A 126,703-nucleotide genomic window follows, 5' to 3' on the forward strand; every position below is an offset into this window, starting at 1 on the left:
ATATATATATATATATATATAATGGAGTATTACTGAGCCATCAAAAAGAATGAAATCTTGCCACTTGCAATGATGTTGATGGAATTAGAGTGTATTATGCTAAGTGAAATAAATCCGAGAAAAATACCATATGATTTCACTCCTCTGCAGAATTTAAGAAACAAAACAGATGGGGGCACCTGGGTGGTTCAGTCAATTAAGCATCTGACTCTTGATTTCAGCTCAGGTCATGATCTTAGGGTGGTGAGATCAAGCCTGGTGTCAGTCTCCGCCCTGAGCATGGAACCTGCTTAAGATTCTCTCTCTCCTCACATACTGGGTCACAAATCAGGTCTCAACAAATACCAAAAGATTGAGATTATTCCCTGCCTATTTTCAGACCACAACGCTTTGAAACTGGAACTCAATCACAAGAGGACATTTGGAAGGAACTCAAACACTTGGAGATTAAAGAGCATCCTGCTAAAGAATGAATGCGTCAACTTAGAAATTAAAGAATTAAAATAATTCATTGAAACTAATGAGAATGAGGGGCGCCTGGGTGGCTCAGTCGTTAAGCGTCTGCCTTCGGCTCAGGTCATGATCCCAGGGTCCTGGGATCGAGCCCCGCATAGGGCTCCCTGCTCGGCGGGAAGCCTGCTTCTCCCTCTCCCACTCCCCCTGCTTGTGTTCCCTCTCTCACTGTCTCTCTGTCTGTCAAATAAATAAATGAAATCTTAAAAAAAAAAAAAAAAAGAAACTAATGAGAATGAAAACAAATCAGTTCAAAACCTCTGGGATACAGCAAAGGCGGTCCTAAGAAGGAAGGACATAGCAATCCAAGCCTCTCTCAAAATATTAGAAAAATCCCAAATACACAAGCTAACCTTACACCTAAAGGACCTGGAGAAAGAACAGGAAATAAAGCATAAACCCAGCAGGAGAAGAGAAATAATAAAGATTAGATGAGAAATCAATGAAAGAGAAACCAGAAGAACAGTAGAACAGATCAATGAAACTAGAAGTGGTTCTTTGAAAGAATTAATAAGATCAATAAACCTCTGGTCAGACTTATCCAAAAGAAAAGAGAAAGGACCCAAATTAATAAAATCATGAATGAAAGGGGAGAGACTGCAACCAACACCAAGGAAATACAATTTTAAGAACATATTATGAGTAGGTATATGCCAACAAATTAGGCAATCTGGAAGAAGGGGCTGCATTCCCGGAAACTTACAAACTACCAAGACTGAAACAGGAAGAAATAGACATTCTGAACAGACCAATAATCAGCAAGGAAATTGAAGCAGTAATCAAAAGCCTCCCAAAAAACAAGAGTCCAGGACCACATGGCTTCCCAGGGGAATTCTACCGAACATTTAAAGAAGAAATAATACTTACTCTACTGAAGCTGTTTCAAAAACTAGAAATGGAAGGAAAACTTCCAAACTCGTTCTATGGCCAGCATTACCTTGATCCCATAACCAGACAAAGACCCCTGTCAAAAAGAATTACAGACTAATATCCCTGATGAACATGGTTGCCAAAATACTCACCAAGATACTAGCCAATGGGATCCAACAGTACATTAAAAGGATTATTCACCACGATCAGGTGGGATTTATTCTTGGGATGTAAGGGTGGTTCAACATTCACAAATCAATCAGCATGATAGATAACATTAATAAAAGAAAGGATAGGAAACATATGATCCTCTCAATTGATGCATAAAAAGCATTTAACAAAATACAGCATCCTTTCTTGATTAAAACTCTGCACAGTGTAGGGATAGAGGGAATATACCTCAATATCATAAAAGCCATCTATGAAAAGCCCACAGTGAATATCATTCTCAATGGGGAAAAACTGAGAGCTTTTCCCCTAAGGTCAGGAACACAACAGGGATGCCCACTCTCCCCAATATTGTTCAACATAGTACTAGACGTCCTCGCCGCAGCAATCAGATGACAAAAAGAAATGCATTCAAATTGGCAAAGGAGAAATCAAACTCTCTGTCTTTGCAGACAACATGATACTTTATGTGGAAAACCCGAAATTGCTAGAACTCTACCCCCAAATTGCTAGAACTCATACAGGAATTTGGCAACGTGGCAGGATACAAAATCAATGCACAGAAATCAGTTGCATTTCTATACACCAACAATGTGTCTGAAGAAAGAGAAATTAAGGAATTGATCCCATTTACAATTGCACCAAAACCCATAAGACACCTTGGAATAAACGTAACCAAAGCGGTAAAGGATCTCTACTCTAGACACTACAGAACACTTATGAAAGAAATTGAGGAAGACACAAAGAGATGGAAAAGCATTCCATGCTCATGGCTTGGAAGAATAAACATTGTTAAAATGTCTATGCTACCCAGAGCAAGCTACATATTCAAAGCAATCCCTATCTAAATACCATCAACATTTTTCACAGAGCTAGAACAAACAACCTAAAATTTGTATGGGACCAGAAAAGACCCCAAATTGCCTGGGGAATGTTGAAAAAGAAAACCAAAGCTGGGGGCATCACAATGCCTGACTTCAAGCTATATTACAAAGTTGTGATCGTCAAGACAGCCTGGTACTGGCACAAAAAAAGACATATAGATCAGTGGAACAGAATAGAGAGCCCAGAAATGGACCCTCAACTCTCTGGTCAACTAATTGTTGACAAAGTGGGAAAGAATATTTAATGGAAAAAAGGCAGTTTCTTCAATAAATGGTGCTGGGAAAATTGGACAGCCACTTGCAGAATGAAACTGGACCATTCTCTGGGAGAAGATATTTGCAAATGACATTACAGATAAAGGTCTGGTATCCAAGATCTATAAAGAACTTCTCAAACTCAACACCCAAGAAACAAATAATCCAGTCAAGAAATGGGCACAAGACATGAACAGACACTTTCAAAAGAAGACATACAAATGGCTAACAGACACATGAAAAAATGTTCCACATTACTTGCCATCAGGGAAAATACAAGTCAAAACCACAACGAGACCCATCTTACACCAGTTAGAATGGCTAAAATTAACAAGACAGGGAAGAACAAATTTTGGTGAAGATGTGGAGAAAGGGGAACCCTCTTACACTGTTGGTGGGAATGGAAGCTGGTGCAGCCACTCTGGAAAACAGTACCGAGTTTCCTCAAGATGTTAAAATTAGAGCTACCCTATGACCCAGCAATTGCCCTACTGGGTGTTTACCCAAAGATACAGATGTAATGAAATGAAGGGCACCTGCAACCTGCACCCCAATGTTCATAGCAAAAATGTCAATAATAACCAAACTGTGGAAGGAGCTGAGACGTCCTTCAATAGATGAATGGATAAAGAAAATGTGGTTCATATATACAATGGAATATTACTCAGTCATCAGAAAGGATGAATACCTACCATTTGCATCGACATGGATGGAACTGGAGGGTGTTACGCTAAGTGAAATAAATCAATCAGAGAAAGCCATTATCATATGGTTTCATTCATATCTGGAATATAAGGAATAGCACAGAGGATCATAGGGGAAGGGAGGGGAAACTGAATGGGAAGAAATCAGAGCGGGAGACAAACAATGAGAGACTCTGGACTCCGGGAAACAAATTGAGGGTTGCAGAAGGGAGGTAGTTGGGGGGATGGGGTGATGGGCATTAAGGAGGGCACATGATGTGATGAGCACCGGGTGTTATACACAACTAATGAATCATTGAACACTACATCAAAACCTAATGATGTACTGTATGTTTGCTAATTGAACTTAATAAAAAACAAAACAAACAAAATAAAGCAAGAACTGGGGTTTGCCCTCAAGCAAAAAGCCATACAAATGGGAAACTCACTGTGTCCCATTTCTTTTCTTTCTTTTTTTTTTTTTTTTTTTTACAAAAGCATTAACTCTTCTCCAGCATATACCTTCTTGTGCTGTTCTCCCATTATCTTCAGGTAGTTATTTTTTTCTACTTGGCCCAGAGTTTACAGTTTTTACCTGTAGGAGGGTTGCTCCAATAGGAAGTACTCAGCTATTACTAGAGGCAGAATCCCTTTCTTTTTCACTAATGCCTATAGGATCTGCGCTGATTTCTTTTCTCTCATTCCTGATATTGGTTAATTTGTGTCCCCCCCACCTCTTTTTTTGATTGATCAGATCTTTAGCTAGACGTTTACTAATTTTATCTTTTAAAAGAAGAACATTTTCTATTCAATTAATTTCCAGAAGTATCTTTATTTCCTTTGTTCCTAGTTTTGTTTTTTTCCCCCTAATTTCTTAAAGTGGAAGCTTAAATAATTTAGATTTTCCTTTTTTCTAATATAGACATATAAAGCAATAATTTTTTCCTCTAAGCACCACTTGCACTGTGTTCTACACTTTTGGATATGTTTTTATTTTTATTCAGTTCAACATATTTATCAGTTTCCTTGTGATTTCTTCTTTGACCCATAGTCTATTTAAAAATATGTTGTTTAGGGCACCTGAGTGGCTCAGTTGGTTAAGCGTCTGCCTTCAGCTCAGGTCATGATCCCAGGGTCCTGGGATAGAGCCCCACATCTGGCTCCATGCTCAACGGGGAGCCTGCTTCTCCCTCGGTGCTTTCCCCTGTTCATGTTCTCTCTCTCTCTTTCAAAAAAGTAAAAAAACTTTAAAAAATAAAAAAAATGTTGTTTAATTTCAAAATATTTGGAGTTTTCCCTCATACCTTTCTGTTATTAACTTCTAATTTAACTGTTATATATTATATATATTATAAATATAATTATGTTATTCTAATTTAATTATGTTATATAATTGTACTAGTCACATAACATATTGCATGATTTTAATCTATGTAAATTTATTGAGATTTGTTTTATGAACCCAGGCGCATACTTAATAGGAAAATTCTAGAGCTATCCCATTAAAAGTAGAATAAGACAAAGAAGCCTACTGTCTTTCACTATTTATTAAATATTTTTATTGGAAATAACTAGCCAATACAATTAGATATGAAGAATTAGAGGTATAAAATTTGGAAAGGATTAAGGTAAAACTTTATTTCAATGACATGATTGTAATCACAGAAAATCTAAAAGAATCAACTCCAAACAATAAAACAACTTAGTAAGGTAGTAGAATATTAATATGCAGAAAATGATACTTCCATGTAGAGGAACAACTGCCATATATAGTAACTCTATTCTGATTTGATAGTTCTAGGCAGCTGCTGATAGATAGATTAGATATGCTGTATTTGGTCCTGTTGCCATTGGTGCATTTCTCAAAGTAGCCATTTCACCACATACTATTACGCCTCATTGACAGCACTATAGTAAACCCCTCCTCATCTCTCTACCTCCTACCCCTGCCCTGGCTCCTTGGAAGTTAAGAGGTAGCAAAACAGATCCTTTCCCTAAATATATAGGAAAGAGAGAGAAAGTATCACATAGGATACTTGTGGCTGTAAGAAGTAGAATTCCTGTCTCAAGCTGACTTAACAACTAATATTTTTGTGCGCTTACAACATCACCAGTGCTACCTAACCTCATTTAATCTTCATATAATCTCTATCAGAAAATAAGGGAACATATTAGATATCCCCCCAAGAACTTCATTAACAGGGGAGCTCCAGGTTTGAAATGACATTAAACTTACTAGTCTGGTTATGGAACATATCAAATTTAGGTGACCCACGAATACTGAGACTACTTTTTGGAGGAAAGGTACTTGGACTTCAAACTTGACATTAAAAAAGTACATGATAATAGTAATATTGGTGATGATGATGTGGGAAAACAAAGGCAGAAGAAAAATTAATTTCCTTACTAGTTGCCCACTGACAAGTCCTTCAAACAGGCAGAGTGACATTCCTCTAGGGACCCACCTGCCTGGATGTTGACACTTTGCTAAGGGCAAAATGCAATCTTAGCCTGACCCCTAGGACCCTGTGAGTCTTCGATAACATAAAATTCCTTTGGAAACTTCCTTTATCTTTACTCCCCAAGATACATGTTAGCAATCATCCCCCAAGCATATGACCCAGGGATATACATCTGAATGGTCTCATGACTAAGGTGTTTTTTTTTTAAGATTTTATTTATTTATTTGACAGAGAGAAACACAGTGAGAGAGGGAACACAAGTGGGGGGAGTGGGAGAGGGAGAAGCAGGCTTCCCGCGGAGCAGGGAGCCCGACATGGGACTCGAACCCAGGACCCTGGGATCATGACCTGAGCCGAAGGCAGACGCTTAACGACTGAGCCACCCAGGCGCCCCACCTAAGGTTTTATAAGACAGTAATAAATGACCTTTTCCCAACAATAAATAACCCCCTCAAGGTCCTGGAAACCTTGTTTCCAAAATTCCTTAGAGACTTATGCTATCCCTAACCCCTTCCCAACTTGAAGGTATATCATCACCACCCCTTACCGACTCCATTGCAGCTTTCTGCCCACAGGTCCCTGTCCGTGTACTTTAATAAAACCACCTTTTTGCACCAAAGACCTCTCAAGAATTCTTTCTTGGCTGTTGACTTAGAACTCTAACATCTTTCCTACATCAATGACAGCAATGGAATGTTCAAAATGAAAATAAGGGTAACTAACCCTTAGTGATTACTTACAAAGTGCCAGACCCTACCTAAGTGCTTTACATCCTTACAACAAATGTAAGAGATTAATTCTGTTATTATTCATTTTACTACTTAACTCAAGTAATTTACATTTTTTTTCCTTCTTACCATTGCATTCCCTGGAGCACAGCAGGTATTTAATAAGTATTTGGTGAATAAAAGGAAATTTAATGTTGCCAAATTTCTCAGCCGAATGGGGCAAGACGGACTTCAGAGCCAGAATGGGACTCAGATGGCGGGTGGTTTCAAGTCCTTGGAGGTCAGCCCAAGCGCCAGATCCCCACCAGGAGCCATATAAGCCGCTGGTTTAAATTTCCTCGACTAGCGCTGCTGGACTGAATTGTATGCTGGGGGCTAACGGGACGCAGAAAACAGAAAGAGGGGATCTGAGGAGACCACACCACTCCCGGTGCGAGTCCGAGCGTCCGGGCAGCTGAAGCCACCACCCCACCTCCAGCAGCGACTCTCAGCCTGGCATGCGGGTTTGCTGGACCAGGGTGTGGAGCCGGGCAGCCGGCCGGCCCTGACGCTCTAGGCCCGCGAGGATGACGCACCGGAAGTCTCCACTGCTCTTCGCCGGCGTGCGGGCCTGCGGACTTTTCCCGCCCACTCTGCTGCCTCCGGAGGCAGAGCACGCGCGTTCCGCGGCTTGTTGCTCGGATCCCGGCCAGGTTAGATTCCGCGTGGGTCCAAGCGCCCCGTCCCTTTTACCCTTGGAAATGTTTGTTCCCACAGTCTGGGCGGCTGCGTTTGCGCTCCGTGTGGGCCGCTGCCAGGGTAATGTCCTCAGGGATTACCTCCCGGCGGCTTGCGCCGCCGCCCGGTTGCGACCTCCCCGCTGGTCGCTTGGTGCCTGGGGGCCCTTGCTGGTCTCAGCGCCGCGGGCTGCTACAGTGCTTCCTCCCTCTCGGGGTTATGGGGCCGCGAGTGCTGACCGCGACCCTGCCCTGCAGTCCGTGCGGAGCGTTCCTAGGAGCCCTTGTGGAGAGTTGGGAGCCCTCCCTGAGAGGTGGAACTGGGCACTTCGTGGATGGTCCTGAGTTACAACAGTGTGAGCAAGACCCTGCCGAGATGATGGTAGAAAAGAGTTTTCTGGGAAGTGGTCGTAGTGATTTTTGTCCCCATCACACTTGCACTCATACGGGGTCCTGACCATAGAGATGATTTTTGTTGTTGGGGACAGGACATACGTGCATGTGTGAATGTCAGTCCGTGTGTTGTGTATAATATTAAAAATCCATAAAGATTCTTACATTTTAATACTTGCTTCTTGAATCTTTCTCATTCTTACCTGTGGGTTATTGCTCCACGTTTAAGGCATTTTGTTGCTCTGTTTCACCTTTGTGTAGAAGTAACGACTCTACTTAAACTTTGCACATACAAAGCACAGATCTGATTGTGTTGTTCTCATGCTCGGAATCTTACTGGCCTTCCCGTTGATTCAGGATAATACGGATTCCTTAGCCTGGCTTCCAGACCGTTCAATGTCTTGCTAATGCTGAGTGTTCCGTCAACCCCTTTCCTGCAAAACACCTGCACATACAGGCCGAATGCTCCAGCAATGCCAACGCGGTAATTTCCTCACTTTGGATATGACAAAGTTTTACAATGGTTTACCTGCCTTTTGAAGCTTATTTTCCGTTCTGTCAAAATTTATTGAATTCCTAATATTCCCAGGCACTGTTTTAGGAGCTTAGGGGTATATTAGAAAAAAAAAAATCCTTGTAGAAAGTATCAGCTTAATTGAGATATAGTTCACATACCCTAGAGTTTACCCGTTTAAAATATACATTGATTTTTAGTACATTCACAAAGTTGTGCAGCCATTTCTGCAAAACATTTTCATCACCCCCAAAAGAAGCTCTGTACCTATTAGGAGTCTTCTGATCTTTCCCCTACCCCACCCCACTCCTACCTCTATGCAACTGCTAATCCGTCTACATATATGCCTTTTCTGGACAATTCATATAAATGAAATTATGCAATATGTGGTCTTTTTTGATTGTTGTCTTTCACTTAACATTGGTGTTCATCCATGTCGTAGCTTGTATCAGTACTTCATTCCATTTTATTGCTAGATAGTATCTTATTGTATGGATATACGACCATTTATTTATCCGTCGGTTAGCTGGTAGACGTTTGAGTTTTGGCCATTATGAATAATGCTGCTACGAACATTCATGTACAGGTTTTTGTGTGAACATCATTTTTTTTTAATTTATTTTTTATTTTATTTTTTAATTTACATTCAATTAGCCAACATACAGTAACATTAGTTTTGATGTAGTGTTCAATGATTCCTTACTTATAACACCCAGTGCTCATCAGATCGCGTGACCTTAATGCCCGTCCCCCAGTTACCCCATCCCCCCAACCTCCCTTTCCACAACCCTGTTTGTTTCCTGGAGTCCAGAGTCTCTCATGGTTTGTCTCCCTCTTTGATTTCTCCCCATTCAGTTTTCCCTCCCTTCCCCTATGGTCCTCTGTGCTTCATGTTTTCATTTCTCTTGGGTATATACCTAAGATTAGAATCGCTGGGTAATAGGGTAATTCTGTTTCACATTTTGAGGAACTGCCAGACTGTTTTTCAAAGCAGCTATACCATGTTATATTCCCATCAGCAGTATATGAAGGTGCTGATTTCTTCGTATCGTTGCCAACACTTGTCATCACCTGTTTTTTATTTTAATTCTAGCCATCCTATGTGACGTGATGAGCACTGGGTGTTATACGCAACTGATAAATTATTGAATACTACAAGTGAAATTAAGTATGTACTATATGTTGGCTAATTGAGTTTAAATTAAAAAAATTCCAGTGGTTAAAAAAAAAAAATTCTAGCCATCCTAGTGGGTGTGAACTGTGTCTCGTTTTGATTTGCATTTCCTTGATGGCTAATGATGTTGAGCATCTTCTCACGTGCTGTGGGCCATTTGTATATATGCCTATTCATATCCTTTGTCCATTTTTAAAATTAGATTATCTTTTCATCATGGAATCCTAAGAGTTCCTTTTTTTTTAAGATTTTATTTTTAAGTAATCTCTACAATGTGAGACTCAAACTCATAACCCAGAGATCAAGAGTTGCATGCTTCACCGACTGAGCCAGCCAGGTTCCCCTGTAAGAGTTCCTTTTATATTTGAGGTACAAGTCATTTATTAGGTATATGACAGTCTTGTACATTATGATATAATTCCTTTAAATGAAAAGCACATGAGGTTAATTTTTACCGTTCTTGGAAACCAGGTTATAGGTCTGTGGGGGTAATTCAGAGAGTCAGTTGAACAACAACTTTAATGTGTAGAAGACTAGGCCCAGGAGAACATGCTGTGAAGAACCTGTGAGCAGCATTTTAAGAGTTGAGAAATGAAGCAGGGGGAAACAGTTTATATAATTTGTCTATTCCTTATCGAGTTTTGTCTTTTCCTTATTGATTGATAGGAATTCTTTGTGTAGAGAATTGACTGTTCTCATTGACTGTTAGATATGTGGCAGGTATTTTTGCTCTGTTTGCCTGTTAACTTTGTTTTGTATCTTTTACTATACTAATGTTTTGCATTTTTCTGTTGTCAGGACTGTCAGTCTTTTCCTATAAAAGGCCTCCAGGTGGCAGTTTGGGATACTGTTCTTAAATTATAGGGATTATATAAACTGACACTGGTTAATGTGATGTCCCTGGTACTATATTTAACTTTATAGCTTTCATTGTTTCAGACACTGGTGCCTCCCTATCTCTCTGCCTTGAAAAATACACTATAATCTACTTTAGCTTTGTTGGTTCATTTGATTTTATATTTCAAACATACTCCTAGAAGCTATTCCCATGTTCTCTTATTTAGATTTCTGATAGCCATATTGGACAGTTGGTCATCAAATAGTGGGTACTTACCTCATACTAGCAGAAGTTTATTTAAGGATTTTATGTTTGCAGAGCTTGAATGTAACTATGCTGGTCCTATATTGATTGGGGCATGCTGGAGATAGTAGTTTTATAAAATCCTATTAAAATTATTTTCATATTTTTCTCATCTCATTGGATTAAAGGTAGTGGTAAAAAAGTATTTTTAGGATCTCTGAACATTTTGAGAAACTGAGGAAAGCTATATAACAAAGCTCCCTAGAAAAAGTTGCATCTCTATTTTACATACAATGTCCAAGGCTTCATTATTACCCTTTGGCCTGATTTGTTAGGAGGACTCTTATATTTCTTGACTCAGTGTTTGTTTGCCTCAGGTTTTTTTTTTTTTTTTTTTAATTATGGTAAAATATACATATCATGAAATCTAGCATTTTAAACATTTTTACATGTACAATTCAGTGACCTTGGGTACATTTATGTTATTGTGCAACCATCACCACCATCCTCTCCAGAACTTTTATTTTCCAAACTGAAACCCTGTTCTCATTAAATAGTAACTCCATATTGCCCCTCTCTCCAGTTGTTGGCAACCACCATCCAGTTTTTGTCTCTGAGTTTGACTATTCCAAGTACCTCATATAAGTGGAATCATACAGTATTTGTCCTTTTATATCATGTAGCATAATGTCTTTAAGGTTTATCCATGTTGTTGTATATTGCAGAATTTCCTTCCTTTTTAAGGTTGAATAATATCCCACTGTATGTGTATATCACATTTTGTTTATCTACCTATTAGTTGATAGACATTTGAATTGTTTCTGTCTTTTGGCTTTTGTGAATAGTGGTGTTATGAGCATTGGTACACAGATATCTGTTTGTGTTCTTTTGGGTGTGTACCCAGAAGTGGAATTACTGGATCATAGAGTAATTCTCTGTTTAATTGTTTTGAGGAACTGCACATACATTTCAGTGTTTTTTGTCATTCACATAAAATATGAAATTTAAAAGAATGGAATAGTTCAGACATATATTGTCATGTTTACCTTTCTATAAATATAAATTCAAAGAGCCATCTCCTAATCGAAGGGATATAGAAGTTTTTGTCTTAGGACATGGGGCTCTTTGAGCTTATTAAAATTATTAGAATTCAGACTAAATGAAAGGTTTACCTCAATAGTTTCTCAAATCCTAAACTTCTTTGTAATTCATGCTCTTGTTTTTCTTAATTCTGTGTTTTTAATGTTTGGGGACAAGTTACCCATCATGGCAGACTCTAAGATGGAGGTGATTTTGCATACTTGTATAGTTCCAAAGATCTGGATTACTCTCTCATTATTCCGTTGCTCTAGATGGATACTTTGGCAATTACTCTGGTATGCTGTGAATACTGCTGCTTTTGACAAGTGAGTTTTCCTCCCCCACTGCAAAAATATCCATGATATTTATTAGGGAAGAATGGGAAACTGCTATTTGCTGTGGGGTATGGGCTGTAACAATGATGAGGGAATACTAAGGAGTTTGTGAAAGATGTTGCAGTTGGAGGAGGGGGTGTTAGGGAGGGTCTAACAGGCAGCAGGCAATTTCAATTTTCTAAGGTTTGGTTGAACTATACTGTTGTCTTTTTTCCTACATTTCCCCATTGGTCTCAGGGAAGTCACAGTTATTCAGAGGGATCCCAATACCCACAAAAATGTACAGTTCCAACATCAGGGGACTACTTGAAAAAATAATGGTACAGTGATAAATATAATTTATTTCTTTTGCATGTGGCTGTCCAATTATCATTTCCCCACTGTGTGTTCTTGCCTCCTTTGTCATACACTAATTTACCATATAAGTATGGTTTTATTTCTGTGCTCATTTCTGCTCCACTGACCTGTGTGTCTGTTTTTGTGCAAGTACCATACTGTTTTGATTACTGTAGCTGTGTAATATAGTTTGAAATCTGAGATTGTGATACCTCCAGTTTTATTCTTTATCCAGATTGCTTTGGCTATTCAGGGTCTTTTGGGGTTCCATACAAATTTTGGGATTATTTGTTCTAGTTCTGTGAAAAATATTATTGGTATTTTGATGGGGACTGCATTGAATCTGTAGATTGCATTGGGTAGTATGGACATTTTAACAATATTAATTCTTCCAATCCATGAACATGGAATATCTTTTCATTTATTTGTGTCATCTTCAATTTCATTCACCTGTTTCTTACAGTTTTCAGAATACAGGTCTTTTACTCCTTTGGATAAATTTATTCCTTGGCCTCGGCATTTTATCTTTATGATGAATTGTAAATGGGATTTTTTCCCCTTAATTTCTCTTTGTGTTAGTTTATTATTAGTGCACAAAAATGCAACAGATTTTTGTATATTAGTTTTGTGTTCTGGAATTTTACTGAATTCCTTTATTCTAATAGTTTTTTTGGTGTAGTCTTTATGGTTTTCTATATGTAGTATCATATCAATTGCTAATAATGACAGTTTTACTTCTTCTTTACCGATTTGGATCCCTTTTATTTATTTTTCTTGCCTAATTACTGTAACTAGGACCTCTAGTACTACGTTATATGAAAGTGGTAGGAGTAGGCATCCCTGTCTTGCTCTCGATCTTAGAGAAAGAGCTTTCAGCTTTCACCATTGAGTATGGTATTAGCAGTGTGTGTTTTTCAGAAATGGACTTTATTATGTTGAGGCATGTTCCCTTTATACCCACTTTGTTGAAAGTTTTTATCATGAATGGATGTTGAATTTTGTCACATGCTTTTTTTGCTTCTATTGAGATGATCATATGATTTTTGCCTTTCATTTTCTTAATGTGATGTATCATGGTTGATTTATTTGGGGACATTGGACCATCCTTACATCCCTGGAACAAATCCCACTTGATCATGGTGAATAATCCTTTTAATGTGTTGTTGAATTCAGCTTACTAATATTTTGTTGAGGATATTTGTATCATGTTCATCAAGGATATTGTTTACAATTTTTTTCCTTTTTTTTTTTGTGCTGTCTTTGGTTTTGGTATAAGGGTAATGCTGGTGTTAAAAATGAATTTGGAACCATTTCTTCATCTTTGAATTTTTGGAATAATTTGATCTTTAAATGTTTAGTAGAATTCACAGTGAAGCTGTCTGGTCCTGGACTTTTATTTATTGGGAGTTTTTTGAATCCTGATTCAATTTCATTACTAATAATGAGTCTGTTTAGATTTTTTATTTCTTCCTGATTCCATTTTGGAAAAATGTATGTTTTTAGGGATTTAATAATTTCTTTTAGGTTGTCCAATTTGTTGGCATATAATTATTTATAGTAGTCTCATGATCCTTTGTGTTTCTGTGGTGTGGGTTATAGCTTCTATTTCATTTCTGATTTTATTTTAGTCCTCTTTTTTTCTTGATGAGTCTGGCTAAAAGTTTATCAATTTGTTTGTCTTTTCAAAGAACCAACTCTTGGTTTCATTGTTCTTTTCTATTGTTTTTTAGAGTCTTTACTTCATTTATTTTCAATCCGATCTTTATTATTTGCTTCCTTCTACTAACTTTGAGCTTTGTTTATTCTTTTTCTATGTTCTTTATGTGTACAGTTAGATTGTTTATTTGAAATTTTTCTTGTTTCTTGAGATGAGCCAGGCCTATATTGCTATAAACTTCCCTCTTAGTACTGCTTTTGCTGCCTTCCAAAGATTTTGAACCATTGTGTTTCCATTTCCATTTTATTTCATGTTTAGCCTACATGTGTTTGTGTTTTTTCCAGTTTTCTTCTTATAATTGATTTCTAGTTTCATACTGTTGTGGTCAAAAAAGATGCTTGAATTATCTCAGTCTTCTTAAATATTGAAATTTGTTTTATGGCATAACATGTGATCTGTCCTGGAAAATGTTCCATGTGCATTTTAAAAGAATGATGAGTCTTGTTTTTTATCCATTCAGTCACCCTTTGTCTTTTAATGGAAAATTTTAGATCAATTATGTTTAAAGTGATGATTGATATAGGTATGTACTTACTGCTATTTTAATTGTTTTCTGGCTATTTTAATTGTTTTCTGGCTATTTTGTAGTTCTTCTGTTCCTTTCTTCTCTTGCTCTCTTCTTTTGTGATTTAATAAGTTTCTTTAGTGGTATGCTTTGATTCCTTTCGCATTATTGTATCTACTATTTTTGCTTAGTGGTTACCATGAAGCTTACATATAAAAACATATTTATGACAGTCTATCTTAAGTTGATTAACAAGTTTAAATGTATTCTAAAGCTCCACATTTTCTCTTTCTGCCATGATTTATGTTTTTGATTATACATTTTACATCGGTTTATCTTGTGTACTCTTTAATTATTTTAATTACAGTTATTTTTACTATTTTTGTCTTTTAACTTTCACACTAGCTTTATAAGTAATTAATCTCTACCTTTACTACATATTTACTTTTCTCAGTGAGATTAATAATTTCATATGTTTTCTTTTTAAATTAACGCCCTTTGTTTTCAGCTTAAAGAAATCTTTTTAACATTTGTTGTAAGGCCAACTTAGTGGCAATGGACTCTTTTAGCTTTTGCTTGTCTGGAAGACTTTTTATCTTCCCTTCAATTCTGAATGATAACTTTGCTGGGTAGAGTATTCTTGGTTGGAAATGTTTTTCTTTTAGCACTTTGAACATATTGTGGTACTTGTTGCTGGCCTACAAAGTTCCTTTTCTTTTTTTTTTTAAGATTTTTTATTTATTTATTTGACAGAGAGAGACACAGTGAAAGCAGGAACACAAGCAGGGGGAGTGGGAGAGGGAGAAGCAGGCTTCCCGCTGAGCAAGGAGCCCGATGTGGGGCTCGATCCCAGGACGCTGGGATCATGACCTGAGCCGAAGGCAGATGCCCAACAACTGAGCCACCCAGGTGCCCCTGGCCTACAAAGTTCCTGATGCAAAATCTGCTGATACTCTTATGGGGGTTCCCTGTTGTATAAAGAATTATTTTTCTTTTGCTCCTTTTAGATTCTCTTCTTGTTTTTAACTTTTGACATTTTAATTATAATATATCTTGATGTGGATCTCTTTGGGTTTATTTTATTTGAAACTCTGTATGCTTCATGGATCTGGATGTCTGTTTCCTCAGGTTACATAAGTTTTCCCCTATTATTTCTTCAAGTAAATTTTCTGCCCCTTTCACTCTCTGTTTTCTTTCTGGGTCCCTTACAATGCAAATGCTAGTCTACTTGATGTTGTCCCAGAAATCCCTTAAGGTATCTATATTTTTTTTCATTATTTTTTTCTTTTTGGTGCTCTTAGTGGGTAGTTCCTCTGCCTTGTCTGCGAGTTGATTGGTCCTTTCTTCTTCTTCATCTAGTTTATTGTTAAACCCCTGTAGTGTATGTTTCAGTTTAAATATTGTATTCTTTAATTCTTTGACTTCTTTTTGGAATTTTCCTATATTTTCTACATCTGTTGAAATTCTCACTGTTCGTCCATTCTTCTGAATTTGGCGAGCATCTTTATGACCTTTATGATCTTAACTTTGAACCCTTTATCAAGTGAATTACTTATCTCTGTTTTTATTAAGTTTTATTTTCTGCAGTCTTCTTCTTTCATTTGGAGCATATTCCTCTGTTTCTTCCTTTTGCTTGCTTAACTTTCTGTGTTGGTTTCTATACATTAGACGAAACAGCTACTTCTCTCGGTATTGAAGTGTCGGCGTTGTGTAAGAGATGAACCTTATTGTTCAGCTTTTGCCCTAGGTCATAGTTGTCTCTCAAAGCTTTCTGATTGCCCAAGTAGCCCATTTTATTCTTAGTAGCTCCCAGTAGTTGAGGGTGTCTAAGACCAGTGTGCCAAAGGGGAGGACCTCAGTCAGCACCTAGATTCAGGTGATTGGTTGGAAGCCAGACCCTCAAGCAACAGCTTTGAAAGCATGCAAATACATATATATATATATATAGAGAGAGAGAGAGAGAGAGAGAGAGAGTGTCAGTCGCGTGGGACCACTAATGTAAGCCCTGCTGGCTATCAGAGCCAGGCAGTTTGGGGTGTCCCCTTGCCAAGAGTCACAAAAAGCAGGACTCAGATGAATGTAAACTTTCTGGGAAATACTAGTGAGCTGTAGCAAGGCACAGGGAGAGTGTAAAAATGGTGTCCTCCAATTTGTTTCTTAGGAGTACTTGTGTAGCCTTCCGATGTGTGCCAAACCTGAAGCTCCAGGACCACCACATAGGCCTTCCATGAAAAGGCAAGGGGCATGTTTCAGTTTGCTGTCTGGGTAGTGTCCTGGGGGTGGTAGCCTGCCAAGGTATATTTCCAATTATTCCGGTCCTGTGGGACCCAGGAAATGCAAGCTCCCATTGCCACCAGAGCCAGGCAATCAGCAGGTATCTCCCGGGAGTCAGATGCAAAAATCAGGGACCAGACTCTTTACTAATAGTTTTTATCAAGGGTGGTGGGCAAGAAAGTGTAAAATCAACACAGTTCCTTTTCATGTTCTTTCAGAAATTCACAAATTTCCTCACAAACTTGGTTGGGAATAAAAACATTTTGTTAGTGATGTTTTCCAACAGGTGGCAGTGTGGTACTGTAGTAGGGCATAATAATAAAGACTGTAATGCTGCTGCTGCTGCTTTTTTTTCTTTTAAAAGTTTTATTTATTTGAGAGAGAGACAGCGAGAGAGAGCATGAGCAGTGAGGAGAGGGAGAAGCAGGTCCCCTGCCGAGCAGGAAGCCCGACGCGGGGCTTGATCCCAGGACCCTGGAATCGTGACCTGAGCCGAAGCAGACGCTTCACCGACTGATGAGCCACCCAGGCATCACTGTAATGCTTCTTATCAACTGGAAAATAATCGCTTTAAGCTTTTACTTCAGAAAAACAATTAAGAATTTTTTTATATAAGTTTTTATTTTAATTCCAGTTAGTTACATACAGTGCTGTATTAGTTTTAGGTGTACAGTATAGCATTCAACAGTTCCATACATCACCCTGTGCTCATCTTGACAAGTGCACTCCTTAATCCCCACCACTTATTTAACCCATCCCCCACCAACCTCCCCTCTGGTGACCATCAGTTTGTTTTCTGTAATTGAGTTTGTTTCTTGCCTTGTCTGTCCTTCTCCCTCTCTTATTTGTTTCTCTTTGCTTGTTTTGTTTCTTAAATTCTACATATGAGTGAAATCATGTGGTATTTGTCTTTCTCTGACTGACTTATTTCACTTTGCATTATACTCTATAGCTTCATCCATGTTGTTACAAATGGGAAGATCTTACTCTTTTTTATGGCTGAATAGTTTTCCATTATTTATTTTATATATATGTATATATGTATATACACACACACCACATCTTTATCCATCAATTGATGGACACTTGGGCTGCTTCCATATCTTGGCTATTGTAAATAATTCTGCTATAAGCATCGGGGTGCATGTATCCCTTTGAACTAGTGTTCTTCTGTTCTTTGGGTAAGTACCCAGTAATGTGATCGCTGGATTTTTAACTTTTTGAGGAACCTCCATACTGTTTTCCAGAGTGGCTGCACCAGTTTGCATTCCTACCAGCAGTGCAAGAGGCTTCCCCTTTCTTCACATCCTTGCAATCACCTGTTGTTTCTTGTGTTGTTGATTTTTGCCATTCTGACAGGTATGTGGTGATACCTCATTGTACTTTTGATTTTTATTTCCCTGTTGATGAGTGATGTTGAGCACCTTTTCTTGAGTCTGTTGGCTATCTGTATCTTCTTTAGAGAAACATCTGTTGATATCTTCTGTCCATTTTTAAATTGTTTGTTTTTTGGGTGTTGCATTTTATATAAGTTCTTTATTTGTTTTGGATACTAGCCCTTTATTGGATATGTCATTTGCAAATACCTTCTCCCATTCAGTAGGTCGCCTTTTAATTCTGTTGATTGTTTCCTTCACTGTGTGGAAGCTTTTTAATTTGATGTAGTTCCAATAGTTTATTTTTGCTTTTGTTTCCCTTGCCTCAGGAGACACATCTTGAAAGAAATTGCTACAGCCCATGTCAAAGGCTTTACTGCCTGTGTTCTCTTCTAGGATTTTTATGGTTTCAGGTCTCATATTTAGGTCGTTAATCCATTTTGAATTTACTTTTGTGTATGGTTTAAGAAAATGGTCCAGTTTCATTCTTTTGCATGTTGCTGTCCAGTTTTCACAACAACATTTGTTGAAGAGACTCTTTCTCCCATTGGATATTCTTTTATGCATTGTTTAAGATTAATTGACTGTAGAATTGTGGGTTATATCTGGCTTTTCTGTTCTGTTCTATTGATCTATGCAGCTTTTTTTGTGCCAGTACCATACTGTTTTGATTACTACAGCTTTGAAATATAACTTGAAGTCCGGAATTGTGATGCCCCCAGCTTTGCTTTTCTTTTTTAAGATTGCTTTGCTTTGGCTGTTTAGGGTGTTTTGTGGTTCCATACAAATTTGTTCTAATTCTGTGAAAAATGCTTTTGGTATTTGATAAGGATTGCATTGAATACGTAGATTGCTTTGGGTAGTATAGACATTTTAACAATATTTGTTCTCCTGATCCATGAGCATGGAATGTCTTTCCATTTCTTTGTGTTGTCTTGAATTTTTCTCATCAGTGTTTTACAGTTTTCAGACTACAGGTCTTTTATCTCTTTGGTTAGGTTCATTCCTAGGTATCTTACTATTTTTGATGCAATTGTAAATGAGATCGTTTTCTTAGTTTCTTTTTCTGCTGCTTCATTATTGGTGTATAGAAATGCAACAGGTTTCTGTATGTTGATTTTGTATCCTGCAGTTTTACTGAGTTTGTTTATCAGTTCTAGCACTTTTTTGGTAGAGTCTTTAGGGTTTTCTCTATATAGTACCATGTTATCTGCAAAGAGTGGACATTTGATTTCTTCCTTACTGATTTGAATTCCTCTTATTTCTTTTTGTGTTCTGATTGCTGTGGCAAGGACTTCCACTACTATGTTGAATAAAAGTGGTGAGAGTGGACATCCTTGTCTTGTTCCTGACCTTAGAGGAAAAGCTCTTAGTTATTCCCCATTAAGGATGGTATTTGCTGTGGGTTTTTCATATATGGTCTTTATTATGTTGAGGTATGTTCCCTATAAGCCTACTTCATTGAGGGTTTTTATCATGAATGGATGTAGAAAAACAGGAATTAACATTTAACTCTAGAATCCTTTTTTTTGGGGGGGGGGAATCTATTCCAAAATTTATCTTACTCTTATAATATCCCTAGCAAAACAATCTGTGGATAAAAGTCTCTCTCCATACTTTCATATTTATTTTCAAATGGCTTAAAATGTTTGCAGAGTTGTGAGTTAACTTTTTTTTAAAAAATGTTTTAAGCTTTTATTCAATTCTACAGATTTTAAAAAGGCATTAAGTTAAACATTTCTAGAGTTTACCAAAAATCTCTAAATTATGTCTTCACTTAAAACAGAATCAGTGTTATTTAAACCACTGTCACCTTTTTATATTCATAATTTTTTCTTCAAAAGTAGAATAAATTTTAATTTTAAAAATATATAATCATTTCAGTGAGTATAGCTCCATCACAGTTCATGAGATTTATACTTATTTATTAAGCTAATATATAGTAAAGAAATTCATTTATATCAAACACAAACAAAAAACCCCATACAAGAGATAGTTTCAGTATTCATGGTGAGTGTAGGACTTGAGACAAAGTCTCCCTTTCAAAGGTCAGTGCATCTGGAATGTTTAACCTAAAGTTATCATCCTTGATTATCAAAAAACCAAAGCAAAAAATGATATTTTAAAAAGGAAAATGAGTTTCAAAGTCAGTGACCATTCCCCTCATTTCAAAAACAGAATTTTTGCAAAATGTCAAGTTACATACATACCAAACGTCAGGTTACATAGATAGAAAAAAAACTGCACACCTTAACTAAACAAACTTGAAAAAAAAAAACTTTACAAACCTAAAATGAATTCATGCAGATTTTTAAAAATTACAACTATTCTGTCTCCTTGTCTCCTTCATTATTATATGTATTTCCTAATCTATATTTAACAAAAATGATAATGCTTTCAAGATACAGAAAATATAAAGCAAGATCATTTTTATCAGTAATTTAAAGGAGGAGGAAAAAACCCTAAAGTATAACCCTCCAGAGAAGCAAAGCAAACTGTGAAGTGATGAGTGATCATGATGTTCTCAAAGTAGAAATATGTGACTTTCATTTAAACTTTAAAATAGCAGGCTGCCAGGGTGCCAGCTGGCTCAGTCAGAAGAGCATGCAACTCTTGATCTTGGTGTCATGAGTTGGAGACCCACGAGTTAACTTTTTTCTAAACTTTAGCCTTTTGTGGCAAGAATAACTCCAGTGTTATGAATGAATCTGTGTCATAGATTCTTATCCATGGGACTTAGATGTTTTATATTCTAGCCTTCTCTATCACATGTAGGAACCCTGTTCATAACATCCCTCACAGTTGGTGATGTTAATTAATCAACAGATGGAGCATATGCAGAAGAAAGAGATTTTGATTGCCAGCATCCTGAGTTTGAAGATTTAATGGAGATTTTCAGTGAGAAATGATGAAGTGGAGCTTGTGAGACATTCACACTTAGATGACTCATAGGTTTCCAAACCTAACCCACTCAAGAGGGGATGGGATTCCTCTTTTCCTTACTCTTCTGGCAGCTTATGTCTGGCAGTATATACTTCCCTGGGGACTGGGACCATCATTTATCCAAATGCTCATACAAAATATCTGGGATCATCTTTAAGACCTCTCAATGTTCTTTTGATTCCTCTTAGGTAGGATTTCTCAAATGTGGTCATATCTATTTCTATCATCCTAATCCAAACTACTATCGTCTCTTACCTAGATGCTACTTCCTAATTGGTCTGCCAAAATGTATTAGTAACTCCACTTTATTTTTCACACAAAGCCATTTAAGAAATACAAAATCTGATCGCGTCTCCTGCTTGAGAAACTACTATTACTTATTATTATACTTAGAATAAACCAGAAATATTTAACTTGAACCACAATATTCTTCTTTCCCAAGCCTACCCTGTGATCTCTCTGCTCATTGCTGCAGCCTCATATCATGCCACTTTTCCCTTGTTCAATGTGCTCCATCCTCTCCAGTGTTCCGTTTGTTCCTTGATTGGAGGAAATGATGGGAATAGATGCAGGGAGACTTGTTTTTAAGCCAACCTACATTTTAGGTAAAGAAAAGGAGGTTTAGTAACATACTAAAATTTGTGGCTCATAGGACATTTTTATAGCAATCAGCAACCCATCGCTATGCCACTTTTCAACTTTTCAGATTAAACGTAGGGATAAATACACACCTGAGTGCTGATTCTGCATGGGGGAAGAAATTATATTCCAACTGAGAAAAGGAAAATTAGCACTAGCAGTCATTACCTGTTATATTTCAAGTGTGGATAGTCTTTTTATATTTGGTGGCTTTTTCTCAGTTTGCTGAAAATGATGTTAGGTTTGTAATTTCATCCTTCTGGCATTTAATTGTGCATTAATTTTATCTTTCACATGTGTTAGCCTTGCCTTAGCAACCAGTGGTCCCATACAAGCATCTAGGTCCTAGATGCTATTAATGGCATCCTGAATAAATGAGAGTTGGGTGGCCTATTCTATCCTAAGACAGTTGATTTCTTCTTAGGATATTTCTATTTTTAAGAAGTTATTTTCTATCTTGCACAGATCTCTAGCCTGTGGTTTTCTCATGCTGATTATAGTTTCCCTTGGAAGCATATAGAACAAGCCTAACTTCTCTTTCCCATTAGCTCTTTAGCTGTTGAAGTAGTTATGATAGCTTCCAGAATATATATTTTTTTTGGTAAACATCCTCAGCTTCTTCAGCTATTTATAGTGTGTTCACTATTCTGGGCACTTTCTACTTATTATTCTCTAGGTCAGTGTTTGAAAGTTTGATTTGGGGACCATGTGCTTCAGAATCACTTAAGATACTTGTTAAAAATGAAGATTTCTATGGGATTATGATGGTAGATTGATTCTTCTAATCTTGTTCCCCATTAAAACCCCACTAAATCTACAGTAAAACCCCAAAGGACAAGAACATTAGGAAAGGAGGCAGTAACAGTACACTTTGGAAAAGTGAAAAGCCCAAGAATAAGTGGAAATTAACATAGACACCAAAGACTCAGTTAGCAGAAGGAAAAACTGAAACCTTTCATAATTACCCTGTAAATCCACAGAAACCTCAAGAACTGGCAATGCCAGGTCTGTCTGGAAATTGGAATACAAGGGAGACAAAATAAGGAAGATTGGGTGACTGTGGCTGAGAGGTAATTCTCCCAATGGATGATGTTCACCCTGGTACAGATTCTGGAGATTCAAAGGAGATGACCTCTGGGTAAAGTAGCATTTCCATATAAGAAGGCATTTCTAGTATTTCTCAGGAAATTTGTGTATTTGTTCAATTTCAGATTCTGAGAAAGTCATTAAAAAGTTGGGAAAACAGGAAAGACATTAAATTTTCCCGAGAATCAAAGCTCAGCAAGCAGTATTATTGGATATATTGATTCTAGGAGCTCTACTGATACCAAGTGGAAAGTAGGAGCAGGATATGCTGACAAAATGAGTAGAAAGTAAAGGTACATGTTTCTGGGAACTGAGATTGGAACTGCTAGCAGGAAAGCATCATGATCTAATCAGTCAGCCTTACTCATAGTTGTTGCCATCTTATAAATATGTTTTCATGCTTTCTTGCTAACAATGAGTTACTCTTACAAATTAAGTATTAAGTTTATATGCATAGTGTACTTCATGTAAAGCCTGTGAGCAGTGTTCCAAGAATAACGAGTTTGGGAGCAAAAGAAATCTGTAAATTGGCAGTTACAACATATTATTCTGGGTAGTACTGTTAACCTTGCTATGAGAGCTCAATGTTGTGTATATAAATATTAATAATTAATATTTATATAATATCTAGTAATGTTTGTGTTTTCATGTTCAGACTTCACTATAGCCTATAGTTTTGTGTTTTTTTGGGGGGGTAAATACAAAGGAGTTGCAGAGCGAAGGAGGTATGAATGTTTTTGTGGAATACTCTAATATGAAATGAAAACTTAATCTAGAATCTGAATTAGTAAAAGCAATATTGATTTCAAAGGCAAAACCAAAATCAGAGTAAGCAGACAAAATAGTTTATTATTTAAAAAAGTGAAGGAGCTTGTATTAAGTAACCTGTACCCTAACGCTCAACTTGATGCTTTTTGATGCACTCTGAATTTCACCAATGTCAACACAAAATAAATGAAAATTTTTGCCATCTGAAAAAAATTTTTTTTGACATCTGGGATATTTGTCATGAAAGACTATTGAACAGGACAAGTAATGCATGCTACGTTTTAAAATTTCACTTGAAGAATGCTAGCTTCTAAAAATTCATAGTATTTCAATTTTTACAAGGATTTTTATTTGGCATTTATATTTCTTTTTTAAGGTCTTTGATTCCGCCCCCCCCCCCAGGTTTATTAAGATATAGTTGATATGTAACATTTTATAAGTTTAAGATATGTGGTGTGACTTATACAACGTATGTGTTTAAGGTATATATTAAGTTCAAGATGTGCAATATATATATATTTTGAAATGATTACTATAATAGGGTTAGTTAATACCTCCATCACCTCACATAATTACCAGTTATGTATGGGTGTGTGGTGAGAACACTTGAGATCCGCTCTCTTAGCAACTTTCAAGTATATAATACAGTATCGTTAACTCTAGTCACCATTCTGTACTTAAGATCCCCAGAATTTATTTATCTTATAACTGGAAGTTTGTACCCCTTGACTAACATCTCCCCATTTCACCCACTCCCCAGCCCCTGGCAAACACCATTCTACTTTCTATTTCTATGAGTTTGACTTTTCTAGATTCCACATTTGTTGATACGATACAGTAAATGTTTTTCTCTAGCTCATTTCTCTAGCTCATAATACTCTCAAGGTTTATTGAGAGTTTGGTACATATATATGATATATATATATCACATCAGAAACACATATATAGTATATATAACATATATCACATATATCTCACAGGTATATACTACACATGTTACATGTATGTGCGATATATATATCACATTTGCCTTATCCACCTTATCCATTCATTCATTGACACATAGGTTATTTCTATGTCTTAGCTATTGTGAATAATACTGTAATGAACATGGGAGTGTAGGTATCTCTTCGACATAGTGATTTTATTTCCTTTGGATATATACCCAGAAGTAAGATTGCTGTATCATATGGTAGTCCTATTTAATTTTCTGAGGAATCTCCATACTGTTTTCCATAGTTCTGTACCAATTTATATTTCTACCAAAAGTGCACACAGATTCACTTTCTCCACATCCTCACCAGCACTTCTCTCTTTTTATTTTTTGATAATAGCTATGCTAACAGATGTGAGCTTATATTTCATTGTGGTTTTGATTTCTATTTCTTTCTGATTAGGGATGGTGAGTATCTTTTCATGTACCAGTTAGCCATTTATATGTTTCTTTGGAAAAATGTCTATTCAGGTCCTCTGCCCAGGTTTTAATCAGATTAATTGCTTTTTGTTATCCAGTTGTATGAGTTCCTTATGTATTTTGGATATTAATTTTTATCAGATATATCATTTGCAAATATTTTCTGCCATTCTGTAGATTTCCTTTTCATTCTGTTTCATGTTTTGTTTGTTTGCTGTGCAGAAGCTTTTTAGTTTGATATAGCCCTATTTATTGAATTTTTTCCTTTTGTTGCATTTGGTTTCATATTTTCAAAATCATTGCCAAGACTAAGGTTAAGGAGCTTTTTCCCTTATGGTTTCTTCTAGGAGTTATATGCTTTAAAGTCTTACATTTACTTACTCCATTTCTGAGTCAATTTTTATGAGTGATGTAAGATAATGTTCTGATTTCATTCTTTTTCATGTGAATATGATTTTCAACAACATTTATTAAAGAGACTATCTTTTCCATGCTGTGTATTCTTGGCTCCCTTGTCAAATGTTAGTTGGCCATATATGCGTGGGTTTATTTCTGGGCGCTCTATTTTGTTCCACTGGTCTGTGTTTCTTTGCCAGTACTATATTGTTTAGATTACTGTAACTTTGTATATAGAAATCAGGAAATTTGATGCCTCCAGATTTGGTTTTCCCTCTCAGGATTGGTTTGACTATTTGGGTCTTTTGTGATTCTGTATGATTTTTAGAATTGTTTTTTCCATTTCTGTAAAAAATGCCACTGGAATTTTTATAGGGGTTGCATTAAAACTATAGATGGCATTGGGTAGTGTGGCTGTTTTAACAATATTAAATCTTTCAGTTCAAGAACTCAGGGTATATTTCCATTTATTTGTGTCTTCTATATTCTTCACTCGTGTCTTACAGTTTTCAGAATACAGATCTTTTAGCTTCTTGGTTAAATATAGTATAGTTCTGAGTATTTTATTTTTGATGCTATTATAAAGGAGATTGTTTTCATTATTTCTTTTTTAGATATTTCATCGTGAGTGTATAGAAATGCAATTGAGGTCTGTATGTTGATTTTGTATCTTGTAACTTTACTGAATTTGTTGATTAGTTTTAACAGTTTTTGGTGTAGTCTTTAGGATTTTATATATGTAAGATCATGTCATCTGCAGAGAGAGACAATTAGCTTCTTCCTTTCTGACTTGGATGCCTTTTATTTCTTTTTCTTGCCTAATTGTTCTGGCTAGGATTTCCAGTATTATGCTGAATATAAATGATGAAAGTGGGCTGCTTGTCTTGTTCCAGATCTTAGAGGAAAACTTTCAGTATTTCACTGTTGAGTATGTTATTAGCTGTTGCATAGTCTTATAATGCCTTTATTATGTTGATGTACATTCTTCTGTACCCTATTTATTGAGCGTTTTTTTTTTAAAGGTGTGGAATTTTTGTCACATGCTTTTTCTACATCTGTTGCGATGATCATATGATTTTAACCCCTCATTCTGTTAAGTCACATTTATTGATTTGCAGATGTTTAAGCCATCCTTGCATCTCAGGGATAACTCCCACTTGATCATGGTGTATGACCTTTTACTGAGCTATTGGATTTGGTTTACTAGTAATTGTTTTGAGAATTTTTGCATCCATATTCATCAGGTATATTGGCCTGTAGTCTTCTTTTCTTATAGTGTCCTTACCTGGCTTTGGTATCAGGATCATGTTGGCCTCCTAAAATAAAATGGCCTTCTTTTCTGTTGTTTGCAAGACTTTAAGAAGGATGGGTGTTCATTCTTTTCCAAATGTTTGGTAGAATTCACTAGTGAAATCAGCTGATCCTGGCTTGTTGTTGTTAGGAGTTTTTTGCTTAGTGATTCAATCTCCGAATTATTCATTTTCAGTCTGTTGAGGTTTTCTTTGTTCATGATTCAGGCTTGGTAGGTTGTATGTTTCTAGGAATTTGTCCATTTCATCCAGGTTATCCAACTTGTTGGCATATAATTTGTTGGTTGTATACTTTAATAGTAGTTTCTTTTGATCATTTCTATTCATGTGGCATCAGATTTAATATCTCCTGTTTAATTTCTGATTTTATTTATTTGAGTCTTTTTTTTCTGAGTTTGCTCAAGGATTGTGGATTTTGTTTAATTTTTGAAAAAACTAACTCAGTTTTATTGGTCTTTCTTTGTTTTTCTGGTCTCTATTTATTTCTGCTCTCATCTTTGTTATTTCTTTCCTTCTGCCAACGTTAGGCTTAGTTTTATCTCTTTCTAGTTTCTTGAGGTGTTAAGGTTAGGTTGTTTACTTTTGAGATCTTTATTTTTTATTAAGGTAGGCCTTTATTGCTATAACCTTCCATCTTATAACTGCATTTATCACATCTCATGAATTTGGTATGTTGTGTTGCCTTTTTCATTTGTTTCAAGATACTTTTTGATTTCCCTTTTGACTTCTTTTGTGACTTATTGGTTGTTTAGGGATGTATTTAATTCCCACACATTTGTGAATTTTCCAGTTTTTCTCCTGTAATTGATTTCTGGTTTCATGCCATTTGGGTCAGAAAAGATATTTGCTGTGATTTCAATCTTGTTAAATTTTCTAAGACATGTTTTTTGACCAATCGTATGATCGGTCTTGGAGTATATTTTGTGTGTACTTGAAAAGATTGTGTACTCTGATGCCTTTGAATGGAATGTTCTAGGAATGTCTGTTAGGTCCATTTTGTCTAATGTGTAGTTCAAGTCCAAGGTTTCCATACTGATTTTCTGAGTAAGCTATCCATTGTTGAAAGTGAGGTATTGAAGTCCCCTGCTATTATTCTATTTTTATTTATTTCTCGCTTTATATGTGTTAATATTTGCTTAGTATATGTTGATACTTCAGTGTTGGGTGTATCTAAATCTATATCTATATCTATATCTACACGTATTTATGATTGATCTATCCTCTGGTGAATTGATCCCTTTATTATTATAACCTTTCATCCCTTGTTTCAACTTTTGAGTGAAAGTGTATCTTGTCTGAAATAAATATAACTACTCTTGCTCTCTTGGTTTCTATTAGTAAGGAATATCTTTTTTATTCCTTAATTTTTTTGCCTATCTAAGTACCTAAATCTGAAGTTTGCCTTTTGTATATATCACATTGTTGGGCCTTGTTTTTATCTGCTTTGCCATGCTATGCCTTTTGGATGCAAAGTAATTATTAATAGGTAAGGAATATTAATGTGATCTTATTGTTTTTTGGCTGTTTTATAGTGTTCCCATTCTTCTCTTGCTATCTTCCTTTGGGAAATGATGATTTTCTGTAGCTTTGATTTCCTTCTCTTTATATTTTGTCTATCTGCTATAAGTTTTTGTTTCTTGGTTACCATGAGAGTTACATAAAACATCTTGTAGATATAATAGTCTATTTTATGCTGATAACAACTTAGTTTTGAACATATACAAAAACTAGCATTTTATCCCTTTGTCTTTTGTTTTTGATGTCACCATTTATAACTAACTTACAAATTACTATAGTTGTAGTTATTTTATATATATATATATATATATTTTTAAAGATTTTATTCATTTATTTGACAGAGAGAGACATGGCGAGAGAGGGAACACAAGCAGGGGGAGTAGGAGAGGGAGAAGCAGGCTTCTCGCTGAGCAGGGAGCCCGACGTGGGGCCTGATCCCAGGACCCTGGGACCACGACCTGAGCCGAAGGCAGACGCTCAACGACTGAGCCACCCAGGCGCCCCTATTTTTTATATTTTTGTCCTTTAACCTTTATTTCAAAATTAAATAGTTATTACACCTACGTATTACAGTGTTAGAATATTCTAAGTTTGAGTTATACTGACCAGTATGCTTTCATTTTACTAATTAGTATTCTTTCATTTCAATTTATAGAACTCCTTTCAACATTTTTTGTAAGACAGGTGTGGTGGTGATGGACTCTTTTAGCTTTTGTTTGTCCAGGAATGTCTTTAACTCCTTCATTTCTGAAGGACAACTTTGCTGGGTAACATTTTTGATTGTAATTTTTTTCCTTTTTTTTTTTAGCACTTTGAATATACCATACTACTGTTTCTTGGCCTGTAAGATTTCTGCTGAGAAATTTGCTGATAGCCTTATGAAGTTTCCCTTGTAAGTGGGAATTTTTTTCCTTCTTTTGCTTTTACAGTTCTTTCTCTTTGATTTGAGGCAGATTTATTTTAATGTGTCTTGGAGAAGGTCATTTAGGATTGAACTTGGATGTCTGAATTTTTCCTCAGATTTGGGAAATTCTCAGCTATTATTTCTTTAAGCTTTCTGTGCTTTCCCCCTCTCATCTCCTTTTGGGGCTGCAGTACTACCCTAGATAATTTGTCTTAATGGTATCCTGCATGGGCAGTCTTCACTGTCATTCTTTTTATTTGTTCTACTTCTACTGATAATTTCAAAAGTCCTGCTTTCTGTTTCACAAATTCTTCCTCTGTTTGATCTATTCTCCTATTGATATTCTCCATTGTATTTTTCATTTTATTTACTATATTCTTCACCTCCGGAATTTTTTTTTTAAATGATTTTTACCTTTCTATAAAGTTTTCATTTTTTTTTGTCCATTTCCTGGTTTCATTGAATTGTCTTTCTGTATTTTCTTGTAGTTCACTGAGCTTCCTTTAAAACAACTATATTGAATTCTTATTGGATAAATTGCTGATCTCAGTTTCTTTGGGTTTAGTTATTGGAAAATTATTGTATTTCTTTTTGTGTTTTTATGTTCCTTGATATTCATATTTCTTCATGTCTTGCATTGCTTCTCCAGTCTTTATCCACTGGTTTGGGGAGAGAAATATCTTTTTCAGCCCTGTAAGGGATTTGGTCTTTCTCAGACCTCTTCTATTAATACACTTGCTCCACACTTCTTGCTCCCTCTTGTGGCAGAATTCTTAAGCTTGTATACCTTCTCTGAATCATTCAAAGCTGGACTAGATAATGACAGGTTCCCTTTTACTTTCTCTAGGGTGACGTTGAATGTTTAAGTTTGTGATTTCTCCAGAAGTGGCTTTCTAGGCATGCTCCCCTGCAAAAGCTTGTTCTCGCTGTCATAGGGAGTATGCAGAGTACTTTCCTCAGTGGTATGTTTCTATAGGTGAGGTATGTCGAGCACTGGGGGTGCCCATGGATTAGTTGCAGGGATCTGTAGGTGAAGCATCCCCAGAAGCTCGAGGGCATGCCTCTTTTTTTTAAATTGAAGAATAATTGATGTACAATATCCGATTACTTTCAGGTGTACATAATAGTGATTTGATACTTTCATATGTTACAAAATAATCCTCCCCAAAAATCTAGTTACTGTCTGTCAATATACAAAGTTATTACAGTGTCACTGACTGTATTACTATGCTATAGTTTTCAGCCTCATGACTTACTTCATAACTAGTCATTTTGTACCTTTTAATCCCCTTCATTTATTTTGTCCTCCCCTCTCTGGTTACCAACAGTATGTTTTCTGTATCTATGAGTCCATTTGTTCATTTGTTGTGGGTTTTATATATATATATATATATAAATTCATACAGTATTGATCTTTGACCTATTTCACTAAGCATCATACCTGCTAGGTCCATCCATGTTGTCCCAAATGGCAAGATTTTGTCCCTTCTTGTGGCTGAGTAATATTCCATTGTATGTGTATCCACTTATGTATTAATTTATCCACTTGTTTATCCACTTATATATTAATGAGCATTTAAGTTACTTCCATATCTTGACAATTTCAAATAATGTTTAGTGACCATAGGGGTATATACCTCTCTCCTTGGATTGTGTTTTCTTTGGACAAATACCTAGAAGTGGAGTTGCTGGATTGTGTGGTAGTTTTATTTTTAATTTTTTGAGGAACCTCCATACTGTTATCCATAATGGCTTCATGAATTACATTCCCAACAGTGGTATGAGGGTTCTCCTTTATCCGTATTTTCGCCAACACTTGTTATTTTTCTCTTTGAAAATAGCCGGTCTGAAAGGGTGAAACCCTAATGACAATTTCATTATGGTTTTGATTTGCATTGCCTTGATGATTAATGAGGTTGAGCATCTATTCATGTGCCTGTTGGCTATCTGTGTATCTTCTTTGGAAAATGTCTATTCAAGTTGCCTGTCCATTTTTAAGTTGATTGTCTGTTTTTTGGGTGTTTAGTTGTATAAGTTCTTTATGTATTTTGGGTACTTACCTTTTATCACGCATATCATTTGCATATATTTTCTCCCATTCAATAGATTATCTTTTAGTTCTGTTGATTGTTTCTTTTGCTATGTAGAAGCTTTTTATTTTGATGTAGTCCCAAAAGTTTTTTACTTTTGTTTTCCTTGTGTTAGAAGACATATCTAGAAAAATTTTTACAGCTGATGACAGATTAATGCCTGTGTTCTTTTCTAGGACTTTTATGGTTTCAAGTCTCACATTTAGGTTGTCATCAGTCCATTTTGAGTTTATTTTTGTGTATGGTGTAAGGAAGTGGTCCAGTTTCATTCTTTTGCATGTAGCTGTCCAGTTTTCCCAACACGATTTGCCTTTTTCCCATTGTGTATTCTTCCCTCCTTTGTCAAAAATTAATTGAATGTGTAATTGTGGGCTTATTTATGGATTTCCTATTCTGTTCTATTGATCTATGTGTCTGTTTTTGTGCCAGTGCCATACTGTTTTGATTACTATAATTGTGTAATATAACTTGAAGCCTGGAATTGTGACACCTCCACGTTGTTCGTTTGTTTTTTCAAGATTGCTTTGGCTATTCAGTCTTTTATGTTTCCATACAAATTTTAAATTGTTTTCTTTCTGTGAAAATACGATTGGCATTTTGATAGGGATTACATTGAATCAGATTACTTTGGGAGTATGGACATTTTAGCAATACTATTCCAACCTGGACCATGAAATAACTTTCCATTTGTGTCATCATTTTCTTTCATCAATATCTTACCGTTTTCTGTGTACAGGCTTATCTCCTCCATGGTTAAATGTGCTCCTAATTATTTTATTCTTATTTATGGAATTATAAATGGGATTTTCTTATTTTCTTTTTCTCGTAGTTTGATATTAGCATATAGATATGCAACATATTTTTGTGTATTGATTTTATATACTGCAGCTTTACTGAATTTCTTTATTTGCTCTAACGATTTTTTTTAGTGGCGTCTTTAGGGTTTTCTTTATATAGTATCATGCCAAGTAGTATGCCACATACTGACAGTTTTAGTTCTTCCTTTCTCATTTGGATGCCTTTTACTTTTTTCTACTGCCTAATTGCTCTGGCTAGTGATTCCAATACTGTGTTGAATAAAAGTGGCTAGGGTGGATATCCTCATCTTGTTCCTGATGTTAGGAGGAAAACTTTCAGTGTTGCACTGAGTATAATGTTAGCTGTCGGCTTGCCATATATGGCCTTTTTTATGTTGAGGTACATTTCCTCTATTCCTACCTTGTTGAGAGTTTTTATTGTGAATGGGTGCTGACTTTTGTTAAATGCTTTTTCTACATCTATTGTTATAATCATGTCATTTTTACCTTTCATTTTGTTGATGTTGTGTATCACATTGTTTGATTTGTGGATGTTGAACCATCTTTGCATCCCTGAACTAAATCCCACTTGATCATGGTGTCTGATATGTTTAATGTATTGTTGAATTCAGTTTTTAAATATATTGTTGCGTATATATGCATCCATTTTCATCAAGGATTTGGGCCTCTAATTTTCCATTCTTGTGGTATCCTTGTCTGCTTTTTGAGGCAGGGCGATTCTGGCCTCATAAAATGAGTTTGGAAGTGTGCCCTCCTCTTCTATATTTTAGAAAACTTTAAGAAGGAATGGTATTATTTTTTCTTAAACGTTTTGTAAAATTCACCAGTGAAGCCGTCAGGTCCTAGGCTTCTGTTTGTTGGGAAGTTTTAGTTGACTGATTAATCTCCTTACTAGTAATTGATCTGTTTAGTTTTCTATTTCTTCATGTTTCAGTCTTGGTGGGTTGTATGTTTCTTGGAATTTATCTTTTTCTTCTTGGTTGTCCAATTTGTTGGTGTGTAATTGTTTGTAGTATTCTCTTATGACCTTTTGTATTTCTGTGGTATTAGTTGTGATCATCTCCTCTTTCATTTTTTAATTTTATTTGATTCCTGGGGCGCCTGGGTGGCTCAGTCGTTAAGCATCTGCCTTCGGCTCAGGTCATGGTCCCAGGGTCCTGGGATCGAGCCCCACATCGGGCTCCCTGCTCCACGGGAAGCCTGCTTCTCCCTCTCCCGCTCCCCCTGCTTGCGTTCCCTCTCTCACTGTGTCTCTCTCTGTCAAATAAATAAATAAAATCTTAAAAAAAAAAAAAATTTATTTGATTCCTCTCTCTTTTTTCCTTGAGTCTAGTTTAATGTTCATAAATCTTATATATCTTATAAAACAAGCTTTTCATTTTATTTATTATTTCTGTTACCTTTTTAACCTCTAATTCACTCACTTTTGTTCTGATTTTTATAATTTCTTTCCTGCTGACTTTGGGCTTCATTTGTTCTTTTTCTAGTGCTTTGAAGTGAATTTTTAGGTTGAGATTTTTCTTATTTCTTGATGTAGGCATTTATTGCTATGAATTTCTCTTTTAGAACTGTTTTTGCTGCATCCCATTGATTTTGGTAAGTTGTATTTCCATTTTCATTTTTGTGTCCATATATTTTTTTGAATTCATTTTTGATTTTTTGACACATTGGTTGTTAAGTAGCATCTTATTTAATTTCTACATATATGTGAATTTTGCAGGTTTTTTGTTACTGATTTGTAGTTTCTTACCGTTGTGGCTGGAAAAGATGCTTGGTATGATTTCAGTCTTCTTAAATTTACAAAGACCTGGTTGTGGCCTAACATCTGATCTCTCCTGGAGAATGATTTATCTACATTTGAGAAGAACGTATTTTCTGTTGTTTTGGATGGGGTAATCTGTATCTGTGTGGTAAGTCCATCTAATCTATGTGTTGTTTAAGGAAAATGTTTCCTTAATGATTTTCTCTTCTGGTGATCTAGCTATTCATGAAAGTGGGGTGTTAAAGTTCTCTACTACTGCTATATTGTCTATTTCTCTTTTAGGTCTGTTAATATTTTCTTTCTATATTTGGGTTCTCTTATGTTGCATGCACATACATTTAACAAATATCACTTCTTCTATTAGGTTAACCGATTTATCATTATGTAATGACCTTGTCTGGTATTATGGGCTTTATCTTAACATCTAGTTTGTCTGATGTAAGTATAGTTACCCTAGATTTCTTTTGGTTTCCATTTGCATGGAATATTTTTTTTCCATCTCTTCTCTTTCAGTCTGTGTGTGCCCTTATATCTGAAATAAGTTTCTTATAGGTAGCATATAGTTGGGTCTTTTTTTTTTTTAATCTAGTTAACGAATCTGTGTCTCCTAATGGAAAATTTAGTCCATTTATATTTAAAGTAATTATTGGTAGGTTTATACTTATTGCCATTTTGTTAATTGGTTTTTAGCTATTTGTAGGAACTTTTGTTTATTTTATTTTATTATTTTTTATTTATAAGATTTTATTATTAGTTTTATTATTAACATATAATGTATTATTTGTTCCAGGGGTACAGGTCTGTGATTCATCAGTCTTGCGCAATAGACAGTGCTCACCGCAACACATACCCTCCCCAGTGTACATCACCCAGCACCCCTATCCTCCCACCCTCCTCCCCTCCAGCAACCCTCAGTTTGTTTCCTGAGATTAAGAGTCTCTTATGATTTGTCTCTCTCTCTGGTTTCGTCTTGTTTCATTTTTTCCTCTCTTCCCATGTGATCCTCTGCCTTGTTTCTTAAATTCCATATATCAGAGAGATCATATGATAATTGTCTTCCTCTGAGTGACTTATTTCACTTAGCATAACACCCTCTAGTTCTATCCATGTCACTGCAAATGGTAAGATTTCATTTTCTTTGATGGCTGCATAATATTCCATTGTGTATGTATATACATACACACCACATCTTCTTTATCCATTGATCTGTCGATGGACATCTGGGTTCTTTGCGTAGTTTGGCTATTGTGGACATTGCTGCTGTAAACATTAGGGTGCAGGTGCCCCTTCGGATCACTACATTTGTATCTTTGGGGTAAATACCCAGTAGTGCAATTGCTGAGTCATAGGGTAGCTCTATTTTCAACTTTTTGAGGAACCTCCATACTGTTTTCCAGAGTGGCTACAACAGCTTGCATTCCCACCAATAGTGTAGGAGGGTTCCCCTTTTTCCACATCCTCACCAACATCTGTCATTTCCTGACTTGTTAATTTTAGCCATTCCGACTGGTGTGAGGTGGTATCTCATTGTGGTTTTGATTTATATTTCCCTTATGCAGAGTGATGTGGAGCACTTTTTCATGTCTGTTGGCCATTTGGATGTCTTCTTTGCAGAAATGTCTGTTCATTTTCTGCCCATTTCTTGATTAGATTATTTGTTTTTTGGGTGTTGAGTTTGAGAAGTTCTTTATAGATTTCGGATACTAGCCCTTTATCTGATATGTCATTTGCAAATATCTTCTCCCATTCTATTGGTTGTTTTTTGGTTTTGTTGACTGTTTCCTTTGCTGTGCAAAAGCTTTTAATCTTGAAGTCCCAATAGTTCATTTTTGCCTTTGTTTCCTTTGCCTTTGGAGAGTGTCTAGGAAGAAAGTGCTATGGCCAAGGTTGGAGAGGTTGCTGCCTGTGTTCTTCTCAAGGATTTTGATGGATTCCTGTCTCAGCTTTAGGTCTTTCATACATTTTGAGTCTATTTTTGTGTATGGTGTAAGGAAATGGTTCAGTTTCATTCTTCTGCATGTGGCTGTCCAATTTTCCCAACAGCATTTGTGGAAGAGACTGTCTTTTTTTCCAATGGATATCCGTTCCTGCTTTGTTGAAGATTAGTTGACCATAGAGTTGAGGGTCCATTTCTGGGTTCGCTATTCTGTTCCATTGATCTATGTGTCTGTTTTTGTGCCTGTACCATACTGTCTTGATGATGACAGCTTTGTAGTAGAGCTTGAAGTCTGGAATTGTGATGCTACCAGCTTTGGTTTTCTTTTTCAACATTCCTTTGGCTATTCGGGTCTTCTCTGGTCCCATACAAATTTTAGGATTGTTTATTCCAGCTCTGTGAAAAAGTTGATGGTATTTTGATGGGGATTGCATTGAATGTGTAGATTGCTCTAGGTAGCATAGACATTTTAACAATATTTGTTCTTCCAACCCATGAGCATGGAATGTTTTTCCATTTCTTTATGTCTTCCTCAATTTCTGTCATGAGTATTCTATAGTCTTCTGTACAGATCCTTTGCATATTTGGTTAGATTTATTCCTAGGTGTCTTACGATCTTGGTGCAATTGTAAATGGGATCAATTCCTTAATTTCTATGTCTTCTGTCTCGTTGTCGGTGATTTCTGTGCATTGATTTTATATCCTGCCACTTTACAGATTTCCTGTATGAGTTCTAGCAGTTTGGGGGTGGAGTCTTTTGGGTTTTGCACATAAAGTATCATATCATCTGCAAAGAGTGAGAGTTTGATTTCTTTTTTGCCAATTTGAATGCCTTTTATTTCTTTCTGTTGTCTGATTGCTGAGGCTAGGACTTCTAGTACTATGTTGAACAACAGTGGTGAGAGTGGGCATCCCTGTCGTGTTCCTGACCTTAAGGGAAAAGCTGTCAGTTTTTCCCCATTGGGAATGATATTTCCTGTGGGCTTTTTGTAGATGACTTTTATGATATTGAGGTATGTATCCTCTATCCCTATACTCTGAAGAGTTTTGATCAAGAAAGGATGCTGTACTTTGTCAAATGCTTTTTCTGCATCTGTTGACCTCTCAATCTCGTATGATTCTTGTTCTTTCTTTTGTTAATGTATTGTATCACGTTGATTGATTTGTGGATGTTGAACCAACCTTGCAGCCCAGGGATAAATCCCACTTGGTCGTGGTGAATAATCCTTTTAATGTACTGTTGGATCCTATTGGCTAGTATTTTGGTGAGAATTTTTGCATCCGTGTTTATTTGGAACATTTGTCTGTAATTCTCCTTTTTGGTGTGGTCTTTTTCTGGTTTTGGGATCAAGGTAATGCTGGCCTCATAAAGAGAGTTTGGAAGTTTTCCTTTCATTTCTGTTTTTTGAAACAGCTTCAGAAGAGTAGGTATTAATTCTTCCTTAAATGATGGGTAGAATTCCCCTGGGAAGCCAGCTGGCCCTGGGGTCTTGTTTGTGGGAGATTTCCTTGCTGGTTATGGGTCTGTTCAGGTTTCTGTATCTTCCTTGTTCAGTTTTGGTAGTTTATATGTATCTAGGAATGCATTCATTTCTTCCAGATTGTCTAAATTGTTGGCATATACTTGCTCATAATATGTTCTTATAATTGTATTTCTTTAGTGTTGGTTGTGATCTTTCCTCTTTCACTCATGATTTTATTTATTTGGGTTCTTTCTCTTTTCTTTTTGAGAAGTCTGGCCAGGGGTATATCAATCTTACTAAGTCTTTCAAAGAACCAGCTTCTCATTTAGTTGATCTATTTTACTGTTCTTTTGATTTCTATTCCATTGATTTTTGCTCTAATCTTTAATATTTATCTTCTCCTGTTGGCTTTAGGCTTTCTTTGATGTTCTTTCTCCAGCTCCTTTAGACGTAGAGTTTGGTTGTGTATTTGAGACATTTCTTGTATCTTGAGAAAGGCTTGTAGTGCTATATATTTCCCTCTTAGGACTGCCTTTACTGCATCCCAAAAATTTTGAACAGTTGTGTTTTTATTTTCATTGTTTACATGAATTTTTAAAATTCTTCTTTAACTTCCTGGTTGACCCATTCATTCTTTAGTAGGATGCTCTTTAGCCTCCATGTATTTGAGTTCTTTCCAACTTTCCTCTTGTAATTGAGTTCCAGTTTCAAAGCATTGTGGTCTGGAAATATGCAGGGAATGATCCCAGTCTTTTGGTACTATTTGAGACCTGACTTGTGACCCAAGATACGATCTATTCTGGAGAATGTTCCATGTGCACCAGAGAAGAATTCTGTTGCTTTGGGATGGAATGTTCTGAATATATCTGTGAAGTCCATCTGGTCCAGTGTGTCATTCAAAGCTGATCTTTTTGATTCAATTCAAAGTTGATCTTCTGCATAGATGATCTGTCCATTTCCGTGAGGGGGGTGTTAAGGTCCCCTCCTATAATTGTATTATTGTTGATGTGTTTCTTTGATTTTGTTATTAATTGGTTTATATAATTAGCTGCTCCCGTGTTAAGGGCATAAATTTTTAGAATTCTTAAATCTTGTTGGATAGATCCTTTAATTATAATATAGCGTTCTTCCTCATCTCTAGACTGTCTTTAGTTTAAAATCTAATTTGTGTGGTTTAAGGATTACCACCCCAGCTTTCTTTTGGTGCCCATTAGCATGATAAGTGGTTTTCCACCCCCTCACTTTCAATCTGGATGTGTCTTTGGGTCTAAAATGAGTCTCTTGCAGACAGCATATTGATGGGTCTTGCTTTTTTTTATCCAATCTGATATCCTGTGTCTTTTGATTGGGGCTTTTAGCCCATTTACATTCAGGGTAACTATTGAGAGATAGGAATTTAGTGCTATTGTATTGCCTGTAAGGTGACTGTTAATGTATATTGTCTGTTTCTTTCTGGTCTTTGTTAATTTTGGGCTCTCTCTTTGCTTAGAGGACCCCTTTCAATATTTCTAGTATGGCTGGTTTAGTGATTATAAATTCTTTTAGTTTCTGTTTGTCCTGGAAGCTTTTTATCACTCCTTCTATTTTCAGTGACAGCCTAGCCGGATAAAGTATTCTTGGCTGCATATTTTTCTCATTTAGTACCCTGAATATATCATGCCAGTCCTTTGTGGCCTGCGAGGTCTCTGTGGGTAGGTCTGCTGCCAATCTAATGTTTCTACTGTTGTAGGTTACAGACCTCTTGTCCCGAGTTGCTTTCAGGATTTTCTCTGTCTCTGAGATTTGTAAGTTTTACTATTCGATGTCAGGGTGTTGACCTATTTATTGATTTTGAGGGGGTTTCTAAGTACCTCCTAGATTTTGATGGCTGTTTCCTTCCCCAAACTAGGGAAGTTCTCTGCTATAATTTGCTCCAAATACCTTCTGACCCTCTCTCTCTTTCTTCTTTTGGGATCCCAATTATTTTAATATTGTTTCGCTTTATGGTATCACTCCCCTCGTGATCCAGTAGTTGTTTATCTCTTTTTCTCGGCTTCTTTATTCTCCATCATTTGGTCTTCTATATCACTAATTCTTTCTTCTGCCTCATTTATCCTAGCAGTTAGATCCTCCATGTTTGATTACATCTCATTAATAGCCTTTTTGATTTTGACTTGTTTACATTTTAGTTCCTTTATTTCTTCAGAAAGGGATGTCGTCTATGCTTTTTTCGAGCCCAGCTAGTGTCTTTGTAATCGTTATTCTGATCTCTATTTCCATCATCTTACCAAAGTCTGTATTGATTAGGTCCCTGGCAGTCAGTACTGCCACATGTTCTTTTTTTTCAGGTGAGTCTGTCTTGTCATTCTGTCCAGAGAAGAATAGATGAATGAGAGAACAAAATACTAAAAGGGCAACATGACCCCAGAGAAATATACACTAAACAAATCAGAAGAGACCCAAAATTGGGGGGGTTGGGGGGGGAAATATGATCAGGCGGGTGAATAGAACAGAGCCATAAACAAGATTTGGGTGTATTTTGGTCTGTTAGAAGAAACTGCATCCCAAAATTTAAAGAAAGAAATATATATATATTTGTATACACACACACACACACAAATAAGGTTAAGTACAATGAAGGGAGAGAATATGATTGTAATAATGAAAATTTAAAAAGATTTCAAAAAAGGAATTGATAGGATAAGAAGTTGGTTGAAAAAGGAAAGAAGAAAATTTTAAGAAAAGGAAAGGAAAACGAAAAGAAAATTAAAAAAAATCAAAATTGAAACACTAAAGAATCATGGGGAAAAAAGCCATGGATTCTATGTGCTGTATTCCCCTAGCACTGGAGTTGTGCCGTTCTCATTGATCAAGAAGAAAAAAAATAAAATTAAAAAAATTAAAGGTGAAAGACTAAAAAATCATGGGAAAAAAGCCATGAATTCTATGTGCTGTGTTCCCCTAGTGCTGGAGTTTTGCAGTTCTCATTGGTCCGTAAACTTGGTCTTGGCTGGCTCTTCTTGCTGATCTTCTGGGGGAGGGGCCTGTTGTATTGATTTTTAAATGTTTTTGTGGGAGGCAGAATTGCACTGCCCTTGCCAGGGGGCCAGGCTAAGTAATCTCCTGTTTGCTCTTTGTAGCTTTTGTTCCCTGAAAACTTTAGAGGAAGAGAATGAAAATGGTGGCCTCCTACTCTCTGGTCCTGGAGGAGCTGAGAGCTCGGGACCCCACTCCTCAGTGAGCCCTCAGAGAAAAGCAGTCAATCACTCCTGTCTCCCCATCTCAGGCTGCACTCCGTGCTCACCCTGCCAGTGATTGAGCGTTTCTATCTCTGGCACACAATACCCTTTGGAGTCTCCAAACCCAGCAGATCCCTGCGGTGCGCTCCCATGCTGCTCCTCCCAGGGGAGGAAGGGCGGTCTCCCCGGATCTGCCGCTTGTTGGGTCCCTGCTCAAAGAGTAGTGGCCCACTGAACAGCGGATCACGGTTTATGGCAACCCCGAGCTGAGAGCCCACTCCTGGGCTCACTCTTTGCAGCCGGCTTCCCTGCTCCGATACCTGGGAGCTCTGCCGCACTCAGCATGACCCCAAGGATTTTGAGACCCCAAGGATTTTGAGACCACAGTGTCCCAGCGAGGGTTCCACACCCCGCTTAGCTTCCAGAGCAACGTCCTTCACTGGAGCAAAAGTTTCGATTTTGTGCTCCTCTGCTCTATCACTTGCTGGTACCCAGCTGACGGAGGCTCCATCCCCTCGTGGTCTGTCTTCTCATATTTTGCCTCAGATTCATTTCTCCACACATCCTGCCTTGCAGAAAGTGGTCACTTTTCTGTTCAGAGTTGCGGGTATTCTTTTCTTTGCTCTCCTGTTAAGTTCACAGGTGTTCAGAATGGTTTGATAGCTATCTAGCTGAATTCCTGGGACCAGATGAAATTGGCTCCTACTCCTCGGCCATCTTGGACTCTCTTTCAAAACTTAAAAAAATAGAGTCTTAGGTCCTGCCTTCAACCCATTTAATTTATAATTTCTAGGAATTTGCAGTAAAATTGTACTCGTGGGTAAAAATCATTAGTCTGGTTGAGTCTGTTTTGCCTTGTATTACTGATGTGGCCTGAAGAGTACAGAATGATGTTGATCTATGTCTTCCATGAATGTAGTTCCTATGTATATAAGAAAATTGTTCTCTTCTGCCCAGTTACACAACCGTGGATCATAGTGACCCCTTATCTTTCCATGACCCTATAATACTTAGTTTTAATTTATGTCTGTTTATGTTAAAAACTTAATCCCAGGGTTTCTGCTGTCACTGAAATTGAATTGTAAAAAGCATAGAGTGAGATATTACATCGTCTTCTTCATGTGTTAAAGATCTAAACATCTTTTGTTTTTTTCCCTTTAAGCTTAAAGGTGCCAAAATTCAAGGGGGAAAAAAGGCAAAAAAACAAAACAAAACAAAAAACTCCCAAAAACAAAAGCCAAAAACCAAAGGAAAAAAAAAAAAAAACCACCAAAAAACCAAAACCCAGAAAGAAAAAAGCAAGCCTAACAAATCTAGTATTGTTTTCAAAGGTGACTTTGCTGGGTGCAGTAATGTCAGAAGTCTCCCGGGTGACTTCCTGCATTCATTTACAGGGAAACCCTGACAGCTGCCTGCCTGTTGATTTAGTATCACTTATATACTCCCAAGTGGAAAATCTGGTCTTTCAGCTCAGTTGTGAAATAAATATCACATGAATATTAGCAGTTTGCAATAATAGAAAAGGCTTAGCAAGTGAAGGTTTTAGTTACGATCTGATATCTAGTACTTTCTTTCCCTTTTGTAATTTGAGGCAGCACTAATATCTGTTAGAGTTGGAGAGATGAAATGAGATCATTTATGTCAAGCACTTACCACACTGCCTAGTTGCTAAAGAAATATTAGTTAATAGTATATTAGTTCTATGAGCGTGCTTTGCTCAAGCCAGATACCTAAGAATCATCCATGAATCTTTTCTCTCCTTTACCTACCAAAGATCTATTTCATCTTAATAGGCCTTCGAATGGGAGTTAGTCATAACCCATGTTTTATAGCAATTGGATATTAGCAGGTAGTAACTAAATCCTTCAGGACACTGAGTTCTTTTGCACCTAAATAGTAGTAAACATTACTGGTTTTCTAGAATTTTAAAAGGATTGTAGTAATTTTCACTTCTGCTGGCAAAATTGGTACTGTTAGTACCAGTTTCATAATAAATTTGCCATCATTGACAGAATTAATTATCTTAACATTACCCATAATAAGTTAAATAGGTATTAAAATAATTTATTATTATTTTTATTTGTGTATATTTTTATTTTTAGGCTTAACATTTCTGCATGTGTGAGTTTATAGGCATGCAGGATATAGTAAAGTGTATACTTTGCACAAAGACACTGCAGGGTTCATATCTAGACTTTGCAGTTTTATAGCCTCACACAAGTTGTGTAATTCCTCTAGGTTTGCTGTACCATATATTTTAAGTAGGTTAGTAAGACTTACACACAGCATTGTCACAGTCATTGAATTTATATGAAATTTATATGAAAATGCAAAAGAGTAAGAAGAGTCAAGACATTCTTCAAGAACAACGTAGAATAGCTCATTTGATTAGATATCAATATTTTAATGAAGCTAGAGTAATAAAGACAGTGTTCTTGGTTCAGTAGATCAACCAAACAAAATTAGGAATATAAAAACAAGCACATGTTTATAGACACTTGATTTATGGGAAAGGTGACATGTGGTGAACAGTGGAAACATGGTATTTCAGTAAATGGTGCTAAAGCATTGTGCATATTTATATGGAACAAAGTGAATCAAGTTTTATACCACACCACACCTAAAATAAATTCCCAGTGAATTGTGGACCTACTTGTGAAAGGCAAAACAATAAATATTTTAGGAGACAATATAGAAAAATATTTATGTGACCTTAGAATATAAAAAGTTTTCTTAAATAGGACACAAAAAGGATTTTAACCCTAAAAGGAAAAAATAATAAATTGGATTTTATTAAAATGAAGAATTTCTGTTTATTGAAAATCACCTTAAGAGAGTAAAAGGCAAGCTACTCCTACAGAGTAGAAGATATTTGTAGCTCTCTGACAAGGAGCTCATGAATTGGATATAAGTAAGACTGTATACAGATTGGTGACAAAAAGACAGCCTCATAGAAAAATGAGTAAGAGACTTGAACAGGTACTTCACCAAAAGGATGTCCAAAGTAAAAATAAGAAAAGTTACTTGAGACCACAAGTCATTAGAGGAATACAAATTAAAACCATGATGGCATACAACTACTACACACCTACCAGACTAATAATAATTTGTGGGAATATGGAGCATGAAATTCTCATACACTGTTAGTAGAATATATGTTAGTGTACCACTCTGGTAAACCGGCAGTGTAAATGCTGAATGTATGCATACTCTGTGACCCTGCGATTCATCTCCCCACAGAAATGCCATATATGTGTGAACCAAGTGGTATGTATGTGAATGTTTATGGCAGCATAATTTGGTCTAGCTCCATATGGGGGGTATGTGCATCAATATCATAATAGGTAGTAAGTCATTATATGTTTCTACCTTGGGATATTGTACTGTAGTAAAAATGAACAAAATGGGACACAATGTGTATATTTAAAACACATAATGTTTAGCATAAGAACCCATGTGCAAAAGAATGCATACTGTATGATTCCAGTGTTTAGAAGTCAGAGTCGTTGCCCTTGGAGAGGAGGAAGGGGTTAATGATTAGGTAGAAACAAGAAGTGTCTGATGGGGTCCTGGCAGTGCTCTAGTTCTGGTCCTTCTTGGTGGTTACATAGATGCTTGCTTGGTTATAACTTACTAAGCTGAGTATTTATTTACGTTTTGTGTTCTTTTCCTTGAGTGTTAAATTTCAATAGAAAAATAAGGGAAGAACCACCCAGCTTTATAAAACCCAGCAAATACTCAGTATGAGATTTTCCTTCTGACCTCTCAATCTAATTTGTGAATACTTGCCTATGTCCTTTAATTAATGATTACTTTTGGGCTTGATATTATACTTAAAAATTTAAACTCTTTGAAGATTAGATAGGAACCGTGTTAACCAGCACACATGCACGAAGTGACTTTGCCCTTGAAAATTCAAATGCTCCAACTTTTCGTGTGACACACAAACAGTATAATTTTTTTAAGGATGATAGAAGTGTAATGAAACACTTTTGTGCCACATTTATTGTTTTTTTTTTTTTTTCAATTTTCATCAAAGAAAAGTCTTAATTGTAAATAGTTAAAGCTATCATTTTTTTTTTTTTGGTACTTTTTTCTGTTGTTTTAAGCCTCATTTTAACCCAGGAGGTTTGTGGTTTTATAAAAGTTACATGTATTCTCTGTTAAATTTAAAACATTTTAATATATATATTTTTCTAACTGCAAATGGGATATTGTTTTGAAATTTATATTTTCTAATTGTTGAGTATTTACAAGAACACTGTTGATTTTTATGGTTATCATTTATTTGTTTTTTAAGATTTTATTTATTTATTTGACAGAGACACAGTGAGAGAGGGAACACAAGCAGGGGGAGTGGGAGAGGGAGAAGCAGGCTTCCTGCGGAGCAGGGAGCCCGATGCGGGGCTCCATCCCAGAATTCTGGGATCATGACCTGAGCCGAAAGCGAACGCCTAACGACTGAGCCACCCAGGCGCCCCTGTGGTTATCATTTACATCACACTTGATTCAACCAGCGTTCCTAGTTATGATTAAAAGGGGATTGAAGTCATCCTTATTGAGCCCTACCTCCACACACACTTTTTAAAATAAGTAAAATTTCTCTGTATTTTCTCCACTAAATTTAAGTGACATTTTTTTTTTTAAAGATTTTATTTATTTATTTGACAGAGAGAGACAGTGAGAGAGGGAACAGGAACAGGTGGAGTGGGAGAGGGAGAAGCAGAGTCCCTGCTGAGCAGGGAGCCCGATGCGGGGCTCAATCCCAGAACCCCAGGATCATGACCTGAGCCGAAGGCAGATGCTTAACGACTGAGCCACCCAGGCGCCCCGTAAGTGACATTCTTTTCTAGTCTATGCATAAACCTCTGAATAATTAAGAAGGCTCATAGAGTAAATAAAAAGCCCAAACCAGAATTTAAACAGATTCAAGGCATAAACCAGAAAGGAAAATCACTGAAGATTCTAATATCAGTGCATACCTTTTTAGCTTTTGAATTGAAATACTCTAGGCACTTACATAAAAAGAGATATTCTTTCCTGTAAAAGATGAATTCTTCTTGACTTTTATTGGTTAGTTACTAAAAGAGCTTTTTATACTTTATTCTTTAAAAATAATTCAGTTGTAAAGGAGTTTTTTTTTTTAATGAAAAGGATTCTTCAAAGTAATGTAATTGATTTAAGTCTACATAAACTTTTTGGTTTTGTTTGTCGCTTTCTTTTGTAGGAATGAAAACAGGTAAGATAGACAGGGTATGTCAGCATTAACTCATTACTGCTGTTGATAAAATGATATGTTAGTCCATATTATAATTTCTTGTGAGGCAAGGGACCCCTTTAAGCCTCTGATGGCCTGAGAATACCTAACTTCTTTACAGAGCATCTAGTAGGGAGGTCTGTGGTCTGGGTGTAGAGGCCAGCATTGCTATGGCTTCAGTTTTCTTAACTCACTACACTTGTAAATGTAAAGAATATTTCCGTCCCATTTTTTAAAATTGAACCATTGTGATAAAATGCAGCAAGTCAATGTGAGCTTGAGTATTAAAGTATAAATTTAAAGTTTAAGAGATATATATATGTATATATATGTATATATATATATATATATACACCCACACACATGTATATATATACACATATATGTATGTATAGGGATGTTCCTACATTTTTAGAAAGCTGTTCAGTGCTTCTTTGCCAGTTTTTTTCTGTGATATTACCAGAAATTGAGGCCAAAAATAGATAAAATATGGGTCTAAAGAATTTTTCTGTGAGACAAATCTGGTTACTTCCAGAGGCTTGCTTTTTTCATTCTTTATTATGGGAAATTTCATACATACACAAAATTGGAGAGCATAAGGTAACAGATACCTGTGTATTTATGAACCAAATTCAACAATTACCAAAAACTTTAATTTGTAGTGATGTTGGAATATTATTACTGATTTGAAGTTTTACATTACTTTTTTGCGATCCATACTTTATTTTCCAGTTTAAAGATAAATTTGCCACCAAATGATACTAAATATTTAGAGCCTATTTTGGATAAAATCCATCAAAATCACAGAGCATCCTGGATTTGCTGGCACAGTCTTGATTTTTGTTTCATGAGGGACACTAAAGAGGTAGAAATTAAGTCTTCCCTATTCCTTTACATGCTTACAAAACTATGTTATATATATACACACACACACACACACACACAGACACATACATACTTATATACTTAACATAGATCTACCAGGTGAGGAATCAAAAGGACTGAAATGTACCCAAAATAGTCCCAAGCCTGGGAAGTTGTATATTTGAAAAGTTAGGCTGACTCTAATCTTGCCCCAAGAATTCCCCTCCTCCTGCCTAATTTTTCTTTCAACATATTTCTCAAATGCCTCTGGCTATAACTTCTAAGGCGGCACTCATTCTGAAATGATAGTGTCTGTGATATGCTAATTACATGTTGGGATGTTAATAACATTCTAAATATATGTGGTATTATTTGTAAGATATCAAATAAGCTTCTATAGCGGACCTATTCAGTCAAGTAAAACATTTCCGCACAGGATTATTTGCTGTTCCCTTTTTGTGTCTGCGTGACAGGGTACTGGCTGTGTGGGAAAGAGAGTCAAGCGGGAGTCTAGGCAGTCTTTCAAGATTGGACACTGTACTAGAGCAAATACAAAACACACCCGTGCTGATTAGTACTTAGAAAAAAGTCTTCACTTTTTTTTTTTTTTTTTTTTTTTTTTTTTTTACAAATAACAGGTTGACTCCAAAATCCCATGGCTCACTTTAAACAGGTATAATTAACTCTGTAATTAATAAAGTGAATAAGAACTTTTAATTAAATCATAATAACTACTTTGGTTACAGCCGAAAGCATGAATTTCTCTTCTTAGAGACATATGAACTAGGCACTCCTCATTGTTGTGCTTCCTGTTAAATTCACCAGGTGGTGGGTATATCCCTTTTTCCGCACTGATCCCAGTTTATCAGAATGCAGGATTTACCTTTAAGGGTGTGTTCTCTTACTGCTAGTGTCTCCATTAATGTCTTCACCTCCCACTCCTATAATTTGACGAAGGCAGTCAAGGTATAATTGTAGCTTTCCTAATCCACCCCGTTCTGAGTTTTCCCAAGCCCTAGATGTCTCTGCAGTGCCAAAATAAAGCCCTGGGGAATTTGAAACTTTCTGGTTGACAATTGCAAAGCTGTTTATGTTAATATAAAGTGGTGGTGAGGCCTGTGGCTTTCAGGTATGCAGATGCTTTCTTAGAATGGATACATCAGCCCTTTTGCAGGTGGATCGTATGTGTGATGGAAGTCTGTGCTTGGTGTGCCCTCCTAGCCGTATCTAATTGTAAGGTTTATTTAATCAGTAAAATGGGTAATGGGCCTTTAAAGCACATTGAAGCTTCGATTAATGTCCTTGGAAACTAAGTACCCAAGATCACGGGCAAGTATGACACACTACCGATGAGTCACACCTCGCAGCCACTAAAACGGTTCGTAGGTAATTAGCATAATAGAATTATTCTCCTGCTGTTTGGGTGTCATTTTTGGCTCATGATTACCTCCTGCATCAACCCTTTTGACTTTCACTGTGGTTATAGAACAGGTTTTGCATTGAGTTTTATTCTGAGAGTCTCAAAGTTTCTGTGTAAATATTAGTGGGTGGCAAGTATTCAGTATTTTTCCATTGTATTAAAGTAAGGAAACCACAGCATTAAGAGGTTTGTCACTTATACCGGTCAGCTGGGTTTATGCCCCTGCATTTGTGAATTGTGTCTCAGTTTTCATGTTTGAGATTTTTAAAAACAATCTGTTTTTTTTTTTTAAATTTAAATTCAGTTAGCCAACATATAGTACCTCATTAGTTTTTTGATGTAATGTTCAATGATTCATTAGTTGTGTATAGTACCCATTGCTCATCACATCATGTGCCCTCCTTAATGCCCATCACCCAGTTACACCATCCCCCACCCACCTCCCTTTCCACAACCCTCAGTTTGTTTCCCAGAGTTCAGAGTCTCTCATGGTTTGTCTCCCTCTCTGATTTCTTCCCATTCAGTTTTCCCTCCCTACCCCTGTGGTCCTCTGCACTATTCCTTATATTCCAGATATGAGTGAAACCATATGATAATTGACTTTCTCTGATTGACTTATTTCACTTAGCATAATACTCTCCAGTTCTATCCATGTCGATGTAAATGGTAAGTATTCATCCTTTCTGATGACTGAGTAATATTCCATTGTATGTATGAACCGTATCTTCTTCATCCATTCATCTGTTGAAGGACATCTCGGTTGCTTCCACAGTTTGGCTATTGAGAACATTGCTTCTGTGAACACAGGGGTGCAGGTGTCCCTTCTCTTCACTACATCTGTATCTTTGGGATAAATACCCAGTAGTGCAATTGCTGGGTCATAGGGTACCTTTATTTTTAACTTCTTTAGGACCTTCCATGCTGTTTTCCAGATGGCTGTACCAGCTTGCATTCCCACCAACAGTGTAAGAAGGTTCCCCTTTCTCCATGTCCTTGGCAACATTTGTTGTTCCCTGTCTTGTTAATTTTAGCCATTCTAACTGGTGTGAGGTGGTATCTCATTGTGGTTTTGATTTGTATTGCAGTGATGGCAAGTGATGTGGAGCATTTTTTCATGTGTCTGTTGGCCATTTGTATGTCTTCTTTGGAGAAGTGTCTGTTTGTATCTTCTGCCCATTTCTTTACTGGACAATCTTGCTTTTAAGAGCAAGTGGGTTGTTTTGAGTCACGAAATTAATCTAACCTGTGATTTATCTGCAGGCTAAACATTTGTTTTTCATATTGTATGCAGTTCCGTAACTTTTGTTTTGACCTTGTGAAAGTCAGTTTTCCTAAAGATTATGCTTTAGTGTTCTAGGATTTTCATCCTGTATTAATCTAATTAATAGGTGATCATAAGGAAAATTTTTCTAGAATTCAACTTACACAGGCTGGTTTTGGTAAAGGACTTAGAAAAAGAGATATCACTGGTTCTGTTATAATTCAGAAACCCAACTCTAAATGAAAAAGCAGTTATCTACCTTTACATTAGTCACCTGTACCAACTGGTGATTTAAGAAGCTTATTTGAATCTTGGTGCCTATTGCTGTGTTTGCTTCAGGTTGCATTTCCACTTCACAGCCCTCACTGAGGGCAGTGTATTTGTGTGGTACTATTTACAGATGATTAATATTTAAGTAGAAATGTGCTGCTTTAAGAAAAAGGAAGCCGAGGTAGAGTAGTGTGATGGCAAACAAGCCTCTTTTTGTGGAATTCCAGAATTTTCAGAAAATCCTTGACAACTACCATTCATTTCAGGTAGAAGAAGCTAAGGTGGCCATTGTTTTTTATGAAGTTTGGAAAGTGTGGGATTTTAATCACATAATTTTTCTTAGAATGTAATACGCTTGATTAAAATTATGACTATTTTAGGGCGCCTGGGTGGCTCAGTTGGTTAAGCGACTGCCTTCGGCTCAGGTCATGATCCTGGAGTCCCGGGATCGAGTCCCGCATCAGGCTCCCTGCTCGGCAGGGAGTCTGCTTCTCCCTCTGACCCTCCCCTCTCATGCTCTCTCTCTCTCATTCTCTCTCTCAAATAAATAAATAAAATCTTTAAAAAAAAAAAAATAAAATTATGACTATTTTAAGACTTCAGAGAATAACTTAACAAATACCCATGTACCTATCATCTATTTCTGTCAAGTCCTGATCTTTTTCCCATACTTGCTAAGCTTTTCTTTTTTAAGAAAACAAAACTGATGCTGTTGAAGTATTCTGTATAATCCTCCCCCGAATCTATTTTTCTGTCTTCTTCCTTTCTTTTTTTTTTTTTTTAAGATTTTATTTATTTTGACAGAGAGAGACACAGCGAGAGAGGGAACACAAGCAGGGGGAGTGGGAGAGGGAGAAGCAGACTCCCCACTGAGCAGGGAGCCCGATGCGGGGCTCGATCCCAGGACCCTGGGATCATGACCTGAGCTGAAGCCAGACGCTTAACGACTGAGCCACCCAGGCGCCCCTGTCTTCTTCCTTTCTTCATCAGAGGTAACCACTGTCCTGATATATTTTGTTATGTATGAATATAGTCATACATAAGATAGCCTCATTTTCCATGTTTTCAATAATATATATTCATAGGAACATACTGTAATATATATCATTCTGCAGCTTGCTTTTCATTAGGTTACCGTTGTGGTTTTTAACTACAGGCATGTTGATATTTGTAGGTTGGTCATTTATTTTAGCTGTTATATAGTATTCCATTATATTTATTATAATTTATACATTTCCTCCTGGTAGATACTTAGATTTCTGGTTGTTCTGCTTTTACATACAATGTGGCAGTGGGTATTCTTGTAGTATGTGTGAGATAATTGCTCTAGGCCCTAGAGTCTAGGATTTTTATGCAGATGTGCAGTTGCTGGACTGAAGGGTATATGCATCTTCAGCTTTACTATATGTTGCCAAATTGTTCTGTAAAGTACTCACATTAATTTATACTCCCACCATTGGTGTATAAAAGTTTTTGTTCCATATTCTGATCATTCTTGGTTCTATCAAACTTAAATTGCAGACAGAGGGAAAAACAAATGAGAAGACTTTCGTGTGGCAAGGAGATGAGGTGAGAGAATTAATAGGGAGGCTCATTAGCTATTGTAAAGACTTTGTCTTTTACGTTGAGTGTGATTACTATCTGAAATGTGAAGGTTTTTAACAGAGGAGTGATGTAATCTTATTTAGGTTTTAAAAGGATCACTGTGCTTGCTGTATTAAGAGGACAGTATAAGAGAGGCTAAAGGAGAAAGCAAGGAGACTAATTAGGAGGCTGTTGTTATAATTCAGGCAAGAGATGATGGTGACTTAGTCCAGGGTGTAGATGAAGGTGGTGAAGAATGTTCACAGTCTAGACATATTTTGAAAGTAGAATGAACAAGATATGCTCATGTATTAGATATGGAATGTGAGAGAAAAAATACAGTTTTGGGCCTGGACAACTGGAAGGCTAGAGTTGCCATTCATTGAAAGGGTTCTGTGGGAGAAGCAGGTTTAGGAAGGAGAGAGAAATCAGGAATTTGATTTTGAACAAGCAAGTTCTAGATGCTTCCTTAGCATTCAGGTTAAGATGTTGACTAGGCAGGTAGATTCAAGAGTCTAGAATACAGAGAAATCTGAGTGAGGAGTGTGGATATCAGCATAGAGGAGTGGTTTAAAGCTATGAGATTGGATGAAGGAATGAGTGCAGAGATAGAAGTCCAAGAAGATCCCTGGGCCAGTCCAGCGTTTACAGGTCAGGAGAATAGGTTTACCGACAAGAGAGAGTGCTCAGTAAGGAGGAGGACCAAGAGTGAGTAGTGTCCTGGAAGCCTAGTGTAGAAACTGTTTCAAAGGAGAATTGGTTGGCGATGTTGAATATGCCCAGATCAAGTAAGATGAGTGCTGAGACTTGACCTTTGGTTTTAACAATATGGAAGGCATTAATGACTTTCATAGAAGCGGTCTCTGTGCAGTAGTAAGGAGATAAAGGCTAAGACGGAGTGCTTTCAAGAAAGAATGGGAAGACAGGAATGGAAGATAACAAAAATAGATACCTCTTTTGAGGAATTTCTTCCCTAAAGGGAGTAGAAAAATGAGACCATTGCTGGAAGATGATACAGGATTAAGAGTTTTTTCAAAGATAGGAGCTAGTATAGTGTGTTTGATGCTGATATGAATAGTATAATAAAATAGTATAATAAAGGAAATTGATGCGTAAGAGAGAGGGGTGAATTGCTGGAATGAGGTTGAGTAGATGAAAGGAGATGGAGGGATACAATGGAGGGATTGGTCTTAGTAGGAACACAGATTATTCATCCATAATGGCAAAGGGAAGGCAAGAGTACTTTGGCACAATTGTAGATAAACGGATAGATTTTGATTGCTTTTATTTTTTCAATGAATTGGGAAGCAAGATCATCTGCTGAGCCCAAGGAGGGGGAAGGAGATACAGAAGTAAAATATAGGAAAATGTATGACCTGATAACTCAGGAGACTAGAGAACTGGTTAGTGATTGCAAGGCCACGCCACCTGTGCCAATAAGGTGGAGAATAGGATTTATCTAGGATTGGGATTTGCGTGGTGATCATGATAGGGGAATTAGTTGAGGGTGTATTCAAAGGAGGGGGATTACAATAATGGACCATGGACTCTAAGGTGGGTGAAGGACAGTGCAAAGGTGATAGGACCAATGGATTATAGAGCTGAGGTTTAGAAATATTAGAGTAAAGATATTTGAAGAGGTGAGTTGAAAAGGTAGAGGCTGGCTGGGTAGTGGGAAGCTAGAAATTGAGATTGTTCGGGGGTTCAGGTTATTAGTGAGAAGTTCTAGAGCATGACTAAGGACGAGTAGCTGAGGTCAAGTGAAGGAGTGTACCCTGAGAGGAGAGGAGGATGTCAGGGATCATTTATGTGGATATTTAAATCATCATGCATTTTGTTTCTAGGAATTTACCGATTTCTTCTAGGCTGTCAGATTTGTTGGCATATAATTGTGCATAGTAGTCACTTATGATTCTTTGTTATATCTGTGGAATCAGTTGTAATGTCTCTTTCATCTGATTTTATGTGAGTCCTCTTGTTTTTATTCTTGGTGAGTCTAGCTAAAGGTTTGTCAATTTTGTTGGTCTTTTCAAAGAACCGGCTCTTAGTTCCTTGGTCTTTTCCATTTTCTTTTTCGTCTCTATTTCATTTATTTCTGCTCGGATCTTTGTCATTTCCTTCCTTCTACTAACTTTGGGTTTCATTTGTTTTTCTTTTTCTAGTTCTTTGAGATGTAATGTTTGCTTGTTTATTTGGGATTTTTCTTTTTTCTTAAGGTCAGCATTTATTGCTTAGAACTGCTTTTGCTGCTTCCCATAAATATTATTTTATTTTTTTAAAGATTTATGGTATTTTAGAGGGAGAGGGAGGGAGGGCATGAGCAGAGGGTGGGGCAGAGAGGGAGACAAGCAGACTCCCTGCTGAGCAGGGAGCCCGACATGAGGCTTGAGATCATGACCTAGCTGAAACCAAGAGTTGGACGCTTAACTGACTGAGCCACCCAGGCGCCCTGCATCCCATAAATTTTAGCGTCATTTTTCTATTTTCATTTGTCTCAAGGTATTTTTTTTGACTTCTTAGATCATCATGCATTTTGATAAGAACAGGGTTGGAGAGAGTCATGGCCAGGAACTAAAATATTTAAGGAATGATATTGGAGGTGTCATGTCGATGACTGCAGCAGGCATTAGGGATGGTGATGATAATTTGGTCTGAAAATCTGAGATTGAAAGCTAGAATTTTAGGGAGGCAGGTGAGACAGCAGTTTGGAAGTAGCAGAAAGAAATAAGAACACCTACCCTGTCTCCAGGCCTAATGTGAAGAGGAGTATGAGAATGAAGACAGGACTGGAAAGGGTTGCAGGGAGAGCCAGGTTTCAGTTGGCAGCGGCTTTCAGCCCTGGCTGTGCATTAAAATCATCAGGGAGGGCTTGTGAACATACCATTTCCTTGGTCCCAGCCCCCAGAGATACTGACTCAGACAGTCTGGGGTGGAGCTCAAGCTTAAGTAAATTTTTTAACTCCCAGGTGATTGTATGTACAGCCAGGGTTGTGTCCCAAGCAGGAATGTTCTGAAAAAAGGATGAGTAATTGAGGATGACAGATGTGTTTTTGAGGGCATAGGGAAAGGGTTTGGGAGTTCAAGAGGGGTGGGGCATCTTTAAAAGTTTATTGGCCCTTTGAATTTCTGTGAATTACCTGTTTATACCCATGACTCTTTTATTCTGTTGGTAAATGTTTGATTTTTGTTTTGGTTTGAACTTTTTATTGAAGTATTACATGAATACTGAAAAGTATGCACCTGCATATGTTGTGGAATGAGCACCAAGAAACAGAACATTACTAGCATCTAGAAACCATGCTTATGCCCCTGTTATATTAACTATCTCTTCACTGGGGGAGATTTATTTATTAAAAAGGCTCTTATGCTGCCTGTCTTGAGTAGCAAAATAGATTTCATATCAAAGTGTACTGGCCTTAGGTTATAGGGTAAACCAAAATAGTCCCGGCCATGATTTTTTCTCTTTTCTTCTTAAAGTACATAGAATACATAGAAGAGGGCTTGCAGAATCCAAGAAAACCTTTCTTTTTTTTTTTTTTTTTTTTAAATCTGAAAACTGGTTGCCTGGAAATGCATTGTAGTTGGAGATGCTGTGGTCTTTTGTGCTGCTTCTTCATTAGCTCTTTTCCTCTCTGACTGGAAATGAGTTGTTTTGGCAAGTGGAAACATGTTCTAAGTGATAGGACCTCACCCAGGTGGCCCAGACAGTTTGGGTCTTCCATACCTACCTGATTGTACTGAGTCTAGAGTTTAGGGTTTAGGGATTGTACTGAGTCTAGAGTTTAGGGTTACAGCTGTAAGTCAGGTTTGAGTCAGGGAAGACCCCTGAGGAATGGTCATTATGGTTTTTTTTTAGAAGTAAAATATATTGAATAAATGTAAATGGCCAGAGTCTGCTTTTAGCATTTGCAACTATTCATTTCCAGTATTTTGACCCCTGCTGAAAAAAAAAAGAAGAAAGAAAGACTGGATTTTTGATCTGTAGAATGTGCAACACAATGAACTTAATTTTTCATTTCTTAACAGAAAGCTGGGAAACAAAAAGCTGGTAGGATATTATGATGATGACTTTTTATTACTGTCAGGAGCAGGAAATACCAATTTCTTTTATTATTCCTTTAGCATCTGTTGAAGAATAAAGTTAATTGAAAGTAACATCATAAATATTAAAGACTACTGGAAAAAATGGTGAAGGCAAAAATACTCCTTGCTTGAGACACTTGGCTGGCTCAGTCAGTAGAGCATGTGGCTCTTGATCTCAGGGTTGTGAATTCGAGTCCCACGTTGAGTGTAGAGATTACTTTAAAATCTTAAAAAAAGTACTGCTTGCTTGATTTTACATTGTACCACATTCTCTAAAATTCTTTGATGTTTAGATGAGTACAGTATCAGAATATTGTTATGAAGAAATACATCAGTAACTTACTAAGTTTCATGGGTGGAGTATTTTCTTACTCTGTCAGTTTCCTTATCCTGTACTACTTGCATAATAGTGACAGCTCAAGTGCTCTGGGATGTTGTACAACAGTGAATGGAGACGGCCTAGGACACTGAGTGGTCCTATAACCAGTCTTCCCAACTCTAGGCTACATTGTCCTAGGTAGGCATTTGGCCTTTAAAAAAAGTCATTTGAATACAGAGATCAGTGGTTGCCAGGTGTTAGCGGGAGCTAAGGATGAATAGGCAAAGCTCAGAGGACTTTTGTAGTAGTGAAAATATTCTGTATGGTACTGTAATGGTGGATACATGTTATACATTTGTTAAAACCCATAGAATGTATAACATCAAGAGTAAACAATTTAACTGTGGACTTTGGATGATAATGATTTGTCACTGTAGATATTTACTGATTGTAATAAATGGCCCACTCTGGTACAGGATGTTGAGCAGGGAAGGCTGTATGTGAAGGGGGCTACGCAGGGACACATGGGATCTCTCTGTACTTTCTGCTCAATTTCTCTGTGAAACTAAAACTTCTCTAAAAATAAAGTTTACTATTAAACAAACAAGTAATTTGCAGGATTTTTATGATGTTGCAATATTTAACAATACTTTTTAACATAAATCTATTCCCTTATCCATCATAAGGCTTTCATTTGATAGTATACGCCTGTTTCTTAGTGTTTGCCATCAATGAATATGAAAAATAACTACCTGTCATCCTCTCAAATGTTAGAATCTTTTGTGTTACAGATGAGCAAATCTAGGCTTTTAAAGATTGTGGGGATTTAGGGCTCCAGTTTCTAAATGTCTAATTCAGTGTCACCAGAACCACAACTTTTATTCGATGATTGCTCTATAAATACTCTATTCCTAAATTTAGCTATAATGTCCTTAAAGTGTTGGCTCTCTATAGTTTTCTTTTACATATTCACTATTTAGAACACATAATCATTTATAAAAAACTGTAGCTCTCTTCTTAATGTATAAATTACTCAGATAAACTTATTTCTGAATTCTCAAAGCTACCTTACTAATGTTTAAGTGTTAATTGAGGCCAAAAAGTAGACATAAAGATTATTACTTTAGAGGGGATTTCCCTTTGTTTTTAGGTCGACTGTAATTTTTTAACTTTTCAGTGTTCCTCTGGTAAATTTATATAGATTGGTTAATAATTACACTCAATTCTTTCTGGAAAAAAAAGTCTAGGTGCTATCTCTAGGGATTTAGTTATATTAAATACATTAAATTGCTATAATCAATAAGTATTCAGGCGCCTGGGTGGCTCAGTCATTAAGCGTCTGCCTTTGGCTCAGGTCATGATCCCGGGGTATTGGGATCGAGCCCTGAATCGGGCTCCCTGCTCAGCGGGAAGCCTGCTTTTCCCTCTCCCACTCCCTGCTTGTTTTCCCTCTTTCACTATCTCTCTCTGTCTGTCAAATAAACAAATAAAATCTTAAAAAAATAAGTATTCATATATTATGGACAATAGTCTTGTGTGATAAGGATTAACTGCATATATATTTCAATACTTTATCATTTTAAAATTAGTATTCTGAGATCATGTGGAATATCCATTCATTTGATTAATTTTTTTGTTCATTTTTAGGGTTGTATTCTGAGGTGTTTATTAATCCACTGGTTACCATTTCATAACTCATAAATTATTCTTCCTGAATGACACTTTCTACTTCCTAGAAACTAGTTCCTCCACTTTTCTCATTTCTTCCTGCCCAACACTAAAGAATGGTTAACCTGAAATTTTCTTTCCTTTCTTAATGGCATATTATCATTTTATGTATTTTGATTATCGGACTCATCCAAATATGTCATCTGTTGTCTGTTTTTACTTAAATGGATTAAATTGAAAAGTGAGGAAAGTGCTACAAGAGTCAGACTTTTCCACATACTTACTGTTTTCAAGGTATCATTTGTTTGGCCTCAAAATTTAAAAGTCTACTTTTCTATTCTTCATTCCCAATGGAAGATGAAGTGCTAAGCACCTGGTTTCGAATTTAAGGAAAGTAAACCTTCTGGTCTTTTTTTCCTTTCTCCCCTATTTCATTACATTGTAGTATTTTGACTTGGAAGAGACTTTAGAGGATAATTTAGATCAACTTTTTTATTTTTTAGATGAGGAAAGTAAAGCATGGAAGTTAAGTGACTGTCTAAGTAAGATCTTGCAGCTAGTGCCAGATTTTGGACTCTGGTATTGAACCCTGACTCTCACTCCGCTTTCCCCCTCTTTCTTTTTCCTTTTTACTTTTTCCTTTTTGTGCTTCTGATAGTTGGCACTAATGTTTCCCAGCCACTCTATTCTGGGCCAATCCAGTGTTCAGTAATGTTGATGTTTCATTGGCAGCCTTGTCCACACCTCAAGATCTATAAAAGTGTGAACTTGGAACCACAATGGTTACCCATATTTTCCCCAATCTGTGCTGTTTTTACCCTTTAACCAACATTGCTTTATCCTTGCAAACCAGTGAAGAAAAGGAAGCTGCCAGGGGCACTATGATATTCAGAATAATGACTCCTTCCTCAAAGATGTCCATGTCCTAATTCTTGGAACCTCTGAATGTTTGGTTACATGGCAAAGAGGAATTGGGGTTGCTAGTCTGCTGACCGTAAAATACGGAGATTATCTTGGATTAACTTGGTGAATCCAATGTAATCACAGGGGTCTCTGTGGGAGAGGTAATTGGAAGAGAGAACTACCAAGATAGCAGCATGAGGAGTAGGCCTGCTGTTGCTAGCTTTGAAGATGGAGGAAGGGACCATGAGTCAAGGAAAGTGGATAACCTCTATGAGCTAGAAAAGGCAAAGAAACAAATTCTCCCACAGAGCCCCCAGAAGAGAATGCATCCTACAAATACCTTGTCTTAAGCCAGGAAGATTTATGTTACACTTCTGCTTAACAGAACTATAAGATAATAAATATGTGTTGTTTTAAGCCACTAAGTTTGTGATAATTTGTTACAGTAGCCTTATACTGCTCCTTAGAAAAAATCACTCACTTTGGCTTTCCCTCTTCCCGCATGATCTGATTATTTCATTAGCTATCTTGATTTCCCTTACACATCCTGGCTCCATGTTTCTCATCTAGATCCTTGGATAAAACAACCCACTATAAGACTGTTCACGCTGAATCAACTATGAATGTCGTTAGGACACACCTTCTCAGTGTTTGGCCATTAGCTTTACAAAACACACCAATGTTAAGAGGCTATATAAAATTGTGAAACTGTTTTGCTATTGGCTGCTGCTTTTCAGGAGTTCAAGGTCAGTACTTATCCAATACTCCTAACTGCCCTGACCTAACTCTTAAGAGATTACTTTTGTCACCTTGTGATATTTATCAGGGAAACTACCTTTATGGCTATAAATGAAGCTGCTTGTGGCTTTGCTATTTATGAAAGAGACTCAGTGAGATGCATATCTTGTTTCTTACCTGACAGAGGAGGAAAATGCTGGGACATAGCCTGGTTACCTATTTTATTGGGCTGACATGCTCAGTAGATTGACGTGCACATTTGACAGCCTGACTTGCCAAGATGTGGCCGACACATGTATTAACTCCTACAAAATCCTTGACTTGATGCAGCACTAACTTTTTTTTTTTTTAAAGATTTTATTTATTTATTTGACAGAGAGAGACACAGCGAGAGCAGGAACACAAGCAGGGGTAGTGGGAAAGGGAAGCAGGCTTCCCGCGGAGCAGGGAGCCCGATGTGGGACTCGATCCCAGGACCCTGGGATCATGACCTGAGCCGAAGGCAGACGCTTAACGACTGAGCCACCCAGGCGCCCGCAGCACTAACTTTTTTTCTCATTGCCCAATGGCTGTTGTAAAATTAACTGGTGTTGGGGGCTCAATTTTGCAAAAGCCTCAGTGGGTCACCGTGATATGAATTAGTTTGGACAACTGAATCCCCCAGCCTTATCAAATTAATGTAATTCTTTATGTGGCTGGAAGGCTTGAATTCACCAAAACATTATCTTTTCAAGAAATCTGATTCTATGTTAGGGCTACCAGAAAGGCAGAATTCGTAATTCTGACTTTCTGCATTTGTTCACTCCATAGCAAGGAAATTTTTTATTGATGAAAGATTTCTTGACCCACTGCAAAATGAGAACCTTACTGAGCCCTCCTTTTTGCACTAAGTCATTTCCCAGGTGGAGAGAAGAGGATATTCCATATTTTTGTAAACCTGAGGGACAGTAGTCATTGTCATGGACCAACTAATTTTTTCAGATGGTATATCATTGAATCTTGTTTTCTTTTTTAATCTGTTATTATAATGTTTGTTTTGTAATCATAGTGCTTAGACAATTTACATTTAATTATCAATATGATCAAGTTTAAATCTGCCATCTTGCTCTTTGTTTTCTGCATTTCATCTTCATTCCCCATTTCTTGCTTTTTTGGATTAATAGAGTATTTTTCCATGATTCCATTTATCTGCATTATTGGGACATTAGCTATTGTTTTATTTTTTAGCAGTTACTCTAAGGTTTACAATATATATCTAACTCTATCAATTTATCATTAAGTAATATATCATTTCATACAATATACTTCTGTCTGTATTTTTTTATTCCTTTCAAGGAATTTATTTTATTTTATGTTGTATATATATAAGTTTTTCTTTCTTATTTTGGGATCTAGTTTCTTTTAATAAGTAGACCAAAGCACACCCAGGATCTAGTTTTTTGTTTTGTTTTGTTTTGATTTTTGTTTCTTTTTGTTTTTGTTATTGTTTGTTTTCTTTTTTCTGTTGTCATTGTTGTCTTCTCTTTCTCTCTTCTTTTCTTTTCTGGAAAAAATAACAAGATGGAGAAATTCACCCCCCAAAAAGAACAAAAGGTAGTACTCACTGCCAGGGATTTAATCAATATGGATATAAGTAAGATGTCTGACCTAAAATTTAAAACAATGAATATAAAGATACTAGCTAAAAAAGCATAGAAGACACTAGAGACTCCCTTACTGGAGAAATAATAGAACTAAAATGTAGTCAGGCTGAAATTTAAAATGCTGTTACCAAGATGCCGTCCCAAGTGGAGGCTGTAAAAACAAGGATGAATGAAGCAGAAGAGCGAATCATAGATATAGAAGATAAAATTATGGAAAATAAGGAAGCTGAAAAAAGGGAGACAGAAAATGCTAGATCACAAAGGGAGACATAGAGACCGCAGCGATTCCATAAAGCAGAAAAATACGTGGATAATAGGGGTCTCAGAAGATGAGAAGTGGGTGAGAGGGGCAAAAAGTTTATTTGAACAAATTATAGCTGAGAACTTCCTTAATCTGGGGAAAGAAACAGGCATTCAAGTCCAGGAGGCACAAAGAAGCCCCCTCAAAATCAATAAAAATAGGTCAAGAACCCAATGTATAATAGTAAAGTTTGCACGTTTTAAAGATAAAGAGAAATCCTGAAAGCAGCTTAGGACAAGAGGGCCTTAACCAACAAGGGTAGACACAAAAGGCTGGCAGCAGACCTGTGCACAGAGACCTGGCAGGCCAGAAAGGACTGGCATGATTTATTCAGTGTGCTGAATGGGAAAATAGTGCAGCCAAGAATAATTTATCCAGCAAGGCTGTCATTCAGAATAGAAGAAGAGATAAAGAGTTTCCAGGACAAGCAAAAACTAAAGGAATTTGTGAACACAAAACCAGCCCTGCAAGAAATATTAAAGGGGATCCATTGAGCAGAGAGAGAGCCCAAAAGTAACAAAGACCAGAAAGGAACAGAGACAATCTACAGGAGCAAGGACTTTACTGGTAATACAATGGCACTAACTTCATATCTTGCAGTAATTACTCTGAATGTAAAGAGACTAAATGCTCCAATCAAAAGACATAGTGTATCAAAATGGGTAAAAAAAACCCCACAACAACACCCATCAATATGCTGTGTATAAGAGACTCATTTTAGACCCAAAGACACCTCCAGATTGAAAGTGAGGGGGTGGAAAATGATTTATGATGCTAATAGGCATCAAAAGAAAGCTGGAGTGGCCATCCTTATAACAGACAAACTAGACTTTAAACCAAAGACGGTAATAAGAGATGAAGAAGGACACTACATCATAATAAAAGGGTCTATCCTACAAGATGAAACAATTGTAAATATTTATGCTCCTAACTTGGGAGCAGCCAAATGTATAAACCAGTTAATAACAAAATTAAAGAAACTCACTGGTAATAATACAATAGTAATAGGGGACTTTAACACTCACTCAAGCCAATGGACAGATCATCCAAGCAGAAGATCAATAAGGAAACACAAGGGCTTTGATGACACTGGACCAGATGGACTTCACAGATATATTCAGAGCATTTCATCCTGAAGCAGCAGAATACCCATTCTCCTTGAGTGCACATGGAACATTCTCCAGAATAGATCACATACTGTGTCACAAATCGGGTCTCAACTGGTACAGAAAGACTGAGATCATACCATGCATATTGTCAGATCACAATGATATAAAACTTGAAGTCAACCACAAGAAAAAATTTGGAAGAACCACAAATACATGGAGGTTAAAGAACATCCTAATGAAGAATGAATGGGTCACCCAGGAAATTAAAGAAGAATTAAAAAAATACATGGAAGCAAATGAAAATGAAAACACAACAGTTCAAAACTTTTGGGATGTAGCAAAGGCAGTCCTAAGAGGGAAGTACGTAGCAATACAGGCCTTCCTCAAGACACAAGAAAAGTCTCAAATACACAACCTAACCTTACATCTAAAGGAGCTGGAAAGTGATTAGCACATGAAGCCTAAATCCAGCAGGTGAAGAGAAATAATAAAGATCAGAGCAGAAATCAGTGATAGAGAAATAAAAGAAAAACAGTACAACAATCAATGAAACTAGGAGCTAGTTCTTTGAAAGAATTAATAAGATTGATAAACCCCTAGCCAGACATATCAAAAAGAAAAGAGAAAGGACCCAAATAAATAAAATCACGAATGATAGAGGATAGACCACAACCAACGTTAAAGAAAGAGAAAAGATTATAAGAGAATATTGTGAGTAATTATATGTCAACAAATTAGGCAATCTCTAAGAAATGAATACATTCCTAGAAACATTTAAACTACCAAAATTGAAACAGGAAGCAGTAGAAAACCTGAATAGATACATAACCAGGAAAGAAATTGAATCAGTAATCAAAACTCTCCCAACAAACAAGAGTCCAGGGCCAGATGACTTCCCAGCAGAATTCTACCAAACATTTAAAGAAAAATCAATACCTATTCTTCTGAAATGTTCCAAAAAATAGAAATGGAAGGAAAACTTCCAAACTCATTCTATGGGGCCAGCATTGCCATGATCCCAAAGCCAGACAAAGACCTCACTAAAAAGGAGAATTGCAGACCAATAGCCCTGAAGAACATGGATGCAAAAGTTCTCACCAAAATACTAGCTAATGGGATCCAGCAGTACATTAAAAGGATTATTCACCATGGCCACATGGGATTTATTCCTGGGCTGCAAGGGTGATTCAACATCCACAAATCAATATGTTAAACAACATTATTAAAAGAAAGGACAAGAACCATATGGTCCTCTCAATAGATGCAGAGAAAGCATTTGACAAAATACAGCATCCTTTCTTGATTAAAACTCTCCGCCATGTAGGGATAGAAGGAACATACCTCAATATCATAAAAGCCATATATGAAAAGCCCACAGGGAATATCATCCTCAGCGGGAAAAAACAGAGGTCAGGAACATGACAGGGATGTCCACTTTCACCACTGTTATTTAACAAAGTACTGGAAGTCCTAGCTAGCCTCAGCAATCAGACAACAAAAAGAAATAAATGCATCCATATTGGCAAGGAAGAAGTCGAACTTTCACTCTTGATAGATGGCATGATACTCTATGTAGAAAATCCAAAAGACTCCAGCAAAAAATTGCTGGAATTGATACAGTAAGTCAGCAAAGTGGCAGGATATAAAATCAATGCACAGAAATCAGTTGCATTTCTATACATTAACAGTGTGACTGAAGAAAGAGAAATTAAGGAGTCGATCCCATTTACAATTGCACTAAAACCCAAAAGATACCTAGGAATAAACCTAACAAAGAGGTAAAAGATCCATACTCTAAAGACTATAGAACATTTATGAAAGAAATTGAGGAAGGCACAAAAAAAAAAACGGAAAAACATTCCCTGCTCATAGATTGGAAGAACAAATATTGTTAAAACATGTATGCTACTCAAAGCAATCTACACATTCAGTGCAATCCCTATCAAAATACGATCGACATTTTTTACAGAACTGGAAGAAACAATCCTAAAATTTGTATGGAACCAGAAAAAAACCCAAATAGCCAAGGGAATGTTGAAAGAGAAAATCGGAGTGGGAGATGATATTTGCAAATGACTTATCAGATAAATGGCTAGTATCCAAAATCTATAAAGAACTCCTCAAACTCAACACCCCAAAAATAAAAAAATCCAGTAAGGAAATGGGCAGAAGAAATGAACAGACATTTCTCCAAAGAAGACATAGAAATGGCTAACAGAGACATGAAAAAATGCTCAACATCACTCAGCGTCAGGGAAGTACAAATCAAAACCACAATGAGATACCATCTCACACCAATCAGAATGACTAAAATTAACAAGTCTGGAAACAATAGATGTTTGGTTGATGCATGGGTGGTGTGGTCACCTACAGCAAATAGTGGTGATGATGTGGGAAAGAGGGATCCTCTTATGCTGTTGGTGGGAACGCAAACTTCTGCAGCCCCTCTGGAAAACAGTATGGAGATTCCTCAAAATGTTAGAAATAGAGCTACCTTATGACCCAGCAATTGTACTAGTAGGTATTTATCTGAAGGATACAAACATAGTGATTTTAAGGGGCACATGCACCCCAAAGTTTATAGGAGCAATGTGTACAATAGTGAAAATATGAAGGAGCCCAGATGTCCTTCAACAGAGGAATGGATAATGGAGATGTTGTGTGTATATATACAATGGACTACTGCTCACCCATCAAAAAGAATGAAATCTTGCCATTTGCAATGACCTGAATGGAACTAGAGGGTATCATGCTGAGCGAAATAAATCAGTCAGAGAAAAAGACAAATACCTTATGACTTCACTCATATGTGGAATTTAAGAAGCAAAACAGATGAACATAGGGGAGGGAAAGAAAAATAAGATAAAAACAGAGGGGGAGGCAAACCTAAAAGACTCTTAACTTGAAGAGTCAAACTGAGGGTTGCTGGAATGTAGGTGCTTGGGGGGATGTGGTAATTGGGTGATGGGCATTAAAGACAGCACCTGATGTAATGAACAGTGGGTGTTACATGCAACTAATAAATCTCTAAATTCTATCCCAGAAACCAATAATATAGTATATGTTACATAAATTGCATTTAAATGAAAATTAAATAAATAGAAATAAAATTTAAAAATGTAACTGCTCTGTGATCCAGTAATCACGCTTCTAAGTATTTACCCCCCAAATACAAAAACACTAATTTTAGGGGATACATGCACCCCTGTGTTTATAGTAGCATTATTTATAATTGCAGATCATGGAAGCAGCCCGTGTCCATCGATAGATAAAGGGATAAAGACGTGGCATATATAGATAGTGGACTGTAATTCAGCCATCAAAAGAATGAGATCTTGTACTCACTTGCACATTTGCAGTGACATGGATGGAGCTAGAGTATAATGCTAAGCAAAATACGTCAAAGAAAGACCTACCATTTGATTCACTCATATGTGGAATTTGAGAAACAAACAAGCAAAGGGAAAAAGAGAGACAAACTAAGAAACAGACTCAAATATAGAGAATACACTGATCATTACCAGAGGGGAGGTGGGTGAGGGGAATGGGTAAAATAGGTGATGGGGATTAAGGAGTGCAGTTGTCATGACGAGTATTGGGTGATGTGCGGAATTGTTGAATCAGTATATTGTACACCTGAAACTAAAATAATATTGTCTGTTAACTATACTGGAATTAAAATTTTAAAATTAAAGAAATAAAATTAAGTAGCAAATTAAGTAGCTTTTTTGAATTATAGTTGACAAATAAAATTAATAGGTTTTTAAAGATTTTATTTACTTATTTGAGAAAGAGAGAGAGAACAGAGGGGGAGGGGAAGAAGCAGGCTCCCCACTGAGCCAGGAGCCCGACATTGGGGTCAATCCCCGGACCGTGGGACCATCATGACCTGATCTGAAGGCAGACACTTAAACAATTGAGCCACCGAAGTGCCCTTAAAAATTAATATATTTAGGGTGTACATCATGATGATGTAATATATGTGTACATTGTGAAAGGATTCCCATGATCAAATTAATTAACATTCATCACCACAGATAGGTACCTTTTAACGTGTGTGAGACAACCCTTAAAATACACTCCTGAGCAAATTTCAGTTATGCAATATACAATATAGTCACCATACTATACATTTTCCTGTATGTGCTATAGTCACCATGCTGTTTGTAGATCCTCAAAACTTATAACCGAAAACTCGTACCCTCTGGCCAGTCTCTTCCCATTTCCCCACCCCCAAGCCCTGGTATCCACAGTTCTACACTGTTTCTATGAGTTAGACTTAGTCTTTTTTTTTTTTTTAAGATTCCAAATATAAGGGAGCTCATACAGAATTCACATTTCTCTGGCTTATTTCACTTAACATAATGTCTTTCAGGTTTGTTCATGTTGTTGCAAATAGAGGATTTCCTTTACTTTTTAATGGCTCAATAATATTCCATTGTATATACTTGCATATACATCTCTTTAAACACAGTTCTCCTTGCATAAAGAATGTTGAGCACATCCCTTCACTCTAAGTGTGGGTTGGGCGACCACACTGGGAGGCTGCCAGAGGTTGGGGGTATGTATGAGTGAGGCATGCAGGGTGTTGGGGGTGCCCCTGGGCCAGCTGGAGGAGTTGCAGGCAAGGCGTCCCCAGCACCGCAGGTGTGGGTTTCCCGATTCAGTCTATGAAATGGTTAGTGGGATCCATGTCTTTGATACATTTTTAGCTCTGTCTGCTATTCTGTCAGCCCCTCCCTCCCCCTCAGTTGTGCAGTTCATCTCAGTATTTTGGGTGGGGCAAGAAAGAAGTGGGCCTTTTGGCAGATTACAGCCCAGCTGGGGCAGCTGGGCACACACTTACATGCTCTCTCTCTTCCTTGTGGGAAAAACTGCTGCTAAGTGTCTTCTGGCACAGCTGTGTCATGTTGGACAAATAGGAATGTGGGTAAGTGAAACTGTTCCTCTTATTCTCTTCAATAAGTCAAATGTGAGATTTTTTTTAAAAAATTGAACTGGAGATGACATACTAGTTTTAGGTGTACACCGTAGTGGTTTGACAATTATGTATGTTATGAAATACTCACCACAATAATGTACGTATCATCTGTCACCATTACAGAGTTATTACAATATTATTGGCTATATTCCCTATGCTGTACTTTTCATCCCTGTGACTGACTTACCACCTATACCCCCATCCCCTTCCCCTCTGGCAACCACTAGTTTCTTCTCTATGAGTCTTTTTTTTCTTTGTTCTTGTTATTTATTTATTTGTTTTGTTTTTTAGATTCTACATATAAGTGAAATCATATCGTATTTTTCTTTCTCTGACTCATTTCACTTAGCATAATACCCGTTAGGTCCATCCATGTTATCACAAATAGCAAGATTTGATCCCTTTTTATGGCTGAGTAATATTCCATTGTATACACACACACACACACACACACACACACACTCCTCATCTTCTTTATCCATTCATCTATTAGTGGACACTCAGGTTTGTTTCCGTATCTTGGCTTTTGTAAATAATGCTGCCATAAACAGGGGTACATGTATCATTTCAAATTAGTGTTTTTATTTTCTTCGGGGAAATACTCAGAAGTTGAAGGACTGGATTGTATGATACTTCTATTTTTAGTTTTTTGAGGAACCTCCATACTGTTTTCCAGAGTGTCTGTACCAGTTTACATTCCCACCAACAATGCATGAAGGTTCCCTTTTCTCAACACTTGTTATTTCTTCGATACTAGTGATTCTAACTGGTATGAGGTGTCATCTCATTACAGCTTTGATTTGAATTACTCCAGTGATTAGTGATATTGAGCATCTTTTCATTTGTCTCTTGACCATCTGTAATGTCTTCTTTGGAAAAATATCTATTCAGGTCCTCTGCCCATTTTGAAATCTGATTATTTGGACTTTTTTGGTGTTGTTATAGGAGTTCTTTATATATATTTTGGGTATTAATCCCTTACAAGATACATCATTTGCAGACACCTTCTTCCATTCAGTAGGTTGTCTTTTGTTGATGGTTTCTTTCACTGTGCAAAAACCTTTTAGTTTGATGTAATGCCAATTGTTTCCCTTGCCTGAGGAGGTAGATCCAAAAAAGAATTGCTATGACCAAGAATTTGCTGCCTGTATTAGGAGTTTTATGGTTTCATGTCTTACCTTTAGGTCCAAAACCCATTTTGAGTTTATTTTTATGTATGATGTAAGAAAGTGGTCTAGTTTTGTTCTTTTTCACATAGCTGTCCAGTTTTTCCAGCACAATTTATTGAAGAGAATGTTGTTTCCCCACTTAATATTTTTTTAAAGATTTTATTTATTTATTTGACAGAGAGCACAAGCAGGGGGAGTGGGAGAGGGAGAAGCAGACTCCCTGCCAAGCAAGGAGCCCGATGCACAGGACTCGATCCCAAGACTTTGGGATCATGACCTGAGCTGAAGGCAGATGTTTAACCGACTGAGCCACCCAGGCGTCCCTTCCCGACTTAATTTTCTTGCCTTCAGCGTCATTGATAAATTGACCTGTACGTGTGGGTTTATTTCTGGGCTCTCAATTCTGTTCCATTGATCTGTGTGTCTATTTTGTGCCAGTACCATACTGTCTTGATAACTATAGCTTTGTAGTTGAGTTTGAAATCTAGAATTATGAGGTCTCCAGCTTTTTTCTTCTTTCTCAAGATTGCTTTGGCTATTCTTTTGTGGTTCCATGTGAATTTTAGGATTGTTTTTTCAGTGTCTGTGAAAAATGCCATTGGTATTTTGATAGGGATTGCATTGAATTTGTAGAATGCTTAGAGTAGTATGGCATTTTAACAATGTTAATTCTTCTAATCCATGAGCATGGAATGTCTTTTTTTTTTTTTTTTAAGATTTTCTTTATTTGAGGTAGAGTGAGAGAGAGAAAGAGCATAAGTGGGGAGGAGGGGGAGAGGGACAGAGGGAGAGGTTGAGAAGCAGACTCCCCGCTGAGCAGGGAGCCTGATGCGGGGCTCGATCCCAGGACTCTGGGATCATGACCTGAGCTGAAGGCAGACACTTAACCGACTGAGCCACTCAGGTGCCCCTTGGAATGAATGTCTTTCCATTTGTTTGTGTCATCTTTGATTTCTTTCATGAGTGTCTTAAAGTTTTTAGAGTACAGGTCTTTTACCTCTTTGGTTAAATTTATTCCTAGGTATTTTATTCTTTTTGATGCAATTGTAAATTGGATTGTTTTTCAATTTTTCTTTCTGCTTATTAGTGTATAGAAATGCAATATTTCTGTATATTGGTTTCATAGCCTGCAACTTCACTGAATTCATTTGTTCAATTTTTTTTTGTGTGTGTGTGGAGTATTTAAGGTTTTCTGATTATAGTAACATGTCATCTGTGCATGGTACTGTCTTCAAATTTACTTCTTCCTTACCAATTTGGATGCCTTTATTTATTCATTTTTTTCATCTGATAGGTGTAGCTAGGACTTCCAGTATATGTTGAATAAAAGTAGTAAGGGTGGACATCCTTGTCTTATTCCTGATCTTAGAGGAAAAGCTTTCAGATTTTCACTATTGCACATGATGTTAGCTGTGGTTTTGATATATGGCCTTTACCATGTTAAGGTATGTTCCTTCTGTAGCCACTTTGTTGCAGGTTTTTATTGTGAATGGATGTTGAATTTTGTCAGATTGTTCTGCATCTGTTGAGGTGATCATATGATTTTTGTCCTTCGTTTTGTTAATTTGGTGTATCACATTGATTGATTTGTGCATATTGAACCATCTTTGTGTCCCTGGAAGAAATCCTGCTTATTTGAAGTAAATGATCCTTTTAATGTGTTTTTAAATTCGATTTGCTAATATTTTGTTGAGGATTTTTGCATCTCTGTTCATCAGGGATATTGGCCTGTAATTTTCTTTATTTCTTTTTTTTTTTTTTTGTAGTGTCTTTGTGTTTGGTATCCCATAATGCTGGTATCATAGAATGAATTGGGAAGCATTCCTTCTCTTGAATTTTTCGGAATAATTTTTGAAGCATAGGCATTAACTCTTCTTTAAATGTTTGGTAGAATTTACCTGTGAATGAATTTCATGGCCTTTAGTTTCTTGGGAGTTTTTTTGTTTTTGTTTTTGATTTTCTTTCTTTTTTTTTTTTTTTTTTGAGAGAGAGTGCGTGTGTAAGAGATGGGGGAGGGTGGGGAGGAGCAGAGAGAGAGAGAGTATCACGAGGAGGTTCCACATTCAGCATGGATCCCAGCATGGGGCCCGATCTCACAACCTGAGCTGAAACCAAGAGCCTGACGCTCAACTGACTGAGCCCTCCAGACATCCTGGGAGTAGTGATTCAATATCATCACTAGTAATTGGTCTGTTCAGATTTTCTGTTTCTTCCTGATTCCGTCTTGGAAGATTTTATGTTTCTAGGAATTGATTCGTTTCTTCCAGGTTGTCCAATTTATTGGCATATAATTTTTCATAGTAATCTCTTATAATCCTTTGTATTTCTCTGGTGTCAGTTGTAATTTCTCCTCTTTTATTTCTGATTTTATTTATTGAGTCCTCTCTTTTTACTTGCTGAGTCTGGCTAAATGTTTATCAATTTTGTTTATCTTTTCCAGAGAACTAGCTTTTAGTCTCATTGGTCTTTTCTGTTGTTTTTTAAGTCTCTGTTTCATTAGTTTCCACTCCGATCTTTATTATTTTCTTCCCTCTACTAGCTTTGGGCTTTGTTTTTTCTTTTTTAGTTCTTTAGGTGTGAGGTTAGATTGTTTATTTGAGATTCTTCTTGTTTCTTGAGGTAGGCCTATATTGCTGTAAACTTCCCTCTTAGAACTAACTGCTTTTGCTGCATCTCAAAGATTTTGAACTATAGTGTTTCCATTTTCATTTGACTCCAGGTATTTTTTGATTTCCTCTATTTCTTTGTGAACCCATTGGCTGTTTAGTAACATTTTATTTAGCCCACATGTGTTTGTGTTTCTTCCAGCTTTTTCCTAGTAATTGATTTTTAGCTAAATACTATTGTTGGAAAAGATGCTTGATATGATTTCAGTCATCTTGAATTAATTGAGATTTGGTTTATGGCCTAACATGTTCCATGTTTACCTTAAAGACTGTGTATTCTGCTATTTCTGGATGGGATATTCTTTATTATCTGTTAACCCCAACTGGTTTAATATATCATTCAAAGCCACTGTTTCCTTAATGTGTTACTATCTGAATGATCTATCCCTAATGTAAGTGGGGTGTTAACATCCCTTACTGTTACCGGATTACTGCCAGTTTCTTCCTTTTTATCTGTTAACACATGGATTATATATTTAGGTGCTCCTATGTTGGGTGCAGAGATAGTTACAGTTGTAATATCCTCTTATTGAATTGATTCCTTTATCATTATGTTATGAACTTTTTTGTCTCTTGTTGCAGTCTTTGTTTTACAGTTTATTTTGTTTGATGTGAGTATTGCTATCCCAGCATTTTGTTGTTCTATTTGCATGGAATATCCATCCCTTCACTTTTAATTTGTATATGCCTTTAGGTCTGAAGTGAGTATCTTGTAGGCAGGAAGCTTATAAATGGATCTTGTTTTTTTTACCCATTCAGTTACCCCATGTATTTTGATTAGAGTGTATGGTCCATTTAGATTTAAAGTAATTATTGATAGGTTTGTACTTATTTCCATTTTGTTAATTGTTTTCTGGTTGGTCTTGTAGTTCTTCTCTGTTCTTTCTTTGTCTCTTGCTCTCTTCCCTGTGTTTGATGGATTTCTTTAGTGTTAATGCTTGGATTTGTTTCTCTTTATTTTTGTGTCTGTAGTATAGGTTTTTGGTTTGAGGTTACCATGAAGGTCATATATAACATCTTGTGCATATAGCAGTCTATATTAAGTTGATGGTTGCTTAAGTTTGAATACATTCTAGAAGCCCTATATTTTTACTCCCCCCTCCATGTTTTATGTATATGATGTAATATTTTATACTTTTTAATTTTGTGTATCCCTTTACTAATATTTGTAGATATAATTGATTTTACTTTTTTGATTTAACCTTAATACTAATTTTGCAAGTGGTTGGTACTTTTACTATGTATTTGCTTTTACCACTGAAATTTCTTCCTTTCATAATTTTCTTATTTATAGTTATGGACTTTTCTTTCCACTTAAAGAATTCCCTTTAACATCTCTTGTTAGGGCTGTGTAGTGATGATGAATTCACTTTTAACTTTTGTTTATTTGGGTAAGTCTTTTATTTCTTCTTCAGTTCTGAATGATATCTGTGGCAGGTAGCATTTTTTGGCTGAAGTTTTTTTTTTCCTTTCAATGTTTTGAATATATTGTGCTACTTTCTTCTGGACTGCAGTGTTTCTTCTGAAAATTTGCCTGATAGCCTTATGAGGTTTCCCTTGTATGTATTTTCTTTTCTCTGGCTGGTGTTTAGATTCTCTCTTTATCTTTAATTTTTGTCATTTTAACTATTATGAGTTTTGGTGTTGACCTCCTTGGGCTCTTCTTATTTGAGTCTCTCTCTACTTCCTGGACCTAGATGTCTCTTTCCTTCCCTAGATTAGGAAAGTTGTCATATACTATTTCTTCAAATAAATTTTCTGCCTCTTCTCTCTCTCCTCTCCTTCTGGGACCCCAATAAATATGAATGTTACTATTCTTGATGTTGTCACAGAGGTGAACCCTGCCTTCCAGATCGCTTATCCATTCTTCTTCATCCTTTAAGCTGCTGTTGATTCCCTCTAGTGTATTTTTCATTTTAGTTATTGTATTCTTTGGTTCTGATTGGCTCTTTTTTAGGTATTCTCTTTGTTGAATTCTCAGAGTTCACCCACTCTTCTCTGAAGTCCAGTGAGTGTCCATATGACCATTCCTTTGAACTCTTTATTAGGCATACTGCTTTTTTTTTTTTTTTAAGATTTTATTTATTTGAGAGAGAGACACAGTGAGAGAGGGAACACAAGTAGGGGGAGTGGGGGAGGGAGAAGCAGGCTTCCCGCGGAGCAGGGAGCCTGATGCGGGGCTCAATCCCAGGACCCCGGGATCATGACCTGAGCTGAAGGCAGATGCTTAACGACTGAGCCACCCAGGCGCCCCTATATCTGTTTTTGTTCTTGTTGTAGATGGCTATATGCAGCTCTACCTAGTCCTGACTAATGAAAACAGGGTGCTAGAAGAGGCCCAAGTTTTTATTCTGGATGACTGAACAAAGGGTGGTGCATTGGGTCAAGAACAAATAAGCTAGGAACTTCTGGGAACAGATAATCCTATTAAACAATTATACACTGACATGAATAAGTCTCTGCAATTAAAATTTTTTTTTAAATCATGAAAACATTCAACCTGTATTTGAACCTTTTTTTTTTTTCTTTTGTTTTCTTAGGTGTAAACATTGATCTCATGCTTTAATAACTTTAGGAATTTGATGACTAGTCCTACATCATGGTGGAGTTCTGAAGTATAAGGGCTCTTTCTGCTTCATTTTTCTGTTAATGGAGGTATAGGTCTTAATCACAGCATTCTTGAATTATAAAGAAATTTTTAAGTTTGGGGATCCTCACAAGATAAATTGAAATAAAACATGGAAGAATGCATCACGTGTTGGAACTATTTATGAAGTGCTATTTTTACTTCGGATTATGTCTTTTCCCTCAGTCACTAACTCTTAACCTTTATCACATGTTTTGAACTTTCTTTTTTTAAAAAATATCTTTATTCATTTATTTGACAGAGAAAGAGAGAGAGAGAGAGCACAAGCAGGGGGAGCGGCAGGCAGAGAGAGAGGGAGAAGCAGGCTTTCCGCTGAGCATAAAGTGTCACGTGGGGCTTGATCCCAGGACACTGGGATCATGACCTGAGTCAAAGACAGACACTTAACTGACTGAGCCACCCAGGCACCCCTGTTTTGAATTTTCATGTCAAAATTATTGTTGAGCACACCTAGGGAAAGTTAAATTGAATTTACATTTTTGGCATTATTTATTATCAAACTTTTAAATGACAGTAATTTTGGAGTGTGGATTTCACTTTGCTTTTTAATTCTTCAGGCTAGTCAAGGAATTTTTAGGATGCAAGTATATTTTTAATTTATCTTCTCCCTCTGATCTTTCTCCCTCCAGAAAAATATGATGGATTTGTGGTGATAGTTTTAAGCTTACAGCCATCAAGGAAGCATTTAAAATGTCTTTAGGCAAGCTTGTTTTCCCTATCTTCTTGTCTGGTTGTGATAAAAGCTGAGTGTCTCTTTTTATAACTTTTTAAAAATATATCTTCTTTAGATGCTGGCAAACAAGTTGAAATTTGAATGACCTGTGAAATCTTTCATGGAGATGACTGTCTGGGAAAAGGAAACTCTAGGACAGATTTTGAGCTAGAGCTGATGTAATGCATCCCAGGGAAGCAGTGCTTGGAACTCAGGTAGCTTTAAGCAGGTAAGTTAATAGCAGAGTAAATTTGCCAGAAACAAGCATGTATAAAAGAATAAAAGAAAAGGAAACAGTAAGACCATTGATAACAAAATACAGGGAGCAGGATTCAGGGCCTTTGTGGAAATCCGTAGAGGCCAGAGGCTCTAAAAGCTGAGACTGCTTCATTTTTCTTTTGATGTGACAGTCTTAAAAAAAACAATAATAAGGCTCAGGCTGGGACATGGAAACTCACTTATATCAGTGTTTGTTTTTTTTTAGTATTTGTATTATAGCACAGGGCGGTGTCATATACACGAGGTCTTTTTCTGTGCAAACTGCATTTCATTGAAAACAAAGACAGGCTTGCTTGAAACTGAATTGACAGCTTTGTGGCTGTAAAGATAAATATAGCACTTTTCAGGTAGTGAATTCATGAATAATCAATGAGCCAGCAAAGGACGAAAAGTGGCAGATGGCAGCCTGGTGTGGATTAAGTGTGATTGTCACATTCCCTGCCCCTTTTTCCCTTCTCTAATTTATTGAAGGAAACAAAGCCAGCCTCATGTAGCCAGAACACAGTATCTCTGAAAAAGTCTACTTAGGCAAAGTGTTAACAGGGAAGTTTATTCATTAAATGTCTCCCTACTGCTTGGATGTTGTAATAGTCTAGCCCAAATTGTTTGTGTTAATTGAAATTTTATTCAGAATGAAAATTTGACTTGAATTCTTGAAGTAGTTTTTGTTTTTTAAAATTACTGTTACATCAGTATTTCCAAATAAGTAACACTTACTGCTAATTTGCCAGAATGTTTCTCTAAATAAACCACAAATATATTATAGCTGTGTTTTCATAACTTCAACTAGTGAATAAAACAAACTAGAGAGAAGCCATTCTTAATTTCCCTTTGTATCAACCAACACTTCTTTGACAATACTGATTTTATTATTTTTAACAAAAAATAACCAGTTTTAATGGAAATTCTTTAGTAAAACCGGAAGTTTCTAGAATAGTGTTCTAAGGAACTGTTAATGGGGAGGTATTTGTTCACAACCCAAGTAATAACTCTACCACTTGGAAACATCAGTCTTCCTTGGTGTCTAACGAAGGGTGAGGTGTTTAGTCCACTGAGTCTGTTTGCACCTTGCGTTTGTCTCGCTTTGTGCTAAGGATCTGATTCTGAAAGATTTAACGTTGGACGGTCTCTAGATTAGCCTGATTCTCCAGTTCCCTCAGGTCCACTCGAGTCTTCCCAAACCCTTTGAAATTGGCAGAGGAATTAGCAGTAAGTTTTGATAAAGTACATGTGGTAGAAAGAATTACTGTCTGTTTTGAGTGGTTCCTCCCAACTCCCACCAAAAAAGGTTCTGGAAACATGTTCTTAGAATTGTAGGTTCCCCTATGAACATGAAATATAGCAAGTTTTAGAAATCTGTTAAAGGGCTTTTAATATTAAGGAATCAGCAGAGCAGTACATTAATTATTTTATTCTAGTGGTAAAAGTGAGCCACTGATTAGCATCTGGCTTTATTCAAATTCATTGTAAGATTCCTTGATAAGATTTTTCAGGTAAATTCTCTTGAACTGTGTACCAGTAGCACTCCCTGCCCCCCCATGTGTAATTAACTTTCCCCGTGTGACATCATCCCCCTATAATTCAGAGTAGTGAATGGTCATGAGATATTTAGCAGGTAATTTGTTAAATCTAGGAATTGGATTAAGTTTGTCATTAGTTTACTTTTACAATACAAATTAGGGTAGACTTACACTTAATTTTATAATAGTTTTTCGACTTGTTTCCTTGAGCATGGGGAGGAGATGGTGTTACTGTGAATGCACTTACTTACTCTATAGCCTGGCATGTATTTGTGCATTTAAATGTCATGTGGCATGTGTGTTGGAGAAGAAAAAAATATGAAGGGCTACTCTTGTGTAAACGGTGTTGAAGAAAAACAAAGTGTAATATCTGTTGAAAAATAAACTTGGCCTATAACCTTTAACCTTTAAAATTACCTTCAACCAAGCAACTCCATCAGTTTATCAGCAGTTTAGAAAATGCCTAATACTTATGCCATGGTTCAGCTATGGAAAGCATGGACTGGGTTGGAATGTGAGTGGTCATGGGAAGCCTGCCCTTAAAAATCCTGAAGATAAGCCCTATTACTGAATTGTGTATATTTACTCCCTCTGTGACTAACTCAGTAAAGCCTATTCATCAAGGAAATCTTGTCCTTGACTCAGGTCCATTTGTCACAAATCATACACTTCAACTTTAGGATTACGTCAGGCTGAAATTATGAACAAAGCATGTTGCTATGTTCATTCTTTTATAACACAAAGAGTGGCTTATCATCAAATTGCCTACGGGAGTATCACCAGCAGTTTTATGTATTTAGGGTAATTTCTGCCAACTCTTCCTGAAAGCTATTGAGCTTTCACTTTTGGAACAAGAAATAAAGAATCCCTGTTGTGTATTAAAATGCTTAATTTGCCAAACATTGTATTATGCTGAACCCAAAACAAGTTAATACAGTTTCTACTTGTGGGTAAACACAGAGTATTGTTAGGAAGATATAACACACATGAGACAGAAGAAAAGCTTACCCAGAGCTGAATTTTAACAACAGTTTTGATTTTTATCAAAAACCATCTTAGTCGTTGGAGGTTTATAATCTATAAAACAGAAGTGATAGAGCTACCATTGGGTGGGGGAGGAGGAAGGCACGTTTAAAAATTCTATTTAAGAAGCCATTATTGAACGTCTTTTTTGTTTCAGAAACTCTTTGATAGTCACTGGGGTTACAAACCTGATTATACCCCCAAGATACTCAGATGTATAGGATGACACGAGCAGCTCTCAACTGCCTTGCCCTTTACAGATTACAGATTGTTTTTATGATATTTCCATTATTCTTTATAGCAGAACTGTTGGGGCTTTACAGTTCATAGGCCCAGAGAGATTAAATGAAGAATTGAGTAGGTATGTAGTCCGACTGCTGTGTTTCTGCAGTATCTTTGGGATATGCTAACTAACCAAATGAGGAATTAGCTAAACTCTTAATAAGCCATGCAGAGGCGCACAAGGGACCTTTAGAATATATCCTGTCTTGGTCTTCGAGTGACTTTGCTGGGATAAAATGGTGCAGCAAAGCCATTTAGTAGTTTGATAATATTTAAAAAATGAGATATTTATTTTTCTTTATATTATGACAGATATTTAAGTGCATAATGTGCATGAGACATTGTTATTTATTGACTATTCTGTTTGGTTCTGTTGTCACTCTTAGTAATTTAAGCATGCTTAATGCAGAAGATTTGAAAGTACAGATAAATATGAAGATCCAGAAAAAGTTAACTCTGCCTCTCATCACCTAGAAGTTCTGAACATTTTTATCCATTTCCTCAGGTTCCTTTTTATCCTTAAAAAATAGGTCCTATTTTATAGAGACCATGATTGAATTCTACTATTATGTAGGAACTTTCCTCTCACATTGAATATAGTTAATATTTCTTGGACATTTATTATATGTTTGGCTCAGAGGTAATATAGTATTATTTTATATTTTTATTTTTAAAGATTTTTATTTTTTATTCATGAGCGAGAGAGAGGCAGAGGGAGAAGCAGGCTCCCCGTGGAGGAGGGAGCCCGATGCGGGGCTCGATCCCAGGATCCCAGGATCATGACCTGAGCCGAAGGCAGCTGCTTAACCGATTGAGCCACCCAGGCTCCCCTGTTTTATATTTTAAAGATGTGTTTTTCATATACATTAAAATACATGCAAAAGAACCTATGTATCACATATATAAGTTACGGATTTCTATGAATGGATCACCTAATGTAAGAACAATGTGAGAACCTAGAATACTATTGAAGAGTGGCAGAATATGCCACCTAAGAATATGCCACTCTGGCATAAGGATTATTTTTAGCTAAAGGCACTGGAAAAACAGCAGGTACAAAGAAGGGTGCTCTGACCTTCCAAATGAAAGATGCCCTCCCTATGCAGGGAGCAGACATTCTTATCACCAAAGTCAGGAGTTGAGACTGAGTACTCTGTACAAAGAGACCTTGTTAAAATAATTCCTATTTTCCTTTATGTTTGCCATATATCTTAGTTATTTTATAAGATTTGTATGCTTTTCTCCTGTTAATCTGTCTTTTAACTAGTCAGTTTAATTCTCAGGCCCAGCTGGAGACTCTAAGATGGTAGAGGTAAAATTTTACCTCCCCATCAGAAATACTACTGTCCTCAATTTTATCTTCTTTGTTTTTTGCCTTTTAAATTTTTATTATTTTACCTTATTTTTTAAATTTAATTTAACTTTTTAGGATTTATATTTTTATTGAAGAATAATTGACATACAGTGTTGTACTAGTTCAGGTGTATAACAGTGATTTACTATTTATATACATTACAAAATGGTCACTACAATATCTCGTTACCGTCTGTCAGTATACAGAGTTCTTACAATATTATTAACTATATTCCCTATGCTGTACATTACTTCCTGTGTTTATTTTATAACTGGAATATTGTACCTCTTAATCTTCTTCACCAATTTGGTCTGTCACCACCACCATCACCCCTCCCCCACTCCAGCAAACACCATTTTTTTCTCTATGAGTGTGTTTCTGTTTTGTTTGTTCATTTGTTTCGTTCTTTGGATTCTACATATAAATGAAATCATACAGCATTTGTCTTTCTCTGTCTGACTTATTTCACTTAGCATAACACCCTCTAGGTCAGTTCATATTGTTGTGAATGGCAAGATTTCATTCCTTTTTATGGCTGAGTGATGTTCTGTTGTGTAAATTTACCACATCTTCTTTACCTATTTATCCATCAGTGGACCTAGGTTGCTGCCATACCTGGCCTATTGTAAATAATGCTACAGTGAACATAGGGATGCCTGTGTCTTGTTGCATTAGTGTTTTCATTTTCTTTGGATAAATACCCAGAAGAGGAATTGCTGGATTGTATGGTATTTTCTACTTTTAATTTTTTGAGGAACCTCCATACAGTTTTCCATAGTGGCTGCACCAGTTTACATTCTCACCAACAGTCCATGTGTGTCTCTTTTCTCCACATTCTCACCAACACTTGTTATTTATTTGCTTATTTGATGATAGCCATCCTGACAGGTGTGAGGTGATCTCATTGAGGTTTTGATTTGCATTTCCCTGATGATTAGTGATGTTGGGTATTGTTTTATGTGTCTGTAGGCCATCTCCATGTCTTCTTTGGAAAAATGTCTATTCAGGTCCACTGCCCATTTTTTAATTGGATTTTTTTTTTTTAATATTGGGATGTATGAGTTTTTTTAATATATTTTGGATGTTAATTCCTTATCAGATATATCATTTGCAAATAGGTTGCTTTTTCATTTTGTTGATGATTTCTTTTGCTGTGCAATAAACTTTTTAGTTCAATGTAGCCCCTTTTAATGTTCTTGCCTGAGGAGACATATCTGAAAAAATGTTGCTAAGATCAATGTCAAAGAGTTAACTACTGTATTTTCTTCTAGGAGTTTTATGATATCAGGTCTTTAATCCATTTGGGGTTTATTTATGTATATGGTATAAGAAAATAGTCCAGTTTCATTCTTTTGCATTTAACAGTCCAGTTTTTCCAACACCATTTATTGAGGAGACTTCCCCATCTTATAGGAAGAATGTTCAGATTTTCACTGAGCAGTATGATATTAGCTGTGTGTTTGTCATATATTGCCTTTATTATGTTGAGGCATGTTTCCTCTATACCCACTTTGTTGAGAGTTTTTATCATAAATTTATGTTGAATTTTGTCAAATGCTGTTTTGTCTGCATCTATTGAGATGATAGTATGGTTTTTGTCTTTCATTTTGTTAGTGGGGTGAATTACATTGATTGATTTGTGAATATTGAACTGTCCTTACATCCCTGGAATAAATCCCACTTGATCATGGTATATAATGCTTTTGATGTATTTTTTAAATTCATTTTGCTTATATTTTGTTGAGGATTTTTGCATCTATGTTCATCAGGGATATTGGTCTGTAATTTTCTTTTTTTTGTAGTGTTTTTGTCTGGGTTAGTATCAGGGTAATGCTGGCCTCATAGAATGTATTTAGAAGCATTCCTTCTTAAATTTTTTGGAATAGTTTGAGAAGGATAGTTATTAACTTTTCTTTAAATGTTTGGTAGAATTTACCTGTGAAGCTGTCTGGTCCTAGACTTGTTTGCTGGGAGGTTTTTGATTGTTTTGTTTTGTTTTGTTTTTTAATTATTGATTCAATTTAATTACCAATCTATTCAGATTTTCTAATTCTTAATGATTCAGACATGGAAGTTTGTATGTTTCTAGGAATTTATCCATTTCTTCTAGGTTTTCCAATGTGTTGGCATATAACTCTTCATAGTAGTCTCTTTTGATCCTTTGTATTTCTGTGGTATCAATTATAACTTTCTTTTCTCATGTTATTTATTTGGAACCACTCGTTTTCTTGATGAGTTGGCTAAAGGGTTATCAGTTTTATCTTTTCAGAGAATCAGCTCTTAGTTTCATCAGTCTTCTCTATTTTTTTTTTAGTCTCTATTTCATTTATTTACACTCTAATCTTTATTATTTCCTTCCCTCTACTAACTTTGTGCTTTGTTTTTTCTCCTTTTTTTTTCATTCTTTAGGTATAAAGTTGATTATTTATTAGAGATTTTCTTGTTTCTTTAGGTGGGTAAGGGCTGTATCATTATAAATTTCCCTGTTAGAACTGCTTTTTTGTGTTCCATAGATTTTGAAATGTGTTTTCATTTTCATTTGTCTCAAGATATTTTTTTATTTCCTGTTTGATTTCATTGACCCATTGATTGTTGATAGTGTTGTTTAATCTCCACATGTTTTTGTTTTTTCTTTGTAATTGATTTCTAGCTTCATACCATTGTTGTTGGAAAAGATGTATTATTTCATCCATCTTCTTAAATTTATTGAGACTCATTTTGTGGCCTCACATACAAATTATCCTTGAGAATGTTCCATGTGCATTTGAGAATAATGTGTATTCTGCTGTTTGCAAAAATTTCCTGCCATTATGTAGATTGCCTTTTCATTTTATTGATTGTTTCTTTTGCTGTCCAGAAGCTTTTAAGTTTGATATAGTCCAACTTGTTGATTTTTGGTTATGTTGTTTTGCTTTTGGTATCACATGCAAAAAACCATTTCCAAGACCCATGTCAAGGAGCTATTTCCCTATGTTTTTTTCTGGGCGTTTTGTGGTATCAAGTCTTATGTTTCAGTCTTTGATATATTTTGAGTTAATTTTTTTGAGTTTTATAAATTAGGAGTCCAGTTTCATTGTTCTGCTGTGTTTATCCAGTTTTCTCAGCAATATTTGTTGAAGAGACTATACTTTCTCCATTGAGTGTTCTTGGCTCCCTTATAGTGTATTATTTGACTCTATATGTTGGGTATTAATTCTCGGCTCTCTGTTCTATTTTCTTGGTCTATGTGTCTATTTTTATACCAAACCATATTGTTTTAGTTACTATAGATCTGTAATACAGTTCAAAATCAGGAAATATAATTCCTCTGTTTTTGTTCTTCTTTCTCAGGATTGCTTTGACTATTCAAGGTCTTATGCATTTCCACACAAATTTTAAGATTGTGTTTTCTGTTTCTGTGAAGAATGCCATTGGGATTTTGATAGTGATTAAGTTGAATGTATAGATGGCTTTGTGTAGTATGGACAATTAATGATATTATTTCAGTTTATGAATATGGGATGTCTTTCCATTTGTTTCTTCTTTGATTTCTTTTAAGAAAGTCTTACAGTTTTCATTTTATAGCTCTTTCCCGTCTTTGCTAAATTTATTTTTTGGTATTTTGTTTTTTTTAAAGCTATTGTTAATGGGATAGGTTTTTATTTTTTTTTGGTTGTTTAATTATTAGTGCGAAATGTAACTGGTTTTCTGTGTTGATTTTATACCCTGAAACTCACTGAATTTTTAACTAGTTCCAGCAGTTTTGGGGTTGAATCTTTGCAGTTTTCTATATAAAAAAATCATGTTATCTGCAAATAACAACAATTTTACTTCTTCTTTTTTGACTTGGATGCTTTTTATTTCCTTTTCCTGCCTAATTGTTCTGTTTTGGTCTCCTAGTAATATGTAGAATATGACTGGTTATAGTGGGTATCCTTGTCTTGTTCCTGATCTTAGAAGAAAAGCTTTCTTTTCTTTTTTTTTTTTCCTTTTTTTTTATTGTTATGTTAATCCCCATACATTACATCATTAGTTTTAGATATAGTGTTCCATGATTCATTGTTTGTGCATAACACCCAGTGCTCCATGCAGAACGTGCCCTCCTCAATACCCATCACCAGGCTAACCCATCCTCCCACCCCCCTCCCCTCTAGAACCCTCAGTTTGTTTTTCAGAGTCCATCGTCTCTCATGGTTCTTCTCCCCCTCCGATTTCCCCCCCTTCATTCTTCCCCTCCTGCTACATTCTTCTTCTTCTTTTTTTCTTTCTTAACATATATTGCATTATTTGTTTCAGAGGTACAGATCTGAGATTCAACAGTCTTGCACAATTCACAGCGCTTACCAGAACACATACCCTCCCCAGTGTCCATCACCCAGTCACCCCATCCCTCCCACCACACCCCCCACTCCAGCAACCCTCAGTTTATTTCCTGAGATTAAGAATTCCTCATATCAGTGAGGTCATATGATACATGTCTTTCTCTGTTTGACTTATTTCGCTCAGCATAATACCCTCCAGTTCCATCCACGTCGTTGCAAATGGCAAGATCTCATTCCTTTTGATGGCTGCATAATATTCCATTGTATATATATACCACATCTTCTTTATCCATTCATCTGTTGATGGACATCTTGGCTCTTTCCACAGTTTGGCTATTGTGGACATTGCTGCTATAAACATCGGGGTGCACGTAGCCTTTCGGGTCCCTACTTTTGTATCTTTGGGGTAAATACCCAGGAGTGCAATTGCTGGATCATATGGTAGCTCTATTTTCAACTTTTTGAGGAACCTCCATACTGTTTTCCAGAGTGGCTGCACCAGCTTGCATTCCCACCAACAGTGTAGGAGGGTTCCCCTTTCTCCGCATCCCCGCCAACATCTGTCATTTCCTGACTTGTTAATTTTAGCCATTCTGACTGGTGTGAGGTGGTATCTCATTGAGGTTTTGATTTGGATTTCCCTGATGCCGAGCGATATTGAACACTTTTTCATGTGTCTGTTGGCCGTTTGGATGTCTTCTTTGGAAAAATGTCTGTTCATGTCTTCTGCCCATTTCTTGATTGGATTCTTTGTTCTTTGGGTGTTGAGTTTGATGAGTTCTTTATAGATTTTGGATACTAGCCCTTTATCTGATATGTCGTTTGCAAATATCTTCTCCCATTCTGTCGGTTGTCTTTTGGTTTTGTTGACTGTTTCCTTTGCTTTGCAAAAGCTTTTTATCTTGATGAAGTCCCAATAGTTCATTTTTGCCCTTGCTTCCCTTGCCTTTGGCGATGTTTCTAGGAAGAAGTTGCTGCGGCTGAGGTCGAAGAGGTTGCTGCCTGTGTTCTCCTTTAGGATTTTGATGGACTCCTGTCTCACATTGAGGTCTTTCAACCATTTGGAGTCTATTTTTGTGTGTGCTGTAAGGAAATGGTCCAGTTTCATTCTTCTGCATGTGGCTGTCCAATTTTCCCAACACCATTTGTTGAAGAGACTGTCTTTTTTCCATTGGACATTCTTTCCTGCTTTGTCAAAGATGAGTTGACCATAGAGTTGAGGGTCCATTTGTGGGCTCTCTATTCTGTTCCATTGATCTATGTGTCTGTTTTTGTGCCAGTACCATACTGTCTTGATGATGACAGCTTTGTAGTAGAGCTGGAAGTCCGGAATTGTGATGCCGCCAGCTTTGCTTTTCTTTTTCAACATTCCTCTGGCTATGCGGGGTCTTTTCTGGTTCCATACAAATTTTAGGATTATTTGTTCCATAGAAGAAAAGCTTTCTGTTTTTCACTTTTGAGTATGATGGTAGCTGTGGGTTTGTTGTATATGGCCTTTATTATGTTGAGGTGTGTGCTTTCTATAACCAATCTGTTGAGCATTTTTATCATGAAAAGATGTTGTATTTTGTGAAATGCTTCTTCTACATCTATTGATATGATCATGTGACTTTTATATTTCATCCATTAATGTGATGTATTATACTTCCTGATTTTCATATGCTGAATCCATCCTTGCATCCAGGGATAAATCCTTCTTGGTCATAGTGTATAATCCATTTAGCATGTTCTTAAATTCAGTTTGCTAATATTTTGCTGAGAATTATTGCATGTTTATTCATTGGGGTATTGGTCTACAGTTTTCTTGTAGTACCCTTATGTGGCTTTGGAATCACGGTAATACTGGCTTTATAGAATGAGATTTGAAGTGTTCCCTCCTCTTCAGTTTTTTGGAAGAGTTTGAGAAGGGTTGACATTAATTTTTCTTTCTTTCTGGTAGAATTTGCCAGTTGAGCCATCTGGTCCTGGGGTTTTCCGTTTTGGGAGGTTTTTGATTGCTTATTCAATCTCTACTCATAATGGGTCTATTCAGATTTTTTTTTTTTTTTCTGATTCATTCTTGGTAGATTATGTGCTTCTAGGAAATTTTATTTCTTTTATAGTATAATTTTTTGGTATATAATTGTTCGTGGAAGTCTTTATGATCATATATATTTCTGTAGTATCAGTTGTAGTGTTTCCTCTTCCATTTCTAGTTTTATTTATTTGAGTCTTCTCTTTTTGTTGGTTATTCTGCTAAAGTTTTGTCAATTTTGTTTACCTCGTAGAGAAACCAGCTTGTAGTTTTGTTGTGCCTTTCTATTGTTATATTTGTTTCAATTTCATTTATTTCTGCTCTGATCTTTGTTATTTCTTTCCTTCTGCTAACATGGGCTTTGTTCTTCTTGTAATTCCTTGAGGTATACAGTTAGGTTGTTTATTTGGGAGCTTTTTCTTAATATAGCATTTATTGCTATAAACCTCCCAATTACAACTGCTTTTGCTGCATTCCATAAATGTAGTATGTTATGTTTACTTTTTCTTTCTTTATGTTATGTTAATCACCATACGTTACATCATTAGTTTTTGATGTAGTGTTCCATGATTCATTGTTATGTTTACTTTTTTATTTGTTTCAAGTTAATTTTTTTTTTTATTATTATTACCACCCATTTGTTCTGCAGGAGTGTGTTGTTTAATTTCTACACATTTGTGAATTTTCCAGGTTTCCTCCTTTTATTGACTTTCAGTTTCATAGCATTATGGTCAGATTGGTACGATTTCAATCTTTTTAAAATATGGTAAGAATTGTTTTGTGACCTAACATATGATCCATTTTTGAGGATGTCCCATGTGCCTATGAAAAGAAGGTATATGCTGCTGCTGTTGGTTGGTATGTTCTGTAAATGTCTGGTAGGTCCATTTGGCCTAAAGTATAGTTTGAGTCCCAAGTTTCCCAATTAATTTACTGTCTGGATCATCTATCCATTATAAAGTGGGATTATAAAGTCCCCTACTGTTATTGCATTGTTGTCTGCTTCATCCTTCATATCTGTTATATATGTCTTCTGTATTAAGTACTCCAATGTTGAGTGCATATATATATTTACAGTTGTTATATCCTCTTGATTAAATGACCCCTTTATCATTATGTAATGATCTTTGTTTCTTGTTACAGTTTTGACTTAAAGTTAATTTTGTGTGATAATAAGGTTAGCTATCTGTTCTTTTTTGGTTTCCATTTGTGTTGAAATATCTTTTTCCATCTTTTCACATTGAGACTATGTGTGTCCTTAAGTATTAAGGAGTGTATTGTAGGCAGCATATAGTTGTGTCTTACTTTTATGCATATAGACCCTCTATTCTTTTGATTGGAGAATCTAACCCATTTATATTTAAAGTAATATTTGTAGGTGGTTATTAATAATGCCATCTTACTAATTTTTTTTCTGGTTGTTTGTAGTTCCTTTGTTCCTTTCTTTCTCTCTTGTTGTCTTCCTTCTGAATTGATAACTTTCTGTAGTGGTATACTTTGGCTCCCTTTATTAAATCTTTTAGCTATGTAGGTTTTTGCTTGTGGTTTCCATGAGCCTTCCATAACATATCTTTTTTTTTTTTTTAATTCAACTTAGTTAACGTATAGTGTATTATTAGTTTCAGGGGTAGAATTTAGTGATTCATCAGTTGCATATAACACCCAGTGCTCATTACAGCAAGTGCCCTCCTTAATGCCCCTCACCCAATTACCCCATCCCCCCTTCCACCACCCCTCCAGCAACCCTCAGTTTGTTCCCTGTAGTTAAGAGTCTTTTATGGGTTGCCTCCCTCTCTGTTTTTATCTTATTTTATTTTTCTTTGCCTTCCCCTATGTTCATCTGTTTTGTTTCTTAAATTCCACATATGAGTGAAATCATATGGTATTTGTCTTTCTCTGACTGACTTATTTTGCTTAGTGTAATACCCTCTAGTTCCATTCACGTCATTGCAGATGGCAAGGTTCCATTCTTTTTGATGGCTGAGTAATATTCCATTGTATATATACACCACCTCTTCTTTATTCATTTGTTGATGGATATCTGGGCTTCCATAATATATTTTACAGATATTTATCAGTCTATTTTAAACATTGCAACATAATTTTAATTGCATACAAAAAGCTCTACCCTTTTACTCTCCCTACATTTTGTGTTTTTGTTTTGATGATTTACATCTTTTCATATTGTGTATCTATTAACAAATTATTATACCTCTAGTTATTTTTAATACTTCTGTCCTTTATACTGGAGTTAAGTGATTTACAAACCACTGTATTACACTATTGGAGTTTTCTGAGTTTGACTGTAAACTTAACTTTACTGTGTGTTTCATGTTACTACTCAGCATCCTGACTTTTTAGCTTGAAAATCTTGTTCAACATTATTGGTAATGTAGATCTCAGGATGAGTAACTCCCTCAGCTTTTCTTTTGTCTGAGAACATCTTTACCTCTCCTTCTTCTGAAGGAAGCTTTACTGGAAAAAGTATTCTTGGTCATTTTTTTTTTTTCTTTCAGCACTTTGAGTATATCATCCTGTTCTCTTTCAAAGTATAAAATTTTGGCTTAGAAAGCCACTAATATCCTGTGGGGTTCCCTTGTAAGTGACAAGCATCTTTTCTCTAGCTGCTCTCAAGATTCTCTCTTTGTGTCCTAATTTTGAACACTGTGTTATAATGTGTCTTTGAGAAGGTATCTTTGCATTGAATTGTTTAGAGATCTGTGAGCTTCATGAACTTAGATATCCAAATGTCTCTCCATTTTGGAAAGTTTTTAGCCATTATATCTTTAAAAAAACTTTCTGCCCTTTCTTCCTCTCTTCTTTTTCTGGACTTCCATATGCATCATTTATTTATTTCTTTATATGAGAGAGCGTGGCAGTGAGTGAGCATCAGCAGGGGTCAGGGAGCAGAGGGAGAGGGAGCAGCAAACTCCCTGCTGAGCAGGGAGCCTGACATGGGGCTTGATCCCAGGACCGTGGGGTAATGACCTGAGCCAAAGGCAGATGATTAACAGACTGAGCCACCCAGGAGCCCCCATATGCATCATTTATTTCTCTTAATGGCGTCCCATACATTCTGCATGCTTTCTTCATTCTTTTTGACTCTTTTCTTTTTATTCCACTGATTGGATAATTTCAAATGATTTATCATTGAGTATACTGATTCTTCTGTCTGACTCTGTTGCTGAAGGTATTGAATTTGTCATTTCAGCCACTTCTTAAGCTCCCAAATTTCTGTTTAGTTCTTTTTTATATTTTTTTTTTCATCTCTCTGTTGTTCTCATTTTGTTCTTGTATTGTTTTCCTGATTTTATTAAGTTGTTTATCTGTGTTTTCTTATAGCTGACTATAACAGTTTTTTAAAAGTTTTGTAAGGCAATTTCTTATTTATTTATTTATTTATTTATTTATTTATTTATTTGAAAGAGAGACAGCAAGAGCGAGAGATGGAACGCAAGCAGGGGGAGTGGGAGAGGGAGAAGCAGACTCCCGGCTGAGCAGGGAGCCCGATGCGGGGCTCAATCCCAGGACCCTGGGATCATGACCTGAGCCGAAGGCAGATGCTTAACGACTGAGCCACCCAGGTGCCCCTGTAAGGCAATTTCTTTATCTTCATTTTGAGGAGGTCAGTTACTGGAAGTTTATTGTGATCTTTTTGTGGTGTCATATCTCCTTATTTCTTTGTTTTGTTTTGTTTTTTTAATAGTTTTAATTTAAATTCCAGTTAGTTAACATACAGTGTAATATTAGTTTCAGGTGTCCAATTTAGTGATTCAACACTTCCATACAACACCTGGTGCTCATCACAAGTATACTTCTTAATTCCCATCATCTATTTAAACCAACCCCCCCCCCCCCACCTTCCCTCTGGTAACCATCAGTTTGTTCTCTGTAGTTAAGAATCTGTTTCTTGGGGCACCTAGGTGGCTCAGTTGGTTAAGTGTCTGCCTTTGGCTTAGTTCATGATCTTAGGGTCCTGGGATCGAGCCCACGTCAGGCTCTCCACTCAGCAGCGAGTCTGCTTCTCCCTCTCCCTCTGTAATTTCTCTTGCTTTCGTTCTCTCTGAAAAAAAAAAAATCTTAAAAAAAAAAGGAATCTGTTTCTTGGTTTGCCTCTCTCTTTTTTCCCTCAGTGATTGTTGTTCTGTTTCTTAAATTCCACATATGAGTGAAATCATATGGTATTTGTCTTTCTCTGACTTAGCATAATACTCTCTATCCATCCATGTCACTGCTAATGGCAAGATTTCATTCTTCTTTTATGGATGAAAATATTCCATTATATACATATACCACATTTCTTTATCCATTCATAAGTCAGTGGGCATTTGGGCTCTTTCCATAATTTGGCTATTGTTGGTAATGCTGCTGTAAACATCAGTGTGCATGTATCCCTTCGAATGAGTATTTTTGTATACTCTGGGCAAATACCCAGTGGTGCAATTGCAGGGTCATAGAGTAGCTCTACTTTTAACTTCTTGAGGAACTTCCATGCTGTTCTCCAGAGTGGCTGCACCAGTTTGCATTCCCACCAACAGTGTAAGAAGGTTCCCCTTTCTCTGCATCCCCGCCAACATCTGTCGTTTCCTGACTTGTTAATTTTAGCCATTCTGACAGGTGTGAGGTGATATCTCAGTGTAGTTTTGATTTGTATTTCCCTGATGATGGCTGATACTGAGCATCGTTTCATGTGTCTGTTGGTCATCTGGATGTTTTCTTTCGAAAAATGTCTATTTGTATCCTTTGCCCATTTTTCACTAATTTCCTTGTTTCTTTGTGATCGCTGTAGTTATCTGTGTATTTTAAAGAAGCAGTCACTTCTTCCACATTTTATGGACTGACTTCGGACGGGAAGACCTTCACCTGGAGGTGGGGCACATCAGAGTGTGCTGTGAACCTGGGTCTAGTGGTGCAGCGGTGTGTGGCAGCTCTGGGCCGCGGGATATGTGGTGACTTGTCAGCTCAAGCAGCAGGTTTCCACTACATCAACAACTGATACCCTTGGTTAGAGGTCGATGGGGTCCGCAGTTTCTACAGGGGCTGTTGAGGTCCTCAGCGGCACCTCTGGGCACAACGTGTAGGTCCCAGGGCAGGCAGCGTGGGGGCCTGGAGTTGGCTGGCCGTGGGGGGTGGCTGCAGGGGCCTGTGTGGGGAGGGTCCCAGGGCAGGCGGCGTGGGGCCTGGAGTTGGCTGGCCGTGGGGGGTGGCTGCAGGGGCCTGTGTGGGGAGGGTCCCAGGGCAGGCGGCGTGGGGCCTGGAGTTGGCTGGCCGTGGGGGGTGGCTGCAGGGGCCTGTGTGGGGAGGGTCCCAGGGCAGGCAGCGTGGGGCCTGGAGTTGGCTGGCCGTGGGGGGTGGCTGCAGGGACCTGTGTGGGGAGGGTCCCAGGGCAGGCAGCGTGGGGCCTGGAGTTGGCTGGCCGTGGGGGGTGGCTGCAGGGGCCTGTGTGGGCAGGGTCAGTGGCAGGTAACATGTGCAGTGCCAAGGCCAGGGGTTCAGCAGCAGGGTTCTAGAGAACTGGCTGTCAGTATTTCTTTGTGAGTCTGCAGGGCCTAGCCGCTTTGGGGGCCAGTATCAGGTCAAGGCCAGCAGCTACAGGGGTCTTTCTTAAGTATGCATGATGGTGCAGGCTGACGACAGGAGTCCCAGGGCCTGCTCTGGGGGCCAGAGTAGCTTTAGGGACCTGGACCGTCACTGTACACTTGTGTGGCTTCTGGGGCTTGCTGCAAGCACACACATGATGTTGGAGGCCTTTGATAGGTTGGGGCCAGCAGCTCGCAGGTGCACAGCTGCGGGGTCTAGCTACGTGTATGTCGAGCTGTGCAGGCCAGTGACTGGAGTCAGAGCCGTATCTGGGCACACAGGCAGCCGTGGGGTCCTTAGCTGCCGGCTCACACGTGCGTGGCTGCAAGGGTTGGCACAGTGGTGAAGGTCTGCTGCAGGGGCCTAGGCTGGCGGCTGCTTGTGTACGTGGCCAGAGCTAGCTGCCAGGGCAGATCCCGGTCTCCAGCGGGAAGGTGGGCGAGGAAGCAAGAAGGACTGCAGGCAGTTGTCTGTGAATGTGAAAACCTGTGGATGAAAATCTCCGTGGCAGGATCTGGAGGGAACCCGTTGTAGCTGTGGCAGCTGTTGGTTTTCTCAGTGGTGAAAGCTTGCTGATGTACCCTATGGACAAGCCTGCTGGTATTGTCCGAGCTGAGGTCCTCATGATGCGAGCTGATGGCGTCCGTAGTACCCACAAGGCCTGTTGTCCTCAGAGGTGAGGGCTGCTGGGGCCCTCTGCAGAGCAGGCCACTGGGCACTGTCGCTTCTGCTGCATGGCCGCTCTTGGTAGGCCTGCCCTTTTCCTTGTTCTAGCTCTCTCCGTTCACGTCAGCTTTGCTGGTCTCTGGGCAGAGTAACACTGGAACGGGTCCTCTGAAAGGCTGGGGAAGCTAGTGTTCACCTCGCTTTCCTTTTCCTTGCAAAGAGAACTCTGTCCCACGGGAAAGTTCCTCTTGGCACTGAGCAGTGCTGGCCTGGGGGACGGGATGATGTGAGCAAAATGAAACTTTCTTCTTCCCATTTTTGTACAGTTATTCTCAGGCTTTTTCGTCCACTCTGTTGCTGAAGCCTTTTAAGTTAACTCCTGAGCTCTCCTACAGCTATTTTTGTTCATGGAGAGCTGTCTAATTGTTCCGTGTTGGGGAAGGAGACTGGGGTCTCTTACTCTGCCATCTTAGTGATGTCACTGTGTTATATTTTTACCACAATTTTAAAATTTAAAAAAAACAAAGCAATTTTGGAGCAGAAAAACATTTTATGTACAGAGAATTATTCAATGTGCAACATCCGGAATTCAGACTTCTCTTGCTCAATATTGTGTTTCTAAGGTTTATTCTCACTTGTTCATTTTCATTGCTGTATCATGTGTCATTATATGAATATATGAGGTTGTCTTGTTGTTGTCCATTCTGCTGTTGATGGACATTTTTGTTTGGGGGCTATTATAAATAACGTAGCTATGAATTTTTGTATGTGCTTTCTGGTATATGCATGTATGTTTTTCTATGATACATGTATCTCGGAGTAGGATTGCTGAGTTACTGGATATGTAAATGTGTACTTCACTAGATACTGCCAAACAGTTCTCCATGGTGCTTTTACTAACTTACATTCCACCAGCAGTATACAAAGGTTCTAGTTGCTTTAAGAGGGTGTATGTAAAGCTCCTACATGTTTAATAAATATATGGTAGCTTTTTTTGTTTTGTTATTATGAGGATGATTCCCAGGTAGCGTACTTAGGGCCTGGGGTGGTTCCATCCACCACTGTAGGGAATGCAGGAAGGAGAGCAGGCATAGAGTAGAGAAGGATGGGGGAAGGAGCAGACTTGGGCACATGTGTATGTAATAGAGACTTAGTTTAAAGCACTAAACTAAAGTTGGTTTTGCCGTTAGGGATGCGTCACCTAGATACAGAGATTCGGGAATCATCTTAGTTGATCCAAATTCAAGCCTTTGAGTATGATCTTAGGTGAAATTTAGAGTGGGGACAGAGTGGGGCGGAAGAGAGTATATGGAGTGTTTTAGTTTACTAGGGCTGTCATAACAAAATGCAACAGACTGGGTGGCTTGAACAAAATATATTCCCTCACATTTCTTTTTTTTTTAAAGATTTTTTTTTTTTTTAATTTATTTATTTGACACAGAGAGAGAGCACAAGTAGGCAGAGTGGCAGGCAGAGGGAGAGGGAGAAGCAGGCGAGCAGGGAGCCCAATGCGGGGCTCGATCCCAGGACCCTGGGATCATGACCTGAGCTGAAGGCAGACGCTTAACCGACTGAGCCACTCAGGTACCCCTATTCCCTCACATTTCTGGAGGGTAGGTATCCAAGATCAAGGTATCATCAGGTTTGGTTTCTTTTGAGCCCTCTTGTCTGCTTCCAGATGGGACGCCTCTGTTTGTCTTTGCATGGTCTTTCCCCTGTTTGTCTGCATGTCTCTGTCCAAATTTCCTCTTATAAGGGAGTCATTATCAGATTAGAGCCTCCCATAAAGACCTCTTTGTAACATTATTACCTCTTTAAAGACCTTATCCTCAAACATGGTTATATTCTGAGGTATTGGGCATTAGGGCTTCAACATATGACTGGGGGGCAGAGCGCACAATTCGGCCCATAACACAGAATGAGAGACAATATAGAACAGATAGAGGGTATAGATTTCAATAAGGAACTTAAGAGGACTGACCAGAGAGGTAAAAAGAAAACAGTCTGTGAAAATGAAGGGAGAGTTTCAGGGAAGGATGTTCAACCACAGTCCTCCCAGATTCCATTTCTAATCACTGATACCAAATTGTTTTATTCTCCTATATACTTTCTTTTTCTAAAATGGAGGCTTTTAATAGAAATGCTGAAGTAAATGTTTACTAGGGTTTGCCTTACCATATTCACTTGCAAAATGGTTATGAATCAGAGTCCATTATATAAAGGTTTTGATGCCAGAAAACACTATTTTCTTGTTAATGTTTTCAAATCTGCAAGAGAATGGCCTTGTATATTTTTCAAACAGATAAGACCTCATGAGTAATCAGATTTAGAAATCATGGTTTATTATTTAAAGCTTTCTGCCACAACTCTTTATCATTTCTAAAGTCTAACTGCATGGTAATTTTGAATGCTCAAAATATTGTAAGGGAGGTTTAAGGATCATAATGATAAATTCTGTGAAATCACTCTGCCTTGTCCTTCACTGGTCCTCCAATATCCAGTTGGTCAGCAAATCCCCTTAGCTCTGCTTCATACTTCGTGTCTTTTCACTTCTTCACATCTTCGCTGCTACCAGCCTGTCCAAGCTGCCCTCATCTTCAGTGTGGACTACCACAGGAGCTTTTTCACTGGTTTCCTTCTTCCATTCCTGCCCCTTTTAGAGAAATATTTTAAAAAAAAAAGAAAGAAGAAAGAAAAGGCAGGCCAGACTATAGCATCTCCTAATTGAAGTCTCTAGCAGGATCTCATTGGAATCAAATCCACTCTCTAGGATACCCTAAAAAGATCTACATGAGGAAGACCCTGCCCACTGGCCGGCCCTCAGCATACTAGCCTGCTTTCCTTTTCCTGAACCTACCAAGTTGGTGGCTGCCTCAGGGCCTTAGCCTGCTTCACTTGCCCCTCCTCTGGTTTTCACATTACTCCTTCACTCTCCACTCAAATGTTGCCTTGGCAGAGAGGCCTTCCCTCACGCCACAGCTAAAATTGCTCTTTCTTCCTTTTATATTCTAGCATGTGTTAACCTTAAAAAGAAAACTGCCAGTTATTTTCACCAGCAAAAGATTTTTTTGGGGGGGGAATAGCAAAGAATTGCCATATGCGTCCAGGTAAACTATGTCAAAACCATAGGGAAGCCCTGAGAACAGAGGAGAAGTACAGTCTTTCATAGAAAGCAATGGCAAATGGGAACTTGGGAGGGCTGTGATAAACACGGAGTTGGGGTCGGCTCCTCCTTGGCTGGGCTGTGGTGGGCGGGATCCAGTGGTGGTGTGGAAGGAAAACCTTTCTTCTTTCCCGCTGGGAGGGTAAAGTGTATCCACCTGCAAGGTCCGTCTCTTCCTCTTGAATTTGCATTTGAGGAAGAGTGATGGGGCAGAAGAGCTACCCCTGCCGAACCTCCTGACCCCATTTTAGTGAGGTTTCCCTTTATTGATTTTCACACATCACAGACGTTTGTTTGTTTGTTTAGGTAGGTAGGTAGGTTAGTTTTGTAAGCCGCTGCCAAACTGTTTTCAAAGGGGATGTACCATTTTGCATATTCTCACCATCAGTGGTTGCTGCACATCCAACATTTGGTGGTGGTGGTGTTTTGGAATTTTGTGGTTGTAGTTAGTAGTGAGTATAGGTGCATGATGGTATCTGATTGTTTTAATTGTAGTTCCCTGATGACAGATGACATTGACTGTCTTTGCGCATGCTTATATGCCATCTCTACATCTTCTTTTAAGAGATATTTGTTCAGATTTTTTCCCCAGCTTTTAATTAGGTTTATTTTCCTATTGTTGATTTTTAGGAGTTCTTTGTGTATTTTGGGTAATAGTTCTTTATCATAAAATATGTGTTTTGCAAATATTTTTCTCCCAGTCTGTGGCTTGTCCTCTCATTCTCTTGACACTCTGTTTTTTCCAATGTATTTATCACTAACTAAATTAATCTTATTATTGTTTATCTCCTCCCACTGCAGTGTAAGGTCCACAAACCACCTGTCTTTGTTGTTCTCTGCTGTATTTCCAGCGGCGTAGCCTGGTGCCTGGTATTTTGAGTGCAGTTGGCAAATATATGTTGGTTGAATGATTGGACAACTTAACCTTTTCAGTTTGTTTTATTCTTTTTTTTTTAAGATTTTATTTATTTATTTGAGAGAGAGAATGAGCGGGGGGAGGAGCAGAGGAAGAGGGAGAAGCAGACTTCCTGCAGAGCAGGGACCCCCCCCAATGTAGGACTTGATCCCAGGACCCTGGGATCAAGACCTGAGCTGAAGGCAGACCCTTAACCAACTGAGCCACCCAGGCGCCCCCAGTTTGTTTTATTCTTATTGAAAATGGCATTCAGCTGATATTAAGTTCTTTCATTTTCTTAATTTGAAACCCAGTTCAAATTTTACCTAAATCTTAATCTTCAAAATTAAGGGTAATAGCCACTTGCAGTAGTGTAAGGTGAATTTCCACTGTGGTTCATATGAATTGGTTTAAGATACCTAATTGCTGATCTATGCTTGTTTTGTCCTCCCAAGAGTTGGACAGATTTATTCTCCAGGAGGTAGTCACAGGACTGGACAGTGGAAACAGGAGAAAATTTATGTCAGTCTCATGAAGCCTTATGAAATGAATGCCACCTGCTAGACACTGAAAAGTCTCAGTATGTTCAAATATGTATTCACAGATATGTGTGCACATGTGCACACACACTGAACCTTGCAAGGTAAAAAATGACTCAAAATCTTGGTTCTTGTTTTTTTTTTTTTTGTTCATTGGATTTGTTAAGGATGGAAAATGACATTTTGGTTTCATACTTTTTAATTTTTTTATTTTTAGTAGTTTTTGGCTTTATATATTTTAGTGTTAACGTTATTTGCTACTGCTGATCATAGCTGTTATATTTTTGTCTGTCTTTGACTCAGTTTAAGGCTTTTTGCCTTGAATCTACTCTTTGAATATTTCCACTCTGCTTTGTTTTTGTTTGACTATGTCTTCATTCTTCTATTTTTAAGCCTTTCATTGCTTTTTAAATTGTTCTTAAAAATAACGTATATTTTACAGAGTTTTTAAAATCCTTTCAGAAAAGCTTTTAAAGGATGTTTTGGTTTTCTATTCCTGCATAACAAAGCATCTCAAAACTGGTGTCTTCAAACTGGAACCATTTATTATCTGTCGTGATTCATGGATGGTCCTTCTGCTCCGTGGGTGTTCTGGTACTGCAGTCATCTGGCGGCTCACCTAGACTAGCATATCTGTGGTTGCTCGTTCACATGGCTAGTGTGTTGGTAGGGACAGCTGGGCTCAAATGGGATGTTGGGACAATGGGGCATCGATGTCTGTCTGTCTACCTATCTGTCTATCTCCATCTAGTCTCAGACCTCTCCTTCACCAAGTGGTCACTTCACATGGTCTTTTTATGAAGTCTCTCCAGCAGGGTAACCATACTTCTTATATGGCAGCTTAGGGCTCCCAAGAGTGCTGAACTGGAAGCTGCCGGGCCTCTTTCAAGCTGAGGCGTGGAACTGCCACAGCATGAATTCTGCCTCATTCTGTTGGGAGAAGTGATTTATAGGGCCAGCCCAGATTCGAGTGACAGGTCTGTGAAGATGAGGAGGTGTGGTTTACTGAGGGCCATCTTTGGAGCCTAGCTACCGCACTATGAGAGTCTAAATCCTTCACATTTATTATGTTAGTTCATAGGATGTTGTTCCTATGGCAAAGGCTTGTTTGCGTTTACTTCCTTTAGTGAATTTGATTCATGCTTTTAATTCTATTAATTTCTCTGTCAACATCAAGACAAAAAGCAGTATTTTTACCTCAGTTATGATGAATGAGTCCCTCCACTTGGTTTTACACACATTTTATGTTTAGTTTTCTGGAATTTTAGGCCATATTATAAATTTAAATATTTTATATATTATTTTTAAAAAGTACTAGATGTTTCCATTCATTTGGTAACTGTATAAATAATAGTAATTTAGGTCTAACTAGTTTAATTGACCTCCATGCATGCTGTCAGTCCAAATATGCCATTATTTCTAGGGAATTTGGGTTTATTTTTTGATAAGGTGTAGTGTATCTTCAAATAATGTTTCAGGAACGCTATGAGGGTTATATAATATAATAATATATGATCTCCAAACTTACAGTTCCTCCTTTGTTCGCACGGTTTGGCTGTTCTTGGATTTCTTGGGGCACAGTCTTTGTTTCTCAGGAAGTCATTGTTATTATTCCATTGTCTTTGGGAATTCATTGTTCTTTATATGTATACCTTCTTGGGGACCTGATTTCTATTTGTTTTTCTTTCTTGTAATATAAAATTTTTGCCTGTAAATGTTGGTGAATGGAATTGGAACATGATGCATTTTTGTCTTTTTTCAACTCTGTCAAGTCATGACTGTAACTTCCTCATTATGAATTCAGCTTTTCTGCTGTGTTAATTCTGCTCTTTTTCTCCTGAGCTAAATGGCAGTTCTGCTATTGTATTTTCAGGTTTCCTTGAAATCTCTCCGTATCTAAATTTCTTCCATTTCTTTCTCAGCATAATGTCTCCTTATTCCCATTGCTCTTGGTTTCCATAGGCAATAAGTTATTCCTATAAACAATGAAATGTCCAAATCGTTTTTCTCTACATGATTTTACTTCTTGCAGTCAATTGTTGCCAGTGCCCGTCTTGCCTCTAATTATTGCAGGGTTTACGTACTAGGATAGTAGTCTCCAAATGGATATAGAAAAAGAGCTTCTGGATGGGGAAGGGAGAGTGGCTGTTCAGGACTCACCCAGTGTGGGCTGGCCAGCCTATTTCCTGAATGCTGCCAACCCAGAAACTTTGGAGTATAAGTAGAGAGAGGTGAGGAGCTGAACCCTCTTCCCACGTATTTCCTGGGAGCTCTGGTTCTTCCCCTTCAGAGGCCATGGGTGTGTTTCTCAGTCTACATTCACACTGTGGTTAGTAGAAATTTCTCCCAGACTCTAGCAAATTGTTCCTATTCAAAAGCAGGTTCTACCTTCTGTCATTTCTTTTATGTTTCTTTATAGATGTTTTAAATGGGATTTGTAAATTCATGTCAGGAGGTGGTAGCCTGGTGCTCTCTTAAACTAGTTGTTGTCTTTTTTTATCTTACATTATATTAATATTTTAAAAATGTTAATTATTTTTGTTGGCACTGGGGCCCTTTCTCCAGGTAGTCATGGTCTCCCTCTGGTCACTAACAGATACTTTAGATAGAAAGACTATTGGACAGCCTTTTATTAACATTCTTAACTCAGCTTAAACAAAGGGGTGGGGGAAGTCCCTCATGCCAGGCTGCTTGCCTCTTGATCGGCCTGTTACAAATAAAAGGTTATGGGAACACTATGGAGGTTCCTCAAGAAGTTAAAAATAGAGCTACCCTACGACCCAGCAATTGCACCACTAGGTATTTACCCCAAAGATAGAGATGTAGTGAAAAGAAGGGGCACCTGCACCCCAATGTTTATAGCAGCAATGTCCACAATAGCCGAGCTGTGGAAGGAGCCCAAATGTCCACTGACAGATGAATGGATAAAGAAGATGTAGTATATATATATACAGTGGAATATTAGCCATCGGAAAGGATGAAATCTTACCGTTTCTATTGACATGGATGGAACTGGAGCTGAGTGAAATAAGTCAGTCAGAGAAAGACAATTACCATATGGTTTCACTCATATGTGGAATATAAGAAATAGCGCAGACGATCTTAGGGGAAGGGAGGGAAAACTGAATGGGAAGAAATCAGAGAGGGAGACAAACCATGAGAGACTCTTAACTCTGGGAAACAAACTGAGGGTTGCTGGAGGGGAAGTGGGTAGAGGGGATGGGCCAACTGGGTGATGGGCATTTAGGAGGGCACGTAATGTGATGAGCACTGAGTGTTACATGCAACTGGTGAATCACCTAACTCTGCATCTGAAACTAATGATGTACGTTATGTTGTACAATTGGATTTAAATTAAAAAATAAAAAATAAAAGGTTATGGGAAGATTTTCTGTTAGAAGCATTCAGTTATTCTAAGACTTGAAAGCCAAAACTAGTTAAAAATCTGGCAGTAACATTTTTATGCTTAATTTTTTAAATGCTCAACTTCATTTTCATTTGTGGAAGTGGGTGCTTAAACAACAGAAAGTTTTTTCGCACAGTACTGGAGGCTAGAAGTGTAAGATCAAGGTGTTGGCAGGTTTGGTTTCTTCTGAGGCTTCTTTGCTTGCTTTGTAGGTAGCCCTCTTACTGCCTCTTCACATGGTATTTTTCCTGTGCACGCATCCCTGGTGTCACATTGGATTAGAGCTCCAGCCTGGTGGCCTCATGTCAACATCATCACGTCTTTGTTGTTGTTGTTGTTGAGGTATAACTGACAAATAAAATCGTAAGATACTTAAAGTGTACATTCCCCCATCAAGTTAATTAATAAATGCATCGCCTCACATATTTATCTTTTTTTTTTTTTGGTGAGAACATTTAAGTTCTTTTAATTTTTTCTTAATCTCATATATTTACTTCCATGCTTTTATCTTTTTGTTCTTTGGTATTAGCCTTTTTGTCTCCCTTATTTCAAGTGTAATACATTCCTTTTTTTAAAGTTTACCGTCTTTTATTTCTTAATTTTGCTATTCATACTTTTTTCTTAAAATCGTATTTTTTTCTTATTTTTGTCTTTTTGATTTTGTTTGTTATCCTTTCATTCTAATTTAAATTCCTATTGACTTAATTTTTTCATCTCTCTTTTCTTAGGCATCGATTCTGTCCCTTCTCTTCCCGTACCCCTAATGGTTTGATTTTATAAGGGCTGGAAGGATATGTAGTCCTCAGGAGGTGGTACCAATGGACAGTGTCATTCAACAAACAGGGAAGATCTGTCTCTCCTCCTCCTCCTGTAGTCTCTAAATAGATTTTATATGTCTTTGTTTTGTCTTGAGCCCTAAAATTACAACTTGGGGATATATTGATTAAACCATTTCCCAGGATAGTGATGCTTTGCTTGCTTCCTACAAGACGGCACATGTGAACTTTTGGATTGGCTTTTGGACAGCACATACCACCTACGTGGGAAGCTGATTGTTCTGCAACCTATGGTCTGAAACATGGATTTTGTTACTTAGTGGAAAAAAGACGTGGCCTCTGGGATCAGACAGATGCATATAATAGCTCTGCTGTGGAACAGATGAGCTGTTTCAGAACCTTTCTTGAGGCTTTTTTCCTAGCTCAAAAAAGGCAAAAATACCTACCCTACATAGATAACTGTATTAGTAGTGCATATAAAATATTCTGCATTGTGCTTGGTATTAGTAGTCACTCAGATGTGGGACAAGCCAGGCCAGCCATATGTCATCCAGAGGAAAATAAGTGAGTGTGTAGATTATTTCTGGAGTGGGTCTCCCCTAGCAAAGCCCAGAGTTAGAGAGAACCGTGGGATGTTGAGTCTTGCTGGGAAGGTCGCATGACTCTGGGTTCATGTCTAGGCTTCTGGCCTTTCTCCACTTCGGCTGCCTGTAATGCCCACATACTAAGGTAAGCATGGTTTTAACAATTTGGGGATGGTGGTGTAGAGGAAAGAATCCCTTTACTACAGAGATTCAGCTCGTAAGACAACCTGATTTTCAGGAATATACAGTGTGAGAAAAATGCCTGTTAAAAATCAAGGATTTTTATCTGTAGTTTGGTCCATCTTCCTCAGCTGGGTTTTGGGATTATTGTCTCACTGTGAGGGCCTCCTGAGCTGAACTTTTATTAAGCACAGGGATTTTATCTCACAGACTGCAAATCTCTGCTTGAGGTTCCCACCACCTGACCTGGCCCCCTGGGGACGTTTGCCTCTTGTCCAGTGCCAGAATCCTTGGGAAGAGGAGTCCATTCCATTTACTGCCACAGGCTCTGAATCTCTCAAGATGTGATGGGGGTAGGTGGTGTGTGTGGCATGGAGAGAAGAGCTGTTTCTAGTCTCTGACTTCCCAGGACTCCCTGTAGGATCACCGGACCACTGACTTTCTGTGCTTTGTTCCTATAGACCGCTGGTTCCTAAGCTTGGTTGCATACTAGGATCACCTGGGCCTGGATCCCACCCCCATGGATTCTGTTTTAATTCATCTGGGGAGTGGCCTGGACATCTGTGTTTTGTTTTTTGGGTTTTTTGTTTTTTTTTTTAAAGCTCTTCAGATGAATCTGATGTGCAGCCCAGCTTGATTTGTACCACCAGACTGCTTTCATGCTTCCCTGGTTAGATCCTGCCTATGGCTTGAACCCCTTGGTTGCTTCGTTTATCCCCCTCATGATATTTCCTGCAGACCTTCATCGGGTTGGGGGCTCAGAGGGAGGCAGACAGGAGGGCCCTCCAGCCCCGTGCTGGCTGGAGCAGCTCTGTCAGCATCTGTTTCACAGATTGCCCTTTGATTCTAGAAAGGCGTTCTAGAAAGTTTGTAAGCCACTGGGGCCCAAGTCACCCTTTGTGTGTCAGAGCAGAGCTACTAGGACTGCTTTCTGGAGAGAGCTTGCCTGTACTTTGTTCTACCTTCTTGTGGCTAACCAACTTAATTTTCAAAATGCGTCACAATCCTTGCCTCTTAGTTAACTGTAAAGCAAAAAATCTTCCCTTAATCGACTGTGCATTAGTAACTGCATTTGAGTTTCTTGCAGATTTTCACATCAAATTTAAAAATTTCCAGTTCTCAAAAGCTTAGTTCTAGAATGAACAATCCTGGAGGTAGCCTATCATCTATCTCTAGTTCTCTGCCGTGCCTTTTTGCATTTTTGTGTGTGAGGTTGGGGGTTGCTGAACACTTTCTTCAAGACAGTTGATGCGGCAGGTGAATCAGATGAAGCTGATTAAAAGGAGCAGGGGCTGAGTCCCCATTCCTCCCAACCCCCCCGCCCCCAGCCCCACTCCCACATCCCTCACCTCACTTTCACACACAGAAACCAGGTCGGTCATGACTGCCTCATTTCTCCTTTGAGTCAAGGTAGCCCATCAGAGCTTCCCACTTAGGCCTCACTGTTGTGGCCACTTGCTTATGTTTTTTCTTGGACTGTGATTGTGGCTTTTATTATGGGATGTTACTAAAAAAAAAAAAAGGTAGTTCTTTGGAAGTTGTGTACTGTAAAAAAAAAAGATCTGGGGATGTTGTTTGCAACACTAGCCACTTCAGAGACTCCATTGCTGAGCATGTATGGGAGAGATCTTTCTCAGCCTGGTGTATTAGGAAGTGTATTCCTCCTCAGCTGCTGATTCCCGTTACGCCATGGGCACTCCAGTCCTTGTAATGGCTCAGACTTCCCTTCCTGCCAAGCAGATAGGAAGCTCTGTGTCAAATCTTTGGCTGCCTTGAAGAAATGTCTAGTGCATGAGAGAATGTAATTTTGTGCACTAACTTTACCTCAACTCTGTTTCTTTTCTTAAAATTATTATGTATTTGGCTTTGTTTCCTCAGCTTTTCTCTTTTCTTCTAAAATACACATCCTTGTTAGCCCTATCATCCTTTTGAGAATGAGCTCATATACCAATTAGTAAATAAATATTTTAAGAAACTGCCTTTTTGATATACTCTTCCAACCTCAGTGTTAGCTCTTGACTTCGCTCTCTGTCCTAGGTCTTCTGACTGGTCCTGCTGCCTTGGTCCGCCTCCTGTCTGCAGCCCCTCATCTGCGGGGTAGAGCCCAGCAGCTCAGGGTGGATGGGCTCTATTAGCAGGAACTGCCTCCATTTCCCGACCAATGTCCTGTGGCTCAAGCCCCTCCCACTCCCCTGTACTTCTGTATTTCCGTTTTGTTTTGGTTTTTGTGTGTGTGTGTGTGTGTGTGTGTGTGTGTGTGTTTTGCTGCTGGGCCTTTGCTCTGTTTCCACTGATCTGAAGCCCGTCTCCCTGCGTTCTCTGCTGAGTCGGTTTCCTCTGTGAACCCTTTGCTGATCCCCTCTAGGCAGAGGCCGCCGCTTCCTGGATGTCACTTCCTCCCCTGGTGCACATGTCTGGTTGACTAACCAGGCTGTGGCTCGCCTGGAGGCTCCTTTGTGCAAATTAGAAAAAGGCACCCGCCCCTTCCTCAAGTCACTTTCTAGAACTTCCAACTGTTGGAAAACTGCCTTTTTAATAAATGGGAGCCTAAGATGTTTGACCTGGAAATGGCAGCCTGTGAGGATTGTGCTGCGCTGAACTGCACAGTTGACCTTGATGGCCCTTCTGTGAATCATCCAGATTCCCCTCAGCACTGTTTGACCAGAGCAGGCCCTCTGCAACCATTTGCTAAAGAAAAGAAAGAGTGAAAATACAAGTACATGCCATGTTCTTATCACGAAAGATAGCAGGAAAGGCCCTGAACATTATGAGTATATTCGGAGACGTATTTATTTTTTTACATTTCAGTGTTTCTGAAATCAGCAGGTATCTTAAAGTCAGTGTATCATGGTGGTTCAGAGCACAGATCCTGGGCCAGACTGCCTGGGTCTGAGTCCCAGTTCTACCACATAGACAATATGCTGTGACTTTGGGCACTCTACGTCACCTCTCTGTGCCTCAGTTTACTGATCTGTTAAATGGGGATGATAACGGTAGTTCCTGCTTCATGGGGTGATTGGGAAAATTAAATGAATGTATGTACAGTGCTTAGAATATAGGTGCCAAGTACCTAATAGTGAGAGATATGTGTTACCTATTATCATTATTATTAAAGTCTGTGCACACACTTAATACACTGTTGTTTCTTTTTAACCCTGAGAAACTGTCTTTAATTCATGGTGTACAGCTTCTATTGATAGCGTCTCAGTTTGGTGGGCGGCTGCCTGGCCCCAGGCTTATGCGCACTGTGGTCAAACACCTGCCGCGGGTCCTGCCCCTCCCACACCAGTTTTCTGATTGCTGCAAGAGATACATAGCACACACACAGGAAAGAGCAGGCTTTGTTGTCTCTTCTTAATACGGCAGAGGAGAAAGGGGGGGAAACCAGGGCCCTTTACAGACAAGGCTTGTTTTGAAATTTAAACCTAACTTCTTATTCATGTTGCAAGGCTTGGATTGGTAATAAATCTTGGCTGTCTTAAAACTGGAAATCAGAGAGAATTGGGTTTGGAGAGTGATTTTAATGTAAAATCTTTATCTAATTGCAGAGCAACTTTCCTTTGATGATTTTCAAGAAGGCTGTGCTGTGAAGTGGCAAAGGTAATGAACGTTCTGGGGCCATGCTCCCCATTAGAACCCGCCGGAGTGTTCTCAAGTTAGACAGTAGATGTAAGTTGCTCCCTCAACAACTCGAGTTTTTCCTGGTCTCTAGTGTCCACTTGTGACTGTAACTTCACACGAGAGGTGGGATGGCCATTCTCTGCGTTGTTTCAGGACACTTTCCCCCCAGGCCTCCTGCCAGCTTTAGAAACTACAGCCTTGTGGGGAGGTTCTACGTGAGTCACGCTCACTACCCCACCCTCCTGAACTGTCCTTCACATTAAGCAAGATGTGATTCATGCATTTTTTGGAGATGCTCTGACCATTTTCATTATGAGACTGAATGGCTTTTCCCAGATCACATTGCTGTAATTGACTTACATGCAACTCTGGTAAATATTCTTACACACTACCCAGCACCGCCAAAACTGTCACAGCAGTCCTACTGCATGTGTCTGGGGTTTCAACAGCCTTCTCTTAGTTGAATAAAACTGCGTATAAGTAAATTAATATGAGGATGATCTATAGCTTCACCCTCCCTAATTTGATCTGTTGATGAAAATCCTTTCCATACATAAACCTCAGTTTGATGTTATTTTCGTGTAGAACTGGTAAACTTTAGCCCTATCTGAGGGTGTGTTGAGTTCTCAGGTCCCAGAAAGAATATCCACATGAGGAACTTTCTCCAACAGGCCTATGGATTCATGTCCCTACAGGTTTCAGAAATGATAAGCAGACTGTAGTTACTACGCTCTGTATTCTAGAAGGTAAAGGAGGGGATGGTGAGAATATAGATACCTTGACTCAAAGGTCCAGCCGGCGGAGGACCTAGTATGATGCCCAGTTCTCTTGCACGGCGATGCCTTGGATCCCTGTACATCCCATCAAAGGCTTTGTCCTAAAGAAGCACATAAAATCTAAGGTTAAATCTTCAAATGGGGACATAAACACTTCATCTTTCCCTTTATATAAACTGGGATTTCCATCTCCGTCCAAAATCTCATTTCTTTTTGGAGAAATATCAACAAAGACAGAGGAATTTACCTAAATCTCACGGAGGGTGAGGGTGCCCCGATGCAGCGTTCGTGGTCAAAGCAAACTGGAAACCTACAGAAAGAATCTGACTCATAGGCATTTTGTTGGGGTTTTTTTTTTTTTTTTTTTTTCCAGTTGGTTGTCTACATTTAGAATTAGAACAGTTTCCCATAAAAGACCTCTTGAAATACTGGAAGATCCATTCAGATTTGGCCCACATTAACCATTGTCAGCTGGAGCCGGGTTGAAGCTGTCCCTTGGCTGGGCCATGCGCTCCTCACTTTTCAGTGTCTGCTCTCATTTATGTGACTTGTGTGGTCCTGTGGGCATTTGAATGGTGACCCGGATCGAAGCCAGTGTCCTACTCTGTTTTATGGCCGGGTATCTTACAGCTTCGCAGAAAGGCCCTGGCCAGGTGTGAGCAGTGGTTACATGCCGCCGGGAAGGAGGCTAATGGGTGCCATTGAGGCCCAGGTGCTGCTCCAAGCCCCACCCAGGCCTTCAGGAGGCAGGAGTTAAGGCCAGGGTGGGTGTGGTGTGCTGACTCGGCTGAGCTGGCTCCTCTCCATCTCTTCATTCATCCTGAAAGTCATGACCACAGTTTCCTCATCCAGGGGGTGGGACATTTTTCAAAATATGAAAGAAAGCAGCCAGTGACCACGCCGGCCCATTCGTAGGCTCATCAGACCAACTATTGCTACAAAAGGATAAGCTTCCTGTTTACCAGCCAGCATGAGACAAAGTGGTTGTGCTTCCTGGCCACGCAGGACTTGGCACACAGGCTGGGTTCTGTCCGAAAAGACAACAGGGCTGAATGCTTGCTCTGTGCTCAGCCATCGCCCCCACGGCCTGGGTCCTGGATGTGGGCCACTCTTGGGAGGGCACTTCTGCTTTGGCTCCAGAACCAGCCCTGGCTTTCTGAAAGGAAGCAAACAGGGAAGGTGGCCTCGCCTCCTGACTGGCTTCCTCTGTAGCTTTCCTTTCTCTGTGGGGCCCCATCCAGGCAAAGGCCCTAGGCAGAAACCTGAATTTAACAATAAATTCATGTCTTTTGTTTTCAAGTCTCCAGGAAGCAAAATGCCATGGTCTCAGGGGAAACTGGTCTTTTATTCCAGCGTGGTGGCCAGTGGGACCTGTACCCTTACATACTACCTGATACAAAGTAAGTATCCAGCAGACCAAGCCGCCCCAGGCAGGCTTCCTCCTAGCTCTCTCACCCCTGCTCCTCCATCAAAGGAAATACTTCAGATGCTTTCGGCAGATTAGAGAGAGGAGGAGAGGGCTATTTTTAGAAGCCGGTACACCATTCCCATTGGCTATAGCTTCCTGCTTATCCTCTGATCCCAGTTTTTCCTGGAACTACACGTGCATATAAAAGGACCAGGCTTCGTTTGCATCAGAAGCCTTGTAAAAAGCAAGATGGGCTTTCACTCCGGTGCGCACATGAGAGATCCCTTCAGATTTCTGAGATGATATAAAGAAGAGAGGGAAGGGGAGTACCAGATGGTTCACAGGTGGGGAAAACTGGCTGTTTCTCAAGTGTTGTCAGCCTGTTTGCCCTGCCATTCTCTGCTATTGATTGAGTGGAGGAGGGGACCTTGAGCAAGGGACTCTGGTGAGAGCAGAAAATAAAAGCAGAGTCCAGGATGCAAAATCCTGACAGAAGCCGCTTCCAGCCCCACTGCACCCAGATCTGAATTTGTAAAGACAGGCCACAATTACTGTGGGCAGCCAAGACATTTAAGGTCATTTCAATGCTATTGGTTGCAAAGCAGCGGCAGTTTTTTTCTAGACTGACTTTCTTTGAAGATCCTTTATGCCTGCCCAGCTTGGCTTCTCACCCTGACTCTGTGCCATTTTCACTTCCTGCCAGGATGTGAGTATCACCAGCAGACCGGCAAAGACAGCTCAGTGGCCTCTGTGTACATTCTTCCCCACCTTCCTTCGGAGTTGGCCCACAGGTCCCTGAGTCTTGAGGTGGCCTGAGATGAGCACTGCCAGGGATAATTCAGACTGGAATACCTCCGTCTCCTCTCCCCTCTGCCTAAGGGATGGGGACAGGGCACAACCCCATTTTGTGGGTCCAGTGACTGCCGACCTTCCCCCCACCGAGGAGACTGGCGTCGTCCAGTAGAGACAGCTGAATCTCTGCACTGGCCGTGTGGCCTCGTTGGGGGGTCTCTCACCTCAGTTATCTGTGTGATGAGGGATAATATCAGTGCCTGTGCATGAGGTGGTTTTATAATAAAGCTCACAACCTGTGGGATACTGAGAACTGTGAGATGTATGGAATATTGAGAACAGTGTCTAACCATGGAAATCTGGACCCATCCTCCTTTTCCTGTCTTGGCTGGCACCTGTTCACGCCTGCAAGCCCCTGCAAGCCCACTGCTGGGAAGCAGCCCAGGAGGAGCTTCTCCCTGGCATCTCCAGGCTCAGGCTGGGAAGCTCTTGCTTGTGGCCTAACTGCAAGCCCTGCTTGGGAAGCCTACCCTACAAGGGCAGCTTGTCTACCTTCCACCTTTAGAGAGATGCTTCCTGGAGTTACTAGTAGCCTTTGGGCCAAGAGGTGTATGTACCTGAGACTGAGAGATAAAGTTTAAAAGCTTTACCTACAGGAAATGTTGCCTTAAATCTAAAAACTTTGACAAGTGAGCATTTTCAGTGTCTGTTTCTTGGCTCAAGGGTTTTGTTGTTGTTGAAGTTGTGGTCTGTCTGATTTTATGCTGGTTTATCAGGACCTTCATCTGAGTGGAGGGAACAGTGTTTAGAAGTCCAGAGTCATGGGTTTGGGCCCCAGCTCTGCCGCAAACTAGCCGTGTCACTTTGAGCAAGTCATGGAGTCATAGGGCCTTAGAACTGAAAGGAAAGCTAGAGAAGATCCAACCCCTTAGATGAAGAAATGAGGCGGGAAATGAGAGATGGAGAAACTGAGGCACAGAAAGATCAAGTACCTCGCTCAGGTTTATCTGCCACATTCCTGCAGGTACTGACTTTCTCTCAGATGGACAGCTTAGAGTTAACCGTCCCTAATTATTTTTCCGTCCAGAAATTTCACATTTGTTTCTGTTTCCATGCTGTACATGAATTGTTTCCTCTAACTTTCTACAGAGAGTCTGTCTGACCAAGTTTAAAACAGAAAAGTAAATGTAACAACTGTCTTTCCCCTTTAGAGGCTTTTTCCAAGGCTTCCTATTACCAGGAGGCGTTGGAACAGCTGCACGGCCACCCCGAGGCCCTGGAAGCCCTGGGCACTCCCCTCAATGTCCACTGTCTCCGCCTCACTGACAAGTACAACTTCGTGGACATTGCTGAAGCCCAGGTAACGTGCTTCCCTTGCAGCCCGCAGGCTGGGTGCCTACGGAAGTCGGGGAGAGGGCTGCCTTCATCCGGGGAGAGTCTTGGAGGGAGCTGGAGTGTGGATTCGGGATGAGAAAATCCACTAAGTAAATTACTGAGCACCTTCTATAAGAGCACTACGGATTGATGTACTCTCATATATTCGTCTTCCTTTCTGAGGAATCAGTGCGGCGGGGCAGGCGGTGTTCTGGCTCGGGTCACCGTCTTGAACTGCAGGTTGTAGGGAAGTGGCCATGGTGGTGGGCCGCAGCGTGAGCTTTGAACTTGAAGCCCATCTGCAGCCAGTCAGTGCTCGTTCAAGTGTGAGCAGCTCTTTAAACTGCAGTTTTCTCATTTACTTGCGTTGCTTCCGTGGAGTGCCAGTCCATTTTCTCAGTTATGTCTTGTCTTTTCTAGTTCAGCTGATAGAGTCACCTGAATACGAAACGCACTTACTCGTCTGTTTAACAAACATGTTTTGAGTGCGCGTCAAGTTAAAGGAATGATTCTGGGCTCTATGGGGAATGCAGAGATGCCGAAGGCTTTCAAGGGCTGTAGTTTAAAACTTCCAAGGAAGGCCGGGTGAAGCAAACGCTGTAGCAGTGGCCCAGGAGGGAGCAGGTAGCAAGCTGGGATACTGGTGTAGGGAAGAGAGTGCCAGGCTAAGGAGCAGCATGCCCGTGAAGGCAGGTGGCTGTGTTCGCTGCCATGTGAACTCAGCGGAGGGGCAGGCTGCCGGGCGCGGTGCGGGGGGAGCATGGGCTGCGCTGCGGGGCCGTGACGTCATCGTGGGAAGTGTGCGCACCTGATTCGGGGCCAGCAGAAGCCATGAGGACTTTAAGGATAAGAGTGAGATGCTCTGATCTAGGGGTTTTTTTGTTGTTACTGTTATTTTTAGTAATGTTTTTAATGGGAATAGTTTCATCGGGCTTTTTTTTCCTACAAAAGCCATTCGTGCTCAAGATTTTGATAAAAATAGTTGATCTAGCTTTAAAAGAAGGTAAGTGCATGCTGATTGACAGGAAAGCAGTGTGTCATGCAGGGGTGTGGCGGTGAGAGCATGAACCAGAGCTGTGGCTTGGTTCTGTCAGGAGAGGGGTGGGTCAGAGGTCACGCTTTAGTGCCCGACGGGTGAGTGGACAGGTGGCGGTACCACTCCGTGAGAGGAGGAGCCCAGGAGGAGAAAAGGGAGGGGGCGGGCAGATCTAGGGTGCCCACTGCGGGCCACATGGCATCAGGCCTTTCACACCACGTGGTATGGCTCCTCTGTGTGTCCCCATCGGCCGGATCCCCGCAAGCACAAGAACCTGGAAAGGCCAAGGGTGGGGTCTGGCTGTTCACCGTGCGTCCGGCACAGAGCACAGGGCCTGGCTTTGATGCTCGGGCACGCAGCGGAGGGCGGTTGATGCGGCGTCAGTTCTGTGGTCTGGTGCCCCGATGGGTGGTTGACACCATGGGGGCTGTGCTGGGGAAGCTCTGCTGGTCGGGTCCAGCTTCCCCTCTGGCCCACGCCGAGAGTGTGGTGCCGAGAGCACTTCACCCTGGGCTCCTGCAGACCCGTGGCGGCGTCGGCGTGGTCCTGGCTTCGGGCTTCTGCTGCTTGGCAGACACTGTGGCTCCGGAGTGACGGGAGTTCGGGGCTGCTGCCCCGGGGCCGCCTGTTACACCAGCTCTTGTGCTTCGGTTTATGGAGCACGTGCGACATCTTCTCGGCAGTCTTCACCTCCTTCCTTTACCTCAGCTGTTTGTGTCTACAACACATGCCGGTTTCTCCCACAGTCCTGTTCGTGGCTCGTGTACTTTGTCCAGAGCTAAGAAGGGCCGGTGGTTCATGAGGTAGTTGTCGTACCGAAGGGTATTTTTTCCCGAATGTGCGTGCGAAGTAGTTACTACCTACCCACATTTTGGTGTAGCAGACGTTCAGCTTTACTCTTTGGCAGGGCCTGGCCGGTGAAGAAACGAGTCTGTGCAGCGCCTCGTCGGCCCCCGGAGGAACAGCTGTCTCAAGTGCAGACATTGACCCCTCATGTTTGCTGCTCTTCATAATCCGGCTTGCTTCTGTCCTTACCCCCACCTTTCTTTTGTTTTCTTTTAGAACGCAGAGATGCTCAATCTGGGCTCTGTTGCTTAATTTTATTTTATTTTAATTTTTTAAAGCCTTTTTTTTCTTTTTTTTAAGATTTTTTTTATTTATTAGAGAGAGAGAGAGGGAACACAAGCAGGGAGAGAGGGTCAGAGGGAGAAGCAGGCTCCCCGCAGAGCAGGGATCCCAGTGCAGGACTCGATCCCAGGACCCTGGGGTCATGACCTGAGCCAAAGGCACCCAGGCTTAATTTTATAATCCCGAGAAGAGCTGTGGCTCTGTTCCAAAAGTGGAACCTTGAGGAACTGCCTTAATGTGACGAGGTGACTGCTTATTCACGTGGGGTGTGAGGGGCCTCCTCGTTTTAAACCGTGGGGTTTTTTTTCTCTTTTATTATGAAAAGTTTCAAACAGACAGATAAAAGATAAAAGAATTCACACTGTGAGGGGCGCCTGGGTGGCTCAGTTGGTTAAGCAACTGCCTTCGGCTCAGGTCATGATCCTGGCGTCCCTGGATCGAGTCCCGCATCGGGCTCCCTGCTCAGCGGGGAGTCTGCTTCTCCCTCTGACCCTCCCCCTCTCATGCTCTCTGTCTCCCATTCTCTCTCTCAGATAAATAAATAAAAAATCTTTAAAAAAAAAAAAAAGAATTCACACTGTGGCACCCATGTAACTGCTACTTGGATTCTACGACTAGAGTTGATCCTTGAATGACACTGATTTGAACTGCGTGGTCCCACTTAATACGCAGAGTTGTTTCCATACAGTACAGTACTGTAAATGTATTTGCTCTTCCTTATGGTTTTCTTAACATTTTTTCCCCTAGCTTACTTTGTTGTAAGAATACAGTGTAGAATACATATAACACACAAAGTATGTGTCACTCGACTGTTTATGTTATTAGTCAACAGTAGGCTATTAGTAGTTAAGTTTTGGGGAAGCCAAAAGTTAGATGCAGATCTTGAAATCTTGTTCAAGGGTCAGCTGTAATATTTTACTTGATTTGCTTTATCCCATATCTGTTCATCTAGTCATATCTCTGTCCATGAATACATTATTTTCAAACATCCATACACTTCATTTAAGCACATAAGCAACATATCATTAACCAGAGTTTAATATTTGTTTATGGTTTTTTTTTTTTTTTTGAGGTAAAACTTGCATTCAGGGAAAGTTACCAATCTGTCTTATTTGATGAATTTTAATAAATGCATACACCTGTGCAACTCAAGCCCTCATCTAGATGTAGACTGTTCACATCGCGTCAGAGTCCCGCATGCTTTTCCCAACTGATCCTCTCACGTCCCTCAGCACCCCCTAGAGACAGCCACTTTTCTATTATTTTTTCCCAGCCTAGTTTAGCGTGTTCCGGAACTTGAAATCATGCATTATATACTTTTGGGTAAGGTCTTGCACTTGGCGTGTCTTTGAGATCCGTATTGTTGGATGTATCTGTAGTTTGTTCTTTTGTAGCAGTGGCTTTTTGAATATCATTGTAAGTACTCAGGGCATTGAGTTTGCCAAATAGGAGGACTGCCATTGACCTCGCCAAACCCTCCACAGAGGGGCAGGACATTTGGATGGAGCCAGATGGAAAATCAGGTCAATTCTATAAGCTAGGCTCAGAAAACAACCGATTCTGTGAAGAATCATTGCACTTCTTCGGGTTCACTCTAAAAACATTTTTTTCATTTCCTTAGAGGACAACAATGTACCCAATTGTATCTCATATTTTTAACCCCCCAGTTGAAGATTCCTGTCTCTGGACCCAAGTCAGAGGGCCATCTCCATGTCATCTCATCAAGAGATGCCCCCTTTCAGAGGTATTGGGAAGGTGGGTGGGAATGGGGGGGAACTTTCTGATGGAAACAATACTGATTCCCATTTTCATTTGTAGTGAAATGATTGCAGGAATAGGAATTTGTTTTTCAAAGCTTGAAAAGTTTCACAGCCTGGACACCAAGCCAGTGTGTTGGCTCTTAGCTTAGTCCAGACATTTTATCCAGTACAATCTACTGAATTGTCCTCTCCTTGTATTGCTGACTGGGAAGAACTTTCCAGTTGCCGTGGTCTAGATGTACGATAACTGACGGCTGTGTTACAGCTTCTAACACTCCTGTCTCCCGGTCGTGACAAATGACTAAAGTCATGGGTTCCCGTTCCAGAATTATTCATCACATTCTTTATATAAGATCTCCACCCCAGTAATTGGCTTTTCTTGTCTGGTTGCCAACAGCTACATTCACTCACTTCCCCCTCGGGAGGCCTCTCTCAGAGATGCTTGCTCTTTAGCCAAGATGCGTTTTAATTCCCCAGGACAAAAGGCCCAGGCGGCCCCCAGGCAACCCCCACCTGCTTCCCCCTGGGCTCGTTGACCCCTGAGCCTGGGATTAATGAAGTTGCTGGCTGAGTTCCAGCCAGGAATCGGAGGTGGATGTGAATTAGGAAATGGGGGATAAGCTGCGCCGTCTCTTTCGTGGTGCCCCTTCCATTCTCCTGTCATTCATTCTTTGTTAAACTTGCCGTGACAGTGACGCTGGTGAAACAGTGAGAGGCCCTATTACAATGTTAAAACCTTCTGTGAACGTAGCTCCAATATACAATAGTGTTGAAGACTTTTAAGACATTATTCAAAAAACGACTGCTGTTTTTTTTCTTTTTCCCCTGACCATGTCTTTTGCCTTGGTGTATGTGAGTAGAGAGACTATCTTCTGGTTTCTCTCAGGTGGCACCTTCAGGAGGTCTTCTTAAAGCTTGAGGATGGTCAGCAGATTCCCGTGTTCAAGCTCAGTGGGAACACTGGTCGTGAAGTAAAAAAGGAGTAAAGAGGATCAGAAAGACTCCGCTTGCTGCAAACACGGCCCTTACCTCATCGCCACGTGCCCTCCGTGCCTGGGAGCCAGGTGTCCAGCCGCAGGGGTGATTGGATGCTCTGGCATATGGTAGTTTCGGTATAATTCTAATTTGACCACAACTACTGTGGGGTTTTTTTTATCAGAAATGAAAATATTACTATAAATTTATAAAGATTTAATTGATCGTTCACTGTCTAAAAACCAAGTACAGAATAAAAGGAATCGGTAAGATGTTTGTTAATTTTTGCTAGTTCTCATCTTTCCTTTTTCCTCCCCCCTCCCCCCTCCCCAGAGTTTTCAGTTCCATCCGTGAGAAGACCCAAGACTTGCTAGCACTGAGAGGTCTCTAATTGTTAACATTAGAATGCCCTGCCCTGAATTCTTGTTGCTAAGTAGCTTGTGAACATTCTCAATCCCTTGGGAATATTTATTTTTTTTGCTTCACTGTCGTTTTATCTTCTTATTTCTGTTCTCGTCACCAACTGTCTGCCTGATGGAAGATTTGCAAAATAACTGCTTTAATCCAAACATTTTGGAAGCTTAAAATATTCATATGTGTACATAGCACATGCAAAACTAACTTAGGAGTGGTAGCTTAAAGCTACAGGTCCTTATCCTTCTGTTTTGCAGACAACCCCATATTCGAGAAGCACACCTTTAGGTTTTACCTGTTTTTAGGGAACAGTATTATGAAGTCAAAGATCTTCCTTCCCTCTGAGCACCGCCGCTGATGAAAACCAGAAATCTGATACCTTTGCTTTGAAAAGGCCAGTTTCACCCCTTAATGTGGTTATAATTGCCTACAATAAAGGACATTCATGAGCTCTTTTCCTACATCTTAATATTCTTTGGAGGGAAGCCTTTTAGAAAATACTGAGCTTAAACATGCTGGAAGAGCATGAGGACTTTAATCGTTGGAAGTTATTTCTATTCTGGAGCTTGTTTCTTTGAAAACATACGTTCTTTGAATAGAGTTTAGAGCAAAAGTGAGTCTTCCCTGAGAGCACTTTTGCCCCGTGTTTGTTGATAAACACAACAGTCTTTTAAAGTAAATGGTAACATTGTACACACAGTTTGTGCTGCTTTATTCTTTAAAAGTTACTGTTTATTGTGTATGTGTCAGTTTATGTATTGCTTCATATCGGATTGTTCTCCAACTTTTACTTCCTTACAGTGTTTGCTTGGTTTTCTTCATGCTGTTGCCAAATCATAGAAAACCAGGGCCTGAGTGGGCCATGTGCTCTGAAGTCAGAGCAAGTGACAGTTTTTGTTTGTGTAGAGTTTGAATTAATTAAGAGACTTTAATCTGACAGGAAATAGTATTAGATCATGAAAAGATCCTTGATTTCTATTTGGAAGCCACCATCTTGGGTGCTTTTTCCAGTTAAGTTTACTTCCTTATATGTAATTACTACTTTCTGGTATGATTGTGGGACAGGCCGGAACTTGGGTTGTTGCAGTAGACAGACCTGGTCTTTCCTTGCTCTGAGCATAGCAATGATGTGTATTTGCAGCCCCCTGCTTCCTGTGTATCCAGGAATCACTGTGACTCAGCCATCGACTCCCATTAACTACCTTGAGGTCATCTCGTAATCCACACGGTCGTCAGAGGGAAGAGCAACTCTTCCCCATAAGCAGTTTGAGCAAGGGCCCCTGGCATACCCTCTGATAGGCGGGACAGCCCAGGGACTGGAGAAGGGGCTTCACGAGAATTATAAGAATTGTAAAAACCGGGGAGGAGAGAGCACAGCCAACAATGGTAGCATGACTCCCCCGTGCCTTTCCCCTGCAAGATGTGGCATGCTCTCTCCCCTGGAAGTTGCTTAGCAGCTGGCGTGCTGAGTGGGTGGGGAGGGACTGGAGAGTCACAGACTATTAGGATACTGTGGCAAAAGAGTTTCAAGCAGTGGTGCTGAAATGGAGAAGCGTGTGTTACTGTTGAGGAGGAAATCTAGGAGTCTGATGGGCCTTGAGATCTGAGACTTCAGACAAGTGCGAAGAGCCAACACAAGAAAAGGCCTCAGCGGGAGAAGGGTAAGCTGTGCCCCAGAAATAAGATACCCAATTTGGCCAGGGTATAGGTTAGCTGAAGACATAGTAAGAAAGCCCTGGAAAGGTAAGTCTGCCGTGGCATGTGCCAGCGTTAGCATTTTGCATGTGGCTTGTGGCCATCATAGATTTTGGAGTAAGCATAGGCTTCTACAGTTCATGAAGGTTTAAGAGACCATGATGAATGTGTCATGACAGGGCCGGTAGGACTACCAATAAATCACACATTTTACTGTCAGTTACTCCATTGTTCGAGAATTGGCTTCCTCCTCCCTCTCTTCCCTTCAACCATCCCCAATCCGGGGATTTAATAATACCTGATAAGACAAGGTCTTACTACTCCCGGTTTTGGTAAAGTTGCTTACAGCATAGGTGAAGCTGAAATAAATTACATGTACATGAAACCTCCCGAACTTGACAAATAGTGGTCTCTGGTCTCTGGCCCAGTGGAAAGGTCAAGGGAATGCTCAGTAGGCAGCAGCTCGAGGGTTTTCTGGAGGCAGCCAGCCTTAGGCCACTTGACTCTTTGGTGTTTTCAGTTAGTCTGTATGAAAAATATGACTAAATACTTACCAAGCGCCTGGCTTACAAGTGAGGCGATGTTTACACTGCTCGTCGGGATGCTTGGGCAAAAGCTGCTGGTCCACATGGGAGGCCTGATGACCGCAGGGGTCAAGGAGGTGGCGGAAGGATGTTGGGAAAACCTCCAGTCCCCACCCACAGGATTCTCGCCTCCTTAGTAACCTGCTCATGGTCCAGGCTTGTCTTTTGGCCAACTTCAGCAGAGTCGTTCAGTTGAAAGTACTGTCAGGAACATGTACAGAAAAACTGGCATTTTACAATCCCGGGTAGAATAGTGGGAGATGAGAAAACAGGCCTATCAGACAAGGATATGTATCACAGATCACATGCACTATTTTAAATGTCTCGTATCACTAAATAATAAGCCTTTGAGGCAGAAATTATTTTTCCTCCACCATATAATACTTAGCTTTTAAATTTAGCTACCACATTAGTGTGAGTCACCTTGCAGTCTTAAGTAATTATTACTTCCAAGTTAGTTTTATAAAGTGAGAAACTATAGACCAATCTCTCCCATGAATGTTGTTGCAAAATTCAAAGTTTTAGCAAACTGAGTCCAGTGACATATAGTAAGTGGTCTGTTGTATTATTTTCCACAAAATATTGTGGTGCCTGTCCCTTTGCAGTGCCCTCCTCTATGAGAAGATTATATATCCCTGCCTTGAACTTAGGTGTCACCCTGTGGCTTGTTTTGGCCAATGAATTTGTGAGTGGAAGTGACAGGCAAGACTTGTGAGTAGAAGCTTTAAGTGCCAGCCCTTGGTTCCCCATGTCCTCTTTTCTCTCTTCCCTAAAATCAGTAATGTTCTGGACTGTAGCTACTCCAGGGGCTTAGGTAAAAGAGCTTACAGCTGACGCACAGTGAGACAGGCAGCATGAACGAGAAATAACCATCATAAGCCCCTAAAATCAGGGGCCATTTTTGCATCAGCTTAATCTAGCCTATTGTAATTGTTAACATTGACTAAGAGAGATTTATTTCAGGAATGCAAGATGGTCAATACATTAATAGAGCTAAGGAGGAAAATTACGATACTTTTATAGATACGGAAAGGCACTCACATAGTAAAAACAATTAAATGAGAATCGAGAGTTCCTCTCGCAGAGGGGAGTGCATGCACATACGCATATTCCCCAAAGCCAGCATCTTACTCAATTGGAAAACAACCAGAGGTTTTTTCCATTCAAGTCAGAAACAAGATAAGGATACACCATTACCCACTATTATTTAACATTGTGTTGTATCCAATGTAGTTAGGCAAAAAATAAATGAAAAAAGCAAGAGGCCTAAAAACTAGGAAGAGTAAAGCAGGTGCTGTTTTTGTAGATGAGATGATTATGTATCTGCAAAACCCAAAAGAATCTGTGGAAAACTACAGAGTATTTAGTAGAGGATGTAAGATTAATATATAGAAACAATCTTCTTCACATATACAAATAATAACCAGTTAGAAGAAATAATGGAGATCAGACCCTATCTTTGGTAGCAAAAACCAAATTATTTAGGAAAAAAACTTAGCAAGAAATCTGCCAAATTTACATGAGAAGTGCTAAAACACTACTGACAGATACAAAAGTACAACTGGACAGGTGGAAAGACCTACCACATTCATGGATAGCAAGGTTCTTCATCAGAAAGATGCCAGTCCTCTCGGAGTAAAATTTAATGTGATACCGATAAAAATAACATTAGGGATTTTTTAAAGTTAGATAAGCTAATTAGTTGTAAACGCATTAGGAAGAATAAGCAAGGTAGCCAGGAAATCCCTGCAAAGAGCAAGAGCAAGGAGGGAGGGCTTGTCTTGTCAGACAAAACATACTTAGAAATGAATAATGCCGTACTGACACATGAAGAGACGGTGCGGTCCAAGTGCACATGGAAACCTGGTTATGATAATAGGTAGCATCCAAGTCAGGGGAGGAGTGGAAGACATCTGAAAAATGATGATAGCTGATAGCTAGATGCAAAAGATAAAAACCTGATCGCTATGCAAAAAGATAGCCTCAGATCCGTTGTTCACCATACAAATTCCAATTAGATCAAAGATCTAAATGTAAAAATGAAACCATCTAGATACTAGCAAAAATATAGGTAACTCTTAAAACCTGGAAGTAGAGAAACTTTTCCAACCATGAGTCACCATCTACAGGTGATAAGGGAAATTAATAAACTTGACTATATAAAAAACAGATTTCTACATGTCTAGAAATAACAAAACAAAAAGCAAGTGATAAACTGGGGGAAATATTTACATTTTTTTAAAAGATGTATTTATTTGAGAGAGGGAGAGTGGGGGTGGTTAGGGGCAGAAGGAAAGGGAGAGAGAATCTCAAGCAGACTCCCCGGCAAGCACGGACCCTGAAACGGGGCTCCATCCTGCAACCCCACGTGACCTGAGGGGAAACCAAGAGCCAGACACTCAACCAACTGAGCCACCCAGGTGCCCCAATATTTACAATTTAAATCACAAAAGTTAATATCCCTAATTTGTAAAGAGCAAAAGTAGAGAAAAACAGTAACCCAGTAGAAAAAGGAGCAAAGGATACTAATGAATTCACAGAAGAGAAACAAGTGAATTTTAAACATATTAAAAAAAAAATGCTCAACCTCATTCTTAAAAAGAATGCAAATTAAAACTAATGATATCATTTTTCTTCGAGCAAATTGGCAATAATCCCTAAGTTTGAGAACCTACTTTCTTGAAAGGCTGTGAGGAAACAGGCTCTCTTAAATGGCTGGTGGGAACACAGTGATACGAGTCCTGTGGAGGGGAGCCTGACAATATCTAGAAAAACGTTACGTACCTTCACCATTCGACCCACCAATCCCCTTTCTGAGACCGTATGCTAAAACGACGCTGGCAAAAATACAAAATGCTATTTACATACTATTATTTAATGAATACGATTTGTAATAGCAAAAAACTATAGCGACAAATCTAACCAAATATAACCAGAATATCCACCAACAAACTTTGAAACCTCTGATACTTTCACATGATTGAGTATATATGTATATGCATATTGTAAATGTGTGTTTATGTTTACATTAGCTTCTACTTTAAAAGAAACAGTGGAGGGGCGGCTTTTTTTTTTTTTTAAAGATTTTATTTATTTAACAGAGAGAGACACAGTGAGAGAGGGAACAGAAGCAGGGGGAGTGGGAGAGGGAGAAGCAGGCTTCCCGCTGAGCAGGGAGCCCGATGCGGGGCTCGATCCCAGGACCCTGGGATCATGACCTGAGCCGAAGGCAGACGCTTAACGACTGAGCCACCCAGGCGCCCCTCAAGTGACTTTTAAGACACGTCTGACTCAGCATCCTTGGTGGGATATATTGTAATGGCAAAAAGTAATCCCAAGAAATCTTCAATTGCGTTCAGTGGGCTAGTGTTAGCACACATGCATGGGTACATTTTATTCACACACACACACACACACACACACACACACACACACACTTGAGCCTTCTTCCTTTCCACATCTGTAACTTCCATCTCCAGCAGAAAGAAACTGGGCTCTCATTATCCTGGTATGTATTTACTAATTTGCTCAAGTCTAGAGCACACAAAGGGAGTTCCAGAATTGCTAACTTTAAAAAGCAAAAAAAAACCCCTACTAACGACAGAGTTTCACTTTTCTTTTTTTACATTTATAAAGGTAAATTTTACAGTGAGATGTACACATCTTAAAGTGTACAATTCCATGGATTTTTACAAATGCTTGCACTCATGTAATCCATATTCTGTGAAACAGTGATCATTTCCATCACCTGGGAAAAGTCCCTTGGGCTCCCCTCTAGTCAATTTCCTGCTTCTGCTGTGACCCCAGAGAAAGCCATGTATTGATTTTTTCACATAAATTTATTTTTGGTGCTTGAGATTTGCTTTAAAATACCCCAGTCATCAATGAATCTAGATTACAAAATTGTGATTGTTGAATGTTATTGGTTGATGAGTACATAGGGCTTTATTTTACCGTTTTTTCTATTTTTATGAATTTTTGAAATTGTCAATTTTTATGTTAAGTAGTATTTCAGTGTTTGTTCAGGGGTAGTCTCCGTTCCTGAATATTAAGGCCACTAAAACTCTATGCTCTTTCATGAATGCTTACCATAAACCATGAGTTTTCAAAGTAAGTGATAAATTAGGTATCAGAACATCTCAGGCAAAACACCTTTCTTCTCCCCAGTATCCACTGTCCCTCCCTACTTTTCTCATAAAGCAAGTGATTTCATCTAAGTCAGGGTGGACATTATGGCAGGGATTTGCTTTAATATGGTGTTTATACAAAATATTAGAGACATTAGATCAGCAAGATTTACTCTTAACAGCTCAAAGGAAGGGGCTTTTAATATTGACCATTTCATTTCTAGTATCCTAAAACCAAACTACTGTCCCAAAAGTCTACACTTGTTTACCAAAGAATCCCTTATCAAGCTGGGGGGGCAGATTTTTTACATAGGGCAGTTTTTTAGGTCCCAATTTCAGTGGGATGATTTAAATGGAGATAAGAAACAACATAATCAAGGATACTTTAAAAGGAAACATCTAAGAGAATTATCCCACTCTGAAAAGATAACTTAAAGGCCGTGAGCATCTCAAAGGGAAAGACAGTGTTGTTTGCTGCTTCTATTAAACATGGGGGATAAGCAAGGCAGCTAAGTTCATCGCAAAATTAAAACTGTTAAAACTTCCCTCAGTCCCTAGAAAAGGAACTTGGAAGCAAAGTAGAGTGAAGTACTTGATTGAAATTTTAATATTAAAGATGATCCTATTGTGTTGGGTTTCTTTATCTAGAAACACAAAGAATTCACTGTGTAGAAAACGAAGCAAAAGCTGAAAGCTTTGGGAGCGCATCAAGGGTTCTGTATTCGGGACGCATGTTCCGAGGCAGTCCAGGGGCCTTGCTCTGGAAAGCCCTAGTTATTTAAGACCTCACATGGGGCCTGGTGGGAAAGTCTTGTAGGATGGTTGTTAGGAACTTGTGTTGGTTTTGTTTAACCAGCAAAAAAGCATTTTTAAAAAGTGAAATCACTTAATTTCTCTTCCATTGCTGTATTGGTTGGCATAAAAGTTACATTACTTGCATTCTAAACCATTCCCCACATGAAACTAGAAACTTAAGTGTCTTCCTTGAAAAAGATTCATGAAGTTTTCACTATGTAATATTAAGAAGCTGAAAGAAGGAAAATCTCGGATTTGTCTATTGCCATCCAACTGGGAAAAAAATAATGTGCTCTTTTCTATAATACATTTAATGCACTTTTTGCTAATTTATATCTCATTTGTGTGGTCCTCATTGATTTAGTTTTTATAGCCCAGTTAGCATCTTTCTTTGCCATTGTACTGATTCTACTAGCAAACCACCTCCCAAATTCTCCCATTTTGCAAATGTAAATGTTGACTATACAAGAGCATGGTGGCTCAAGATCAGCACAGACTGATCTCAAGCACTATGAAACATCTGTTCTACTGGTGGTAGTCGGGGAATTATGGCTTTATGAGAAAGTTGCTTTTGTTGAGTGCAAGAGTTAGCAGATGAGAAGACAGGACTTAATTCCTAGTCCTAGTCCTGACATTGACTTTAGTATCTCGTGGGCTCTATATTTGCCCAAGTAAAGACCACCATTGCAAATTTAGCTGAGAGAAAGAAATAATTACAGTATTATAACCATCACTGTAAATTTTAGCCAAAGATCTTCTTGTGTAACTTTAAAAATTTAGAGATTTTTAAAACCTTGATTTTACTTTCCTCTTGCTTTAAGGTATGACCTTCCAAGATCTGTGTCATTCAGAGCTGCAGCGGTTTGAGCACTCCTTTACTCCCGCTGCTACTGCATCCTATAGTTACGGGTACGGGAAGGGGCTCCAGGATGTGTCCTCAGCTGTGTTCCTCAACTCAAAGGCTCGTCTGTGTTAAACGATACTTAAATACCGCTTCCATTTTATAGACTAGGTGTAAACAAAGCCACTTTCTAGGACATTTTCAGAAAATTCATTATTCAAAACAAAGTCGGAGGGACAAGATGGAGTAGATATGCTTCTCCTTGGGGTTCTTCCCACTAAGTACAGCTAAAAGCCCTGGACACATATAAAATAAAAATAAGACAATTCTGAAAGATGAAGAGAAGCATGCAGATTGGCTAAGGACCTTGGGAATAACACAGTAGTGGGTTCCCTGGGGTTGGTTGTTGTTTTGGTGGTGGTGGTGGTGGTGGTGGGTTTTTGTTTTTGCCTACAAATCTCAGGGTGTGAGTAGAATGAGCCACCCAGAAATACCAATGGGAGCAGACAACAAAAGCCAAAAGCCAGCTCTCTCAAGCCAAAGGACCAGAAAAGGCAAAGAACTATAAAGGCAAAGAACTTTTAGACAGTAATTGCCCAATTCTAGCCAAACACCATGGAAAAAACCATGGCTTCGGTGCCACCCTGTCAGCAAAGGCCATGTGGAGAGCCTAGACTTCCTCCCTTGCCTGGCTGTAATGTGGTCTCCCCAACCCGGGCCCCTGTTGGGCTGGGGTACAGAAGATCTAGTGGGGAGTGGGGACTTTCACTCCTGCCCCATGGAGTCAGTGGAGGCCACATGGGGAGCCTACACTTTTACCCCCCCAAAAGGAATAAGCCCTTGCACCCCCACGGTATCAGTTAAGCCGTGTTCTCCAGGAAGAAGCAGTAACGCGGCACCCTATCCCCTGCCTGGTGTCAAAGGAGGCTGAGTGGTGAGCCTGAACCTTCACCTCCACCTGGCAGTAGTGAGGCAATAGAAGTGCCCCCACTTGGCCCCCCTGTGTGATGCCAGAGACGACAGTCTGCTAGAACAGATTGAAATAAGGTCCAGGGTCTCACCCAGATGTCCAGTACAAAAAGTCCAACTGTCATACCAAGAATGAGGAAAATCTCACCCTGAATGAGAAGAGAGAACAGATACCAACACGGAGATGACAGAGATGTTGGAATTACCAGCAAGGATATTAAAGCAGCCATCAAGACATTTTAAAAAAACCTTCAAAGAAAAATTATGAACGTGCTTGAAACATGAAAAAAGTCTCAGCAAAGGAATGGAAGAATCAAATGGAAATTTGAGAGCTGAAAAATAAAAATCTCACTGGATGGGCTGAACAGCAGAGTGGAGGAAAAGAATCGGGGACTCAAAGATAAAATGGAAATGACCCAATATGAATAGAGACAACAGCCCAAAAGTAGTACTTGTGGGTCTGTAACAAAAAGATCTAACATTCATGTCATCAGAGTCCCAGAAAGAGGAGAGAAGGTAGAGCTAAAGAAGTGTTTTAAAAAAATAATGGCTGAAAAGTTTCCAAATTGGCAAAAGGCATAAACCTATCTATGCAAGAAGCAGAGTGAACCCCAAACAGCATAAACCCAAAGAAATCTAGGAAAAGACAATCTTCTGAAAACTAAAGATGACAAGGCTTGAAAACGGCAACACAGAAACACCACCTTACCAAAAAGGGAAAGGTAATTCAGATCATAGATTTCTCCTAGGGAAACCATGGAGGCCAGTGAAATGAACAAAAGTTTTCAAGTGCTTTAAGAACTGTCTATTCTGAATACATCTGGTGAAATTATCCTTCAGGAATAAAAGGGAAATGAAGACATCCTCACATTACGGCAAACTAAGATTGTGGTTTAAACAGACCTACCCTGAAAGGACAAAAGGAAGTTCTTAAAACAAAATGAGTATTTAAAAAAAGAAAAAAAAAGTCTTGGAACATCAAGGAGGAACAATGAAAAGAGCAAAAAATATGGGTAAAAATAATAGACTTTCCTTCTCCTGAATTTTCTGAATTGTTTGATGGCAGAAACAAAATGTGTAACATTGTCTGATGTAATACTTTACTCAACTGGAAAAATGTTGACCTCACTGATCTTTGTGATAAAACAGTTCTGTATTTTTTTTTTTAAGATTTTATTTATTTATTTGAGAGAGGGAGACAGCATGAGAGCGAGTGTGTGTGAGCATGAGCGGGGGAGGGGCAGAGGGAGAGGCAGACCCCCCGCTGAGCAGGGAGCCTGATGCGGGGCTCCGTCCCAGGACTGTGGGATCATGACCTGAGCCGAAGGCAGACGCCTAACTGACTGAGCCCCCCAGGCGCCCCGTAACAGTTCTGCATCTTAATTGTGATGGTGGTTACAGGAATCTACACACGATAAAATGGCACAGAACCAGACACACACATTGTACCACTGTCAACTTCCCGGTTTTGATATTGTATTATAGTTACCTGAGATATACTCTACTATCTTTCCAAGTCCCTGTGTCACCAGCTAGAGACCCCGAGACCTGGCCTTCACTGCCCACTTGTACCTTTACTGCCCACAGCTTGTACCCACTAGCGTTTGCCTTACACCTCTGCCCAAGTTCTTCTTTCCAGCTTTCCCCTTAACTCACGCAAATGAAACCCGGGAGCACCCCCCAGGTGATGGGGGCTGCCTGGACGTAATCTCCGACCTGCCCTGACCACCCAGACTATTTGAGCTAAACCTGGCTCGTACCTGTGCAGATGGACCGTGCAGTGACCTCTGGAGTGACCTATTACCTTTACCTCATTATAATACTAAAATCTCCTTCCAAGGAGAAGACTCAGCCTCATTTACATAACATACAATGTACGTGTAGGCATGTTTCCTTAAGGCACACGCACGACCTTGTGCCCGCCTCTACGTAGGGTGACAAGGCTTCCCTATCTAAGTATTCGTCCTAACCCTAGCCCACAAGAACCCATTCACCCTCTCTTGGGGAAGTCATGGCTTTGGAAGCCATTCTCCATGTTCTCCTTAGTTGCTCCAAATAAAGGTTTCTTTGTGTGACAACTCAACCTGGGACAGGTTCTGACTCACCACAGGGTGAACTCCTGTTGGTTCAGTGACACCTGAAAATATGTAAGTATTTCAAAATAAAAACTTTTTAGAGGTGTAGGATAAGGACATTGAACATGCTGCTTTGAAAGGGGCAGGGATGAGGTCATAATCCTCCCATCCTGAATAATTTCCAGCTCTCAGAGGATTAAACATATATCTATCTTCTCAGTATCTTCATTTATTTTTCTACTAGGTACATTTCTGTCACAGTTTATTAGAAAGCTGGTTATTTTAATAATGGAGATAACTAAAGAGATACTAACTGTAGTGAAAACCCATCATAGTGTATTGAAATTAAGAGTATTCTTATGTAAAAAATCGTTATAATACTGCTAATGTATTTAGTAAAAATAGTGCACTTTTAGTAAATAAACCTATATCTTAATAAAATGTATGAGAAGGAATGGAACCAAAGTTGTGAGATTATTCTGCCATGTAACATAAACTCCCCAAAGGACTGTATCAGTATCGGTTTTAAAAAGGAAATATCCGTGTTTCAACTATGTTTAGGTGACAACAGCCCGGGGTCGGCAGACGGTTTCTGTAAAGGGCCCAGGAGTAGCTGCTGTGGGCTGCGTAGGTCGTGAGGTCTCCGTCGCAACGACTCCACCCTGCAGTTGGTCTGAAAGTAGCCACAGCCGAAGAGCAGCGAATGGGCACGGCTGTGTTCCCGTAAACTGCAAGGAACGAACAGGCAACGAGGACCACGGTACGCTCACCTCCGCACTGGCTAATCCCAGGCGACTCATCCTCCGGTTCTTTAAAGAAAACTATCCAAAGCCAAGTGACACAAAAATAATTGTTAAAAATTGTTGTTAGGGACATGAACTAAAACCTAGCCAAAGGCAGAATCCACTGAGGTGAAAGCCCTTCACTACAGTCAGGAAGGCTCAGGGATTCTAGCCTTGGTTCTGCTTGTAGCTGGAACATTTGGGGCAAATCACGTGCTTCCTGAGACCCCATTACCTCATCTCTTTTCAAAAAAATTTTTTAAGTAATTTCTAACATTGGTCTGACTAAGCACAATGAGCTAAAAATGACCATTGGAAGATTAAGTATCAGCCTCCCCTCTCCTGAAAAGAGAGTATCCAAAACAGTAGCATCCAGCAACAAAGCGCACAGGGATAAAATTAACAGGATGTGCCAGATCTCTGCATTACAATATATAAAACGATGCTGGGAAAAAATGAAGTAAATGGAAACACTATGTTCATAGATTTGGAAGACTCTGTTAAAATGTTAAATTCATCTACAGATTTAAGAAATCTCAAGTCAAAATCCCATGAGGCTTTTTTAGGGAGTAATTTTGGTAGAAATTGCCAAGCCAGGCGCCTGGGTGGCTCAGTTGGTTAAGCGTCTGCCTTCGGCTCAGGTCATGATCCCGGGGTTCTGGGATCGAGTCCCGCATCAGGCTCCCTGCTCAGCAGGAAGTCTGCTTCTCCCTCTCCCTTTGTGCGCTCTCTCTCTAGTAAATAAAATCTTAAAAAAAAAAAAAAAATCGGCAAGCCAATTCGAAAATTTACCTCGAAATGCAAAGGACCTAGAATAAACAACAATCTTGAAAAAGAAGGAATTGGAAGTCCTGTTTTACGTCACATCAAGGCAAAGCTCTGACAAACGTATAAGCAAACAGATTAATGGAACAGAAGAATGTCCAGAAGTAGGTCCACAGAAATGACTGTACATAAAAACAGCAAAATAATTTAATGGGGAAAGGAAAATCTGACAAATGGTGCTGGAACAACTGAATATTCTTATGGAAAACAGATACTTGGCCCCTTCCTAACCTCCCCCAG

At 38.7% G+C, this 126,703-nt stretch overlaps 1 protein-coding gene and 1 long non-coding RNA gene across 15 annotated transcripts; one reads left to right on the top strand and one right to left on the bottom strand.

Annotated features, from left to right (window-relative positions):
• The first annotated feature begins 7,111 nt into the window (after window positions 1-7,111).
• On the top strand, window positions 7,112-114,231 carry COA1 (cytochrome c oxidase assembly factor 1). Of its 14 annotated transcripts, none has more exons than XM_078059959.1 (8): window positions 7,144-7,255; window positions 45,001-45,161; window positions 74,001-74,153; window positions 104,035-104,155; window positions 106,184-106,283; window positions 108,295-108,443; window positions 112,289-112,365; window positions 113,268-114,231. In XM_078059959.1, exons 5-8 carry the CDS (start codon window positions 106,199-106,201, stop codon window positions 113,365-113,367), a joined length of 411 nt encoding a protein of 136 aa, XP_077916085.1. In that variant the 5' UTR covers window positions 7,144-7,255; window positions 45,001-45,161; window positions 74,001-74,153; window positions 104,035-104,155; window positions 106,184-106,198; the 3' UTR covers window positions 113,368-114,231. The 14 variants fall into 14 exon arrangements, with proteins under 14 accessions (XP_035935821.1, XP_035935820.1, XP_035935808.2 ...); XM_078059952.1 differs by having other exon boundaries at window positions 104,035-104,086; XM_036079927.2 differs by lacking the exon at window positions 45,001-45,161 and having other exon boundaries at window positions 7,135-7,255; window positions 104,035-104,086.
• Window positions 99,027-105,895, bottom strand: LOC144379714 (uncharacterized). The gene is made up of 3 exons (XR_013443055.1): window positions 105,131-105,895; window positions 104,885-104,984; window positions 99,027-99,294 (listed from the first exon to the last, which is right to left on the bottom strand). It is a non-coding gene; the product is annotated as an uncharacterized LOC144379714 (long non-coding RNA).
• Window positions 114,232-126,703: the final 12,472 nt, after the last annotated feature.

The sequence above is a fragment of the Halichoerus grypus genome, chromosome 12, assembly GCF_964656455.1.
Source record: "Halichoerus grypus chromosome 12, mHalGry1.hap1.1, whole genome shotgun sequence".
NCBI classification, from domain to species: domain Eukaryota; kingdom Metazoa; phylum Chordata; class Mammalia; order Carnivora; family Phocidae; genus Halichoerus; species Halichoerus grypus.

Coding starts and splice junctions, on each gene's coding strand:
- COA1 (XM_078059950.1), top strand. CDS start 7,304: ATGTTTGTTCCCACAGTCTGGGCGGCTGCGTTTGCGCTCCGTGTGGGC. Junction 7,362..104,034: donor CCGTGTGGGCCGCTGCCAGG/GTAATGTCCTCA, acceptor ATCTAATTGCAG/AGCAACTTTCCTTTGATGAT. Junction 104,087..106,236: donor TGTGCTGTGAAGTGGCAAAG/GTAATGAACGTT, acceptor CTTTTATTCCAG/CGTGGTGGCCAGTGGGACCT.